Below are 142,731 nucleotides of genomic sequence, written 5' to 3' on the forward strand. Positions count from 1 at the left end.
CAAATGGAACTAAATTATGCAGTCTGTGACAAAGCACATATTCTTCATTATCAAAGGTGAATATATAACATTCAAGTGTTATATATTCACCTTTGAAGGCTCTTCAGATTGTATACGACATTGTAGTTTATTTTAACTAGCTGTCTGAAGTGTGATCGGAGTCTGTTGCTGCTGCTTTCATAGTGGTCATGACTCTACTGTGACTGTTCCCAAATGAAGTGTTTCATTACCTTTAGGAGCAGGGAAGAACACGGAGTGAAACTGGGGCATGCTTCATATGTACAGTCATGTCCTGTGTGTTGATCTGGTAGAGCCCTGTCCCACAGGATTGCTTGCTGGTGGTGTGTATGTATATATGTGTCCTACAGGCACCACAAAAACCGCACCGTTTGCCAAACACAACAGTTTTCAGTGTCACTCTGCTATCTAATATCAATTCTGTGGCGCTATACCCACAATGACTGCTGCCTTTTTGGTTTCTACGCCTGTATGAGAGCTGTAGATCTGGGTGAGAGGCAGCTGCCATACACCGTGTTTCCGAAGTACTAATAAACAGTGAAATATGTTAGCATCCCAATTTCCTGTATGACTCTGGTCACTGTGCTGCTTTAAACAGACCTGTATTTGTTCCTTTAGCAAAAGACTTTTAATTGTAAGAGACAGAAATGCATTTATCACACAAAGTTCTTGAGTTGTTTTGATGGACATTATATTACCTGATGGGTCATGGTGTTGTTTAGGTCTTCATGAGCTGGATGGTTGCAGACTTACCCACTCGTTCTTCAGCTGGAACTGGAAAGAATCTGCTCCCTGAAATATAACTGTGAAACAGTGTGGATATACCATGCTCTGACATCCTGTCGTCCACATCTACATCTGTTGGCTCTGCTTGTGGTTTTTGTCATCTTGTAGAAGAATTAGTACGTGCATAAATGTGTGGGATTCGGAAAGATCAGCTCACTGTGGCATGAAGCTTTTGAAAGCCTTTGAAAATCCTCCACTACCAGAGTGGAAGGTGACTAACTGACTTGCACCTTTTGAAGTCAGACTGTCAAACTGTTGTCCACTGACAGTTGCAGTGCAGATGTTTGAGGATGAATGTTAGTCCCTTATGCTGACTCCACTTTGTAGTGAGCGCTAGGAGCAGACATGGTTAAAACATACCATTTACCACCCAGAGCCACATAATTTGACCACACTTCCCAGCATCCCTGTTGAATAGGATCCTTGCTAAGCTTGACTTTACTCCACTCTGGGGCTAATTTTGTGAACCGACTGTCTAGTCAGAAAGTCATAGAGACGCGGCACTAGAATTATCTTTCTGTTCTACAGAAATGATGATGATGGTTACTGCTGGCCTCATTGTTGAGCTCATTGTTAGCATTATTACATTTACAACTGCAGAAGACGTTTGTATATTTGTGTATCTGTTTATTGTCTTGAGCCATAAAAAAATAACTAAAATTGGCCTAGTTTTGCCCTGTGTGAACTGTACTGGCTGAAGCCGAAGCCAGTGACCTGTGACAATGGGAATGCACTCCTGGTCTCACTACTGACATTAAGCCCTGTCTGCCCCACTTTACCTTTTCATCATGTGACATTTACAGACAGACTTTCTTGAAGACAACCATTGTGGTGACAATTATGATGATGGTGATGATGATATTAAGTGTCAGCGACAATGATGATGGAAATATGAAACTGTTCAGTGTTCTGTACTTGATAAATGGTACAAAATAAGTATCTACACAAAACTATTTACACAAAATAAATAAGTAAATTCTCAGTGAGAATGTTCTTGTGTCCTTGTGTGCATAGGATAGCAGCTGTTAACCCGTATGCTTTCTGTGCACCTTTAAGGACTCCACTTCTCCTCTCACTGTGTACTTCTCATTCCATCCTGGTGATAACCACTCGTTGCTGTATTATCCCTTAGCGTGACCCTTCTATTGTTCATCTTTGCCATCTGTAGTGATCCAGCCATCCATCATCAACCATTTTGTCCTTTTTGTCACTCTCAAGTGCAGCTACATTTGCCATTGCCAGCATTATTGCCCATTCCCATGAGAGGCGAAATCGCAGGATGCAGATCACATGTGATCTCCCACTTCTGTTTTTGGACCCATCTCGTTCATTCACACATTTACCCATTTATTTAGCTGAGTGTTATCAGTGAAGCAGCCAAAGTGAAAAACTTTGCTGAAGGATACAGCAACTCAAGTATTCTTTCTTAACCGCTCTACTTCCTCCAGGGCTTCGCTGCCCAGAACGCCTTTGCTTTCCTGTTCTTCACATCTCTTCCTGTACACAAATAAAGGAACTCGCCACTGTGGCTGTTATCGTTTGACAGCTCCTCTCTACAGAAGCATCAGGCTTACTTTGGTTTGCTATCGAGGACCGGTAAACACAAGGCTTACGGAATGTGCGTCCTGGGTGGAAAACGAGACTTCAGAAGCGATGGCTTTCCATCAAAGCGAAACAGTCATATTCTCAGTGAAATCTTGGCCTTTCAGTAACGTAAACTGGAACAGATGCCCATCAAGTTGGACAGCTTTTTTCTACTAATAACATAATAACTTAATGTAGTTATTTGAAATGGCTCCATTGCTGCTATTGTTTGTGACATTTTACAGAGGGAAGAGGAAAGAAACAGTCAAGCAGTCAGTTGAGTTCGTTCTAATTTGAGCTCTTTCCAAAAGCAGGGAAAGACGGTTCTTCTCTGTAACCTTTTGCATTTTTGATCTTTTTAGTGTATTGCTTTTTCTGACCTGCTTCTGCACAGCACAGGGCTGGCCTCCGTGGAGCGCGGGCTGTGTGCTAACAGGGCCGGCGGTGCCTGGGAGGCAGGGAGGAAGTTGTCTGCGGTCTCTGCTGAGCGACAGAAAGGTGCAGGTTGCGCGCCTCCCTGTTCAGTGTCGCTCGGCTCCTGGGGCACGGCCACCTCTCCGTGATTTACGCCCGGGCACTTGCAGCACCCTCTCTGAACCACGCTGACCCGCTGAAGGAAAAGATTGAACCTCATTAACATTTTGAATGATTAATGGTCCGAATGATGGACTTGAAGGAGTTTGGCAGTTTAGGGTAATGCTCTACGGACCTTTATGGCTGGTCGGTTCTTGGTGTTACACCTCAGTTTTTGGATTTAAAATCACTATAATAATCATTTGAGTATCTTCCACTGGTAAGTAGTGTTCTTTATCTTAATTTTTTATGTTGCACCTAATCTTTTTGGCTTTTTTTTTTAAAAAAAAAAAAAAAAAAAAAAAGAAAAAAACCTCCACCATTTGTGTATATGAAAACTTAAAAATGGTCCCCAGGTATAAAGTCAAGTATTTTCATAAGCTTTATTTGTTTTATACATTATATATGCTCTTACAAAATTTACTGTTACTACATGTTGTTTATATTTGTATGTTTGTGTACAAACGGCTGTTAATTATGATGAATTGTTCAGCTTCTTCAGCCTTGCTACAGTGTCGTATTATATTTTACTCTATTTTGATATATTTTGAATAAAAAGTAGGGGCCCCGCACGATTCTCATAAAATCAAACCTTTGTTTTATAACTCTTGCAGGTTTCCTGGTCAAAGAGGTGTCTTGGGAAAGTGGGAAATCTGCCGACAGCAGTTCAGTTTTCACTTTGCAATTAACAAGTGAGTGAAACATTTTAAATTGTTTGCAGCATTTATGTTACACTGTATTCAGTCATTTAATTAAACGCACACCTGTGTTAACCTGTTTTTAGTATATTAGTACTAATTAAGCTTTGCAAAGAATGCGCCTTCGAATAATCTTTCATAAATTATCAATTTTTAGATGACAGCCAAAGTGAGATTTGAAGTAAAATATAGTCAACATGAAAAGGGTGTAGAAAAATGTAGGTTATGTGGAAGTGCGTTTGTTTACTTCCTAGTTATTAAAGATACTCAGCATTATTTTTGACTTGGACATAGAAGCAGTGGTCCATTGAGGACTTTATCATGTGCCCAGGTAATTTCTGCATTTGTGTGTTGCAGAAAATCTTGTGGGTATAATGTCACAAATTGTTGCCGTTGCATGTTAATGTGTTCTTGCTGCGTTGTAGTTTTGCTGACCTTAATTGCTGCTAAATATCATTGCAGCGCTTGCAGCAGGCTGTCAGGAGGGCTGCCGCTCTAGTAGTCGCCTTCATCCACCTTCTTTTTGTTGTCTCTACATAGGAAGTTGTTTTCAACAAACGTGCACTTGTGACACACTGACATATCGTTTTGGATCAAAGCATTATAATGAGCGATAAAAGGTTTGAGAAAAAAAAAATCAGTGCGGTATGTGGCAGAACAGGGGGCTCAGGGGGCGCAGTCTGAGAACAGGTGTCACAGCGGTCGGCGTGTGTGTGGTGCGCGCCATGGTCAGAAGCACAGGTTCCCAGACACTGATGAGACAGCCCCCTCCACAAAGTTGCACACAAACTGCTGCAGAAAAACATGCGTTTGATGGCAGAACAGAAAGGTGCTCATTCCTCCAGGAAGCTGGCAGTATGTCCCAGAGAGCCTTAGCGAAGCACACTGTCAGGCTGAGGGTCCGTGTTTCTCTTGCTCCTTGGGATCAAGGGGATCGCTGCACACCTGCGCTGCCTCCTTCTCTGGGGCGTACCTGACTCGGTGGGGGGCCCCGCGCACCAGGTGCGCTGCGTAGTTAAACCGCTGTCGGAGCAGGTGCGGAGCGATGGCACGGGGCCGAGCTCTGAAGCCTGAGCAACGGACCTGCAAGCGGGAGCTCTTCTGATTGTGCAACAGTGCTTTTAGAATGGCTTAGCTTTTTTATTTCGGTTTTCACTGTTCGATATCGTTTTGGTCCCCGCTGGTCCTTTCAGTTGCTGTGCTGTCACACCATTTGCTTTGATCTCTGGGGATTTAATTTTATTGATCTGGTCTGTTCTGATTTTGTGGCTGATTTACATTTACATTTATTTATTTAGCAGACACTTTTCTCCAAAGTGACTTCCAATGAACTCTATGTTGTGTCATCAACCCACACACTTTGTTCACCATGGTGACTTACATTGCTAGATACACTACTTACAATGGATCACTCATCCATACATCTGATGCACTGCAATGTGACTTTTTAGAAATGAGATCATTTGCTGCATGTATTTCTTTTTTTTGGGTGGTTACTTATATTTTCAGCTGTAACAAATTCTTTGCCACTTTGATCTCAGGGAGTTTTTCCTATTTGGTCTGCTCTGATTTTATGGCTGGTTGATCTAATGCTTTGCTCTGTGATTCAACAAGTTATTACTAAGGATGTAAGATCATTTTATAAACTTGGCAATATTTTCTGTGTAACATGCACAAATGTATACATTTTCATTGTTTGATTAGTTTTTTACAATACATTTCATACTTTATATATATTTTTATTTGCTGACTTCATTGGCTGAGTGATGGACTTTGTGCGGAAGTTCTTGATGGTTTAATGTAATAATTGTAAACAAAAAAGAAAATACAGGCCTCAGGCTTGCAATAATTTAGTGTTAATTTAGAAGCCAAACAATGAGATCAAGAAAGTCTAAGGACAGGATTTGTGATTTTATTTTCTATGTAATATTTAAAGAATTTAAAGATCCAAATACACATGTATTTCAGATGATACTTATTTTAAAATTTATAGACTGAAAGTAGAAGCTGGTTAATGTATTAATTTAGGGTGTATTAGTTAAGGCTCATACTGGGAGGAGAGTAATGACAATAATAATGAGGATGAATTAAACTCATCTCATACTCGTTGGCACACATCTCTAAAAGTGGTCTTTACGTGAACTAATGACTGAGTGGAACAGTTAAACACTGAAATTGTGGCCACTGAACTGTTTTTGCTGAGCTCTCTTCCGTCTCAAATAAGCTTTCCTGTATTTAAACTGTTGGCCACTGAACTAAAAATGATCACATGTGACTACATCAACTAACTACGACAGAGCAGCAACTAACTACTTACTGTAGAGATACTGTATAGCTTGTCAACATGCTTGTCATATATTTTCTAAAAATACACATCGCTGTGAGATGTTTCACAAAATTCTTTGCGCAGCAACTGTGCGTTAGATACGATCGTCACTAATATATCGGAACATCAGCGTATCTCATAGTGTCAGTTTTAGACCCTTTTTAATCTGCACAGAATGTTGAATCAGTTCGGCATCATTAGTAGTGTAATACATGTACACAGAAACTAGATGTCAAGTCAGCCTTTACGTTGCTCCGGCTCTGATCAGCAGACAAACTGCAGCGTTACAGAACCAAAGAGGCACACTGGGTGTTCACTAGGTGGTGTAGCAGTAAGAATCCCCACTTGTACACTGACGGGACCCTGCTTTTGTACCCCAGTCAAGTGTGAATAACCACAGTTCATATTCCAGTGTATATACAGTATAAAGAGCAGCTAAGCAGCATAATAATAGTAATATAACAGTAATACACCGAATCCCCTTTTTCTTTGTCGCTGACCGTTCCTATATCTCTCTCCATTCCCCCTTACTTATTTCCTTCTCCAAATGACCATTGATTTGTTTCGTTTCACTGTGAACCTCTTGTTGAGGTCCCTGTTGAACAACATTGCCCCCTACAGGGAGTCCTGGTAGGGCGCGCGCGCACACACACACACGGGAGCCACTTCTTAAGATGACAAGTTACAAACGTTCCCATTTATCTAGTTCTAGCCTTTCAGTTTTCAAAATATTTCTATGCTGTGTAGGGAATGTGACCTCTATTCACACACCCAGTCACTACTCGAAAGTAAAATGCACTGAAACAGAGCAGACATGGGGTACCAGGGTGATTCAACTTGCTTCCACAGTGTTTACAGCTATTTCGGGCAGTTGCTGGGTGCGGGCTGTCAATAACAAGACGACATGTCGTACACGTTTGTGCTGAATCTAATTAGCAGTCAACATTGAAGAGGAGTGGGTGGAGAAGTTTTTTTTATTCTCAGTAATTTTTAAAATTGTTTGGAGTCAACGCAATAAAAATCTACTTTTATTGATCATAGCTTCATCAGAGGTTAACGGAATTAACCCGACAAAATGAGACGTCTTTATTGTCCTTTTCATTTACTGTCACTTCATGGTAAAAGTGGCTCTTGATTTATAAATGAATCAACTTAAAAACAGAATTACAGTCCAAGTTGTGTTCATAACTTAAGGAGGCAGTATATTGTGTTTTGTGCTTCTAAGTATCAAACTTGGACGTCCTGCTTGTTACCATAGTCCTGCAAGGACTTGTCTTACTGTTTTCTTCCCTGGTTCTCCCCAGCTCCCCATCCACCACCCCTCAGTCCTGATATTCCCAAGATGCCTCGGTCTTTCCTGGTCAAGAGTAAGAAGGGGGGTTGTCATGGCCCCCGCTCCACAGAGGATGCTCCGCGTTGCCACTCTGTTGGACCAAAGCCAGAGGCACAACCGCTACCAGCCTCGTCCCCTGGGGATGCTGCGTCACAGTGCCGAGAGGCACCCTCCGCCCCGCCCCCGACCCCTCAGCTTCTACCCCAACTGTCGCTCCCCACCTCAGGCGTCAGCACGCCACTCCCTTGGTCTCCAGGTACGAACGGGTTCCCATCTGACCCCGTACCTCCTTAAACTTTTCCGCAAGTTCGGCTCATTATTAAGCTTTTATTTTCAGAAGTTCACACACAGCTCTTATGCGTTCACCCCCCGTCTCCCCTGGTCCCCACAGACCATTCGGACCATGACGCCATGTCCTCCCCGATGATGCTGCCCTCGCCATCGCTGCTGTGGTCGCCGCTGTGCTCAGGAGACCTTCGACAAGAGCCCGAACTGGAGAGGCTGCTGCACACCATCCTGAACCACAAGCAGGGGGAGCGAGAACACAGACAGGAACCCGAGGGTCTTGGCAGCCTCAAGTCTCCCATCTACAAGTGTCCTGCGTGTGGCAAGGTGGGCCCCCTTGTCTCTGTATGGCTCCTCCAGTAAAAGGCCATAAAGACACCAAGAGGCAGTCCTCCCTGCCCACACTCACCTGTCTTCTCTCTTTTGGCCTCTTCGGTCTCTTTGCTCACAGTATGTGTGTATGTTGCTCTCAACTTACCTTCGTGTGGTCTCTTTCCCTCCAGTCATTCCCCTCTGTCTCAAATCTGGAAACACACATGCTGTGGTCACACGGCAGCAAGCTGGCCATCCCTTTGGCCACCTACACCAAGGCCGCTGTGCAGCCCAGCAACTTCAGGACCCAGGATGGTCTGCATGGCAGAGTGAAGGTACCTTTAACACATTCATTTTGTACTGAAGTCAATTACTGTTACACAAATTTACTCACTTGTATAACTGGATCGTTTTTACTGGAGCAATTCAGGGCAAGTGCCTTGATCCTGCATGCTATAGCAGGATGTGGGGTTTGAACCCGGGTCATCTGAGTACTAGGCAGCAGTTCTAACCACCTGCTGCTCCACTACCTGCACTGTATTATTGAAACGTATCTTTTACTTCACTTCCCTCCAGTAGTGTTATTTTTTGCAGCACAGTTTTCTCTCACATGCACTGCTAGGTATCAGTCATTAAAGTTTTTTCATGACTACAGCAGATTCTCCCAGAACTGGATTTTCTCGTGTCTTTGTCACCGGACACTACTTTTCACTCAGAGCACATGTACTTGTCATGTGTTGGTTTCAGGAGCGGAGTTTCACCTGTAAGGTGTGTGGCAAGGTGTTCAAGCGCTCGTCCACGCTGTCCACCCACCTGCTGATTCACTCCAACACGAGACCCTACCCCTGCCAGTACTGCAACAAGAGGTTCCATCAGAAGTCTGACATGAAGAAACATACCTTCATTCACACCGGTGAGCGAGCGTGCAGGACACACTCATCCCGTATCAAATGTTCCCGTACAGTGAAAAATCACTACATCACTGGTGAAAATATACACCTTTCCCCTTTTATGTGGGTATTTTACATCTACAGCTGTTTTTATATGTATAAGATGTCTTGGGACAGATGTACACTGGAGTCTGGAACATCAAGTGCTTGTGCTTTACAGAGTGAAAGATGTAGGCAGTGACCTTGTGGAATTTACTTATGTGACAAAGGGTTGTGCATATATATTTTCTTTACTGAAGGTGAAGAATTTTATTGGAGCAATTTCTAATGAAAGCCCTTACTTGGGTACTATAGCTACTACTGTAACTACTACGGTCCTTTCTGGGTTTGAACCAGCGACCTATAGGTTAAAAGTTGGTGTGTCTAACTGCTACGCTACCTGCTGGCCGCCCAGGTGAGAAGCCCCACGTGTGTCAGGTGTGTGGAAAGGCCTTCAGCCAGAGCTCCAACCTCATCACCCACAGCCGCAAGCACGACGGCTATCGGCCCTTCAGCTGCCCCAGCTGCCACCGTGGTTTTCAGCGCAAGGTGGACCTGCGGCGCCACCAGGAGGTGCACTGTGGGTACAGCACCATGTACACCCCACTCTAAGGGAATACAGTACACCCCACTCTTGGGCGGAGGGAGCATCACCTCAATTTTACACATATGTAAACGGTACCATCACTCGCTGAGTGCGGCATTAAAAATACCGGGGTTATGCCTCTCATTTTCAGACACTGTGCATAGTTACCCTGCGCGATGCCTATTACACACACAGGGTACAGACAGAGTATTTGCATTTTGCAAAGTCTTGCTCCAAAAATGTTTTATAAATAAATATGTGAACAATCTTCAACCCAGTGGAACACCAAGCAGTATGTTTACACTTTGTGGTCAGTGCAGATCTTTCCATAGGAGCCCAGGAAAAAAAGAACTCACTGTATGGCCAGCGCTAGACCTTCCTAATGTAGCGACGCACACAAATTTTACTTCACAAAGAGCCCGGCGTTCAGAGAACTCATTGGCACGGGAGGACGCCACTGAAAGTGCCAGATGGCCTATTTATAGAACGCTTGTATTGGCATATTTGATGGCTCATCATGTCACGCAAGCCCTCTGACTTTATAAACTTTCCACCTTTGGCATACTGATATGACAGCGCCGCGTACATGCAGAACAAAACCGAAACCACAATGGTGGGCCTTGCCCTTCCGACACTGTTTCGGTGAGAATGGCTGTTCAGGAGGTTCACAAACGGTCAGTCATTCCCAGAATGTCTCGGTCATGCTGCACTCGCTCTACTTTTACTTTTTACTGTTCACAATTGTGTACCTTCCAGCATTCAGAAATATATATTTTTCATAAATGTTAACGCTAACTGGGTTGAAAGACTGGTTCACATTCATTGCTTTTAGTGACTGCTGTTTTACTGTTTTTCTTTTTGTGTGGCCATTGCCTGTAATTAAATTGTATAGACATTAAACTCTTAACACTGCTTTTCCATACTGAAACGTCAAAAAACTTGACATTGAAATCAATTGCCAACTGTCATGAACCTTCAACAAGTAAAATATGAATAATGAACAGATGCTGGAGGCCCTGGGACACTGGAAACAGTGCAGTGCACTCATCTCGGCATGCGATTTTTACTTTATGTAGCAGGCACTTCTCCAAAGCCACTTTCAATAAACACTATAGTGTTATCAGCCCGCACACCTTATTCGCCCCAGATGATTTACTCTGCTCTATACACTTCTTATAATGGGCCACTCATCCATACATCAGTGAAACGCTGTCACGCACAGACTGAGCGGGGATCGAACCCACGTCCTCGTGTGAGACAACAGCGCTGTGCTTTCTATACCACATGCCCCTAATTTCTGGAATACAGAACCACTCAGTTCTGTGTCCAACTAGATTTAACCACATAATCATAACAAGCAAGCCTAGCAAAGTATACATAGACTTAATATGGGTGGATCACTAATCTACAATTTTTACTTGATTCACGGCAACTTATAATACTAGGGTTTGTACACTAAGATATTCACAATTATTTACACAGCAGGGTAACTTTTACCGTATCAGTGCAGAGGGTCCTTTGAGTGCAAAGTAACAGCTCGAACCACCACCCCACCTAACATTCAAGCCACTCAATCAGGGTTTTTAGTAGCTAATTTAAATGCCCTCCTGCATAAAATGCTCTGGGTTGTGGGACAAAATGCACTGTGTACTCCAGAGACAGTGCAGGTCTCTACCTATTACACTCCTCACATTGCACAGAAATGACGACCAAAAAACACTTTTGGACTTTAAATTTAATTTTAATTTTTTAAATGTTTTGATTTTTTTCCAAAAAATCCTGAGGTATTCACAATATAATGGCATTTACTTTGAAATATACCAGGGAAAAAATAAAATCAATGAATGAACAAGCTGTACAGATTGAAAGAACTGTGAGGACAAACCAGATGTCTACATGGAGGTTTATAACGCAGATGCTTTATGAACATTTTCCTCTTTGTTAGTTTCAACATAATTCATGCAATTAATTGACTGGTTCTAGTGCAACCGTCCCATGGTACTAACAATAGCGCCACTCCCTGCCCACCCCGCTACACCGAGGATGCACAAAGACTGCAGGCGGAAAGCATCGGGTCCTCCTACACGCTACAGCGCAGTATAAATATGAGCCAAGCCAACCAGCTACCTTAAAAACAAGGAAGTGATTCCGATTCGGTCGGTAAGCGTTGCTGCTGTTGGCACTGTGCGGTGGTGCTGGGGCACAAACGACACAGGGGCCGACAAATTCAACGGGTGCAGCGTGTGCATTTCTGTGGAGGGATCCGCTCATTACTACAGCAAACAAATACGATCTGGAATATTGAGACAGGCGAATGGATGGATTAGGCGTCTCGTCAACTGCTTCCCTGCGCGTTTCTCAAAGAAGGGAACCGTAAATGTCACACTGCGCTGCTGCCTGTCCTCCTGGCACACTGGAAACACGAGGGATCGATGGATACGGGGAAAGCAGCAGGTCACAGAGCAGTGAACCAAAGACGGAAAATGAGAAGAAGGTCCGATCTGAGGTTGAAGACCGCTGCATCGGCGGAGGGTCAAGGATCTCCGAAACCCGTCACGAGAGCCACCCTAGCAAAGTGCAACCAGCTGAACGTATCTCGATGAGCAACGTTAGGAAGGTGGTTTCTATCAATTTTATATATGACGTGTGCTTGTGTCCATCCACATGCATTTACATTTTTTTGATGAAGACATTTGGTTTCCACCCAACAACAATGCCAACAACAACAACGGGGGGGGGGGAGAGAAGGGGGGAAAAAAAAAAAAAAAAAAAAAAAACTTTTATGTTACAGTGAGCTTTACTCTGCTTTAAAAACACAGAGCACCTACAGCCAAAAGTAAAACAGCTTATTGGATTACTGGAACGGCATCAGTGAGTTCAGCAATTTTGATCATGAAAACAAATAAATAAAATCAGTCCATGCTGCCCGGGGCAAGAGTTTTACAGCAAGTGAGGCGCAGAAAGAAAAGCTGGTGAACACAGCTTCGCTTTCCATGACTCCTGACTGCTGCCCCAGCGCTTTATCAATCATGACAGTTCCCAAAACAAGATGCTTTCTTCTCCGAAACAGCTCAGTACAGCAATGAGAAAAACTATGCACAAAGGAGGCTGATCTGAGAAAGAAAAGTCGCAAGAATCGCCAAAGTAATATGTGACAAACAACAAACAACGAGAACAAGGACAGTAACGGAAAAATGCAGCGAGACGAAAGCAGAGCCATGAAAGTGAATACTCTGTTTCGAGAGGAAAAAGACACACCTTTAAACCAGAGCGCCCTGGAGAACAGGAGACCTTAATCGTGCGGCCTCATTTCCAGAAGCGCAAGTCTAATTCTTAAATTTAAAATAAACTTAAATTTGGTGTAAACGTTGCCCTGAAAGTAAAACAGCTGACCAAAATGTGCAGCGTGTGTGTGGACAGGTGGACACTCCAAACACACCTTGCACTACGGAGCAGAGGGAAAGGTCCTCACCCGTAACACTGAGCACACAGGAAAAGGTGGGGCAAAAAATAAAAATACAAACATCAATCATCAAAATAAAAATGACAACAGTACGTACTCAAAACAAGGAACAATTACTATGCAACTTAACGACAATATATTGCAAATGGCAGATTAAAACAAAATTCTGAACCATCAAAAGGCAAAAGTGTGTCTTTTTCCATGTACACATTTCAACACTTTGCAAAAAAAGATATTATATATAATATAATATGTAAAAATTATAAATAAAGATAGAGTTTTGTGACCCCCCCAAACCAACCCTCCCACCCACTCATAATCTAAAATCAATGGCAGTTACATCCGTGAGAATAACATGCAATTGATATACTTACAGCATTGGACTAGCTACCTACCCCAAACTACCTGCCCAGTCTACACCCCCTGCCCCAACCCAGTACAATCCTTAAATATTTGTCAGCTCATTCAAAACAAGTTGCTCTTTCCCCCTTCACTCTCTGGACTAGTTAAAGGCAAGATACAAACCATAAAAAGGGGGAAAGGAGGAAAAACATTTAAACATTGTCACTAAGTCGTTTCACTGTGTATGAGCACATATAGAGGGGGCTCCCGTAAAGCAAGATGACCCATCCAATGACTGCATAGTGAAAATGATTTTTGGTTTACTTACAAATGGGACCATGAGGAACACCCAGCCGTCACACGGAGAGAAGGGACAGCGCAGAGCCTGGTGCGCACCAAGCCGCCGTACCGGCATCCGCCGCTCGCAGCGTAAAAACGCACATCCGAATAGGACGGCCTTCCTGCCTAAACCTTTGTTCACACTTCTGTCTGTCGCACAAACACAAGCGCTCTCAAACTTACATCACATTTATTGGTTTAGCAGGGGCTTTTCTACAAAGTGACTTCCAATGAACTCTATGTAGTGTTATCAGCCCACACACCTTATTCACCAAGGTGACTTACACTGCTAGATAAACACACACACTCACTCACACACTATGGGGGAACCTGAACAGCATGTCTTTGGACTGTGGGAGGAAACCAGAGCACCCAGAGGAAACCCACACAGACACGTGGAGCTCGCATGGTCTCCCCACAGACTGAGTGGGGATCGAATCCATGTCCTCTTGCACCACCCAGGGGCTATGAGACAGCAGCGCTACTCGCTGTGCCACCGTGCCGCCGACACACACACAAAGAAACTATACAAAAAGTTTAAAAAAAAAAAAAAAAAAAAAAAGTGTGCTACTTGTTATTTTTTCTGTGTTTTAAAATCTATAAATGCAAGAGAAAGACAAACACACATGCAGAATACTCGTTCGCAGAATCTAACAGGTGCTTTTTGCATTTTCAGTTCGGGACCCTGTCAAAATGCTTTTTAAATGCATGTGTGTTAGTGTGTGTGTGGTGGGAGGTTACATCCAGCGAGACTTGAGAGGACTAACCGCACCACAGCACAAGGCGCCTGTGACAGCAGTGTCACCGCACAAAGCGCGCCATGGAAACGGCTCGCCCGGAATGCTGGGAAATTTGGTAGTGGACAGGAAGCGGTACTGATATCGCACACATTCACAAAACCTCAGTTACAGAAATAAATCTTAACTCTTTAAAACCACCTACAGTCCAGAATTCACACAGCCCCAGACTGAGTAATGCTTGCAAACCCTAAATTCAAAGTGAAAGCAATAAGGTCGAGACAAAATTAACACTATTTGATCCCGATACACTCCAGCTGGGGCACCTGGTTAGTTCGCTTGTCTACATGCGCTGGCTGCGCTGTGTCACGACTGCAATTTCTCCCAGCAGCCTCAGCAAAGGAGCTATCATCTTACCCTTCCCTCCATCGCAAGCTAGAGAGAGATGGATATAATCGCTGTGTCAATAACAGTAATAATCATTATGATAATAACAGCTTCTCTTTTGTATTTGTTATCAACGCCTTTGGTGCGTCTGTCGCATCTTTCACCGAGTGCTCTTCCTCGAGGCCCTGCGGGACAGAATGGTGGACGAACAGAGACGGACTGAACGAGGAAGTCGCCGAGCACGGCGCCTCTCAGACAGCGCGTCGATGTGCGACAGCGATGTGTGTTCATCGCCAAGGCTGCGGCGCGCGATCGGCCCACCTCGACCGTGACATACTCTCCCACCACAAGCGTTTGGCTCACACACTTCATTCAGGTTCTCTTTGTAGTGTGGACTACAATAAATAAAACAGAACAAAAGCAACACGCAGTTTCACAGCTCACCTGATAGCGGTGGCATGAAAGAGACTTGTCATTCACTCTGCAGTGTCTGAGAAGTGTGTAGGCGGAACATGAATGCCCAGTAGCCCTCAAGCAGGCCACATTAGCTCATGATTTGAGTGCTGCGGTGCCGAAACAGTTAAGACGACGGAGATGCAGCTCTTTGAAACGTACGCGGCTTCGCTTTAAAGCCACCTTCGACCTTTGTGCTCCATCATTTAGCGCCAGCGCTGTCCCGACGCTCGCAGGTTGTGGGCTCGGTGCCATGAATCATGGGGTTGCAGCAAGGACACAGGGAGAACTCCTCCTTCCCCGGCGACGCTCCGACTCGGGTTATAAACGAGTTCTATGGGTCGTCTGCTTTCTGGAAGCCTCTAAGGATTCTAAGGGGTCACTGATTGAACACAATGCAACGTGGCATCATTTCATGGCTGAGTGTCAGGAAACAGACGGGCAGACAGACTGTTGCTACAGGTGGAACCAGGAAGCAGAATTGCGAAATCTTTGTGTAATGTGGCATGACAAGAAGCCATCTGCCTTGGTTTTTACACTTCGATTCATCTGAACTAATATGTTGACAAACTAACTACAATTGGTTATTCTCTAATTATGCTGTGATCGAGTGTGTCTGTCCTTATTTGGTTTCTGTGTTCATTTTGCATTACTTATTTGGTTTGAAAAACAACAGTGATCCTTTGGGGATGACGACAGAGCAGCAACTAAAGCCATAATAGCAGCGGTGACAGCATAATAAATAACAATGCATCAACAACAACAATTACGATCATAATCGCTGTAAATAACTGACAGCAACTCAAACCCAGATTCTCACCTAAATATTTAAGTAAAAAAAATTTTTAAAAAAAGCTTTGTTTTAGCCAAACGCTCTGCACAGTTTCACACCTCCCTTCCATTCCTGTAGACAAGCTGAAACAATGACATCTTCTCAAACCTCCTGCTTTCACATTCCCACCTAAAGCCCATCTGCTCTCCCGCGATGGGCGTCTGCCTCGTACCCTTTCCGTGCCTTCATTTCACTTCCCTTTCCCTCAGACTTGATCCCACTTCCTGCTCCACCCCAATCTCCTTCCACCACCTCTCTGGACAGCCCTGTAAATCACCACCTTCCCTGAAGGTCTCCATCTCATCGACTTACTTCTTGCTTTCCTGTGAACTCCCTGCAACCCTCTGTCTGTCTTGCTCCTCAGTGACAGTTTGGTATGATTTTAAATAAAATAAAAATAAAAAAAGAAAAAGAAAAAAAGACAAAGTCAGCGTCTCTTTGGCTCTGCTCATGGCCTTTCCAGCACACTGGCAATCTGGCTACAGGTACAGAGACACAACACTGGAGAAATGTACAAGTATCCTTTTCTGCCAAACTTAAAAAACCCAAACAATTTTCACAATTGGATGCTCCTCTAACCACCACAGAGCTACGGGGCGGCTCTCGTCTTCGTGAGAGAGCACTGCCACCTGCACAGATGAATCAAAACCTTTCATGAACGTCATCTGTCAAGAGTTTACATTAAGACAATGGCTAAAAGATGAGCCCTGCACTGTGATTAAAGCCTTTGAAAGTGAACCAAAATTACTGTGGTAACGGCCCGCTTCTTTTGGACTACCACCTAATTACAGGACAGGACTTTATTTTTTCCTTTTTTTTTTTCCTTTTTTTAAAAAAAAAAAACAAAAAAACAAAGCTATTAGGCATACACAGTGATTCGACCAAAGTATAAACACCATACTATAAACCTTTCACCTGACAACGCACAGATCGGTTCTACTAGGCTGACAGCTTGTACGCCTCAATATTGCACATGTGTGCCTCTGCCTTTGTTTGAACCTGCTTCTATAAAGCGCTGCATAGTGCTTTCAAGGTCCCAGAGTTCTGCGCAGTAAAGCACATCGCTGTGGCCGGACCGGACCGGACCCCCAGCAGCTCCAGGCAGAAGCTGCATGTAGGTCCTGTTCCAGGACCAGCTCTCCAGTCAGCAATTCTCACCTTAGCTGCTGAACATGAGAAAGTTCAAAAGTGGCCCGGAATCAGAACTCTGAGCTTTATGCACCTACTCGTGTGATGAACATCAGTGCATAAAGTGGAAAGAAACAAACTAAGTTTACTTAAGAATCACACGTCTGCAACTATGTCTCTCTTTCTCCTAATGCAATACACACATTGTATTTCTCTGAGATGTACGTTGCTTTGGAGAAATGCATAATTTACATTTACAAATACATTACTCTGCTAAATGAATAAATGTAAACTCACAAGGACCTTCTTCATTAGCATCTTGGTAAGGGCTGGCCTGCATCCTGGACAGAAGAACCCTCTAGGCCTATTTTGTTTCTTTTATTTTAAGCTTTTTTTTTTTTTTTTGGTAGCGAATGGTTTAAGACACATCAACAGCCGACAGCTGGCGCGTACGACCCGCTTTAGATTTAGAGACACGAAGAAACTAGATCAAGCCATGCATGTTATTCACTGAGCATGTGTATACATATCTTGGTGTGCGCGTATGAGTGTGTGTACGTTTGGACTACAGGTATGCTTCATATTTAGGGACAACTTACATTGTGTGTGTATAGGATGAGACCACATGTCTAGAAATCTCAGAACAAGTCCTCCAATAGCAAAGCAGGAAGCTGCTGGAGCTCAAATGAGCGAGCGTCTACAAGTAGCCATGTCTGTCTGCCCATCTGTCCTGGGAACGACCACAAACTGGAGTCCACCTGCCCACCCATCAGTCAATCACACCTCCTGCCCTCTGCCCTCCAGTTCCATCGTGCTCACCCCAGGCTCCCTTCATCTCTCTGTGTCTCTGGCTACCTGCTAAAGAGGGAGTGGAGCTGCTGTGGGGTGTAACACTGGCTGCTCCGCGGGGACTCCGTCCGCTCCATGATGCCCTGGAACCAGCCTGCCACGTCCACTTCCTGCACCTCATAGCGCCGGATGAAGCTGTGTTCCTGTTGGAGGAAGGTAGTGGGTTAGTCAGATGTGTACCTAGCATGTGTCAACCCATCCACTCAGAACAGACAGACCGTGACCTCGGTGTAAAACACCAAGTCTTACACTTTCGTGCACGGCATGTTGGGGTGAGCTCACACAAGCTGTGAGAGAGAGACAAAGTAATCCCTGTAGCGGTTGATCTGGGCCCACGATAGCCTGTTCAATCGAAACATGAGGAAGAGGCAGCGTTCGTGCAGCTCACTGACACGTGCGAGCAGGCAGTGCTTTAATCGCTCGCAGGAACACAGAGGCAAGAAGAACCAGTCAGGAAAAGCAGAAGGAGCTGAACAAACTTGAGTGTACTTACGAGCAGCTTGTGATATTTTGGCCTTTTTCTGTGATCCTTTGTGAGGCTGCCAAGGAGAGATAAATGTCTAAAAAACTGACAGACTCAACAGCATAAACATTATATACATCTCTTCAAATACTTCACTAATAATGGTTCATTACAAATATTCTGCTGTATGCAAATTTCCCCAGTTTAGCTAAACACCTCAATATTTTACTACCTTTTCCAGAGCACCACTGCCCACCCCAGGATCTGCAGCCTTACAGTAAACTTAACTGCTGCATCGCAGTCCAAAAGGGCCACTCCCAGAGCGAGGTAAACTTTTTCAATGAATCAGAGAAAAAGGCACTGTATTGATACACAGTTTTCATTATGATGTTAGATAAAGCCTGAATGACTACATAAAAAAGGCACAGCGACTCCAGCAAGTCAAAACATTTGCGTATACCATATCTCTGGTACCACTCGACGTTGCCGGGACCCCACATGTGCCTCACCAGTCTTTGACGAAGGACTGGAAGTCAAGTGAGAAGCCCATGCTGAGCGGGAGCAGCGGTGGGTCCTCCTGCAGAACTTTGGTCAGCACCTCGAAATCCGTCTTGCAGTTTTTGTAGGGAAACTGCCCGGTGGCCAGCTCCACCTACAGGGAACAGAAAACGGAGGAAAACAGAAACAGCGAGAGCAGTCCACAACAGTCCACAAGTGGTCGACAACCTTATGGTCAGAGACCAGAGAAGGACATTGATTCCGTATAAGGAAGACAGTGCTGAATACAGACAGATGACAGAGTGGGACACACTCACCAGAGAGATACCCAGGCTCCAGACGTCTGCTCTGATGTCATAGTCAGGCTTACTTGGGTCTGGAGGGTCTATTCTCTCAGGCTGAGGAAAAACACACTCCAGCTAACAGCAAGCGCAACTGACAAAAAGATCTCACTTGAGGAGTACGCTTAAAACACTAAAATTACTTCATGGAACAAGCCTGAGCTAGCGCTAGAGAGGTAACGATTCGATCCAGAATATAATGAAATGGGGCAGGGCTTCTGAATCGGTACATGCGGTATTCGAGATGACCGGTAAAGGTGAAGACTCACAGCCATGTAGGCAGCACAGCCGGCACTGCGGGTCTTAGCTTTGGAGTCCACCAGCCGGCCGCTAATGCCAAAGTCACACAGCTTGATCTGGCCCTTAGCGTCCAGCAGGATGTTGGAAGGCTTCACATCACGGTGGATGACTCCATGCTTCTCCTTGAGGTACAGCAGTGCCTTCACTATCTGGGGTTGGGGGGGAAAAAATGCACGTGTTTCTTCATATTACAACCCCGCAAACCAGCTGCACAGAAAGTGAGGCTAGCAAGGAGGAGGACAGTAACAGGCAGACAAGTGGGACTCACTGCGACAGTCATTTTGCCCAGGATGCGCTCAGGGATGGGACCCTGGATCCTTTTCTTCAGCTTCTCAGCACACGTTCCCATCAGCTCCATAGCAATGAATACATCAGTCTGTCAGAAGGCAGGAATACGGAGTCACTCACCTAGAACAGCAGTGGTGCTAGTAGTATCTCAGAATCTTTGGAAAAGGTCAACTGTTGCACAGCACACTTGAGGTACGGGGGGTGGTTCTCTCTGTTTACATATCTTTCTTACACCTTAAAAGGAACAGACTGGGTGTGGCACATTATGTATTTTGTATATACAACACTATTTCCCCTCACTGTAGGGACAACACCTTGGCCCTGTAAGAGCGGACGAGATAGGACAGTAAAAAAGAAAAAAAAAAGAAAAAAAAAAAAGGGAACCCTTGAGATGGCATGGCCATTACTCACATTGGTAACTATGGCACCATAGCACTGGATGATGTAAGGACAGTCATGGCTCTTCAGAACCACATCCAAGTCCATGAGAATCCTCTTGTTCTCGTCTTTGTTGCCTGTCCTCCGCATTTGCTGAGGGAACGCAGAGATCGATCGAACCAGTCAGCACTGTTGTAGCCGTCACGGTTTGGGTCACTCTAACATCAGCATGCTGATCCAAGAACCCAGGTGTGCACGCACACATCCTGAAAAAGCTTCACCTTTCTCTTTCTATATTCCTCAAAATCCAGCTTCTGTGGTATGAAAATCTGATGTTGAAAAGCTAAACAATCAAAAGGTTGCGTTTTTTTTTATCCCTAATAATAAAGCACTGAAACCTTTACTGCTGTTGTACAAACATCCTGCTTATGGATCACAGGTAGGAGACTCCCTTTTGATCACAGTAAATTTTGCCACCTCGTACTCGCCGTCCATGCCTCGCTACCGTTCACCTCTTGCCTGCTTCAAATGGCTGGTCACCCCCGTACTTTGATTCTCACTCTGCTCGCTCCTCTACTGCTTGTTGCTTTGTCGTATCCGAACTCTGTCGTTCTGCCTGCCTATAGTACAGTTGCAAGCCATCAGCACATGTAGCACAGTAGCCTCACACAGTGGCCAGTCTGAGAACTTACAGACCACCCCACAGTTATTTATTTAGCTGAAACTTTTGCCCATATGAATTTATAGTGGGATTGTCACAGTACATTAGGGCTTTTGACAGTACAGTGTAGTTATCAATTAATAATCTTACATGAAGTTAATGTAAAATTATCTCTACTAGCGAGAAGATCCACAGACTGGTCATTCTGCAAATGTCTGTTGGGCAAAACAGTTCAGATGATATCTTAGTTCCATTAATTTAGAGGAATTAATTTCTTATTATGAAAAATTAATGTATTTGTTTATATTTAATTAAATGAATTTAAAGAAACTGGACTTGCTAAGTTACCCATTTTTCACCCCAATGAACAAAACACACACACAAAAAAAAGAAATGTTTACATGTAAGGATGATGATGGACTCCAAATCTGTCAATTTAAAAGAAATGTTTTGCCTATTTAACAAGTAAAAAGATCAATTGAAAAGGTAAGTCAATTACTGCTGGAAGAAGGCAGAAGAGTGTTTAGTAAGGTGATGAGAAGTGCGAGATGGGAAAGTCCATCCGTTTGTACAATGGTAAAGATGATGAGCTGCAATCATATTTCATTTAAATTTGGATCATCCTGAGACTCTTCATCCAGTTCTGGGCAACTTGCAATGACTCCCAACGTTGTGTGAGTATTAATCCATGCTGACCACTATGTGCTTGTCTGACCGTTTCACAGATGATGTCAGCAAGGTGAAGTGGTGAGAACATCCTGACCTCTAGTCTCGGACACGAGGATTGTGAAACCCTAGAAGAAACTGCTGCAACTCCTTAACCACAAACTTCTACATAAAAACAGTAACTACACAATTGGGTAACTAAAAACACATACATTTGCAATTGTTGCAAGCTGCCCAGGAACTTCGTGTAAATAAGTAAAGCAATTATTAAACTGTTCTGAGTCATGTAATTAACTTGATCAACTGAGGATTTAATTAGGGTGTGTAATTAGTAGCTCTGCCGGAAGACAAACAAAACACAGAGAGGGAAACCAGAGGAGAAGCACTGTGATCTCAAGGAAGGGACCATCCTTTCAGCTGTGTTTGTTCAGTACCCCCAGCAAAAGAATCCAAAACTGAGTCACTCGCAGATCTTCATCAAGGTAAGCCCTGCATCCAACACCATGATCACATGCAAGACACCAGCCATCATCCCCTGCCACATGCAGTGACACCGTGTTGCTTGATGAGCTCCAAAAGTGACCCGTCTTGTGTGGTGGGAGGTGGTGGTTAGGTACTAACCTTGACTGCGATGACATGTCCCGTCTTCTTGAAGCGCACCTTGAAGACCTGGCCACAAGTGCCGCTGCCGATCTCCCCCTCACTGATCAGGTCGCTCACCTCTGCTGGATACCGCTGGCAATCATGAGGCAACAAAGCCAAAGCCAGTTACTTGCAGAAATCACCCTCAGGTGAGCATTAACACTCTGATCCAACTAAACTTCAGAGCATTGTGATAATGTGTGCAGGTCACACACAATACACATACCCTGTTACAGACAATGTGCATTGAAACACAGGCGCGTGGTATGTCATGTAGGCAGCTTACCTGTCCGTCTATCTTCAGGTAGCCCGTCTGTTTCATGATTTCCTGCAGCTTCTGATCGATCTCTGCGCTGTGGAGGCATGCCACTGATTACACTCACAGCCCAAATTCAGAGACCCCATCCCACCTCTGTGAGTATGGCTGCATCTCCCCATCCTCACCTCACACTATGTGTGGTACTGTGTAGAGATTAAGACCTATGGTAGGCATGGGGGCATTTCATCACATGATTCCCCCATCTCTCTCCTGTGCCACAATTGCCCCAGTTTTTTTATTTTTATTAATGACCCTGCAGTAACATCCCCTGCGCACTTACTCTAAAGGTGGGTAAAAAGTACCTCAAATTAATTTGCTGGACACGGCTCGTCGGTGCAACCTGCCGTCTCTGAAAACACGCGAGCAGCACTGTTCTCACATGCTGCCAGCGGGAGCAACGAGCTCGGAGGAACAGATAGTTTGTGAGACAGAGCAGACACTACAGTCCAAAATGTGCTAAAGTGTGTGTAGTGTAGGGGGCGCGGTGGCGCAGCGGGTTGGACCGGGTCCTGCTCTCCGGTGGGTCTAAGGTTCAGGTCCCACTTGGGGTTCCTTGCGACGAACTGGCTTCCCATCCTGGGTGTGTCCCCTCCCCCTCACGCCCTGTGTTGCCGGGTTAGGCTCCGGCTCCCCGTGACCCCGAATGGGACAAGCGGTTCAGAAAGTGTGTATTTTTGTGGGCTTTTCGCATACGGTAGAGCAGAAGGTAAAGTAGTGGTGAAGAACATGAATCTCTTCTGAAGGTTATTGGTTCCAGACCCGAAATGGGCCAGTTCCGGAATATTCCTGAACAAGATCCCTTAACCTGAATTGTTCCTGTAAAATATCTAATGATTATTAATTTGTTGTTTGGCTGACACTTCCATCCCAAGTGACTAACAGTGAGTGTCTGAACCACTCTGCCACCTGCTGCATTAATATTCATTGCGTAAAGCATGAAGGATGTCAAGCTGTGCACAAATACCAAAGAAATTAAGATATGTATGGACTGTATGTACGTGTCTTACTTCTCCAGGCTCTTCTGTAGGCTGTACGGTGGCGTGGGTAGAGTTAGCATGTGCCGTGGCCGACTCGGGTACGGGTGGTGCTGAGGCGAGTTCTCGGATGACGACGATCGACTCCCTCCATCGTTGGCCAGAGGCAGCTGTAAAGCTGGTGGGCAAATGGGAAAGAAACAAAGGACAAAGGAAGTGGGGTATGGATTGGAGAGTTGGAGGACAAGGAAGAGAAGAGGTTATCAGAAAGAGGAAAGGCACACAACGGACTGAAGAACAGTAAGGCCGTGTTTCGCCACCAGTAGCATAGTGGTAGGAGTTACTGCCTTTGGATCCAAAGGTTGCAGGTCTGATCCTCATCTCTGGCTGCAGTACCCTTGAGCAAGGTACTCACCCTAAATTGCTCCAGTAAAATTACCCAGCTGTATAAATGGGTAAATAACTGTAACCTTAATACTGTAAGTCGCTTGGAGAAAAGGGTCAGCTAAATGAATAAATGTAAATATTAAATTTCAATTTTAGAAGAAAAAAAAACTGAGTACTGGTGTCACTGTTCTGAAAACCTGCCAGAAGGAAAGACTTCAATCAAACAGGACCATTTCATTTTATGTGTACACTGCTTTGTGTTCAGTTCCAGTCATAACAGCTTTTTATGTCAAGTAGCAAAGGCAACAAAAGGTGAGCGGTCTCTTACAAGCTAGACCTCATGAAATTCAATAATACAGCTTAACAAGGCCTGTGGCCAACTATTTTATGGTATCTTTAACCAGTTAATTTAATACTGATTTGTTCATTTATTTTATATTCATTTATCTGTTGTCTTTATTCAACTCAACTTACAATACTAGTTGTACACTAAGCACAATTACCGTCACAGCACTGTAGTTTTTACTGTATCAATGTATGGTTAAGTACCCTGCTCAAGGGAACTATCGCAGGAGCGAGGATTTAAAATTTGGTCCTTCAAGAGCAAGGTGACCACTACACCACCTGCTGGTCTTGCTACGAAACACCAAAGAAGCTACACACACTTAAATTTTTCTTTCAGAGTCTGTTTAAAGGTACATTTTCCTATAACTTTAAAAGAAAGCATAGCATTAATAGCGCCCAATCTTTTTTTTTTTTCCCCATTCTAAAAGATAAGACTTTTTTTGAGCTATGCTGCGATATCCAGCAGGATATCTAACAGACAGGATGAGGTGAGCCAAATGGGAGCTTGCAGCAGTGATCTAATTCTGAAATCAAGTTCAGGGGCAGAGGTATGAGATATGATTCATTTAGAGTACATCAGGGAGCTATGGAGGGACAAATCGCAGAACTGCTGCAAACACGGCACTGCAGCATTTTGGTACCATAGAAATAATGGGAATAACCCAATAGGCACATGATGGCAACTCAGGAAAAAAAAGACAATTTTGATATTAAAAATAAAAAGGGGGGGGGGGGGGGGGGAAATATTGTGCTTCTGTGTTAGTAGGTCCCAGCATGCACCAGGCAAACTGCATTCAGACACAGCAGTGTTTCAACTGAGCGTTGTGCAGCGGCCCTCCCTCCGTTTCCAGCGCAGGGCTCTCCTGGAAAAATTTACCTCCCCGATCCTGACAAGCCACAGAACGCCCACTCCACACTTGCTGAGTTGGACAATTTGTGACTTTTTTTTGCTGATTTTACTGCGCTTTTGAGATTAAACACAACTCCGTGGCTGTTGGCTGCTCCTGTTTATCGATGAGACAAACCCAAAGTTAATAAACCCTGTCTGATCGTGTTGGAGCCTCAAAGTGGAAGAAGGGTTATACATGGCCATGGAGTCCGGCAGGTCCACTTACACCCAGGGTGGCAAGGCACCCGAGGCAGCCCACTAAACAAACCAGAAGTAAGCGAAAATGAAAGGACGGCACACGTCCGAGCGCAGATGTGCTGCGTCACTCCTTTGCCAACTGTCCTGCTGGCTGGAGAGAGCCCATTAGTGAGTTAGTGAAGTCAGGCAGCTGTGGCGGAAGAACACACACAACACCTGGATGCACAAGGCAGAGACACACAGAGATGCAGAGCAGCTCCCTGCGTGAGGACCCTTCTCATCCCCTGTCTCACGGGGAGGGCGATACCTCACTGCAGCTCTGGAAGAGAAAGTGCTTTAACAATGCCCTGCACACACCCAGAGACGGGCAAGACCTCTGGGGACGCAGACAGGTGACAGGGGGGTCCAAACGGCGTCTGACAGAGCTAGAGGTGGAGTGGGAGAGAAAGGCAGTGGGGAAGAGCGTGCGGAGACAGGTGGTGACAGAGCGTTTGGAAACTGAAAAGGGCCAGGCTGATTGATCATGGCGGCCAGGACTGAGCCTGCCCAGGTGTGCAGTTAACCCGTGTCCTCAGGGCCGTGCAACAAGCGCCATGCGCAACGTCTCCATACAGCAGACCAGGGTTAACATTGCTGCATGACAGCTTCCACACACAGACGTACATGCACGCCCAACACATTGCCCTGCCACTGGTACCCAAAGGGGAGGAGGAGGAGGAGGAAGGGGGAGGATGAGAAGGGGGCAAGAGAGGAGGAGATGGATAGAAAGACAGACCAGCCCAGACCGCTGGAAGGAGGGTTAAGGCTGATGACTTTGGAAATGGATGCAAGAATAAACGGAATAGACAACAGGTTTGTATGTGTGCACAGACCACAAAGAATCACACTGAACAGAGAAAAAGGAGCACAGTGAAAATCCCAGGAGGACATCAACATATAAGATAGGGTACTAAATAAATTAGAGGCCATACTGGTAAAAGACTCTGAATTCATTATTGTTAATAAAAAGAGCACAAGTAAATTAAAAACTAAGAATATATTTTTCAGTTACTGAAGGATAATTATCTGAAGCTCAAATGGTGGAAAAAGTGAGTTCCCCCCCCATTGACTTTATATTAACCTTAATTTACTGAAAATGCTGTGCACAAAAGGTGAACATGCTGCAAACCATGAGTCTCTTTAACCTCTTTTCATAAGTTATGAAATGGACTTGTTTACAATGTTTTCCTTCGCAAAGATTTTTTTTTTGGGTCTTAAATTCACATAAGTGGAGAGGTTACTGCATGACTACACAGTTCCATCTGTTCCACTGTGGATGTTATAATTTGTTTGAGAGCAGGAGCTCTTCCATCAAATATATGTCAGGATAGGTGACTCCACTGGTAGTTTCAGGATGGAGGCCTATAATTTTGTCTGAAATTATGTTCCATCGTTCTAGAGGTTACGCTAGAGTGAGCGAGAGTACAAACGGAAGCGGAGAAGGGAGGAACGGGAAGGAGGAGAGAAATGAGGGGAAAGGAGAGTGGTGAGAGAGGGATAGAGAAGGTGTGGTGGCAGGGGAAGCAATGTCTGAAATGATACCTGCACGCTGGGAAGGGGCTGGAGCGGGACTGAGCTGGATCACGATGACTGGACACAGAGGAAAGAAACACACACACACACACATTACTGTACTGTACACTGCTACAGGCGCACACTGCATACACACAGTCTCAAACGCACAAACTCCTGTTACGAGTCTCAGGCACTCTCTGAACCTAAATACAAACCTATAAACATTTTCCGTGAAAGACGTACCGGAATCACTAACCATTCTAATGCGAAAGTGGTAAGATGTCTACGTTACTTGCTTAAATTGCACTCCGCATCTATGGATAAACTGAACGAAAAACTCGAACCATTCCCGAAAGAACCATATCATCACATGTGTTTCCCGGTACCCATCACAGAAGGGCAAAAAAAAATAAAAAATTCAACATAGCAGGAAAGCTGAATGGAATCTCTGCAAATGTGACTTAAAGGACACGTACAATAAAACGTGTATATGGAAGACGACGCTACGAAACCCATGACATTAAACGTTGAAATAAGTTGGCACAGTCCTTAAATGAGTTCGTTTTAGGGAAACCATTAAATTTGATAACACAGACTCAAAAGTGAATGTTTGGAGTAAACCCCCCCCCCCGTCTGAAAATGCTACTGCCGCTCATCATTTCAGCTTTCAGACAGAAAAGACTTGCTTTGTGTCACTATTTTTTTTTTTTTGCAGCTGAATAAAATGTCAAACTACATTATTACGCCTGAACGCGAAATGAGCATTCCCAGGAGTAAAATGTGCCATTTCCCAAAAAGAGGGTTGCATTTTGCTTGGGTGTTTCGGGAAACTTTACTGGTGGACTTAGCGGGAAAGAATTTTGTAGAGGAGAGCACAAAGGAGAGGGATCGAGTGTTACTGGTAAACAAGGAGGCACTCGGTTCTACAAACGCATAAAAGGCCATTTAGTGGACACCTTGGCTTGTGCTCCTGTTCTTACACACTCTCAGTCGTGCGACACTTCATTTTTTCACTCTCATCAACCACCTGTCCGATGCAGGGTCGCTGCCGCGGTCTGGAGCCTATTTGAGAAATACAGGGGTGTGATGCAGGATACACATGGATGGAATGCCACTCCACTGGAGGGCAATCACACACACACACACACACACACTAAGTCTAAAGGCAACCTGCGAGTCACCAGTCCACCTGAAACACATGTCTTCGAACTGTAGGAGAAACCCGACAGAAACAGGGGAGAACATGCAAAGTAACTGAGCTGGATTCGAACCCACGCCACGGCGGACATGTTGCAAAGGCACCAGCGCTACCAGCTGTGCACCACTTCAGTGTGAAACAAACGAGCCGTGTCCACGATGCACGACCGGACACACTGCGAACACACACCTCTGGTTGATCGCAGCGCACAGATTCCTTGATGACGACGGACTTCACGCACAATCTTCCATCTCTCTCACACAAACACACAGACTCAGTCAGGACAGCAGAAACCACCGAAAGATACACCCACGGACTAGTCGTAGGACTGGTGAAAAGAGACACGCGACATAACTACGCGATCTGAACTCTCACACACGTGTGTGTTTGAACACACATCTGTCGCTCACACTGACTGACGCTCGTCACCGGGAAGTGGCTGCGCGGACAACACTGCAGCCAGGCAGCGAGATGATGTTGGCACACTCACTACTAGTGTAGTGGTGGTGGTGTCCGCCATGACAGCTAGTTCTTGTACTACTTAGGTTAGGAGCGACAACCGTAGTAACAGTGAAGGAGGGGGGGAGGAATGGTTTGCTGTGGCGTCGGTGTGTCCAGTGTCCCTGTTGTGTGTCAGCGCCGCGGACACCGAGTGACAGACACACACACACACACACACAGAGCGCCCGCCAGAGCGAGCGAGCGGAAATTATCAAGTGTTCCCTATACACCGCTGCCGGCTGACGAGACGCACGTCCCGCACTGTTTACCTAAGGAAGCCGAGAAGGGGCGCTCAACGCCGGGGTACAGGGCCTGCTCGAGCAGCCCGGGCTCAGCGAGGCTGAGGGGGGGGGGACGCAGGAGCCAAAGCGGCCCGCTCTCGAGTCTCGGGCGAAGCACCGCCCGCCCAGCCACCCGCCGGCCGAGTGGCGCCGGGTCCCGCTCGAGGCCCCCTGGCTGTTGGGGCCCCACGAGCGCCGAGCTCCGGCTTTCTGTATCTGTGGCTAGTGCGGCGCGCGCGGCGCTTCGGCTGCACACCCCCTGCGGGTGCGGGCGCTCGTGCCCTCCGCTCCCCGCGCTCCCCTCCCTCCCTGTCGGCCGTCGGCGCGCGCGCGCCTCCCACCCCACCCCCTCGCCTCGGACACTCACTCGGCCTCGGACGCGAGGGATGGTGGCTCATGTCGATGTTGAGATCGATCCGTCGGCGCGCTTCTTTATTCTCCTGCTTTAGTTTCTCCTCGATTCGGGAGAGTCTCTGTTCTAGCGACGACATCTTGAAAAACTACGGACCATGGAGCGCCTCCGCTGCGTCTCTGGCGGACAGCAGGAACGTTGCAGTCGCGGTTGCATGACGGGACACTGGAGGACTCCCCGCGCCGCAGTGTGGTGCCATAGAGACCTTGCTTTACCATCGATATTGTGGCGCGCAGCGCTCTGGGTTCGGATGGGGCGAAGAAGGACGCAGAGGCAATATTCATAACGAACGGTTTATTAGAACACCGACACACATAGAAATAATACTATCGGTTCCAAGACCCCCGTTCCAACGAAGGACCTGCCCCCAAAGCCAGCCTACTTAGTACCCCACACGTCATTCGTCCCCACTGGCACAGTCACCCCCCCTTATTTTCCCCATAAATCCCCCCAGCGGTTGAACACTTACATTTCACAATTTTACCCAGAATCCAACTATTTACAATAAACATTTTCCCGCTTAAACACAGTAACGCAGGTTGTACATACTAGCCCCCCCCCCCCCCGTCAAAAAAAATAGCAGTGTTTCCGCTGCTGCTTGCCCCACAAATGTCTCACCTACCTCCGGTGCAAGTGCAAGTCCTGGACGCTCAGCGCTGGTTGTTGAGGTGGGGACAATTGAATTGAACATGCTCCCGGCCAGCGCGGCCATCCCCATCCCTCGTCCGCCCGGCCTCGGGCCCAATAATTCAGCTCTTTTTCTTACACGTGGCACGTGGCACGTACCAAGCTTAGTGGCCCCCACGTGGTTTTCGCCCACCGCTTTGTACTCCCTGCAGCTGATCGGCTTTCGTGGGACTGTCAGGTCGACACTCCGCAATCGCCCTGTGCGCTGTCCCAGCTCCGTCGGGAGTAAACATCCCTCTTACGCGCCTGGCCATCGTGCCGCACATCTCGGCCACTTTTCGGCGGAGGGCCCGGGGCAGGCTGCCCTGATGATGCTCGCCCTCACACCCCTGCTGCTTCGCCGCACGCATGCCGAGTCCGCCGCGACGGTCAGACACCGGCTGCCTGTTCGCACAGCCCTCCTGCTTTCACGGCGTTTGTTCCGCTGTGCCGCCTTCTTGAAAGCTCGTTGGGGGCTTCAGGCAACCTAGGCGCGGCTTTCTCCACAAAAGCAAGGAAGGGGCGATATTCGCGTTCGCTCACTTCAGCTACGAAGCCCCATAGCATGTCCGTTGTCGAGGCACGCGCCGTTCCACGCCATCCAGGTTGCCCGACACGATCGGGAGAGCGTCGCTCCCCGCGGGGCCACTTTCCCCAGCACCCGAGGCGGTTCGCTGCCTCTTTCTGCCGCTTACATTGTACCCTGGGCGCAGATAGACCCCACTCAACCTGCTCGCCCCTGTACAACGGCACGTCGCTTCTCCGCCGTCTGCACGATAGCGTGCGTTTTTGCGACAGCTCCCCCCCTTCGACGTCCACCATCCCAGGATGTTTTTTCGCCGTGCCGGCTTCTGTCTTGGCGCTAATTTCCTCTTCTCCAGTGTTCCACAAGTCCCAAATCCAGCCGCTCATCCTCCTTCCCATCCCACTTCTGACACCAGTGTGGCACGCAGCGCTTTGGGTTCGGATGGGGCGAAGAAGGGCGCACAGGCAGCGTTCATAACGAACGTTTTATTAGAACACGAACATATGGAAATAATGCTCTTGGTCCTAGAAACCCGTTCCCTCAAGGACCTGCGCCTCGAGCCACCCTGCTTAGCGCCCCACTGGATATTTTTTTGTCCCACTCTGTCAAGCATGGTCAGCCCTTTATTCCCCCCCCCCCAGCGGTTGAGCATTTACAGTTAATATTTTACTCAGAATCCAACTATTTACAATAAACATTTTCCCGCTCAAACACAGAGTAACGCGGGTCGTTACAATACAAACCGCTGTGCGCGTGCGCGCTCTCGAGCGGAAAGCCCCTTCACGCGAGTTATCGTTGCTACACGTGGACTTACGCGTTGCGCTTCAGTGTCTCGAGGCTGGATTCAGTCAGTGTCCGTGTACTTCTTCTTCTTATTATTATTTATCTCTGCCTTTTTCATACATTTTCTCTTCTTCGCGTCTGGGAAACGGTAGAGCGTTTTTTATACTGCGAACAGGACTGACACCGAACAGATAGCTGTGCAGTCTGAACATAATTTGAGAAAACGATCTCAAAAGGTATACGTTTGTACTATCTTACGTATATTATGTCCAGACATAGAACACATGATGGTATTATGGGATGCTTTTATCCAGTTCAGCATAAGATTGACCATTTTCCTTTTTTTCTATTATCAATAACTGCTGGTCCTGAAGCACAGCGTACACCCTGGACGGGACACCAGTCCATCGCAGGGCAATCGCTCTCTCTCTCTCTCTCTCACTCACTCACACACACAATACACACATAGAGGTGCTTTTAAATAGGGGCATTTTATGTTTAGTACTGTACTATTTGGGGGCCTCCCTACAGTTTGAACCAGAAAACTGCAAGTGAGACGAGTCAGTTTCTAAGAGGTCAGTAAGTTTATGAGGAATGAGGAAAAAAAAGAAAACAGTTAAAAACAACTATGAAATGTTATGGAGTGTTCTACTTTCTACTTTGTTTGTCCCTCAAGGGTCTTTCAGGATTAGCCAGCATGTGTCCTATTAACATATACTTAGTCTTTCCAAAAAGGCACTTTAACCCTTTTAACAGATTCACAGTACATTACCTGAATTCTATTGTCTCACAGCACTTTTTCACCGAATATAAATAAGAAATACAGATTTTTAAAGTCAGCCAGAGCTGAAGTAACACATTTTATCTGATGCTTTTTCTCCAAAGTAGCTTCCCATGTTAACCTGCTCTCAATTTTTTACCCATGTATACAGCTGGGTGACTTTTACTGGAGCACTTTTAGGGTAAGTACCTTGCTCAAGGGTACTGCAGCTGGAAGTTGGTTTTGAATCTGCAACCTGTGGGTCCCAAGGTAGTAGCTCAAAGTACTATGTTACCGGCTGCTCCAGGAAATGGTACGTTGTGTTGTTCAGTGTCAGTCATGATTTTCTGACTGATTGTCACAAGTTACTTGTTTACAACTTTTTGTCACATGGGGAAGCATGTGACTCTTTGAGGGAAACTTGCTTCTCTGTGCATGACTATGTTGCTGTACATTTTTAAGATTCATCCTGATGTTCTCTCCATATATACTGTATATCAGCATCTGTCCTTGAATTATGGATGAAGCCAGAGTGAACTTGCCTTCCCACCTGCTCACATTTTGACCCCCCTGTCCTGCACTGGAACTCCTTGAAATCTTACCCTACAACCAAATGAACATGTGGTAGGTGGCCAAGCAGATAAGATGGTAAAGTTATCAGTTATCAGTTTCATGCTCCTCTAGGCATAAACTTGGAGCAACAAATACAGGTTTCACACAATACATTTAATTTAGTGTCAGGTTCAGACTTTTAATACTGCGTGAGATACTGTAAATTATTCAAATGAGTATTTCAGTAAAGCTGAAAGAGAACCTGAGCATAATGCCAACATCCAGGACCAAGCCTGCCCACAAACTAGGGGAAAAGACTCTTCAGACTATGACACTATGATGGCTCTGAATCCAGACCCAAGTCTTTAAGTAAAAATGAGTGGTCTAGAATTTGAAGAAAGGCTTCACTGATTTTTGAATACAGTTCCTTTTAGTCTGTAACATATTTCTGCTTTATGTTATAATTATGAAAACATGTGAAAGCAAGAATTCATTATAATGCAGCACTCTTGTAGGTTGAGCTCTGTTGACTGCTGCCTAACAAAGTGGTACTTTGCTTTCACTTGTAGTCTGGATGGGTTTAACTATGGTTTCATTAGCTGTCAGCATAATGAAGGTGCATTTTTTTAATATATTGCAGAGTTTAAGGTTTTGTGTAACTTTTTTCCTGTGCACACCGCATCCTGTTGCATCAGCATCACTCACGTGAAGAGTGGGTAAAATAAGGTGCACATTATAATTGCTCTATGTGGAATTTTGGAGAAAACTTTAAATATTACTGGAAACAATACTGTAAATATACAGAGGGAAAGATTTTAGGTAGAAATGTTTTTTATGAAGATATGATGTATAGGTTGATTATTCTTACATATCCACTTAGAAAATGTATTTTATTGTTGTGGGGTATCCCATATGCTCCTTTTATAAAAATGTGGTTCACTGCACAAAAGTTAATGTTCAACTTGCATGATTATTTGAGTGAATTCTGGATGATGTGGTCACCCTAGTGACACTTGACCACGCCTGCTAAACACTAATCTTTCTTGCTCCTTGCGTTGTATTACCTATCTGTGTATATGTGCATCTTCTCAATGTACCGTTTCTGTTATTGTGACCCAGATCAGATCTGTTTTGTAATTTAAAAAAAAAGAAAAAAAAAGTAGTTGTACTCCTTACCCTAGTGCATGATACCCTAACGCAATGTGCGTTTACCTAACAAGTCTTACTGTTGCTTGCGGATCCTTCAGGTGTCCATGTGGGTTACCTCCAGCATCCCAGGGACATAGGATTGTAGGGCATGGCTGCCCCACGCTGGTTTGGCTGCAGGATCAGGAGAGTGAAACAGCGACTGCACAGGTGTCTTGTTTGAGGAACTTTTATGATTTAAATTTTTTTTGCCCAATTGCACAAGCTGGGCAGAGTCAGATGAGTTCAGAAAAAATTTCAGGTAGAATTTAAGATGAGGAAAATTATATTCTGATCTTGACTCGTACTCATGTAGGTGTTCCTTTGGATGGCCCATTTGTTTTAAGGAGTTTGGTACAGGATGTTTGTGTTTTTCTGTTGATTGTAGGCCATATGCAATACAGTGATTGAAGACGTGTTGTTGAAATGTTAACGCTGCTTGCACAAGCCTTATTCTTCACTACTGCCACAGGACCCTTGAGTAAAGTATTGCATCACTACAAGCTTATAGGGGGATGAATAAACTGGGTTGTGTAGTGGATGCTAAATATTTACCCAAATAGCACCAATAAAATTCCTAGATGTACAAATACATCAAATACTTTGAGCTGCTTCAAGTAAATGCATCAGCTAAACCACAAGTAACAAATAAGTTGTCTTAACTGCAAGTAAGGACATTCATTTCTGGTTGTGTATGAGGGACAGTTTCCTACCTTGTGTGAATGTTATGAAAAACATATGCATTTGTCCTGAATGCTTATATTGTCTGTAAGTCATGAAAGATCGCTCAGGGTTAATCAACCCTTCCACGAGCACCGAGACTAGACTGTTTTTCTACCCTGGTCCTAGCAGGCCACACTGGCCTGTCCAGCTGAGTGCTTTGCTGAACTGGTAAATTGACCTTAAATGAATTAATTTAGCTCTCTCTCTCAGTGCCAAGACTGTTAGTGGTTCATAGACAGCTGAAATCACTGAACACACTGGCAGCTGTCAGAACCAGACATATTGCCACCACTGGGACCAGTGTAAAGCAAGAAAGACAAGAAGAAAAAATAATTCAGTCCACTGTGCTCCATCACAACTTTGTGTATAATTACACCAGCATGATTCTTTACAGCATCAGCACTCTAATGTCATCATAATTGTTGTCTTACAGTTCATTAAGCTAAAAAAAATTGACAAAAGTCATAAAGAAGATCACAAACAACTAAAAATGTAAAAAGGTAAGCGTCCTTCATGAATGCACTAGTGATCTAGTGTGGTGGGGAGCAGAGGCCTCTCTGAAAACCAGCAGTTCTCAACACACCAGTTAGGGCAGACCAAATAGGAAAGCCTGTGAGTTTGGTATCAGTTTGCCACTGTACAGAAAGGTCCTCTCACCGCTGTGTAAGTGCAGTTCTTTCCCTGTACCACCACTCTACTTGATGACTGTTTTGTGCCAAGCAGATGGTTTGTTGTTTTTACCCCATAGCATAATGTTGGCTCTGCCCTTGGGCTATCAGATTGAGTACCGTGTCTCTCGAAGAGGTTACAGAGTCCCATGCTCCCCAGTAAAATATAATCTTCAGGATCTTCCCGAAATGTAAGGCCTCAGTCGGTGCTACACCCACCCAGTTCTGTCTCCCTGTCTAGTGCCATGTGTATCACAGTATAAATGAAGTTCCATCTTCCCCTCTAGCCACTTTTCTGCAGGAGGGCACTACACATAGATGTTACAGGATGCTAGGGATCACCACACAGGCTTTGGAAAAGGGAGGGAAGGAGAGGAAGGGAATGCAGCAAGTCATAAAATAGATGGGAGAAGCACAAGTGCTACAATGGAGTGTTGGGGAAAGAAGTGGAGAGGCAGATGAGGAGCTTGTCTGAATGTGAAAGTCATATTCTATATCATGCCAGGGAGCCCCTGTCCATTTCCATTCCTGCAGGAGGCCAAATCCTTGGGTGTCACAATGCGGGAACATGCACCATGTCATATCAGCTATGCACACATTCAGTCACAGTGCAGGGACAGGCTGAAGGACACACGGATGGGCAGGCAGAAAGACAGAGGTATCAAACCCTCCCACCCCCTTCTTGCCTCTCTGTGGAAAATGGGTAATATTACACATAGCCCTGACACTAACCCCCAATCACAGTGTAACAATGGGATGACCAACACACCATCCCCACCCTTGCTCCCCAGTCAAGGAATTGACCTCCTGACCCCATGCCCCATTATACAGTGGAGAGTCAGCAGAGATCGGAGACATAGTCAAAGTCTCGGAAGCTGTCCTGGTCCTTGCGTGACAGGGTGCGGGGCTCCCGGGGGGGAGTCAAAGTGGGTAGTTCGGCTGTGAACTCCTCATCGAAGTTGCTGACGTCCTCCTTGCCCACAATAGATGGGATGAAGGGAGGGGGCAACTTTTTCTGTAGCAGGGCTTCCCAGTCCATGCCCTGGGGTAGGAATGAAATAGGATGAAGGGGCACAAATTAACACACACACTTGGTCTCAGGGGAGGCCATTGCATCACCCTCTTCACCTGAAGCCCAGCTTAAAAAAAATTGGAAAAATTTTGCTGAATGGCTAAAAATCCAACGCTAACAGGCTGTTGACCACACAGTAGATACAGTCACCACAAACAGTAATTCTACTGCTACTTTGGGACTCTATTCTGTACACAAATGGGCAACACAGTATCAAAGTGCAGAGGAAGATTGATGAAGGAAAAACACAGAAAAGGGCACCAGAGCAGTGAGAGCAAGGTTAGGGGTTGTGAGATAAAAACAGTGGAGGAGGATGGAAGTAAAATCGACTGAAAACAGGGTGACAGCATGTGAGCACCGCACTTTTAACTACAGGAGCAGACAGCGATACTTTCAGTGATTGGTGTCATAAAGAGAGGGGGCGTCACAGGCTGCCTCACCCGGAAGAAAGGCTGTTTCTTCACATCCTCTGCATCCTTCTCGCTGGAGCCTAGTCGGCGGTCTGGGTTCCTCCTCAGCAACTGATAAGCACAGACACACATTGCTCCGTTGACAGATACGAGCTGGGCAGCTGGAGAAACACTCAAGAAAACTTCCACTCCTTTTTCAGTCAGCAATTGTATTGCAAACAGTTTTGTCTGTTCTGTATACTTATCAAACACACTAAAGTAACTCAGTACTGCCGATCAAGAACTACCTAAAATAAGTCCTTTCCTGGTTAAACACATAGAGCCTTTGCATCTTTTTGAAGTGAGTCATTTTTGGTTGTTTTAAACTACAAAAACATCCTCACAGAAAGTTTGCATGGTAACTAACAAGATCTTACAATCCTCTAACAAATTGATCTGGACATGAAACGGCACAACACAACACACTGATCATAAAAGCCCACTATAAACACTGGGAATGCTGACAGCTGCCTTCTGGCAGCTAAAAGCTCCTGTGAAAACTCACGTCTGACTGCTGAAACGTAAGTGCCTTTATTTCATTAAGATTTAGAAATACGTAAGTGAATAGCATAAAATAGTCCCTAAGCATCACAGAAGAATAAACTGAAAAGTTAAATAGCTTTTAGATAAACACCATTTTTGTTCCTATCAAACCCATAGGAAAAGGCGCATTATCAAAATGCTGATTGGCCAGTGGGGGGGGTGCGGTGGCGCAGTGGGTTGGACCACTGTCCTGCTCTCCAGTGGGTCTGGGGTTCGAGTCCCGCTGGGGGTGCCTTGTGACAGACTGGCATCCCGTCCTGGGTGTGTCCCCTCCCCCTCTGGCCTTATGCCCTGTATTACCGGGTTGGCTCCGGTTCCCCGCGACCCCGTATGGGACAAGCGGTTCTGAAAATGTGTGTGTGTGTGTGTGTGTGATTTGCCAGTGGTATTTATACTTTCTCAGATGCTTAATCTGAGATGTGTACATCAAAGTTAGGATAGAAGAACATCTGATATATATAAGCAAAAGATGAACACACAGGATAGAGAGATCACTAAGAGAAAACCACATTTTTATTTCTCAGAACAGAGGTGCAATCAGTAAGGGAAATCTGTGGGGTGCTGCCATTGATGAAACCACCTTTCATGCACAAACTCTAATCCATTGATGTGGCTCTAAAATGTGAAGAGGTGGTAAAAGAAATCTTACTCAAAATCATTTCACAGACACTTTTCTCCAAAGCAACTTAAAATATTAATCTACTTACAATTATTTTACCCATTTATATAGCAGGGAAATTTTTACTGTCACTTCAGGGTTTGTACCTTGCTCCTCACAAATACTTCAGCAGGAGAAATAATTCAAACCTGCGTTCTTTGAGTTGAAGGTGGCAGCTGTAACCACTACTTGCATGCTCCACTCCTTGACCAGCCATCTGCAGAAGCTTCCCTCACTACAGGCACATTAAGTTCAAGTCCTGATACAACGCTTTGTGGTAACATGGAGATGCTGGCTGACAGTGCAGTGCTTGTTGGACTGGCACTAGCTGCTGGAATGACACAGCTGAGGACATGTGTTCAAGTAGTGGGCTGTTCTGCAAATACCGGGCCAACTTACCCGCCTCATGAGTCCAATTGCTTCGGTGGAGAGGAACCGTGGATAACGGACTTCATCATTGACAATGCTGTCGAACACCTCCTCCTCATCGTCGCCTGGGAAGGGGGACTAGCAGACATATACAGAGAAATATTTTTATTATATTACATGGACCACCGGTAAACACACTTAGACAAAGAGGTCCATAAGGTTTTTTTCCCCTCAAAGTTCTCTCGTACCTCTCCTACCAACATCTCGTAGACTAGCACCCCCAGCCCCCACCAGTCCACGGCTCTGGTGTACGATGTGTCGGTGAGCACCTCTGGGGCTAGGAATTCCGGCGTACCGCAGAATGTGCTGGTCCGGTCTCCATAGCCCATGCCTGAAGAGGGAGAAGGTATGAGAAGCGTAATGGAGAATGGCCACTTCTCTGAGCTTCACCGAACACACACAAAGTACAATGAAATGATCAGCATTGATAGGTAGCTGCTTCTGCAAGCCAACAAATAGGGCAGGAAACATGACACTATGCTACAAGGGCAAGTTACAACAAACAAATCCGAAAACACAAGCACCTTCTTTGCAGAGTCCAAAGTCTGCAATCTTCACATAACCCTCTGTGTCCAACAGCAAGTTGTCCAATTTAAGGTCACTGAGAAAAGGCAGAAAGATTACTCTTGAAAACATGGAGATGACAGTAGAACAGAATGGATACACAGAGTATGAAAGCAATAACTGAGAAGGCATGTCAAAGGAGCACTCACCGGTACACAATCTTGTGGTCATGGAGAAAATGTAGCCCAAGAACCACACAGGCAGCATAAAACCTGAAGGTGAGCACACAACATACACAGTGTCAGCATACAATGGCAGGAGAGACCTTTGGCAAACAATGAAAACACATAAATACACACATGGCACGGGGCTCGGTGAAGACATCCGCGTGGATGTGCATCATCAGGTCACCACCAGCAGTATACTCCATCACAAAGCACACGTGCTCCGGCGTCTGGAAGCACGCAAAGAGGTTGACCAGAAACGGGTGCCGGGAGATGTTGACTGTCTCGAAGATCCGCTTCTCGCACATCAGACTGAGCCAAAGGAAAACAGGAAGAGATGAGTATGAGGAAATAAAAAAATGTAAACTTTGTTTGCATATTTTTCTTTCCAAACTGTTTCAGTGAATCTGGTTTAACATAGCTGTTTTGTGGACACAAGCATCTGCAATCCTGTTTCCCATGTGGTCAGCAATACAAGTCTTCAGAACACACCACAATTAACTTAAAAATTGGGGTGGCTAAACATTTTGGTTTTTAGAATTCCTTGAAGAAAAATATTTATTGTGCATAAATCTATCCCTCTTAGGTTGTATTCAAATGGAGCACGGTATATTAAGAATACGCCCATTTCTTCTCTGTGTAGGTTAGCAGACGCCAGTGCAAAGTGACTTTGATAGCGTTTATTTATAGACAGCTTTAAAGTTACTCAGCAGCACTGCAACATCCACATGATGTGCACACTTGCTGTGTGTCTGGTTTCCATAGCAACGTGGGAGCTCTGATCTGTACCTCTCCACTTCATCCCGAGCAATGATATCTCCCTTCTTCAAGGCCTTGATGGCATACATGGTGCCTGTTTTCTTGTATTCTGACAACAGCACCTGAGGAACAGAAACACACACGCACACACAGGAAGGTCAAGGTGGTCTGAAGGTCTTCATAAGTGTTTCATTCGGCAAATGAGAGGCACAACAAAGAGAAAAAAAAAATGTGCTGTGACTGGGAGGAGGCTTGCCTTTCCAAAGTGTCCCCTGCCCAGCACTGCGATCAGACGGAAGTCCTGAAGACAGAGGGGGGTCTTCTTTTGTTTACTGGACAGAGGGAAGAGGGAGAAGGAGCCGGGGGGGGGTGAGACAGAGATAGAGTGATACAAGAGGACAGATTATTTGTCACAATGTTTATGGTCAGCACATTTTACAGTTCATTCCTCCATTTGAGCATGTGCCTCAGTTTCAAAATAGTGCTGTATGGGGGACTGTAGACTGGCTTAGATAGGAGATCCTGGCAACTACACTTGTACAGCAGTGACCACATACGTGAGGATACCACAACCGTCCACCCAAAGTCTACATGTTGTACCCGAAATAGGGCTGATGAGCACTTCAAAGGGCAGCGATGCCCTAGGGACTCATTTGTTTGATTGCATTGTAGCAAACAGCACACAGTCCAGTGTAACAGTATTTCTCAGCCCTAGTTCTCACGTAACCCTATGTATGCTGGATTTTGTTGCAGCTCATTGCTTAAATATACTTCATTGAACTGCTGGTTGAATGTGTCTGATGAGGCAAACATTAAACCATGCAAGTTAGCTCAGAACTCACTGGTTATTTTATTGTGCTAAACTGAATTTGTGTTTGTCAGGTAAAATCCATTACAACAAAGAGATAGACATTGAAACACTGCCGATGAGCCTTTAGAAATGTTCTTTTCTTCAGTGAAATAAACTATTTTTCAAATGATTTACCCATTTATACAGCAAGACATTCTTATTTCACTATTTTTTCATTTAGCTGCTATTTCCTCTCCAAAGACACTTGCAAATGTTACGTTTATATACTAAGCTACTTACACAATTATTTACCCATTTATGCAGCTGGGAATTTTTTAATGGAGCAATTCAGAGTAAGTATGCTGTTCACAGGTATTACAGCAGGACTGGGATTTGAACGTTACTTGTTGCACATTTTTAACAGTGTTATAACTACAGCATCTGCTTCACGAGTTGTGAGAAATGTGTCTTGGAGACACAGTGGCGTACACACTTTACTGTTCTGATCTCTGTATCAAACCACCTTTCACTGCAGGAACTGTAACCTGTCCAGTGGCAGAGCTCTGGGTAGCTGCTGGCCCCATTCCCATAGCCCATTGTATTATGCATGTCTATTTGTGCAGTGTACAGTCCCATACCCCTGCTGGGAGCTCTGGGAGGGAGTTCTGTGGGGGCGCTCTGGCGTCAGGTCAGGCGGAGAGAAGGGCTCAATCACCGGCAGCCGGTCCTGAGCAGAACATGAGGAGTGTGTATTGTTAGCAAGGGAACCAGCTGACCTTCAACTAGTTGCTGACAATTGCTCCAAAAACATACACACATTATATAAATATAAGTATTGGTTGTTGTTACTTGTCTTCTGTCCTGGTGTTTGTGCTCCCTGTCCTCCTGTTTTGGGAAATGAGTTTTCCCCACAATTAATCCTGTAATCCAGGACTCACACTGGCTATGCCATCTGGCAGGCCGACCCCCCTCCTGACAAAACACCCCTCCCCCTCCAGAAAGACCATTCCCTGCCCCAGAAAACAAACACACAAACCATGGTGCAATCTTTGCAATGCTAACACAATACAGTTACAGACGGTTTGAGTTGTCTTGTCCACTTTACAGTCCTTTTTGCCACTCTCTCACTCCATCCCACAATTCCCTTTGGCACACATTCCTTTGTTACCCATCCAGTCCATCAGTCTAATGCTTATTCTCTGTCTCTCTCCAGTTACCAGGCTGAGAACGGGCCTTGTCATGGAGGCAGGCTTACTGTGTTCTTCCTTCACTACCTAACTCTCACACAGGTCACCTGGCTCTCTTAACTGTACTGGTTTTGGACTGTGGGAATCCCTTCCTGCATTTGGTCACCTTCTCTTTTCCTTCTTCCACCCTCTCTGTGTACCTCCTCCACACCTCCCCATTCGGATATCACCTCACCGGGGTGTGGGCATCCAAGTCCCTCCTTGGCTCAGACCTCTGTGGCGATTCGCTGTCCAGGCTCAGCTTTTCCACTGAGATCTCCCTAAGATACACACATACATACACCCAGACTGTTAAACATCGCTTATTTTACCACAGTGGCCACATGTGTAGTGCAGGCACAGTAGGAGTGGGATGTGCAGGCCTTTGTGTGACTTTGTGTGACTGACCTCCACGACTGAACACAGACTTCCACCAGAAGGATGTTGGGAGGACAGTGGCTTGCAGAGGATGGGAGTTGTCCTGTTTGACAGGTAAAATTCCTCACCCCTGCAAAACTGCTCAATGCCTTCTGAGCCTGCACAGTTCCTGGGAATGCCAGGTGCTGTGAATGGTTTGTGGCCCTGGATGCATCTTTAGAGCCAAACTGGTATATCTGTTTATTTCCTGTATGGTTCAGGTGTTCAGATAGCACTGAAATCACATGTATAATTTTACAGTCTACATCCTCTGCTCCCACTACAAACAGTACCCATTGGTACATAAAAGCATGGCGATGTGGTGATTTTGTACATGTCAGCATGTTCAGTAAAACCGCTCAGCATTCAGTGTCTGAGCATCTGTGTTCCAGACAGTGTATATTTCAATGAGCTCATTATCAAGAACCAACCCGAAGTTGTGTGTGCATGTTTGGGTGTCACAGAGCTCTACCCGGCATTGTGAGCGTGAGCGCTGGGGCTGTAAGTGCCCGAGTTGTTGACTGTGGGAATGGCATTCTTCAGCAACCGCACCCAGGTGGCAATGTCCACATTCACTGGCCGAGAGCGCAGGAAGGCTTTACCTGTACAGAACAGACCTACACTGCTGAGCAAGGGAGAACAAGGCACGCTACTGCAAACCCACAATCTTGCACCACCACAGCTAACATGGACCTGCACTGTAGCCACTAGGTGGTGCCCAAGTTCATAAGGCATAAACCCAGTTACACTGGCTATCTGAAAGAAGTTTGTTTCTCTTGGTCGTGACCTCACCTTGCTGCTTGGAGAAGATCTTTTTCTGTCTGCGGAGGCGTGGGACGCGATCTATGATTGGGTTGAAAAATGTTACCTGGAACACACACACAGTAATCATATTACACCAGTACATCACTCAGAGAGCCTGTCAAGAGCTGAATGTTAGTATATATACCGTTATACCTCTAGATATATTTATATACAGTATATAGATATATGTGTATATCGGTACCTCAGCTAGGAGTAGCCCCTGCGGCTCCAGTTCAAGCTGCACTTGATGCTTCTGGTTGTCCAAGAAGTCCTCAAGCTTCAGGTATTTGAGGGCACACAGTGAGCGGTAGTCCTTCCAGTACACAGCAATCTCCATTTCCCTGGACTGCAGGGCATGGGGGGGGCATCAGTGGACGACCACAAAATATACCCTATATTATAACACTGTGTATGCCGTGGCCCTGAGTATCTGTCCAAACCAATTGACACACTGCTGGAGAATGTTACGATGTTCATTTTAATACAAAAGTGGGACACGCTGAGAAAACGAAGTGTGCGTCCATTTGGTCTAACCTCAACCCAGTAGGACATCGCTCTCCCAGACTAACCCTGCCCTGATGGTGACCTTGCTGTAGGACATACCCGCTCCAACTCCAGTGTGAATGTCTGGTTCCATGCCTGCTCCCCCACTGTCCTCCAGGCTGTCTGACCCACCACGGTGTTCTCCAGCTTTAGCACGGCACTAACCTCCGCTGCAGGGCACACACAGACACAGACACACAGACACACAGACACACACACACACGTACATACCGTTAGTTATATTGTACAAATACACACAGAGATTCAGTCAAACTGTATAAACACACTGACACACTCAGTTATACTGTACAAGTATACCATACACACACAACAGAGAGCATGTACTCACAGGACAATTCATCACTCTTGCTGGGCACCTTGCCACTCATGCTGCCGCTGCGGCTGTACAGTCCCTTTCCACTGCGCATGAAGGAGCGGCCCTCCCCAGGGCTGTAGCAGGGCAGGAGCACTGGGGTTCCACGGCTACGGCCAGGGACCACCTCCAGCAGCCCCACACAGCCTAGCAGCTGCACCTGCAGTGTACCTTGACGGGGAATCAGCAGAACAATATCAGTGTGTTATACAGAGCAGCATAGTCATTCTGGAAATGCACTCTCTACTACTTGAAAACAAGGCCAAGAGCATCTGGGCTTTCATGTGCAACTCAGAAATTAATTCACTAAATCCAAACAAACGTTAGTAGCTTTAAACTGTTTACAGTTTTAAGCATTCCTTTTAAAAAGTCAATGTCTAATAACTTATCCACATCGTTACAAATATATCCATTCATTCATTTGTTCGTACCTTGCTTAACTTATGCTTTTGTCCAAAGCAACTTACATTTATCCACCTGATTATTCTCCTGAAGCAGTTTAGGATATCACCCTCCAGGGTACTACAGCAGCAGCTAGGTTTGGGGCTTGAACCTAGAACTTTCAGGTTACAAGTCTGTTTCCAAAACTGCTACATTAACTGCGGCCCCATATAACATAGTATAATATTTAAGCTGCACATTTGCAGATAATCACACAATGCTAACTGATCACGTTCAAACTCCTGAAAATTTCTAGCTTCTCCTCTGATGAGCCAGCGGGTGACGTGGTGGTTCACTGTTGTCATCTTGCACTCAAAGGAACCACATTCAAATCCCTGCTCCTGCTGTAAAAATCCCAAGCAAGATATTGATGTTGAATTGATACAGTAAAAGTTATCCAGCTTTATAAGTGGGTCAATCATTGTAAGTGGCTTGGTTTACAAATCTAACATTGTATTTCACTTTGCAGAAAAATGGAAGCTAATTAACAAATAATATTACTGAACAAGTGCATGTTATGAACAAACGGTCCAAAATGTATAATTTTCTCTGCACTTTTCAACACATACTATTGTCAACAATTCACATGCTGAGATACCTGATTCTCACTGCAGTCAGATTCTGTTATTACAGCACCACAGCTCCCAAAGGGACAACAGGCACTCTCTCCAGCCGAGGGACTATTTACTGTTGGCCGACTACCAACTCCCCAGTTCTGAACCAACAACTCTTACCAGCTTTAATAAAAATGCTTTTTATACAGTTCCACCACATTCACCCGCTTACTTCAGTCACACTGTTGTCTCAGTAACTTGAGAAATTTACAGTGTGTGTTCACAAGTTTCTGGAATTAAGTAAATACCTGCTTCACACATTCTGCCATAACAATTACAGCCTAAGACTGCTTATATACTTGCAGATGAATTTATTCTGTTTATTGTTTATTATTTATTGTTGCATTTCTCTGTCATGTATTTCAGTCACTGACACTTTACAAGTTGATACATATGGAGATCTGGTTGATATTTATATACAAAGTATATGATTAAAAGTACAGAATGCATTTTAGGTAAACATGCTCTGTGGTTCTGAAGTTATTCCCTGAGAAGACAAAGGCACAAAAAATGCATTATTATTATATGCAGTATACCTCTCCCCTGATCTTGTAAGTGCTCAATAAACACGTAGATGCTTATGTTTAATAATATTTAATAATGTGAAATAATTTATTTAATAACGGAAAAGCCTATATGCATCTATTTGTGTAATGTACACTGATTCATACAGCGGTACATGACAAATTGACTGTACTCAAAAATCACGTGTCTACATTCAAATCTCTCCTTGTGTTGATGTAATGCACTTTGTATTGTTCTTTGAGATGTACATCCCTTTGGAGAAAACTGTCTGCTAAATAAATAAATGTAAATGTAAGTGTATTATATTTCACGTACAGAGGCTGATTACATTAGAGCCCTGAATCATTTGCAGTAAATTTAATGGATTCGGCTAGAGAGTTGTCTGAAATGCAATCACAGTCCATACTCAGTCAACACAATTAAGCTCCACCCCCTTTTAGAGGGTGATATTGTCAAGCTAACGTTTTATTATAACAAAACCTCACAAAAAAATTCAAGGAGCAATGCAAAAATATATGAAGAACCTGTCAAAGGGGAGGGCTTGCTGAGTGTGCTGTACTGGTTGTGCAGGTAGGGGGCACCATGTCGTGAGCTGAATGCTGGCGAGGAGGCTAGCACCAGCTCCTCCTTGATGAGGCAGGCCTTGGGATGGTCCTCAGGCAGGTCAGCCAGCCGCTGCTCCAAGGAGTCACGCAGCAGGTCCAGTCGCTGAGTTGACTCGCTCAGGCGGCACTGGGCCTGCGCCAACAGCTTAGGTAAGTCAATACACTAGTCCCACAGCCCACCCCAGTCCCACCCTCCACCAAACACCCATTTAATGCGCTACAAACTTTCAGAGTGGAAAATCAGAGTCAGGTGTGTCTCAAATACATGCATTGCTTTATTATGTTATGTCCACCACAAGGGCTGACAGCATGTGACAACTACACCATTCACTGCTACGTGCATTAAAAGTGACTTTAATGGCATGGAGTCCAAATCAAGAAAGAAAAGTTTCTGACAAATGTAGGACACTGTGCGTGGGATGGGCAAACTTTAACTTACTTAATGAAGTAAAGAATAACCCAATTTGTTAGATGCGCAATGCAGTGGTTTCCGTTCTTAAGGAATACAACCACTAAAAAACAAAACTGCACAATACATGCTTCTACATTTGATAGATGTCACATTCAATGAACTCAATGCATCCAAACTAAAAAGAAAACTCTGGAGATGGCAATGGCTTTTTAAGAGAATGTTCTCCCACTGAAAACTACCGGTCACAGTGGTCTGTACAGCAGCTGAAATTTTTGTCAAGAAATGAAAAGCATTTTCACAAGGAGCATTTATAAAGAATGTTTTGTGCAAGTTGCTGATGTATGTCCTGACAAAAAACCCCAGTTTACTAAACTTATAACAGTAACCTGCTTACCACACGGATGAGTTGGCCACTAGTGCTGAGAACACTTTAAAAATTAATGTAATGTATTTAATGTAGTTGTGTTAAACAATATCTTTTTTTTTCAGTTTAGAAATTTAATATTTAGTATGTCACCGTAAGTTTTACATGGGCAGCCCTCCAACCAGTTTACAATAATGACTGCAGCTCTTGGCCAGAAAAGGGTTGTACAGTCCTATTGCACATGTTACAGATGGATCTGAGAGTAGAGGAAAGATGCACCAAGCCAATAGTGTATACGTGACCTCTGACCTCCGACATGGCCTTCCTGTCCTGGACCTTGCTGGCTCCCAACAAACGCAGCACATTCTTAGCGCCCTCAGCCACAGCATGCTCGACACGGTAGTGATGCCGAAGCTCCTCAATCCTCAGCTCCACGCCACACAAGTCCGGCTTACCTGGAGGCAGGCGGTAGAGGTTTTAATGTGTGAAGGTCATGTGTTAAAAGAACTCAAACACAATGAGGGGCTAAAATTGAACTTAGTTCAGGACTGAAACCAGTCCTGAAGTGAAAGTATCTCCGTTTGTACATGTCAAAATATGTACACGGTGTGTGTGTATGCATGGTGGAAATAAGGACAAAACAAGAGAGGCGAATACAGATTGCTGATGTAGGATCTTCTATTAAGGCTGCAGTTGTCAAGCCTAATTTTTTGTGCGACCCCAACCTAGTGCACACTGCATGCAGGAAAGAGTCTGCAGAAACGGGGGACAGGGTGTGTGGTCAGCGATCTGAGATGTCTCAAACCATAAAGAAGAACAAACAGGAAAGGCAGTTCTGGGAAATGTTGTTTTAGAAACTGAAGAATTGTTATGGTAAAAAACACAAAGGCAACATGATACTTCCTGGTACGTACTCTAAAGAGTGGTTTATGTTCCAGGCTACTTTCACTACTATTTCTACAGGGAGATTTGCCGCCTCTGGTTAGGTGTGTTGTTGATGTGACATAGATGACATCACCAGTACCATCAACCTCCTTATTTCCCATCTCTACTTGTACTCCTTAATGCTTGCACTCTACCTATTATTGGCTGGCTAAGACCAAATCTCCCCCATTGGATCTGCACCTCGGACCCCACCCTTTCCCTCCATACAAGCTTTCACATAAGGACTAATGGCCCCATCAGCCAGAGTTAGAGTTCTGCAGCCATCAGTTCCATCGATCCCCCAACTGTCTTTAAAAACAAATAAATACATCCAGGGATAGTGCTGACCTTCAGACTTCAGGGCCTACTGGTAACGCCAAGACTAGACCGCCCCTGCCAATCACGATGGACACAGTGGCCTTGAGAGTAGATACAATAAAAAGGCAATGCCAGTATCGATTAATGGCTTGAATGGTATGTTTTATGGGAGGAAAGGTCCATCTAAAGGACGAGAGTGCCGCGCTGGTCTGCAGTCCAGCTTCGCTGAGTGGCAGCTGCCAGGAGGAAGTGGCTACTGCTTAGGGTGCATGCAATTCTGAGCAGCACTGCTGTGCATGGGGGTGGGGCTGGGGGGGGGGCACTGGGAGCTGGTGTCACACCACCATGTCAACAGAAAGTGTTTAGCCAGGCAGCCAAGACAAACAAGCACAATGTTTGTCATCCAGCAGCAGACATGAGGCTTTCAGACCGGTAGAAGTGAGACGCTTTCCCTAGCTCTACTTAGATTATATTAAAGACATGTCTCAACCTAAAACGCAAGCAGGCTTTAGCAAAAAAAGAGTAAAACAGGACAGACAGAAAGGAAGGTGCAGGACAGACTTAGAAGGACTGAAGGACAGATGGCTCTTCCTACCCTGCATGTCCTCGGTGTGTTGCTCACTGGCCTGAACGGCCTTGCGGATCTGCATGCGGATGATGTCAATCTTGGTCTTACTGTCCTGCAGCATTTGCTGGGCTGTCTGCAGAAGCTTTTTGTCCTGAGGATGGAGAGGGAGATGGATAAGTCAGGGGTATGTCAGACTGAGTTTAGTGATGTGATGCATTTGCGCACACACACACACGCGCACACACACACACACACACACACACACACACACACACACACACACACACGTGGAGCACACTCAGCACCTTGGTGGGACCGTTTGCATAAATGGGGATCATGTTTTCTGCTCCCTGCTTGACTTTGAGCTCAATGTTGAGCTGCCGCTCCAGAGCTGCGATACGGTCCTGGTTGGTAGACGTGTGGCTGACTGCCCCAGGGGATTGTGGGGCATCATCTGGGATGAAACGAGATGGTGCAGGAAAAAGAAGAGGTTCACTGAAATTGCTAGCTTTAGCATGAACATCATTTCTAAAGCATGCATACACATATACAAATATATTTACTTTGAAAATACTTAGCAGTTAAGGCAGATCAGAGTATTTCTGCTGTGAAAATGCATTTACTTCAAAATTTGAGTTTTTCAAGGTACAGTAGTGGGAATGTTGGTATTTTAACCAACAACTCTCCATTAATTGTTTGTTAATCCAGTTCTACAACCACTGCAACAGCTGCTACCATACTTTCAAATCACTAATGTACCACCTCATCCTAATGTTCCCCACCCATGTCCCAGCATTGTCCCCAGCCCCCCTCACCGCGGGTGTCATCTGATCCCTTGACCACAATGTGGGCATCAAGCTCCTGCAGCTGCGTATGCAGGGCATCCAGGCGTCGGTTGGAGCTGCGTAGTTGGTTCTCCACCTGTTGGGCATTGCGCTTGTCGGTGGTGGCACGCCTCAGGTTCTCTGCGCCCTCCTTGATCTTCAGCTCCTTGCGGATCTCGCGGCGGATTCGCTCACGCTGCTCATCCAGCCGCTGCTGCACGCTGCTGTCAGAGAAGTCCGAGTTCTGGTCCAGACCAAGCTGCTCCAGTACCGACAGCCCACCTGGGTCACTCTAGGATACAGGGGAGTACACAGAAGGGAATGTGAGAAGAGGAAATCTTTCTCTTTCCAGGAGGCCCAAATGATGACAGTAGGGGGAGAAGAAAATGTTGCCAGCATGTATATGAATGTCACTTTGTGCTGAAGAGCAAAGGCAAGTCCCATGTTTCAGTACCATTTAGGCTAAGCAGGAAGCAGGGTATGCACACTGCTGTTATAAACTGAAGTTGCAAAAATAGAGCAGCCAAAGAGAGGTGGCAAGCATGGGGCCTCCTCACCTCCCTTGGGGAGAACCGCGCCTCCCCAGGCCAGCACATGGCATCCCGTGGCCAGCCAAGCGGCAGCAGGAAGCAGTTCCACCTGGCGCGCACAGGAGGAGCAGAAGCAGTAGAGTCAGCACTGATCCAGGAAATCCGCCAGAGTGCTGGCTTGCTCACTTCCTGTTTCCTGTGCAGATCTAATGATGGCGTAAGCTTGGGAGGCGGAGCTGACCCTTCACACAGCCCAATTCTCCCTGAGCGCAAGCTGAGCAGTGCAGCAGCACCACAATTTAGGACACCTCAGCCAGGGGGGTTTCCGCACAATCACAAGGTCAGGGGCGTGACCCCCCATGTCAATGTATATTACAGGAAGTGCAGAGTTGGCTTATGGGGAGGGAGGAGGCGAAACTCCAGCAGAGAGAGCTGGGTGTCTGGAAATGGATATCCCACTCACGTGTTCTGAGACAAAAGGAAAACATTCTACCAATGCATCCCACATCAAATAAGACTGAAAATGGCAGCATGAATCAAAATCGAGCATCGCGTGTTCCTATTGGACACTTCACCTGGTGAAGAGTACAAATGCCGACATCTCCTCACATTAACACCAATTATACTCCATGAAAAGCAAACAGCAGATGCCAGTTCTGCAGGACATATGCAGCCTGGTTGGTGGATTTAGCGAGGAACGGTGGAGCCACCACCTGCCGATGCATGGACAGCCAAACAGATAAACAGGCAATCGAAGCCAGTGCAATTGTTGCTCTGCAGCCTCTTTCGATAGGATCGGCACAGTAAAAGCACTATGAACTGAGATCAAAATCAATCTGCAGGTGCTAATTATGCGACACCATCCACGCTGGAAGATAGGTTACCAAGACTACAGCAACTACCAGGACACATTAACAATTCTGACAGAGAAGAGGAACAGAGGAGGTAGCGGTGTGCCTGGGGAGGTAGAAGGGAGTCACTGAAACTTCTGAGGGATCCACAGACACCCCCCCCACAAGGCATCTCCTTACCAGTTCTGTACACATCACAAGTCTGACACACCCAGATGTTCAATAGAGATGCGGATTCATGACATTTGCCAAACTCCAGGTAACTTAAAAAACAGACATTGCATAGAGTGGTCATGTTTTTTGACTGGGGACTGTTTTCTTGCTCATATACGACCTACGGATGACATACTCACACGCCAACGGACTGCAGAACTAATGTGCTACTGTGGTGTTTCCCATCTGCGATTTAACACAGTGTGCAAGTTACTGTGCCGGAACACTGTGGTTGGGAAGGGCCAAAGCCCCCCGAGGATACCATACACTGTCTGTGAGGAAGTAGTTCAGGGCTCAAGGGCACTGCTACCTACAACCAAAACAAGACAAACAACAACAAGCAAATACCCGCTCTTTAGTTTTCACTCCTATAGTTTTCATTTTCTGTTTCCTCTTGTTTTGTGCATGTAACGGTTCCCTCTCAGCCATAATGAATATAAACAAGTGATAACAATGAAAGATATGAAGTCTGTACTTTCTGAAGTATTTGGAGTGAAGACCTAAAGGGCAGGCTATCGGAGTCGAGCAGGAAGTAGGACTACGAGGCATCAGCAGATGGACACTTGCCCTCAGTACCTCAGTGCACAGTGAGGACGAACACATTACACAAAAACACAGCTGGGCACAATGTGAAAGGGAAGGAAGGAGCAACAGAAAGAAAACCAGACAAAATGGCTGGGGGTGTGAGGAAAAGGGAAAAAAATACACACAACAACAAAAAATAAGAGTTAGGTACTTTAAGGGAACAGCAAGTAGGAAAGAAAAACAGCCCGACTTCGACAAAACTTTGAGAACCAAGCGGAAAAACAGTGAGCCGTTTTCTACAAAGGAAGTGAGGCACAGTGAAGAAGGCAAGCACACACACCCCCAACCCCACATCTCTGAGCCCCCAGGAGCCTACCGCCGACTCCGGGTCAGGGTGTGCACCGTCCTCGGCCTTCTCACCCAGGCTCTCCAGCATGGACCCGTCACTGGCCATGGTCCGCCCCCAAAGGCGCCCTCCCACTTCCCTTGTCGATGCCGTAGGCTGCCGCCAAAAAGTTTCCCCCAGCTGGCTGCCCTTTATCTCTCACTCCGCAAGTTCCACGGTGACCTCCCTGCTTCTCTGAGTCTTAAACTGTTTTCTGGAAAAACATCCACGAGAAACTAATACCAAAGTCCTGCGATGCAAAGGGAACCAGTATGTGGAGAGACAGCGAGTAGGCCAGACTCGGCCACACCTCACAACTTCCTGTACGGTTGGAGAGTGAGTGAGAGAGAGAGAGCGAGAGAGAGAGACTCGTACACACACACACAGAAGCACACAGCAGGAGAGATGGGTACAGCTTTGGTAAGTGAAAAAGAAAGTGCAGCCACGTTTTCCTTCCTGCCACGGTCTCTTTCTCAGGCCAACACACTGCAAGAGATTAGCTTCTCCCCACCCCCATGGGCTCAATTGAAGTGCTGGAGATTAAAAGGGAGCGGGGGTGGAGGGTGACTGGGGGGTGCCGCCTCAGACAGTGGACATTAAAGTGTGAGAGAACAGCTCTGTTTTATGCAAACAATGCAGCCGCCAAACATTTGAGCACCTTATCTTTAAAGCACATTGCACAGACATTCTTCGTGGACAGATTTAAACACAAACACGCATGAAAACCATCACGACCAGCAGCATCTGTACAGGAGTGCTCACAACCAGCGAAGTTCATGTGAGGCAGAAGAAAGAAGAAGCTGCCAGAGAGGTTTCAGCATCAGTCTGAGAGGGCAGCAGGCACATAGAAGGAAGGAAGTGCTACACATGTCCTTTATTATTATTGTTGTTACAGCAAGCATGTACATTCAAAGCAGCTGAAACAGGTCTAGTTAGAAGCTTTTTCATTCCATTATTACAAAGGTGCATTTGAGAAGCCCATGTCCAGTGCATTCCTCACAGGATCTGTCATGCAGTAGGGCATGATCCCATAGACCTACATGCCCCACATTGAATGTAGCCAGCAGGGTTTAGGCTCAGATGTCCAGCAGAGGGAAATCAATGGCTGTCCTGTAGACCTTCTCACTACTGCCTGCTTCAGAGTCTGTGGGGGATACAGTCAGTCAGTCAGTCAGTTTCCCACGCTAAACCAGGCTGCCTGTTCCTCTATCAGAGGGTTTGCTCCGTCAGCTGACTCACATGTCATTCAGAAGCAAAGATGGGCAGGAGAGCCAACTCTTCCTGTCAAGGGGCAGATCTCAGGGGTCTCTGATCTCACAGATGCTGTGTTCTCTAACCACGCAGTGGTGCTCAGAGCTAGCAAATAGGGCAGCAACATTTAGGGCCGGCGCACACATGTAGGCACCCAAAGAGGAGGCTGCCATGCACCATAGTGGTAGCAGAGTGCACAACTTTGTGAGTGTGCATTTGTGCCAGTTGACTGAGCATCCCCGTGTGCACCATGTACACGCGGTTCTGAAGCTATTACCTTTTTCTCATGACATGACTGCCTTTGACATTGGAAGTCTGTGCACACATGTAACTTCTTCATGTGCTGCTGTTGGATCCTAGGAGCCCTTTCCTGCATAAGCACTGGAGTGGTTGTGTTCCAAGCGCCAGTCCGCATTTGTTTGTGGTCAGTGTTCTCTGACGGTATTTTGGTTAAATATACTTGTGAGGGCAAAACACCATGTCTCCTGAGATGTGAACCTGCAGCTTCTATGGTCACAACCCCGGTACTACAACAACTGTTCCCTTGCTGGGCTCGGCCAGGAACGGAAAGGAGGTAAGTGGAATATGATAAGTGGGGGGATGCATATGCTTCTTGTATTTGTATCCATGGTGGCAATTTGCTGGGAATAGCACTAAATAAACTGGAGTGAATGGTGCTGAGAGGAAAGGGCCAGTGACCACATGAACAGCCAAACTGACTCTGACACACTGATGCCCTATCACACACACACACACACACACACACACACACACACACAGAGGGCCCCACTGACACATGCTCTCTCTCTCTCTCTCTCTCTCTCTCTCTCACACACACACTACCAGTGCAGCAGGACCCAGTCTGAAAGCTTACCCTTTAATGAAGATTTAATGATGTGTTGATGTGGCTTGGGCTCTATAAATAGAGCAGTCCGGTCCAATTCAGGGTTACTTTGAGGGAAATTCTCTCCACGGTCTTTGCTCCACTTCTCTTAATAAAGCAAAGCCACTGAGCTGCTATCTTGACCAGGAAATCATCAACATGCAACAGGAACACAAATCCATGGAAAACACACACACAAAAGGGCATTTTCCCTGTGTGACATTTACATGGGTGCGTTTCCTGCTTTCATGAGAAGCACGCCCCCGTTAAAAGCCCAATTTGCATGACCTACATCAAGATGGACAGAGAACCGATTGGACTTGCAAACGAGAGGCTGGCAAGCTTGCTAGACTGTCCTCTGAAAGCAGGTATTATCCAACATTCTTTACCCCGTATCCAAAAGGTAACATGTATAAAGAAAAGTGACTGAAGAGACTAAACGAAGTACGTACCTGGGATGTATAGAATAGTGGGCATAAGGTGAACAACCAGGGCAAACAACCCTTTGCATTTCAGTTGGAGGACAACCCCACTGCAACAGGTTTTCAAGAAAACATTTCAATCAGAACCTGATTTACATTTAAAATGCTCAATGAGATCCTACCCACCTCTCATCTACCACTTTTCAGTAATCACTTGTCAAATGCAGGGTCTCAGTTATCCAGGCCCTATCCCAGAAATACAGGTTGTGAGGCAGAGAACACCGTAGATGGAACACCAGTCCATCACAGGACAACCACTGACATACTTATTCACACATTCACAGACTAAGGGAAATGTACATTTGCCAGTTCACCTGAAACAAAGTGCAGTTATGGCAACTCCAGAGCCTAGAAAGCTACAGATTAAATTGCATTTCTCTTTTGACAAAGAACTCAACTCAAAGAATCAATGACAATCTACAACAGAAGTCTTGAGGGGTGTGTCCATGTGCAAATTTTCCACATTTTAAATGGTGGTACAAATACTTCAACGTCTAAAAGATTACATTTTTCTCGACAAATTATAACAGTGACAATAATATTGTGAGAGTATTTGTGGAAATATACATATGTGGCTGTACGCACACAGACTGAGGCTAACGCCAGTGATCTACTCCAAGAACGACTTCATGTCCACATGTCTTCATTGTGCCTCAACACGTTACTTCTTCATCAGTTTAATACCATAAATAATTTGTTCAAATTAGTCCTTTATTAATACATAAACATGGATATCCTATATTCCGGTAAGACCAGGAGTGTGAACCTGGGCAGTAGCATGATTTTAGCTATAAGTAACTGTGGCAACAACAACAACGGCATTTGAATGAATGCTACATAAAAATCTAAACCTACCAGTTGGAACCTATTTAATTTGTAACCATTTTTTCATGCAACAGCAATGCTGTCAGATCAGGGAAATGCTGTGGTTTCTGTGCATAATTATGCAACTGATATTTGTGTTTAAACTGTGATTTAAGGGTTATAACCAGAGGGAGGTACAGAAGGTACAGAGGGAGTGGTTCCAACCCTTCAACTCAAAATGTGGTTCAGATCAACCTCCCCAAACTTTTGCTGCTTTTGATATGATATGCCTAACAGACCTATGCCTCTATGCACAGAACATTATTTTTGTTTATAGTCGGGAAAAATGAAAGCCAGCCACTATGGGGGCTTTGTTGGCACCTTACGCCAAACCACGGCAGGGGAGGCTGAGGTCTTCATACAAGCTGCCGGCTGAGGATGTGACCGTTACACAAAGTTGAAGTCACACCACACACAGTTGCAGGTCAAAAGTAATGACGTCACCCAGCAATTTAACACATATTACATAAAAATGCAGGCAAAAAGCACAAAAGCAGCTCTGTCAAGTAATAACATAGCGACGGAACAATCTGTGCATAAGAGAACCAGGCAGCAAATATCTGTTTAGCAATATGGCCCTGTAAAGCTGTCTTCCCCTGTAATGGGCCCTGGGAACAGCGTCCCCTACACAATGCACCTCACTCAGAGAGTGGATCTCTTGCACCTCCAAAGCCTCTCTGTAGCACACTACACTGCCATCACTGAAAACAATGATGTCAGGGCTCATGCACCCCAGCACCCCACCACAGCTGGCTGAAACTAGCCAGGGCTGCAAGGGAACTGGCAACACTGGTTGATGAAGTAACACACATGAGCACACCGAGACAACTCATCCAGACAGTTCCTAACCAACATTCCCTGCTGAGAAATCCTGGGCAATGTAACCTACTATGGCAAGCAAACAATGGCAATCATATTTCTGGAACTCTAAGTCTTAGTGAGCCGATGACTTAGCCAAGATTCAAAATGCAGGGCAGGATAAAAAACCCAGCCGTGACTCAGCATGACAGTCTTTGCTGGACTGACTGCTTGAGAGCTGAGGGGGTATATAATTTTCATTGGTGCATCCTCAAAACTGCAACGGAGTGATAAAGGATGGTAACAAAAATATTCATCAGAGTAGCAGAACTCCCAGCGATGAAACAATGAAGTAATGACATCTCAGAGTTTAACTCTAACAGTTGCCCCAGGGATTTACTTCAGTATAAGGTGAGAAACTAGGACCCGGATTTCAGCACTAGAGTCGTGGAGCAGAAGATTGCCTCTATTTTTGTCTGCAAAAGGAGGCCATCTCCTCAATGAGAGTCCTTGAAACCAAAGCAAAAATCCAAGAAGGGGAGTGAGTAGAACAATGAATAGAACAACAAAAAAAGCAACAAATAGCAGTACTGGAGCCCAAATTGGGCTGAGACGGAAAGGCAAGGGGAGAGAACAGCCTTGGTGTCTATGAATTCTGCTCACACACACTCTCTCCGCAGCCCCATTCAAACAGCCCTGCGGCAGCTTGGGATTAAGGCTGAGGGTGGGGGTGGGGAGCACTGTGAGGCCCAAGGACCTGCGTCCCTCCCCATTCTTAGACTGCTTCTGTTTACTGTCAATACAGGAGGTGAAGTCAGCGCATCACAAGAGAACAGAGAAGCAGCAGGCACCAAGGTGAGGGGAAATAAATAGCTACAACGACATTGGTTCATTGGAGTGGGGTGGGGGTAGGGTCATTCAATGGAGCTCAACTGTTGTTAAAGCCAGTGATACCCCAACCCTGCAATCTGCTGCTGAGGATCTGGCAGGGTGGAAGGGTGCATCAAACAAACAACATAAAGCACCTGGATTCACCTCTTTTGCCCATTAGTGCTGCAGTATCCATAAGCTTTTTGAGGCCAGAGGCCAATCGCAAGCTGCACCTGGCTCCCATATCCCTGAACCCCATCCCTGACCGTCCCTGGTAGAAGGCCAGAAATTCCATCCTGGTGACATAACTGAAGGCTGGGCAATTTCATGGCAGAGGAGAAACATACATGCAGTGGCACTCCTCCGAGATGACATTGTACATGGTGCATATTGACTCCATCTTACTCACTGTCATACTCATTCTTATTACCCTCCATACCAAAATACTCAGCATCCACTGCCAAGCAGAATAATGCTTTAGGGAAAACACACACACACACACACACACACACACACACACACACACACACACACACAACTACTTGTCCCATACAGGGGTCACAGGGAGCCAGAGCCTGGCCCAGCAACACAGGGCGCAAGGCTGGAGGGGGAGGGGACACACCCAGGACAGGACACCAGTCCATCGCAAGGCACCCCAAGCAAGCAGGACTCAAACCCCAGACCCACCACAGAGCAGGACCTGGTCCAACCCACTGTGCCACCGCACCACCACACCCCCTTTAGGGAACAATCAAAGTTTAATAAATCTGTGAAGAGGTCCCAAAGTCCAATCTCACTCCTGCCTCTTTTCTTGTAATTCTGTTGAAAGCACTACAAGCAAGGGGACAAGGGGGAGCAGAGGCAGGAGAGCGACAGGGGACATCTCTGCTTTACAATATTAAAACTTCAGTGGCTCACCCCTTTGTGATGGACTGGCGTCCCGTCCTGGGTGTGTCCCCTCCCCCTCCGGCCTTGCGCCCTATGTTACCGGGTAGGCTCCGGTTCCCCGTGACCCTGTCTGGGACAAGCGGTTCTGAAAATGAGTGTGTGTGTGTGTGTGGCTCACCCCTCTGTGACACACTATTTGCCTTATAAACCTTTTCATCCAAAGCGACTTACACAGCAGACGATTATGCATTTTAAGAACTTCCAGCCACAGCTGCACTCAGTGCAGTGCTCAAGGGAAAGCTGGCACGATGCACCCTGAGAACCATGCGGTAACTTTCAAGGTACAACGTCACAAGTCCGGCTCATCAAACAGGCTGTTACACTGCACTCCTACAGTCCTCTTCCAGCTCATCTTCCTTCCTGTCCTTTACCCGCACTTTCTTCCCCTTCCATTCCCAGCAGATGGTTTCCTGGGATATGACAGTGGCGACAGGGGACGGCAGGGGGTGGCAGAGAAGAACAGGTCGATGAACTACACAATAAGAGCAAGTCTGTGAGGCAGTGGGGGCCGTGGGGCACAGACAAGCCAAAAACATCAGGAGCCAAAGAGAGGGAGCAGACAAAACCCCCACACATGCTGGCACGGCAGAGGTGAACAGGCAGGCGAAGGACAAGGAGCTACAGGGGTGACCAACTGCAACAAAGAGGATGAAACACAAGGGATAAGGATGGCATTTGGTGGGCTGAGGGTGGGGGCTGGGGGGCACGGGACCTCCTGAGCGCTATGTCCCTTCTGCTTCCTACACTGTCACCATTTTTGTGGCCCCTGGTGCAGGCTCTGAAGCACAGACACGTTACTGAATTGTAACACTACACCCTGATCCAGTGTCAGTGGAGGAGAGCATTGGGTGGGGGAGGGGAATGGGGTCATTATTTTGGCAGGCATTGCTGGAACAAAGGCAACATCCCTGGGGAGGAGGGAGGAAGGGAGAAAGATTGGGAGACTGACTTCAGCATATGTTTCTGGGCGGAGGGGTTCGCTGGACAGAATTACGACACACAGCACTGAGCAGAACAATGCTTTGGTCCGTGGTGCGTTCGCAGTGTTGTCTTTTAACAAGCAGCGCTCACGTAAGGTGCATTGGAGACAGAGGACTCCGAAGAGCACAAGTTAGTACTATGGCGAGCAGTTTTTGATGAGAGCACCTGCTCAATGGCAAAATATCAACAAATGGACAGAAATGGTGAAGAGCCATAAGCCTGTGAATATTCCTCAGTGCAAACAGAGCCCCGGGCCGTAGAGGCTCAGACACAAACGAACCAGGCCCCAAAGCAAACACACATGCCTGTGGCACACCTGTGGCTGCAACTGCCACCAGATCTACAGCCAATCGGCAACAGCAGTCTTTCGATTTTACATCTCAATTTAAAGGTGGGGGGGTGCGGTGGCACAGTAGCGCAGTGGATCAAATCTGTCCTGCTCTCCGGTGGGTGTGGGATTCAAGTCCCGCGTGGGGTGCCTTGCGACGGACTGGCATCCCATCCTGGGTGTCTCTCCTCCCCCTCCGGCCTTTCGCCCTGTGTTGCCAGGTGAGGCTCCGGCTCCCCGCAACCCCGTATTGGACAAAACGGTTTCAGATGGCGTGTGTGTGAATTTAAACACGGAGACACTTTGCTGACAGCTTTCACACTACACTGTCTGGTGTTGACAGAGACCTGTGTCGTAGTTTCTATAAAGTGTGTCTCCACTGATATGTTAAACCTCTCCAACCCCCAGACCAATGGTAATCTGCTTCTCTCATCCAATCTCCTCCATCATAACACTATCATCATCATGACTCCAAATCTGTGACCCCAATCTGCCTCTGGAGCACAAAGAGTGAGACAGAGAGCAAGGGACACTGTAAATAAATGGCCAACTGTAGTAAATAAGAAGCATGGCATGAGCAGTGGACTGCGTGGCGAGGGGGCAGTTGGTTGCTGCGTTTGCTGTCTGGAGCAGAGCGAATCATCATCAATGCTCTTATTGTTTAAAGGGGATGAGGAGACACTGGAGAGTACCTATGACTGTACTCTATTTACATTTATTTATTTAGCTGGTGCTTTTCTCAGTGTTAGACTACATTCAAGTATTTACCCACTTTACACACATATACAACAGAGTCATTTTTACTGCAGCAATTTACAGTAAGAACCTTGCTCAAGGGTACAACAGTAGTCAGTAGGTTTTGAACCTGCCACCTCCAAGTCTAAAGGTGGCTGCTCTACGCAACCTGGTGCCATATTTATTTTATATCCATTGCCTACTGTACACATACTGGCCAGCATGTTAGGAGAGGTGGCTTAGGGGGTGTGATTGCAAACATGTAGCACTCTAGGCTAACATGCGGGGAGCTATATTTTGACCAATGAGCACATCAGACAGCAGGAACAACATCCCCCCAGGCAGCTTGTTCTGAAAGGAGAGTTGCTCCATGTCTAAAATCCTGCCTCATTCCCAAATATCACTAAAACATCACTTAGTCCAAAGCCGGACTGATTGCTCGGCCTAACGCCTGCCTCCCCTGGAAGTGACGAACAATCATCTTCTGGACTTTCTACATTGTGATGTTAATAAGCAGATCCAGTTCTATAGAGGGTGGCTCTATAGTGTCCATTTCATACAGACAAGGTCACTTGGTTCAGGGGACACAGGACTTTGTTGCATCTGATCCAGACTGTTCTAGTTCACCCATTGCAGCACTCAGCTGAAAATAAAAAATAAGGGAGGAGATGTCAAGTTAAAAAGAGGAAGATTATGCCATAAAGACAACAGTGAGAGAAGCCATCCATTGCCCACAACTGCATGATCCGCTGCTTCTTGAAACTAGGAAACATGCATTCTTGTTCAACATGAGCATCACAGGATGGTACTGTGGCAAAAAGAACCATAGGGCTTATGGAAGTTGACTCGTTACCAAAGAATGCCATGCCCCCCGAGGAAGCTGTGGAAGTCACTGATGCTTTGAATGAAAGTGCCTGCTAAGGTCAGTAAAACGATATGGGTAACAGTATGAAGTGTCAGAAATGCAAGAGCTGTCTGCTCGCCACAGTGGCTTTTCACAGCTAACACAACCATACCAGCAGCCTGGTAACAAGAGCATCCACCTGTCACTCACTGACAAAGCACATTAAACTGACAAACTCAATCAAATGGTTGGTAACAGTGATGATGGGGGGAATTACAAACCGATTTAATCAGACTGAAAAAGAAGATTATTGCAGAGTGGCTGAGAGCTTGACTGATAAAGATGTTTATCTCGCATGAGTAGGGGGTGCCTGTCGGGCTTCTGAGTATTAATCAACGCAGATGGGCACATCAATAAAAATGGACAGCAGTCCGTGGACAGATTTCATTAACTAATGAACACAGTAGATTGCTGAGTCTCATTAGGCTAGGAAGATTAAAAAACAAACAAGTCTACCTTGAGAGAGCCTTAGTGTGGAGACATAAACATGCTGGCATCAGCAATGGTGAATGATGGCTTTTAGTACCACAAAACCAGAAAGGGCTATGTTTTTTATATAAGGAAATTAAACTGGGTCAGGAATCCTGTCCTACAGAGAACACCAAAGGTTATACAGACCTATTTCCAGAAAACCAGGAACTTCTCTGGGTCTAAATGCCCAGCCACAGTGAATATAGATTGTATCTGGAGCCTTTTAGTGAGCACTGCAGCTTTGCAGCTAGACAGACTGTGTGCTGTCAAACTAAAATGAGAACAGGGCAAATGTCCATTCAGACAAATCCAGAGAATCCAATGGGTTTGGTTGCACATCATTTGCATCTTGGGCAGTCAGCTAAAGAAAAGAGCAATTGTTGCGAGCTGGATGGAAGACATATTACGGCATTAAGGCTCTGAAAAGGGTCTCTTTAAGGTTTAAACAAAAAGTGTTGTTTTACCATAAGTTTGAGTTCTTCATTTCTTAGTCAATATTTTAGTATAATCTTATAATTGTTTCTGCTCAATAAACATCACAATTTTCCATTGTCAAAACCAAACTGAAAAGCATCTTCCTTACTCCTAAACAGTGAAAAAACAAACATGAGACTTGCCTCAGTCTATGTGAATGGTGCTGTACCACGGCGGACAAGGCCTTTCCTTTACAGCCATTGGGGGAAGCTGCATCATGCATGCAATGCTGTTACAAGCCATTCCAAAACACCAATCATCACACTGGACTTCGGCTGGGAGTGACTTAAATCCCAGTGCTAAACAGCTAAATAACAGCCCTTGTCTCAGCCAACCATTCTTCCAGTGTTACCTTACTCCTCTTCAGCGATGACCTGTAATCAAAGCCCTGGCTGTAATGACTGAACGTCCAGTTGAAGCTCAAAATGAAGATTATGAGTGACCTCAACTGAGCAGATTCTCGTTGCCCACAGGCTCTATGATTTTCTGTAGACCTCCAGTATTCCCTATTTTAACATGCCAGCCATCCTATTCTTTGTACCGCTTTTTCTCACCGCATCCTAATTTGGGTTTCTTCTTCATCACCGAGGTAGGCTGCCACGCCCTCCACCTCGACACAACGAGGAACACCTGCGGCAGATCAGGGGACGGGAGCATAAAAGGAGGGTTCGGAGCGCAGCCAGACGCAGAACCTCGTTCAGCCTTACAACTTGCTCGTGGCTCTCTTATCGGCTTGCTTACCGCTCCTGGTCTCCCTGTCCTGGTCCTCGTTCCCCGACCTTTCTCCAGTCTATCTACACCCTCCTCGTGTCCCTTGACCCTTGCATGTTTTTTGGATTACGGTTCTCAGATTCTCCCTGTAAACGATGTTTGTTCATCGGTGCCTCTTCGCTTGTTTTTCTGACTACGGCTTTCGGATTCCCCTCAATAAAGAATGCCTCCACTCTGCACCTGGGTCTGATGTCTGAATTCCTAGAGGAAACCATGACATAGGCTTTCACCTTAGTTATAAAAAAAATTCAAGCTAAGGGCTGCAACACCACAATTCCTTTTCTATGTCTCCATTATAAATTATATAGCGTTAAGACAAACCATGTAACGCCAGCAACCATCTTCATGACAACAATCTCCCACATAAATACACTCAAGTCATCTCAATCTCTGACCCCTTTCCAGTCACCTGTGCTCTGCTCTCCCAATATCAATAATATCTTTATAAGAGCAATTACTGCTGTAATGAGAAAGCAATTATTGGACTGAAACTACAAAAGCAAACAAGCAATTCCATGCTGAAAGCCCTCTTCACACTTCTGGCAAGTCAATATGCAATGAAAAGATGTGAATATGGTTTCTGTACATGAGGGGGGCCAGAAGGCCATAGTGCTGCCAAGAGGCCCAAGGCAATATCATCAGGCTATCGGGATGGAGAACAGCAGCTAAAGCTGTTAACTGCCAGCCTTATTGAGTGCATTTATACATGAGGACACCTACACATTGTGACTCTAAACATTGCATTATCAGCATTGAGCAGTTTAAGTCTGTTAATGCAGACAAAAAGCAGAAATCATTTTCTTTGCTCCATCCATGCCAGTTTAAACATTGCTGGAGTTTTTCAAAGCTTGCCCAAAACCAGAAAAGACCCGATTTGCGAATATGCACTGAACCCAAAACGCAAATATGCACATTATAAAACACACCTCTTTGGAAACAAAGACCCTCTGCCTGAAAACACACAGTACACAATGACATTTCCAGACTGAACTAATCTTTGGGAAGAGAAAACTTGTGTTTCCAATTGAATTCAAGTGAAGAATCCTTGGAGTGCTGACTGGAGATTATGGTGGCGCCAACTTGGGCCCCAGCAGGACCAGGGAGTAACAGCTGGTGTTCTCCTTACAGTGACCGTGGGGGATAGAGTGGGAATGTGTCCACAGGGACACAAGTTACATTACACCTGTGGATACCTACTCCTGCTACTCCACATCCCACACCATCACTGCAACTTGCTGACCAACCCGGCTCTCAAATGGGAGGCTTCCACAATGTTCTCTGGAGACCTTTGCAACCTCTAATTTCCTTTGCACATGTACAAAGTGCTTCTTCATGCTTGAGTACAACAATTATCTTATCTTACACTGTACTGGGGGAATAACCTAGTGGGGCTCCTATTTAATCCAGGCCAAACACATAAGGGTCAGTAAATGCATTAGAGTCCAGAGGCATGCAAAAGGAGATACCAGGGGACCTCTCTATGGATTATGTAATGCCATGCCAATAGCAACAAGACTGACTAGGAGGCTAAAACGTTCACTGATAGAGGGGAAAAGCAAAGGAAGAGCAGGAGCTGGGGCATGAGGAGCAGTGGCAAAAAAAGAAGAAAGGCTGATTAAAAGCTATGTGGAAGAAAGAAATGCAAGTGATGCCCAAAAGGAAAGACAAGAACTGCTCTGCAAAGGGAACAGTGAGGAAACTAAGGTGATGGTACCCCACCTATTACACCTGCTGCCGTAGCAACTGGGTGCTGCCAGAAGGCCTAAGGATGAAGGTGTGCTCAAGCAGGATGAAGAAACAGTGCAACGGTCTGCTCAAAAGAACAATAGGTCCCACTGTTCCAATACTTTTACTCTGTCATCAGCATAATGCTTCTGTGATCTTTATCAGCAAAGCATCGAGCTAACCTAAGCCTCTAGAAGCCAGCGGCACAGCTTACCTCGGATTGTTCTCCGGAAATAAAAATAAGAAGCATAAATTGGAGCATAGTCTGAAATTATAAATATTTGAAAAGTACTGGAAATCCACAGCAAGTCCAAGGGCTAAGCTAATGAAAAAAAGCAACTAAACATATAAGGCAGGCTGGACATACCAGACAAAAATAAAATTGTTTCATTCAAAATCATCAGTGCAGTTTAAAAAAACCTTCTTGAAATGACTTCCTATGTGAGATTTAAACTTGAGGATTTATATGTATTTTACTGAAGCCTTTATGGTCCTTGTTCTTGGAATGACTTCTTAATGTAGGCAAATATTTGATATCCTCCACACTCACACACCTCACTTTCGTGTATCATCTTTCTTTGACTGTACCGTGCGCAGTAATGTTTTAAGCCATGTTTTGTACGGAGCACATATCTGATCATGTAAATATTTATATTCATACATTTTGTGAAAGGAACTACATGTAGCATAGGAGGACAGCACATGTGTCTGTGAAAGGCATGTGGATGCACGTGTTCAAAATCTGTGACGGCAAGGCCACAGCAGCCTCATTACTGTATGGCAGACAGCGTGGTCGGCATGCGCGCATGTGCTGTGTGTATACACAATTGTCAGTCTTTCCTCCAGCAACAGGGGGATTAGGGAGACAGAACACAGAGACACTTCCACAATGAGCTGGTCTCTCCCCACCCCCTGCTGTGCCCCCCTCTTTCCCCCTGACCTGCATGAGGAAGTACATGATGCAGCTGTGTTGAGATTCCTGTTTTTTTTCTCCCTTCCCTTCAGACAGAACAAAAGGCACCCTTGCGAAGATGCTGCACTGCTCCATTACCGGGACCCATCCTGACCACAACTGTGACCATGGCTACAGGACGGTGACAAGGACTGTAGGCTCAAGGGGGGAGGAGCCAGCCATTTAAATAATGGTCTCCTCTGTTCCACAACTTAACTGAAGACACAAGAGCTCCCTTTTCCTCTGGCAACATGGGCCTCGCCCTGGGATCCACCGCCTGCTCTCCTTTTCCAGAGTGGCGCCCACGGCCATTGTGCATGCGATCCAGGATTTAAAAGGGCAAACAGCTCCTCAGATCCTGTACAGAAGAGTTTAAATGTCAACACACTAACATCAGTTCCTGTACTTTAACGTGATATCTGCCCAGTGACTCTTTCGTTTTACTCCAATAACCAAAGTTGGAACAAAAGGCATAATTTATTTTGTAGTTCAATTATATATATATAATTGGAATCAAGTAATATGGAATCAAAGTCCCACACCAAGGAAACCATTCAGCAAATTGAAGCTAAAGTCATGCTAGAAAGCTGGTATTTATATGTGCACTGATTGATCAATTGCTCTTTCCAGTGTTCCAGAATGTAAAAGCCAAATGCAGCAGGTAAGTGTGACTAACTAATAAGTGTGGAAATCCACATTTACAGTACAATCCATGTACAAATTTCACTTTACCCTATCAAAAAAGGAAGTCCTTTTATTAATTCTGGTGCTTACAGACACCTTTATTTACTGACATTCTTGAGTTCCTTTGACCAGAGTGGCACAGACACACATAACATAATGTATATCTACACACCATTAAAAAGGAAATTCAGTACCACTGGAAAGGTGTATGTATATTTGTAATTGTCAGTTATGTGAATTGTGTTGTTTTTACAAATCAGATGCTTTCTGAGGCCTGAATACCACAGTTATGCCACAAGTCCAGCATCACTGTGTCTGGAGGCTTGAAGGTAGCTTGAGTGCTTGACTGAATCTGACATTCATGTTTATCTTTGTAAGACATTTTCCATTTGGACTTATGGTGTAAAAAAATCTACTTTCCACATTTGTGCTCTTTAACAAAGTGACAATAAATTACCAAATTTATAATGGCTGTCACCTGTTATACATCTAGGACAGCCAATGCTTTCCTTAAAGATTTGTGAAGTAGACAACTCAGAAACACTCCAATGTACACCTAAACAGTCTAATATGGTTTCATTTATGTGGATGTTGTTTGCAATGAGTCTCCAGGACTGAATTTGAGACCTGCTGCTGTACTCCAGTTAAGCATCCCCAGTTTTCATTATATTCCAGCTTCCTGGTCTCCCAAATAACATGAGAGGATCTTTTTCAGCCTTTTCTCTCTATTTTGCTGAACACAAGAAAACCATGTCTTTTCCTCAAATACTTAAAGCATTTCTCTGCGCAAGCTCGGGAGAGGCTGCATGAGGGCCCGTTTAATTTTTAACGTCACCCATGTTGCCGTTTCCAGGATGCCGGTGTGACATCTGCCTTATGGCGTAACCCAATCTCATTTAATTTGTCCCTTGTCCTGACACCTCCACCACATGCAAAGAGCATGCCTTCAGAAGCAAAATCCAACAGCATCGTGCCAGCGAAGATTCCAGTCTCTGTGGCAATTCAGTGCCACAGTTATGACGATATCTTCAAGCACTGCCATGTCATCATCAGCTATAGTAAAGTTATACACAGTGAGCTCAGCTGCAGGTGACACAGAAAGTCTTCCTAGGCTCCCAGTGTGCATCAAGACTGGTGAAAGACAACACTCTCCAAATTGTTAGACAACTTGCACTGTCATCAGAATACATGAAAACATATGTTACTGTGATTCCATTTTCATCTCCTAGTCCTTATTTCTCTTTACAATAACTACTACAGTCAAAACTTCATAAATATATGACACAACAGTATGGACACACATACAGTATTCATATAAATACACACACCGACTGAAACCGCAGTGGGAGCCTAACCCGGCAACATAGGGCGTGGGGCTGGGGGGGATGGGGGAACACCCAGAGCGGGACGCCAGTCTGCTGCAAGGCACCCCCAGTGGGACTCGAACCCCAGACCCACCAGAGAGCAGGCACAGGCCAAACCCGCTGCACCCCCCTTCATATAAATATCACTGAAGAAAATGATACTTGTTGCATGTTTCTTATTTGTGTTACTGACTTGTAAAGGCCACCTGTTGAGAGCATACAAAAATATCAAAAAAGAACAATATGTATGCTGATTGCTGCAACTTAACCTGATTAGAGTGTAATATCTAAATGATAGGATGGTAGTTGTTCCACCAGTAGCAGCTGTTGTTTTCCTGTACATTTACATTTACTTTTCATTTAGCAGACACTTTTCTCCAAAGCGACGTACATCTCAGCAAAAATACAATTTGTACATTACATTAAGAGAAAGAGACATAGCTGCAGACATGTGATTCTTACGTAAACCTAGTTTGTTTCTTTCCATTTGATGCACCGATGTTCATCACTCGAGTAGGTGCATAAAACTCAGGATAGATGGGATAGATGAATCGTAAACCTTCCCACAATGTTTTTTTTTTTAATAATAAGGCACACAAACATTTACATACAATATAGGAGTAGCGGCTGTGTAAAGGCTTACCCGGGGATGATCATAAAGTTACGGTGCGTGAACATTTACACCATACATTTACACACTAACCTATAGTTAGTTACTGTCTCGATGACAATAAGCCAGGAGAGTGCAAACAGCCCGTTTCCAAAAGAGGGAGACCCAGGGTCTCGAGAGAGGCCACAGCGAACATTAAGACAGAGCGAATTTAATCATTTGTGTCTGATCATGGTGTTCAACAGTTGGTGCTGCGTCCACTGCGGCTCCCAAAGCCACGGAGGTGACCAGAGGTGACAAGGGGTGACATGGGGGGGGGGGGGGGCAAAGAGTGGGCTGACCTGGCCAGGTGACCCCAAAAACAACCCTTCCCAGTCCATTTCTCCCAGAACCCTTTCCACACTCTCCACACACCTTTTCTGAAATATCCTCAATAAACTGATGCGACAAATTCCCAGATATGGGGAAACGAAAGGATGATCAATGATGCTCGGTGGAATCTTATTGTGGGGTCACTTCAGGCTTGAGCGCCGCAGAGCAATGCGTCTGGATCGTGCCTCACCAAACAAACTATTTGTGAACTCGTTCAAAACCTTCCAGAATCTTTCCCGAACGATTAGAGATAATCTCTAATAAATCATTGTAATCGCGGAAAACGTACGTCGTAGCGCTTCGCCGAACCCTTCACAAAAACACAAGGCTGTGCTGTGCGAGCATTTCCTCCTGCACGATTGCTGGAACAGGGGGCAGAGAGCGGAGGCTCCCGACCGCGGTCGCGCGACCGGGCAACTCTGAGGCACCTGTGGGTTCGTTCCGCTCCGCACTGCCGTTCCCCGAAGGACAGCTCACAAACACGCACAAAGCCTGTCCTTTACAGTAACGAGCTGTACAAAAAAGCTGTGCAGTGAATGCGCAGCGGCCGCACTTACTTGCAGCGAGTCGTTCGCCATCGCCGAGCTCTTTCACCACACACGGGCTCGTCTTCGGGGGGATGGAGCGCCGTCACGTCCTCGGGAATGGCTCTTCTGTGCCTTTTCCACTGTCTCTTCTTCCTCGTCAGCCTCCGCCTAACGGCTCCTATTAGTGAAACCACTTAAAGCTGAACAACAAAAGTAGCGAGCAAGGCGACTCGGCCAGCATCGCACTGACTGTCCCTCTGGCGGTGAGAGCCGCCCCGACTCACTCGACTCGAGCGCCCCGAGAGCTGCGGTTAGCAGCCGGACCGCTCTCCGCGGAGCCTCCGCCGCTCTTCGCTTGCTTCAGTCAGTCCCGTAAGAGCCTGCCTGGCGGTTCGGATATCATTCACGAGACGTTAAAAAGTGGCCGTGTGAGAACACTAGAGTTCACTGTGGAAGTCGCTGAGAAGCGTCTGCTAAATAAATACAATTGTGAGCGTGTCAGCCCGGACCGCTGTCCATGAGCGTCGCCAGTCAGTGGCTCTGGCTCGGCGCTCGAGTCCACGCTGCTACTACTACTACTAGCTCCCCGGCTAAGAACGAGCACAGCCCGCGGACGGAGCCGCGTCTCCGTAAGGAGCGTCGCGTTCACCGAACAGTTCCGCGCTCGTTCATCCTGAGGAGGAGAGAGCGCGCGAGCGCCTCGCGCCAGCGCCCGAGGTACACAGCCGGTCGCGCGATGCCATTAGTCCAGCGGCGCTGTGTGGTTTCGTCCGGCGGAGCTCCTCAGCACGCGGCGCGGTTCGCCCGCCCCGCTCCTCTTTATTGTGAAAAGATGCTGCGAACAGACGGCGCGTTTATTTCCGTCCCTCCTCCGGGCGCCACCGGCGGCCACAGCGTGAGGTCATGCTACGTCCCGAAGCAGCGACTGTCACGGAGGGGAGGGCGAGGGTGCGGGAGCGCGCCCGGAGAGCCATGTGACTGACCTGAGCTCTTTCTCTTCTCCTATATGAAAGAGACTTGGCGGGCAAGCGGGCGAGAACGCGCTTCGAGACGCGCGTCGTTACTGCGTGGCGTTTTTGGACCCGTCATAGAAAGTGAGGGACAAGCCGGGTGCGAGGGCGCGCCCACATCGCGGTGTGACTGATCATGTTACTTAGGGTCTTCTTGTAAAACGTGTCTGCGCGCCAGAGGCCAGATGGGAGTGACACGACGACACACACGACAGCTCCGCTGAGCAACAGTTGGTTTAATAATCACAATCGATGTAGTTTTACTGACTTTGATTTATTTCCTTCGCTAGAATTCATTTTGTCGCCACTAACAAAACAAAAAAAAAAAAAAATCAAATTATGACAGCATTCACAACTCCAAAGACAAAGTTTTATGCAACAAAAACGCAGATCTGTGACTTTAAAGTGCTTTTCAGTCACTTGATTTCAGTCATGAAGCTTACAAAGGCCCGTTACTAAATACAGTACAATCATACAGCACAAGTGGAAAATGATTACCGGTATTTGTGTATTAATAATAATAATAATGAGGATGGTTATGATTCGATTGCTATTATAATTTTGGACAGAATACATGACACGTTTTTACACCTCTAAATGTAAACCTGATGTATTTATCCAACAAAAACATAGTTCGGGAGAATTTTAAAAATTCAAGGGCAACTGAATTAATTAAAACTTGCCGTACAGCGTGATGGCACGTATAATCGAGATATAAATATTTAAAAGTACCAATGTTTTTTGTCATCATTTAATATCGGAGTCAACATCATAACCATAAACCACAGATAATATTGACTGTAAGACAAAAGCCTACTGTTTGAGTTTCGGGGGAGCATGTTTAATGAGTTCTATTTGATTTTCAACACTGAGCGAAGCGCAACGCAGTTCGTTAACAAGAGTCCAGAAAATAACGAGGATTGTTGGAACAGTAACATCGTTAATACGGGGCGACAGGCTGCGGCTCTACAGCGCCCCCTCTCGGTGCAGAGCCAGCTGGACAGCAGAGGTGGCACGGCGGATGTGTAGGTCGGTGCGCCGTGACGGACATCGCCGACACGCGGGAGGTCTGAGCGGAGGCAAGAGCTCGTCGTCATAAATTTCTAGGTTGGTTGTAAAACCTAGCAAATGTGACATTTGCCGCAGAGAGTTATAGAGACATTAAAAAAGAATAAACCAGATTAGATTTGGACACCAGCTTCTTGACCTGTTTTCTCAAAATAAATAAATTCGGCCTCAGTTTCTTTCCTGAAAATATCCAGCTGTAGGTTTATCGTGGATTGCGGTAAGAACTGTAAAATATGCAGTGACCTTTGCTCTAAGTAGGTTTAAATTGTAAAACTTTGTAAATTGTAAATTAACCTGGAACACAAATTTACGTTAAATGCTCGTTGGCAATGAAATGGCGGTAATCGCTATGCTTCGAAGTTCGACATTCTTGAGTTTACATTTTTACGACAATGCATTATTAATGCTACATCGTTAAGTAAGTAATTGGTGTCAAACGACCAAAAACATTACTTCATTCCCTTCCTAACAAATCGATAACTGCAATAAAAAGACTATGGTTTCACATCGTGTGGCCACACTACAGTTTAAAACATATTATGTGGTTATACGCACTATAATATTATAAACGTCACGTACTGTTTTCCACCATCGCACAGGAGCCACGCGCGCCACAACTTTTTTTGGCGGGAATATCGACCATTTCCCGCTTTGTGCTTCACACCTTCCGTGTCACGCGCTGCCTTCTCCCTGTGGCAGTTATTGCAAATATCATAATGAATCGGCTGTGCAATTAAAGCTATGTGGTCCCATGGGTGCAATTTAGCTGTACGCCATAAAGGACAATCAAACGAAAAATTTAATCTACAGAGAAGAAGTGGGGGTTTCCATTATGGCAGAAGAGACAAGAACAGAGGAGCTGTCTGTCCACGACTCGTCAGCCATAGCTGAAGAGAAAGAAACCAGAGACACTACAGACCAACAGGTACCAGGTACTCCGAGACCTGGTGAGTGGAAAATGGCTTGAAACTGAAAACTTGAAAAAATAAATGTAGCCCAATCATAATAATACCGAGCTCATTATTATATTATGACTCACAAGTTATTATTATTACTACTTTTTTGTTTATGTCTTGCTGTCACATGACACTTAAAATGTCAGGCACCCAAGTGGTTACAAGGGTGAGGCAATCCACTATAGGATGTTAAACTCAGATGAAATATATTTGTAGTTAAACATAAGAACAACCTAGGAATTAACCACACGTGACACGATTTATGTACCCAAGTCAAATTATTACAAGGATAGAAGCATAGTGAGATAGTGTTGGCAGAAGACATCAAGGAACACAAGAGTTAGCTTCTAGAGACAGATAGGTAGTGAGGGGAAGAACCATGCAGCGATCTGTAGGTCAGGGTGAGTCTTGTAGAGTCGAAAGCACACATCTTGGATCCATGTAGCAGCTGGAGAATATGGAGAGAACAGCAAAAGAGTGGTGTGTACACTAAAGGACATTTATACTTTCAACACTTGGAATTGAATGAACTGGAGAGGACACATAGATGTGGAAAACCATGACTTTAGGGGAGTTGCAGTTAGACATCTTAGAATAAGTGTCTCACTGTCAAGTTGGTCAACATAATGGTTGCAGAGAAATCAAATAGTCTGTGTGTGAATTGTGTCTACCGCAAAATACAAAATTATTGAATGGGTCAAGGAAAATGCTCAGAAATAATGACAGTAATATGTCAAAAATAGATAAACTGCACTGGCAAAGAGGAACAGTGGTACTAAGTTGAAGCTCACTGACAAACATTTCAGAGGATAGTTGATAAATGCCCCACAAGTGCAGTCTCAAAAATTACCACAGAATGGAATCAGCACCTATGTGACCCAGTTTAAACAAGAGGGGAAAAAAACTCTGTTAAGAGCTTCACAAAGTTGGAATTTATGGCTATTTGAAAACCGCTGGTGCCCAAGGTCAGCGCATCAAGACTCAACCTAGTTTAAGGAGCACAAACTCTGGATCCCTGAGCAATGGAAAAAGTAATATGATCTCATGAGTCATCTTTAACCCCATTTCCCACATCCAGATGGGTTTATGTTTGGAGAAAGCCAAAGGATACTTTCAACCCACAGTGTCCGTTGCCAACTGTTAAACATGGTTTGGAACTATAATGGTGTTTACAACCGTCTCAAGGGAGTCATTGATAAGATGATTTCTCTGCATGATCATATAACACCCAAGAAACATGAGGCCATTTTACAAGGCCAGGTGCGCCCTAGGGTGCAAACACTGCGTCGTCATGACAAAAATTAGCGAGGGCTTTCATCAACACCAGGATGAAGTCAAATGCTTTCCCCAATAACCAGATCTAAACATGAACAAACTTTTATGAGAAGTTCAGGAGTGCAGAGTGCAAAATAGATTTTCATCTGCTTTATCACTAACGTAACCAGAAACTTTTCTTCCCGAGGAATTGCACATACCCCCATACACACAGTTCAGGACTTCCATAACAGAACTCCAGGTACTGAAGTTGTTCTGAAGGCCAAGTGTGACTCTACTTCTCACTAGGTCCTTAATATTAATATATTTCCATTATTTTCCCCATCTTGTAGGTTTATCAGTGTAAATAACAAAGAATTAGCACTTGTAGACCTAACATTAGTTGTAAACAAGCATTAGTGCAAGAACTAAGAAACAGATGCTTTCTGTTGCTATTGTTCACCTGGAATGCACTTTTGAAAAGGTGTTTAATGAGCTACCAATTTAAACTACCAAATCAACATAATACATTGTGGAATTTCACATAAATGCAGCAATTTATGTGATACCAAACCAGGTTAATGAATGTTAACCAGCTACAGGGAAGCAGTGTTTACCACACAATCAACAGCACCTGATATTACTTGTCAACAGTCTAACAGCCCCTGAGATCATGGTTGATCATCTTTTGTCATCTGGCAGTGATTGGTAGTAAAAAGAATAATTTAGAAGTGTTTTTTTTTTTTGTGTGTTTTTTGGAAAAAAAAAAAACAGGTTCTCTTTCAGAAAGTGTTGTACCAGACTTCCTTACCAGTGGAGAGAGTGACTCCAGTGGGCAGAGTAATTTGGGCTTTCTTCTGAAATACAGTGACTTTATCATGGTGGAAGATCGACTTGAATTTGTTGAACGTGTGTTTCGGTGTCTAATGAATCAAGCAGTAGAACTGCAGGCTCATCTGATATGCAGGTTTGTTTAATTCAAATTGTACTTGACTTTGTACTCTGACCCGCATCAATTCCTGTTACTATAGTCCTAGTTTTATAATAGTACCACAATTACCAACACTGCAGTTATTTTTACTGCTTACCAACTTCTGTTATACTGTTAAGGTCCTACTTTAAACAGTTTTCTTTTTATTGGAGGAAGAGAAATGTTGGTACAAAACTTTTAGTTTCTTAACAGCTGCTCTACCTGCTGCCCTATTTTTGTGTATCCTTGTGTCACCAGTGTGGATCTACATACCTGTAAAGCAGCTAATTGCCATTTTTCATCTTGTCTGTTTCTGTACTTGTGCAGCCATCCCTGTTTTCCAAAGGAGGCCTTTGTTCATGTGGTGCCTGCCTTCTTGCACCGCTGCCACCCCTATTTCACCTACCTGGAGTTTAGGGCTCGTAGCTACTGGCCTTCGCATCGATCCATCCCCACCTGTATTCGGAACCGGGTAAATAAAAGCAACAGTGCTGGGGTAAAAGCAGTATGACCAAATCCAGAATAAGGAATGGACTGTAGAAATGTAAAATAATGGTTGTGTTAAATGGTTTTGCATTTACTTGTGTTCTGTGTCTCTTCAACATTGCAGCTGTTAGAGTTAACTCAGAAGTTGTGCATTCAGCTTGAGAGGCTTATTGTGATGTACGCCTCTTTCGACATACTGTCACTGGATGAAAGTGACCCTTGCGGGTATAACATACCACAACCGTTCCCCATATTCACACTCCTCAAAATGCATGTTAATGTTTCAGTCCTCCTCCTGTTGGTATTTGTCTGTTTTGGTTTGGTGCTGACTCTTTTTATCCTTCTCCTGTTCTTTCCCTGTAGTTTTTCTCATTTCTACATTGGCCAGTGTCTCATGGGTCCATTCAAAGTGTCAATGTTCCGCTACTGTCAGCCTTCTTCATTCTTGGCTGATGACGAAGAAGGACTGAATGGATTCTATAAATGCATGCGCTGGAATGTGGAGAGATATAAAGAATACCTGGAAGAGATGGATGCGAATAAGAAGAAAGTGGAAGATGAAGAGAAAATGGACCGTAGAGAACCAGACTAGTGAGTAACAGCAGTATTTGAGGGATCTCAGCATGGTGATTGAGGGGGAGAGCAGAGCAGATATTTGATGGGGGTTAACCTCAAATTGTGCTACTACCCACAATTATCAACTGTGTGTGTGTCATTCCTCTTCAGTTATTTTATGTGCTACAAGGATGTACCCTGGCTGAAGGCTCAGAAGTGGTGCAAGGAACAAGGAAACCAAGAAATACCACTGGGTGGCACTGTCAGGTTGTGGTCCCTCGGTCAGTGGGTACAAGCAGACCCTGACCCAACGAATGAGGACATCCTGGACTGGTAAAGATTTTCAGAGCATGCCTTTTTGCATACTTAAACCAATGTGGTGGTGATCAGACCCCTCACGTAAAAATTATAGTTCATTATATTGTTTTTCAAAGCAACCCTATGTTTCACACCCTCAGGTTGAATCCTTGCTCTATACAGTGGTGGACAGCGTTTATTTCACTGTGTACCCTTAGGTTTGAATGATGAGTAGCCTTAACTGGCTGTTAATCTAGGCCTTTATTCTGAAGAATAACCACATATATCATGGAGAAGAGGGTTTGAAGTGATGGCAGTTTATCGGCTGAGGCAGGTAGACTACATTTCTATGAGACCCTTGGATCGTAGTCAGTAAGGACATTGTGCGGACCTGGCTCGTATTCCAGTGTCAAATAATCACTGAAGCCTGCTGTGGATGGCTGTTGTTACCCCTCCAGCCATTAAAGAATCCCAAACACTGGAATTGTGTACAACAGCAGGTTTGGCTTGAGCCTGCTGTCTCGTGGGTCTGGGGTTCAATTCTCGCATGGGGTGCCCTGCAATGGATTGGCATCCCATCCTGGGTGTGTCCCCTCCCCCTCCAGCCCTCTGCTGCTAGGTTTGGCTCCGGCTCCCTGCAACAAGCAGTTTCTGTGTGTGTGTGTGATTTGTCTTGGAGGAAGCACAGTGAAATAAGCACTTGCAGATGGCCTGGAGTATCAGCAGCTGTCACATTGTGTTGCCTCTTTTCAGGGTGCTGTGTAAGAGGCCCAAGGGGCTGTTCAAACTGCTGCGCTGCCTGGGCCCTAATGAGCCCTCTGTATCTGAGGCCACAGACTACCTGTTGGGGGTGCTCTTCTTGCATATGTGCATGAAGGAGCACCTCACCCACTGCGAATTCTACGGGTGAGATATGGCCAAGTGCCGCTTGTTAACCGGGTAGTAGTTTATCACTTAGTTTTGTTCCTGCTGCATTGCTGTAGTTTAGTTTTGCTGCTGTTCAGAGGAAGGCTTGTAAGTATTTCTACACCCAAATTTCTTTAATTTAATTCTAACTTTTTAGTTTGAGGCAGTTTTTGCAAAGATGTTTCCACTTTTAAATTCTAGAAGTATACATTCTGTTTGTGTTAGATGTTTTTACAAGGAATTTGGAATGTTCATTTCTGGTATGTAGCAAATTCTCCCAATTCATCTGAAGCTTTCTGTTTGTGTACTGAAGGAGTGGGAGAAGCTTATTGCCATAGTGTTTATATTGAAGAGTAACAGCAGGACAAGATATTAAGTAGAATTTTATTTCAAGATATGGATATTCACTCTGAACAAAACAATTTAAAATAACTGCTTAATAGAAAGCCCAACAAGTCCTTCATGTAATCAAACTGAACAGCTGCCTTGTTACAAGCACAATGCTACATAAAGTTCCTAACTTGGCTTTTTACCTTAAATTACTGTAATAAATGTCTCAAGGACAGCTGCCATGTGAGTTCAAGTTCCAACACCAGCATTTTCACATTTCTTTTAGTGTGAGATTCATGTTCTTGGTTCTGTGGTGTCTCAGTGCATCCTCCCAAAAGTCAGTAGTGTACTTACTGTATTTTCTACACTTTCACTGGCCTCCATCTTGTCTGGTATGGCAACTCAACATGCCTTAATCACAGTGCAATGAGTTTCTGGAGAGAAACACTTCAGAGCTGTAAATCCAACCACTCATCTTGGTGCAAGGTTGCTGGTGGTTCTTGAAGTACAGCGCTTCAGCTGGAGTATGGTGTAGGACCAGCATTTTCTTTCTTGTAACAGACAAGCCTGAACAAACTTAGCACAGGTCTTAAAACTGTGCCATTAGGAAGTACCATTGATAAAACAAATTCAAGAGAGGTGTATAAGCTCTAACAGAGGTTCAAAGGTCATAACTAGTGTAGTTTTACATACTTAATTTGGCTTTCTACCATCACAGTTGCTATGCTCCAAGAATGTTTAAAACTATTGATTTTCATTTTACATGTCTTAGCGCAATGTACCATACAGATCTAACATTCAAAATAAAATGTCAACATTAATAACTGGCTCTAAAGATTCCCTTTACATAAAAAAAAAAATTCTAGGATCACTGCACTGAAAGTGCAGCAGAGGGGGGAAAAAAATTGGATTACAGTTCAACAAACTATTGTTGACTACATCACCCCTGGAATGTTCCAGTGTGAATAACTGGAATAAACGACTAAGACACCAAAACACTTGGCTGAAAAGTGTGGTTTCAGAAAAACTGGCAGCGGCCTCACGACACCTGACATTGTATGGCTGGCAGCCCCAGGTGCTCAACCTCACCCTTTCTCTGAGAACACGGTTACTTCAACCCTGCCTTCAAAAAAAAAAAAAAAAAAAAAAAAAGACAATAAGATGGAAGAACAAACATTGCTGAGGGCTGCCAGGTTTGGCACAGTCTGCATAATCCACAGTGGTGATTTCAAACACATGGAATGAGCAGATATCACATGTTGGTCTCCCCGATAAAATCATATGACCTGTGAAATACTGGCATGAGCCATTCTTTCATTGCTACTACTCATAAGTGCAGCCAACAGACAAGCTGCTTTTTTATTCTTAAATTATTTATGCTACATCAGAGTTTGACAGATTATAAACTGTTCCATGCTTAGAAGAGCTTCAGTTACTTTAGGTAATATGTATATGTGAACTTAAGAGTTGACATGCTTCACATAAGTATGTGAACCCTCAGATGAATTCATAGAGCATGTTCACATTTTGACTTCATAAACCAAAAAGGCAACAGGTAAAATTTCCTGCACAGGCACTGGTTACTTGTCAGGACAAGCAACATCCAGGGTGCCATAGTTGGCTCACTATAGCACATGAATAGAGGTATTCCTTTTAATCCAACACAAATAAAATTAAAAATAAGGAAATAATATTCAAAGCTGCAGTTATGTATGGAGATGGTTCAGCAATGCAGGAATTTGTGTCTGCAGGAAGGTGAGTTCATGGCAGAACAGAAGCAAGAGGTGTGTACAGTACCCCTGAAAACTGTATACAGCAAGGTAATACCTGTATATGGCAGAGAGAGAGAAAATAAGCCCTCAGCTGTCCTACAGCTGTGAGAACTGCTCCAGAACAGCTGGGAAGACAACCAAAGTTGTCTATTTGATCCCTTGAGAGGAATCAAAGGAAGTGGACTCACTTTCCATTGGTACTGAACGCAAGACCTTGAATTCTATTTTAATGTTACTACAAACACTTCTGAAGTTGTCACATTCGCCATGAGCACCTCCGTTCAGGAAAGGAGGTTTGAAAGGAACTGGATCTGGGGTCAAGAAGGCAGCTAATCTACAGCGTGATTCTACATCTATGGTTACTGGACTCCATCTTCTTGTAAAATCCTTGGGCAGAGTGGCCTGTGGTCACAGACTGAGTAGCTACAGTAGCAAGGAGCCTTTCCGCCACTGGCTGATAAATGTGTGCATGTGCGTTCATCACAGCTTCAACAGGAATAGTGGACACACGACACCCCGTCTAGGAAACACTAGACCACCTGGCTGTAGTATAGAAACAGAGCAAGGTTTGGTAAACCTTACAGCAGCTCAGAAGTAGAGTAGCTTTGTTTAGTTTACATACATAGTCCGCTTTCCCTTTGCGCTACACAAAAGTAGAATTAATCCTCAAATCAAATGAACTGTTACTCCTTGTCGTTTCCAAATGTTTAAGCTAGCTGTAGTGCTGCCCCCCGTTCTTTCACTTGGCCTGTCCGGCAACCTCCATTCATCCTTATGACATTGCTACATCCCAAGGGAACACAAAGGCAGACCAGTCCCAAAAAATTTGCTAATGGCTTCAGAATGTAAGGACAGACAAGCAGCTGACACACCTACCTGCTTTCCCATGAGAAAGTGTGGGGAGGAGGGGGGAAAAAAAAAAAAAAAACAAACAGCATTCAGTTTCCCCACATCTGCCCCCTCACCATTGAGCTGCTGAGTTTTGTACCAAAGTACTGCTGAATTGGCATAAAGCTTTAGGAAACTTGCTTTTTTAAAATTTAGAATTGTGGCACATCAAGAGAAGAGCACCCAGCGCTTCTCCCTACAGCCACAGTAATTCATAAACATTTCCTAGACTGAACCTTGAAATAGAGCCGCACAAACTGCGACTCGGGCAAGGCAGTGTGCGCATCTGTGTGAGAGAGAAATCTTTATGACTAATAGACTTAATGAGAACATCTACCAAAAAACACTCAATTTGGTTTACTCAAATAAATATTTAAAAAATATATATGTATTCCTATGCGTCACAGTGTTGGACATTAGGGCAGTTAACACCTGAGACAGAACCTGTGATGAGTGCAGTAATCAAATAAGTGGAGGGTGCAGGGCTCTGACCCACAGTCATCTGACAGGCAAGTGCACTTGGTCACACTAAGCTCAGGTAGGACAGTGAATGGTCATTTGAGTTTCTAAAAAAGCTCATTCATGGTTTTAGTACTAATCCAATGATATAACCTGAACATGGGATATTCATGGTAATCTGAAATTATTTTCCTCTCGTACCTATTGGTTCCCATTCTACACAGAAGTCTGACATTCAGACAACCATCTTCCTTGGCACACCACAACCATCTTAGAAAAATAAAACTTGACATGGTCACACTTTAGTACCATACACTGAGTTCACTAACTATAGGGTGGGACTGTGTGGGATGCACCCGGTGCCCACGAGGAAGCAGTGTGATGCAGTGGGGGGGGGCTACATAGTAGAAGTGCAGTGTTTCCCTATGACCAGAAGAAGATGGCGTAAACAGAGGGTGAGCGGTGGGCTCGGGCCAGATTCTTCCTTCCTCAGTGGTGGGTCTCCAGCTCCACCACTGTCCACTCACCCTGGGGGGAGCTTCCCTGGTCCTCTGGGGAAAAGCTGCTCACTGAGGTAACTGTGGCAGAAGATGGGGTGAGGGGGGGCAGCAAGCTGGGCCACAAGCTGCTCTCCAGGGGACTGAGGGTGCCACCACCTCCCCCTGGCAACAGCAGCAGAGGGGGGCAGCTGTCCCCAGCCAGGAGCAGGGTCTGGTTGATCAGTTGCTGGACGATATCAACCTTCTTATCCCAGTCGAGCTCCAGCTGGGGATGGGATGATTGCCCAGACAGCGACTGCACCGGGGTGTCAGATGGAGCAGGTCGCTGCTGCAGCAATGGCTCTGGCACATCTGGGGCAACACGCATGATTGGGGAATCAGCCTCATCTTTCTCCAAGCTACCCCCTTCTAGGCCATCTTCAACTTGTTCCTCCAGCTTTGACTTGCCATCTTTCTCCCGCTCCTCTTCCTCCTCCATGTCACTGGTTTCCATGGCCTCGTAGATTGTGCACAGCCCAGAGGTTGGTGAGAGCAGCACTGCAGAGAGGGACTTTGGCTGCTGCGGCTGCTGTTTGGCCAGCTCTTGCTGCCACTGTAGGATCTGCTGCCGGTGTTTGAGCTCCTGCTGTTGGTGCTGGAACTGGAGCTGAAGAAGATCCTGACGCTGCTTCTCCAGCTTCCTCTGCTGCTCCTGCCTCTGCTTTTCCTCCTCCTCCTCTCCTCCCTCATTCCTCTCTGCTAGCTCCTCCTGCTTCTGAAACTCTATGTTAAGTTCCACCTTCTTCTGCCTCTCTCTGCCTTGCTGCTCCTGCCGCTGCTGGATCTGCTGCAACTGCTGCTGATGCTGCTCTAGTCTGCGTAGCTGCAGGTTCGATTGCTTCTGCGGTGTCTGCGGCCGAAGGTCGGCAGGCTGCCGAACTGGGGTCAGCTGAACAGGGCGGCAGCAGCCAGAGTAGCTCAGAGGGTCAGAACCCAGAAAATCGGTCTCTCTATACGGTAGCGCTGGTTGTGTCAGTTGCTTGCACCCGTTTCCAAATCTGATGCTCTCATACACCCCTGTGAGAGAGGCAAGGTCACTTGGGATATGTTAAAGACAAGGAGAGATCACTGGCTACAAACCTCAGTTAAAGAGTGATGAAAGATGGGAGTAATGCAAGTCCAAAGATGATGATAATGGACATTAAACTGATGAAGCAGAGCAAAAGCTCAGTGAGTGTGACAGAACTAGTGGTGCCTCTGTTCCCAAATCTGACAAATCACTGGTGACTACTTTAACCTGTTGCCTTAAATTCTGCCATTGATGCATATCAGAAGACCATTATGTTCGCTTTAGCCCAGATATAACAGCTGCCAAGAATGCAGAGGCACACACACACACACATTTAAAGTTGGCTCTAAAGACTGAAGAGAGACATGCAAGACAGGCAGATGTGAAAGCCCAAGCAGACAGAGGTGCAACATCAGGTGCCAAAACTACTGAAAAAGAAACAGTGAACGCATCAATATATTTGTTTCCATCCCCCCAGATCTAAAAGCAGACTGCAAACTCACTTCTTAATGTCAGGGAAATTTAGTTCTTGTAGGTGTATCTTGGTGTAAAGCTTCATATGAATTAGATTTTTTGTATCAAGTGTACTTTGTCCTCAACAAAATTTTAAGTGGCCAAAGGAATTTTATCCCCCAGCTACTCTATAGCCACAACACTTTGCGGCAACAAGGTTAATTTTGGTAAGCATGCCCATAAAGCGGAGTGGTTGCTAGCCAGAACAAAGGTCTATCGCATCACATTCACATCTACTACTAAATGGCATTAGAGCCCGTTTGAACCCACAGCCCTGGAGCTGTGAAGACACCACCATTTACGATGTCAAGTTTCCACTTTATTATTTTCCATATTATGTAGTCACCTTTGTCCAAGGTGACTAGCAGGGATAACACAAAGTGGCAGAAATATATGAACTCAGCTTTTAAAAGTCTGAGGAAACCACAACTGCTTACTTGCCACTATTGAAGTCTAAGCAGTTATTAGTTGTACATTTGAGTGATACATGGAGATGGAACATCTTGGTTTTGTGTATAAAATGGGCAGCAGTAGTGTTAGCCACACCAAAGTAGACCTGTTAGCTACTCGTATCCATAAAGTAGAAATCCTCCATGATTAAACTGGCCAATTTTGGAGATTGAGGTTTTTAAAATGTACATGATGTGCTGTAATTGTGCAGTTGATTTACATCTCAGATCCAGTTTAGCACACAGCATCAATTGTTAATGATCTTGCATTTAAACTTCAAACATGGGTCCCTGGATACCCCCAAAACATGACATTTAAAAGTCAAACAGAAATCTGCAAAACTCTCAATTCTGTTATATAACCTAACCAGATGTAAAAATTCAGATAAGCTGAAACTTAGCTATTCCAACCACACGCTTTCACTAAAGGAAAATCATATATGATCATGTCTACATCTCATCCTTTGGCTGCCTTTTTAAGAAATCTCAATACAAGGACAAATCAGTCTGAAGCTGTTGGATCTATCAGAGCGAATAATACCACAAAAATGTTGCCCAAAACAACCTGCACACAGTACAGGAAGTTATTTTCCACGCTCAGTTTCGTCCACTGCTTTTCCACAAGGTCAAAATGCAGGTTTAGATCAAGGAAATGTCATCTTAAGAAAAATGCGTTATGGAGCATTGAATCAATTGGCACAGAGGGGCACCTGCAGAATGCTGGAGTGATTAAAACATGGCAGTTTTGCACATTAGCATTCAAGGGGAACATTTGGAAAATATTTCAAGAAAGTGTAGCCTTAGCCAAGTTTAACAGAAAATTGGAAAGAGGACATGGGCTTCGAGAGTTAGTTAAGGCAGAGAAATAATGCATTTGCCGACTGACCAAAATTAAGAACTTTGACCAAATGTATGTGCAATAAAACAGCCACATCCTGTATATGCAGTAGCCAGTGAGGCAGAACTGTAGAGAAACAAGAGGTGGTAGGGGAGGGGGAAGGAGGGGGGAGAGAAAAAAAAAAAAAAAAAAAAAAAACCCATTTCCTGCTGGCTGGTTAGTTGTAACATGCACAAGATCAGTTTGTCACCATGCAGATCAACACTGCAGCAAAGCCGTGGAAGCACACGTGGGCCGAGCCAGTACAGGAGACATTGAGCCAGCTTTCCCCACAAACAAAAAGCAGGTGGTCACACTGAAAATGGTCAAATACTTTAAAAAGAATATGAACAGTGACATGCAAAAGACAAAAATCCCACACAGACCTTGGAGTAGGCAAGGCTGAAATGGTGTAGCATTCATGCATTTTTACAGGAAAACACCATGCCACACTGTGACTATGCCCATGGGCTGAATAACTGGAACTCAGAGGCCCAGAGTAGTGGATGGAAAGGTGGTGGTGAAGGTGGCACCCAAATGTTTGCACAACTTATCAGGACTCCTGCCTGATGGTGCTCTGCTGTTCATACAGAGTCCTGGGAAGACTTGGGACTAGCAGGTCCATCCTGGTACAGACAGCTTGGAATTTGGAGCAAAACAGCACGAAGAGCAGCAGGAGCTGTGCAGGAACACCTTGGCCTGACAAGCTGAAACCCAGGGGTAGCTCAGGGCCTAATCTCTTGCACTTGCTCTGGATTCTGGAGACATGGAACAGGTAGGATGGAGACAAAGGCCCAGCAGGGAAACAGCAGGGTTGGGTTCTCTGCAGATGCCGAGAAGTTCAATCTTCCCAACGCCAGTCTTCAACATTTGTACTTTAATTCCCTAAGTCCAGCTTCCTGCAGGCTGAAAAGGGGAGGTGCTCACCCAGGAACAGCTGGTTTCTCCAGTGTAGCCGGAGACCACTGTGCACTTGTGGCTAAAGTAGGCATTTTGATGTGATGTCAGTTTGCAGTATCTGCTTGGAGAGAGGTCCTTGACAACATAAGTCAAGAAACCTGAACATCTGAAATACATATTCTTTCAAGCAACACCATTCCAGAGAATACTCCATTACTGTCCAAGATGCGCTTCATTTCAAGCTCATCCTTGCCTCACACCAACCTTTCTGCAGTTATGCATTTGCAGAATAGTATTTTGACCATTTTTAGAAAGGGACAAAAGGAAATAAGTATCTTACGCTTTGTGTGGACAGTGACTGGGGGAAAAGCAGAATGTATTTACATGTGCTTTTTCGTACATATAGTATGATTCTAAAGCAGGAACATTAAGACTGAACTTAGTGACTGCTTCATGTCAGTCACTTTTGAAAACCATTACTCAGAGGGTCCAACAGGGATCATGTGCCCACAGGAATGCACATATTAAGAAGCCAGTTACTGGAACTGGCAATTCCCTTATTGAGAGCTTTGAACTACATTTATGACAGGCCAGATGTAGGAAAGCATGATTTATTTAAACATTAATGTACTCTCCATGCAAAGTAAATTCCCCCCACAGAGAAGGATTATGCTAAATTGTGTGCACTACGCTAAATTTATCAAGTTACACTAGACTAATAGTAGGACCAAGATCTTCAAGTCCCATAAGTTTCAACATAAAATCCCCAACTCGTTACAGTGAACAAAGATTGGCCGGGAAATTATACAGAATGTTAAATATCTAATCTTTATTTCAATGCTAAAATGGTAAATGCTCAAGAACAAAGCAAAGAGGGATCTAACCCTGAAGTGCAGGAGGAAAAAAGGAAACAAGAACTGGTCTGAACTTAGAGGAAAAAAATACAAAGCCATTAACATTTATTTGGTAAAAAGAGCAGGATAAATACACAAAAGGTGAAGAGTTCATTCTTTTCAATTTGCTTGTTCCATTTTAAGAGTTTCATCACACAAAAGTCAATCCATACCAGTCCAGGCCAACTGCATAAGCGGTGTTTTTATTTAAAAAAAAAAAAATCCACATTCTAATAGTAAATAGTAGTAGCTATTGCACATACAGGAGTTTAAGCCATATAGCCATAATTATGATGGTAATAGTAATATATATGGAGGTGGCACTGATATCTCCAGTCCTTTTACTTTCATTGCCTTTGCTTTATACTTTCTCTCATTTGCCCTTCCTGCTTTCCAAGATATTTACCCCAATTGGAGAAAAATCCACAACAACTGACAACACAACACGAAGTGGGGGGGGCAGGGGGGTGCATTACAGCTATGGGACTATACGTTACCTGCAGAAACGCTATCAGTCTTTTCACAAATAGCAGAGTAGTATGGTGGCTGTACGTCAGAGCCCTCTGCAGCTTGCTGAGCAGAAGGTGCCTTGCCCACCTCTGGAGACGCGGCTCCACCCACAGGGGTCAGATCAGGCAGCTCCGTCTCCTGCTTCCCGCACTGCATGTACTGCTGCTCCTCAGGGTTGGGAAGTGTTTCTCCTGAGAGCTCAAGGGGCAGGAGGTCCACTGGGGCATCGAGCTGGGGGCTTGCTGTTGCAGTTGGCAGTGTCAGTTCCTTGATGAGAGTGGCATCCTTGGCCTCCTCTGGTAGTTGGTCTTCATTCTCTAGGGAGAATATTCCAGGGCTCTGGGTGGAGTGGGCATTCGAGTTGGATGTGGTGCAATCAAAGCCGTAGGATGCAACAGAGTTTGCAGACTGGGGTGTGTCACCATCCTCCTCGGCTTCCCCGTAGTGCAGCTGCCCAACCTCCTCATGCTCCTCCAGGGCTGGCAGGTTCTTGGAACCCAGGGCATCAGGGTCACTGATCAGCATCTCGCCTTCAGTATCACTGGCTTCGTCTCCTGAGATGGAAGGGGAGGAAGGAGCGGACGTGGCCGCTGTGTGGGGACCTCCAAGAACCTCATCAGCTGGGAGGGTCTCTGCCTCTTCTTCATCGCCATCACCCCTCTCCAGGGCAATGCCCAGGTCTTGCTCACTGTCAGGCTGTTGGCGGGGCACAGGAGTCTGCCGCTTATCTTCAGAGCTGCTGTAGTCTTTCAGCTCCTCGGGAGTGCTAGTTTCACTGCTGCTCTGGGCAGCCAACTCTGTGCCGCTTAGTGTGCTGGACTGGGACATGCCCCGAGTAGGGGGAGGCAGCAGAGCTTCTGCTTGGATTGTTAATGGGGTCTCTTCCAGAACAGGTGCTGCTGTGGGGACAAGGCTCATGTGGGCCTCACCTGCCTGTGGCTCCTGGAAAGGCTGCGGCTGAGGGGAGGGCTCTTCACTTCGAGGAACAAGGGTAGCAGCACTGAGCTCCATCCAGGCCTGTGCAGGAACTTGGATGAGTGTCTCTGTATCCATAGCCCAGTGGTCAGAGGAGGGGCTTGTGAGTAGAGTGGAGGCTGCCTGCGGAGGCTGGGCCCAGGGCTCGGCAAAAGGGTTGGTCTGTGCCCATTGTCCTGCTGGAGCTGCTGGCAAAAGAGGCGGCGGCTGAACGCGGTTCAGGTTGTCTAGCCTGTCTTCCTCTGCAAAGTCATCCTCATCAGCATTGCCATAGCTCTCCAACCCACTCTCTGTCACACCTTCACTGGCCATCTCCACATCATCGTCCTCTTCATCATCTTCACCCTCCTGTCGTACCCTACGGGAATCCTCTGCCTTCTCAGAGCCCACCTCCATATCATACACCCTGTCTTCATCATCTTCATCTTCATCCTCGTTGGCTGGAATGTCTGGTACAATCTCAAGGTCAGGTGAGCCTGCTGATGCTCCCTCTCCATCTCCCCCTTTAAGACTGGCTTCTCCCAGGTCATCCATGCTTTCTGTGCCCTCTAGCACACCTGGGGCACTCAGCTCTGAAGCCCCTTGTTGACTACAACTGACATCTTCAGAGTCCAACTCTGAGAGCAGGCCACCACCCCGCCACACAGATCCAGCCAAGCCTGCTGACCCTGGCCGGGACTCCTCTGTAGGCTGGGTCCCACTCATCTCAGACAGCGACACCTGCTGACTACCCTCCTTCTCCTCTTCTTCAATGTCATTACCATCATCATCTTCATTAATTTCCTGTTCTGCTTTCTCAACGGCCTCCTCCTGTTGCTGAGCCAAAGGTTCCGAGATAGAAATTGTAGGAACCTCAGCTGGCGTGGCCTCCTCACACTTGGGTTCAGCCACCAATTTATTCTGATCTCCTGCAGCCAGTGCTGCAAGAACCAAGATATCCCCCTCTCTTTGTGTTCTCAGGTTCAGAACCTGTTCTTCAACTTGTGCGCCAAGTTTCCCTTCCTCCTCTTCAGGTCTTTCTGGAGCCATTGGTTGCTGAAGCACTAGCTGATCCAGTAGAGACTGATCTTCAGCAGACTCAGGCTGAGAGGCTGAAGTAGATAGCTCTGTGGAGCAAGTAGGAGCTGGTTCTTTTACCAGGTTAACAGAATCTTGAGAAACTGGCTGTGGGACTGGGACACCTTCCATTTCAGCTTCTGTGATTTCTTGGTCAACAATGGAAGGTGGTGGTTCATTCAGCACCTCTGTAGGTGGAACAGGAGCAATTTCATGTACTGTAGGAAATTGAGGTTCACCAGATGTTACCACAGCAGCAGCAGTGGCTACAGCTGCAACGACAGCACTAGCAGCAGCAATAGCTGTGTCCTCTGCAGCAACAGCACCCGTTTTAGGCTCAGTCTTCTTAGGTGGCTGAACCTGTGTGGGTTTGGAGCCATGCTTCACTGGCATTGTGACACCACTGTCCAGTGGCTTCTTGGGGCTTGAGGTGGCAGCTTTAAAGATGCTGGGTTTTGCAGCAGTTGTTCGTGGGCTGGCCATGGTATCTCGTGATGCTGGGGGCTTCCCATCCTGCGATTTCACTCTGCTGGGCTTTGCATCTGCCGGTTTGCTTGTGAGCTGAGGCTTCTTGGCATTGGATTCTGGCTTGGCCATCACACTGGATTTGGGAGGTTCAGTTTTTATGGATTTGGCTGAAAGAGGGCGGGAGAGGGGTGCAGATGCTTTCTTGACTGCTGCTGTAGCTGGTTTACTCGCATCTATAAGAACCAGAAATATTTTTCCGTAAACAAGTTCTGCACAATAACAACACAAGTTCATATTAAGACTGTTGCACCAATTGCATACCTTTAATAGTAAGGTACCACCAGCAAAGGAATGCTGCGTTACCATGGTAACTTCACTGTACCTTTCTTTGCAGGAGCTGCTGTTCTTGAGGGTTGTGCTGTTGAACTACGGCCAGTAGAGGAAGCTGTAGCAGTTGCTCTGGAGGCGGCAGGTTTGGCTAAAGCTGCAACAGTTGATGGTTTTGCTGCAGTCCCCGTGGAGGCAGGAGGCCCACCAGCAGGTCTGGAAAAGCATAGTCACAGCACATGGTCTCTTCAAATAAAGATCTAGTTTTGCTGTTAGACAAGCAGGACTGCACAGATCTATAACATATTTCAGCTTTCGAAATATTGGGAACAATTTTGCCGCAGCGATGAGGGACAGTCCACCTATTCTAAGGCCAGGAGAGGTACCAGCTCCTCAGTGCAGCCCACAGCAGAAGCAATAATGTGGTTTATTGGAGCCCATTTGTCACGTCATGCACTGATTAACCAACCCAGCAACACAGAGGGACAAGGGTGGGGAAGGGGGGGCCTGAGCAATGAAGGTGAAAACTAGGTCGAAGGTGGGTGGAAGGCAAGTATGCTGCAGGAACAATCCAAAACCATCGCCCACCACACACCGAACACAAAACAACCATCTCCTTCCATATTAAATAGATTAAAATATGCAGTTAAAACCCCCTTCACTTACATCTGCTGCCAAAGGCTAAGCACTACCCCCCCCATCCCTCTGCCCCAACATCTGTTCTGGACCCAAAGGAGTCATCACTACCCTCAAGACAGAGTAGGTATCTGGCAGTGACTGTGCCATCCACCAAAACACACTTGCCTGCAGCAAGACTTCCATGTGAACAGTGCACAGTAACCCATATGAGGTGCATGCACCTTAACACTACTAGGCACACAAACAAGGACATTCATCATACCAAACAAGTGCACACAGCAATGATGCACAACTCCGGAAGAACCAAAATGGCACAGGGGCTACCCATCATGCATAGCACAGCAGAAAGTGTTAGTTGCTGCTGATGCTTGAAGGCACTTCACTCCAGTCACATCATGCACAGGGAACCTGGGTACTGACAGATCACACAGAACTGAAGAGACATTTCACAAGAGCAAAGAAACTCCAGGCACACAGCAGCCTGTCAAGTCACAATCAGCTGTGATATTCAAAACCAAACAGGTTCCAGCATCCATAGCTCACTATAGAAATAAAAAAAAGTTTGCATGTGTGCGCGCGCGCGCGGGCAGCAAGTCTTGTTCCTGTGTGAGGAATCAAAGCCCCACACCTTCTCTGTGCACACAGCAGATGCAAAGAAACAGTGAAACACTAACAAAGGTGCAGCACTCAGGTTTAAATTCCATGCGTTATGATTTCACTTCAGACAAGGCTGATTGGTCCAGGAGGCACCAATGGCAGGCGCTGCTCATCACACCACTTCAGCATTTCAGCTTGATGCCTGACATGAAATGGCAGAAAACCCAAGTAAATGAGGAACGTTAAGATTCCCGTTCATTATACATTCAGTGAAGATCGAGAATAAGAGGAGAGAGGAAATGGAACAAAGGAAGATGACCCTGGAGACACTCCTGTGAGCAAACTACATCCAGGAATTGGTGCAGATGGGATTTAGAGGAAAAGATAAGGAAGCAAGGCTGATTAAAATGAACAGGCTCTCTTAATCTCTCCAATCCTGACACCCATTCAAGTTCCTCAATATAAATGAGTCTGCTCCAGTCAAAGGTCATGAAGGGTCTGGGGCAATGGGGACCTCTAGGAAGGAGAAAGGGAAAGTTCAGCATCAGCCCTCCAGCTTCGCACCATCAACCAGCTATGCAAACTCCTGTTGAAGAAAGTAGATTAGTGCACATTTAGTGCAACGACAATCACATGCAGGGTGGACAAGACAGACATTAACACGGTGCGTTAAGATGCGTGAACCATCCAAACTAAGATGGCTGCAAGGAGTCTGTAGAAGTCCTGCTCCAGGACAAAATGCAGACCTCATTCAGCAAGGCAAATGTCAACTTATGCCTGGTTGAAAAACAATTCCATAACTTACCCCTCCTAAGACATTTAGAAGAAAACAGGTCTTAGTTTATGGACAAGATTTGCAAGAATTTATGATTATAATGTTGCAGAACTGCTTGAAATATAATTAAGCTTTAGGAAAAATTCTGCTCTCCCAGTACTCTGGCAGTAAAAGGAAATATTAAGAGATTAGTAGGGGGAGGCAAAGGCTGCCTTCTGGTCATTAAAATCATTTTAAACTAGTAAAGAATTAAACTCTGATGCTAAGTTCTGACATCTTCAGGCTGAAAGACAAAAAGATGAATGATTGTATCATAAAGGTGACTTCCAGGAGTAAAAAAAAAAAATTAAACAAGATTTCTCCATCAAATGTGTGCTGTTTCATGAGCTACTGAGTAAATGCCCCCCCCCCCCCCCGTTAAACTTTCATCCCAGGTTGATCAGTATACAAGATGCTCCTTTTGAAGGGGGCTAAAGCACAGGAAATTTGGCCCATTTTACCTTCAGAATGTGTCACAATATCAAACAGGCATTTGCCATATTTAAAGATGCACAGGAAAATGTGGAAGGCGGTTACATTTTAAAGTAATGAGTCCTTATTCAATACTCATTTACACTGATAAACACTTCCACAGTGTGAAGCAGATGCTGAGATCCCAGACACCAATCTGTATCTATGTATAGGCTTTAAATAAGCTCTGTTAGGGACAGTTTGACACATTTATTAAAAACTGAGAAGTCATACCAAACTGCAGTTAGTGCCAATGCACCTTGTTCACTTTGCCTTTTCTCTCCTTTGTTCAGTATGATTAAACATTGAATTTCATCTGTTAATGAATCGAGTTCCTGGCTGTCACCCCCATCGTGGGAATACATTTCGCCTTGTATAATTCATGTGACAGCTGGCCCAGACAAATATACAAAAGGCTAGCATGTGACATTTAAAAAAATCAGAACACTTTAAATTTAACAGGAGTAACCCTTCTAATTTCAGTGGTAGTTAATTATAGTCCACAACATCGGTTGGGGGGCATTAAAATTTCTTTACCTGACTTATTTCCATCATAAACAAATAAAAAACCAGATTCCCTGCAAGGTTGAATTTGCAAGTGAAAAATCATGAAATGTTTAGTGTAAAAGCCAAGAGGGACTCCACTCCACTTACATGATCACCACATTGCGCAATCAGGCAGAGGGGTTCAGCCTCTTTTCCCCTTTTGTCAGCTATGAGTGTCTGCTGAAAATGGACATTATTCCATTTACAGCCACACAGATATACTACTAGCAACTGTTGCCAAGGGCAATCCAAGTGCCAAACCAGGAAACACAAGCAGCAACTAAACTGCAGACAGAGTTAAGCCCACTGTAAGAAATGACTGCAGGCAGCCACTCAAGGGAAACACATTCAGGTACTTAATGTTGAACCCCACAGCTTTCCAAACTGAAGATTGATCGCTGTTTTACTGGCATGTTGCTTGTGGGAAAGAAAGGTCAGAGCGTGGCGGCCTGGGTTGCCATCTGGAGCGCAGGCAGGACAACGGTGAATCAAGGCCAGGCTCAGCTGTGCACCAAAGGAACCCTTATTGTTTCCATTTATTCATTTAGTCAATGCTTTTCTCCAAATAAAGTGGCTATGTTAGACTACTTAGTTATTTACCAATTTATACAGCCGAGTAATTCTTGCTTTTGCAACTTAAGGTAAACACCTTGCTCAAGGGTGCTACAGCAGGAGGGAGACCGGACAACTACTTTTGCCGCTGAATACATTGCACGCTGTTGGGGGTTCAAAAGTATGTCTGATTCTGTGCTAAAGAATATTTTAGTGCCTAACCAAGAGGTGAGAATCCACACACTTTGTGACAATAAATTAAACCCTGTCTAGATAAAGGGCAACAATAACCCAGGGAAGTGTAATCAATTTCCTGCAGGTGTCAGAAGACTGCAGGGGGTGGGTTGACAGACATTCCCCAGTGAGACAGCAACTTCTGCTGCTCCACAGCCAACTGCACGTGCTCAAAGACTGTTCGTGCGTCCGTACATGCAGGCTATACAAGGTCATCTGCTACAGACAAAGAACAGAGAAACCATGGAAATAACAGCTAGGACCAAAAAAAAAAAAAAAAAAAAAAAATCTGCCAGAGCTCCTCATAATTGTTTATGGCTGTGCAGAACAGTACTGAGGGCTGCATTAAGGAAGTCAACCATTTTTGCATCCATTTGCCAGGAATCATTGTTCATGCTGTTCCATCACGTACCAATCTATCTTCTCATAAACTACTGAGATTTATTGCATGTGTCTACTTCACCCTTTTGTCCAACTCAGCTTTGGGCCCTGTGCACCACCCCACCCCTCAGCTGCTATGACTACACCATTTAGCATCAAACCTCCTGCACTTTGGCCTCTGTGATCCAGGCAAAAGGGTCATGTTTGCCTGTTCAGGAAGTCACTTTAAATGACTCTTGAGGCCAAAATTGATCACTCAAAGTGGAGACCAGACTGGTTGCAGAGAGGCATACAGGATGCTGTATGAGTCCTGTCTAAATCCAGCTGTATGCATGTGTTCGACAACCTGCACTATAAAGCCAAAGATGGGTGCAAACATTAAGCCCACATTTCACACATAACATGTCATTGTGAACAGGGAAATGCATAAGTTATCTTGCCACACAATATGTGGCATCTACAACATGCAGTATCCCATAATCCCATATATGGAAAAATTTATATTACTTCCAAACCACAATCAGTATGTTTACTATTTATGTAATAAAGACTCACATGTTCTTTAAATATGGTCAAACTGACAAAAGAACATGCACTGCAGTGGTCCTCAACTGCATTTAGAGAACTTAAAATCTATTTGTTTAAAAAAAAAAAAGTCTTAAACGTTTTAAAAAAACCACAAAAGTACAAGCGCAATTGTGGAATTACAGGTCACATTCTGTCATTAAACCTGACCCAAAACTAACAATCACTTTCTGCAGAGAGCAGCAGAAAGAACCACTGAAAGGCCTTCAAAGAGAGATCTCTGAGACATTTGTAGCAAGATTCTATCATTTATCATTTCTGGTATCCAAGTTTTTTTTCCAATAAAGATACATTTTGGGTTACTCTACCTGAACAATAAGCTACAGAATTACCACAGGAACACAGCCACTGCATTCTACAGTACCCCATCCACACGTAGCACAGCAGGAGGTTCTACTTCAGAATAAATAAATGTAGGGGAAATCTTTATACATAAACCGTAGAGAACTGTAGCGTGTGTGGTGTACCTGTATATAGAAACAGTGATCCACTTCCTGTGAGCATATATCCCAGCAAACCCATGTGAAATCATGATCTCCATAGGAAGGGGGGGGGGGGGAAACCACACAACATGCATTACTAAAATATTAATGCTTAACCCACTTGAATACTGACACCACTGGCTGCCTTACCTGGTTGTCTTGGAAACAGTGGACCTTTCAGGTTTGGCAGCAGCAGCAGCAGGCCTTGGGGCTACAGATAAGAGCAGCAAAGAGGAAGAAAACAAACCAGAAAAAGTAGGTGTGGAGGAAAGAATGAAAGGGAAGGGAAGGAATGATGACATTGATAAGGGAAAGAGTTAAACTGTTAAACCTAAATACTCTAAAATGATCTTTAGAATGTTCAAAGTCTTTGAGCACAACTGATGACAGCAAATTCCTTAAAGGAAAGAAAAACTCTTGTCAAATTAGATTAAGATTCAGAGTCATCTCCAGAGTTGAGCTCCCCTCAGTTACTCTGCTATAGTGTTTTTTCACCCACAAATAAACTCAGAATCACAGGGAAAGTGTAGTTGAGGGTTTGACTGTGCAAAGAAATTTGTGTGGAACATTAGGAATGTAAATTTCTCAGCTTGCCCTTCATCGTGTACAAACATTTTAATCTGGTGTGTTAGGACAACCAACCAACGTGTGAGCTAAATCTTGGGCAATGTGCCGTCAGTGCAGGGATGCTACTAAACTACAGGAGAGGGGGAGGAGGATTCCTTCAAGATGAAATTACAAGTTGTTGGATTGTCACCAATTCTTCAAGAACTGACAAAGCTCTGTCTTCATTCTTTCATAGTGGAGATTATATCTAGTACTGGCCAAGTAAAGGCAAAAAAGGTTAAATCCCTTTATAAAGAGTTAAAAATGGGGACATTGGAGGCTTAAATGCACTTGAAGGAACTCAAGTTTCTCTGATGCACTTTCAGACAAGATGCCCGAATTAAACTGCCGTCTGCTTTACGCTAATAGGATTGGTCATAGGACAAAACCTTGACTAGATGTGGTCTTGATCCCTGAACCTACCGTATGCGCTTACGCTGTCCGAGCAGTCAGTGCCTATAAGATGCCCTTCTGAAGACACTTCTACTGACATTGATTTTAACAGTCCATAAAAGCCACAGTGATGAACAGTTACTCTCTGCCCTGGAGCAAACAAAGGGCAAGTCTGTTCCTTTCCATACAGACGGACCAAATCAGAGTTCACAAACAAATCAAAAAAAAAAATTTTTGAACTGAAGACAATTTTGCAAAGACTGATGCGCCAATAAAGCGTACAAAAGGGTTTCTTTAATTCCTTGTTTTGCTAATGCACTTTACCAAGCCAAAGCAGTCAGGGTTATACAAATGTGAAGTGAGGTTTTACAGTAATTGCAGAACTAATTTCACAACCTAATTTAATGAACCTTCTGTAATGGCAGGAGGGGGAAAAGTGGGGAGATCTGGACTCATGACCTTTACAGACTTAAACAGGACAACTGATTGTACCCATGGCAAAAAAAAAAAGCAGAACTGTAGCAAATATGATGCTCAACTTCAGATTTAACATTTACTAAGCAACCGCACTTAACGTGGAAGAAATGTTAGATTGTCACTTCGTTACCCTACCAGTGTCCACTCAAGACCCAAAAAAAAGTTCAAGTCAAACCTGTTACCTACCTGAAGTTTTGGGCTTCGGTTTCATGGCATCAACATTCCCCACAGCTGGACCCTTCTTCACTGGTGTTGCAGCTGCCTTGGCGCCATTACTCACAGTGGGGGCAGAGGCAGGCTTACTATTGTCAACAGGCTTTCTGTCTGCAGCCTTAGTGGGGGCCTTGTAAGGGGCAGAGTTACCTGTGGCAACAGGCCGCTTAGATGGTACCACAGAGGTGGCAGTCGGTTTCTTCTTCTCCGGAGCTGTGGCATTTGCTTTTTTGGCCACACCGTTTGCCAAGGCCTTCTGAACACCATTTGAAGCACGGTTCTGCGCTGTGCCGGGCCGCGAGCCAGGTCCGGGTGTCGCTGCCTTCGTGCCAGTGGTGCCGGACTTTGTTTTCGGGGCAGTTTTCACCTTAGCTTTAGCATTCCCTGGCTTACCCCCGCCCTCCTTGGCAGCAGGTGACAATGGTGGCATTTCTGCTTGCGGCTGCTTATCTCCTTCCTCAGGATGCGATGGTAAAGCATCTTGCTGCTGCTCCTCCTGGTCACCGGTGATCCCTTCCACCACAGGCTCTGCCGCTATTGCTTCCATGGACTCCATGGCTGCTGTGTCAACCCCATCCGGTTTCATCTCCACTCAGCCTTATGGTTCCACCCCCTCTTGTGCTGGATTCAGACAAAGAGAGCCAAGTTTTTCCTTCTGTACCAACCTGGAGAAAAAGGAAAAAACAAAACATTTAACTCCTTACAAAACAAGCAAGGCTAAGGCAGGAAACCAAAAAAAACTTCCCAGTCCATACATGTGTACAAATGAAAAAGAAAGGAGGCTCAAGTAATCAATAAACAGTGACCACTGGCAGGAGTGCTTTCAGAAATAGAGGAAATTCACTCAAGGCCAAGAAACCACTCAGGAGATTAGAGGGAGCCAGAAAAACAGGAAGTGACCACAAGTGAGAGAAACATTGCCTAGACCTTTTAAAGTAAACCCCGGGGGGAGATGAGGAGCACTCGACTGGTAGTGCGTACATGGGATGTCCAGCAGCGTTTGCATCTGCTAGCCTGAGGAACAGAGGAGGGAACCCTGTTACAACAGGCTGCGGGACCAGGACAGTGCCAGCAAAGGTTCGGGCTGGTCGACACCCTGGGTGAAGGTAATTAGAAAGCAAATGCCTGTATATCCGAGATGACCCTGCAGGAGGTCAAACACAGGAAGGTGAGTTCAGCTAGACCGTCTGAACCGCACATTGAGCGAGGGCAGGGAGACCCTGCCACTGGAAAAGGCTGGGAGAGAGAGGTGATGCATAGCCACAGCAGTCAGACATACTGGCAGGAGACCAGTGCAAGGAGCCATACTGGTGACGCAACTGGCTGACGGTGGTCCCGCTGTAGCTCCATAGCCCAGACCAGCTTCCCAACCCCTCCCAGCACTACAGCCGCCACCATTTTAGGAGCCAAAGTAATAAAATGGCTCTTTGCATTCCCTCTGCACACTCATTCAGAGCCTAGTCTTGTGGTCCAAACAAAATCCACTTTAGATTTGCACCCTTCATAGCAAAGCCCCCCAACCACCATCACCTTACACAATCAGTCCTTGAACCCCTCCCAGGCCCTTATCTGATTTTTCAGAACATTTTATTCAGTCCTGGTCTCTCCCCCTTCTGCCCCCTCCCCCTCCCCATTATAAGTTCTGTTCCCAGTCAGTCACACAGATGGCCTGCGCAGCTGAGCTATTGTGTGGGCTGAACAAACAAGGCCGTCCAGGGAAAAGGGGTGGAGGGGAGAAAATCCACTCTGGCAGGATGTCGGCAGCCTGAAGGGTCCCCTACAGCACACTGCTAACTCTGCTGGAGGAAGGGGGGGGGGTAGGCTCCCGTTTTTAATAAACCAAGAGCCCCCAACAAGGAGCAGGCCGATGAAATTCAGCATGAGGTCATCATCTGAAACGACAGCGGGTGGAAATCCCCTCTGCACTGGTCTCAGTTCTGGAAAGAGAACATTCATGAGTGAATGAGCAATGGGGGTGGGGAGTGTGTGCATCACAGAGAAAGTTTGTGACCCTGCCAGTGCAGCCTCACACACAGGGAAACTTTGTTCCCAAACACACCACTTGTAAAGATCCTGTCAAACCAGTTACGTTGGTTTAGGAAGTGGCTACCCCTGCCAACCCAAACAAAGTTGAACAGATTTGATGGCCTGTATCAGACCTGTGTCTCAAACACCAGAAGGTGGTTCCTTGCACCTTTTCCTCCATCTGAAAATGGGATATTTCACTTCTGTGAGAAGTGTAGATCTCGAGAAAACACTCCCAACATTGGGGGACTGTCAACTTTTCGCTGTCCTCTGCCCCAGGGACAGTTCAGTGGTACCAAGGTGTGATTGAGGTCTAGACAAGAGTGCCTAGGAGCTCAGCACAGCAGAGCCAAACCAACATCAGAGAATGAGCCGTTACAGAACCACTAGGGCGCGAGAGGCTCATGTTTATGGCTGAAAGTGACACTCCAAAAGGCTGGCAGAACAGTAACAAAAATGAAGTTCCTGCTTGCTCCAAGTGGCATGCGCCAACTCTCGTTTCAGCCCATCATTCTCTATGACAAAACAAAGGCAGCAGTAGCACTTCTCAATCTGTGCAGTTGACCAATGCACTGAGGAATGGAACAAAATTAGTGCTTGAACCTGAGCTCAAACACTCCAGTGGCTCTGGTCAGGAACGGCAGGGTGGACCAAGCTAGTATAGCTCACGCTTGCAAAGGACAGCCGCTGTTTGAGCTTATCGAATGTGCAGCCGCGCTCACATTCCTGCGGAAGCCCAACTGAGGGATGGCGTCAGCACTGGCACGGGCCTCACATTCTCCATTACTCCCACAGAAAAAGGAGAAAAGTGCTGTGATCACAGGATCCCCCCCCCTGCTCCTCTCAACCCTGCATTTCTGAAGCCCAGGCCAGCCTAACCTGCCAACTGGCCTCTTGCTTCAATTAACTCCTGAGTTATTTACACAGCCCCCTGACTGTTCCCTGGGATGCCACATGGCCCCTTTGACAACAAAACTTGGCAAGGGAGAGAGCTGAGCGGGTGATGCCGATCTGCATGTGTCCTCCGACTGCTGCAGAGCGAGTACACATTTTCCTCAGAGCAACGTCTTACCGGCCAACATGAACAGATGTCGGATGGGGGGGGGGGGGGGGTCACTAGAACACCCTTAAAGGACTACAAAACAAAAGTATAGATTCATGTCAAAAATAAATCCCACCTAAACAAATAACTTCTCCTTTGAACCCACATCAAAATGAAGGTGGCAGCCAATGTGGTGCTGCCCTGTGCACAGAACCTTAACACCAGGATGCCAACCACCTCCCCAGTGTAACCCAATAACTACTAAACTGCGAACATTAGGGAAGGGTGAGGCATCACTACATAGGTGGTCAGCCTAATGTAAGTATGACAAACAAATGATCAGGAAGCCACAGCAGCAGGACACATTTTTATCATGGGGTGACATTTCCATCCCTTCGTAACCTCTAAAGCAACCAGCTGATCTCTTTCTTTCAAAACACAGACAGAAAGCAATACATTTATGTGAAGGCTGCTGCTACAGTAGGGAGGTTGGGGGGGAAAATCACAATGTTCAGATGCTCAAAGCAACAGTTACAGCTAGACCAGAGAGATAGGCCTACATGAACCCTGTTCAGCCCTAATGCTTTTCCTTTATTCCAATGAACAGATAAACATGTCTTTTCCTAGCACCAACAGCAGCATTATGGTTTTTATTAATAGCTGACTTAAATGGTGCATTAATGCATCCACCTGGCTGAACATATCTATAAGCTGACTGTAAAGGTAAGAAAAATAATGTGTGCATAGTCGGCCAGACGCACACTCCCCTGCACACACACTGATCAGCACTCTAGGGAGGTGAGGAAGTCTTTTGTGGGCAGGAAATTAGAGATTAAACTAAACAGGACCATAGACATGGACATACATAAGGAAACTGATCATATTAGCAAAAACAATCATGATTCAAATAAATGTTAGAGAGTTCTCTTTGGAGGGGTTGTCAGCCATTAAGAAGGCATGCGCTGCCGTCTACAAAACAGCAACAGTGACTACAGACACACGTGTCTCTCTTTGGAGTCTGCGTCGTGACTAAGTCCGCAGGACCGTCTAGACAGAGGCAGCCCCCCCCCCGTTCGCTCTAATCGGGCCATCAGCATCACAAATGATGGAGGCGGAAAGGAGCTCATCGCCACCAGTTTTAATCCGCACTTCTCTTCAGTGCCAGTCCCCCCAGGATACAGAGCGTGCGCGTGTTTCGAGGGGGGGACGGATCACTTAAAACCCATCTCACGAAGCCATCAGGGATTACCTACCGACATCATGTACTGCCGATAACATACACGCTACAAGGCCCAGCGCAGTAGGGGCTGGCGTCACCCCTTCAATGGGGTGGGCGGCCAAACACGTGACAGCTACTTTCCCCGGTTACTGCCATCAGTGGGGGGTTGGGATGGAGACAGGAGGAGATGCATCAAACATGGCCGTACCTCAGCAAGCCTTTCCAGAAGAGCCGCAGTCACATGGCACCACGAAGAACCGCATGGCGTATTTATGAGCTGCATTCCTCCTGGAGCTGTGGGCTCAGCAGCACAACCCACCAACAGCTGTCACAGGGTGGTGTTCATACCGGGGTGGGCGGAGCCAGTGGAATACACTCATCTCAGAGGAGACCAGTGAGTCTTCCTGGCTCCTATTCCTATAGTACAGCCTCCCTCCCCCATGTCAGCACACTTTCCTTCAGAGCAGGTGGTACTGCTGTTTTCAGTGTGAGGCACTGCACTGTGCTAACGGAACTGCACCGGAACTCACCCCCCCCCCACCTTGAGATTGCTGCTGGATCACTGGGCAGTTTGACATACTGTGGGGCCAGACTGCCATTCGCACTGAATATCAGAAGAAAATTCAAGACAAAGGGCCTGACATGTATCCCCTATGAGAGTCAGCTAGGACTAAGGTGAAGCTTTAGGGGGGAGGCTTCAAGAGGGGACAAGAAGGTGAATGAATTGCTCCTGAGAGGCAGCAGACATGGCCAGGCGAGGTGGAGGTGGCTGCAGGGGGAGGGCGTGCAAGAGCACGGTGATGTGACCATACAAGGAAGCGTTGCTGCTTTCTGCTGCATTGCTGTGGACTCGTCACTAAACACAGCATGCAGAGAGATCCGCTCTAACTCCTTGAAAAAACCACCAAGGTCAAGTATCCAAAAACTCCTTGGCTTCACAGCATAGAACCTTCAGAGAAAAGCAGGACCCACAACTGGAGGCAGGGAACACACGGGAGATACACATGGCACCTTGGCAATCCCAAAACTGTTTGAATAAACGAATTAAGTACAGAAATCAGGAGATGATTCAATCCAACTCAAAATTCCAAACTCATTACAGCTGTCATTGTCCAGCTCCAGAACAAACTATTAAGGGATGTGGGGACTCCAGGATGGACTGACTCATGACATAAGGGCAAAACCCCAAATTCTGTGGGACACAAGCGCTGACATACAAATTCAGACTCCACTATAGGGATGTTTTAGCAATCCAACTTGGAGATGAACTACAACTAGAGTATTCAGGAGAAAGCAGTAACACTGTCAAAACAGTACCACCAGTCCAACCGCTTACTGTAGGCCATTTCTGAACTGTTGAGAACACTCAACAGCATTATTGACATGAAGATCTGGTGACAATTCAAGGGAGGAACCACAGAACATCATGTGGTGAGCAAGAAGGCACAAGATTAACCAAACCTCCAACAAAATAAAGACAAGAGTCACTAAAGCCAAAGCGAGAACTCCTAGTATGAGGTTGGACAAGTTAATCTGAGCACAACTGGTAGAACAGCAGACACTGCATGTGTAAGTACCAAATTCTTTCACTGGACACTCAGACCTTCTGGACAGCAGAAGGGGGACTAAAAGATCATTTTATCTCTCCAGTTCAATAGAAGTCCAAGGAGTACCACACCCCATGTTTACCACCATTGCTGACTGTTCCACCTGCCTTGATGTGGCTGCTGGTCTGCATCTTCCATCCTTGATGTTCCAGAGTGTTCCCTCAGCAAGGTGCCGACATACATTACAGAACTGCAGTGATCCACTGCAAAGTTGACCCAGAGCACCCAGGGTCTAAACAAGCACGTTAACTCCATGGCAGGCCGGATCCCCCTTGTGTTCATAAATTCCTCGACACCCTCGGCTAAGCGTGGGACACCACCCATCTCCGCGCACAAATGGCAGCGCGCAGCAGCTCGTCTCTGCCAGATTCCTCCCAGGACATAGCAGAGGAGGAGGGAGGTGAAGAGGTCGGCATTCTTTCTCACAGACAAGGAGGCACCAACAACACGCACACACACTTAGAGCAAGGCTACACTCACTACCAAGTTAAGCAAAGGCAACTGAAGGCTAGGACTTCCATGTTCAAGGCTCAAATAATCACAAGGTTTGAAGCACAGACCTGCAGCAAGGCTACTCTGACCCGTCAGCACAAGCACTCTTCTGCTGCTGCTGCTGCTCCTCCTCCTCCTGGCTTTGTCATTAGCCCTGGAGGTTCCTGATGCCATGGGGGTTGGGGTGTTCAAGAGATCACACAAAACAAGTTGCTAACTATGAATAAAGGTCAATGTTAAATTTCCCATGATCTACCTACCCTCAGCCTGAGACCACTGGACCTCAGGGTGAATTGGACAGGGCTTCCCAACTCACCTCATGTTCCACAGGGAAAAGATAAGAGGCAGAGCCATTGATGTAAGTGCACCTGCAACTGCTAATGGGGACAGACACCTGTGCTGAGAACAGCCATCAATGTAGCCTTTTGATGGTCAACTCACAGTGCATCATTAAAAATTAATCACAATATGCTCATTATTAGCATAAGGCTCAAGTACATAAAGATTCACACAGTTTATCATACATGCCTCATATCTCCTTGGGCAGTCATCGTGTACTGCATCAGCTTGTGGACCAGTGGATAGAAAAGTTCAGGAAGGCTGTAGAAGCTGATAGAACCACAGGAAAACTCCAGCATGACCACATTCATCATCTACTGTGGGTACAGAAGTGGGAGGAGCTATAGAGGCTGGTAAACAGCAAAGGAGGCCACCAGCCATAAGGGCCTCCTGACAGCCACCAGGGACCCATATTCTGAAGTGAAGCTCCAGTTTAATTGAATATTCTCTTATTAAAATACCCCCACGATGTTACAGGATTATTCATTTAACGTGCACTTTGATTTTTAATCATTTGTAGGCCATTATTTATTCATTTAATTCATGCTTTTCTCCAATGTAATTTAATATGTTAGGGTTGTATAGTAAGCTGTTTTACAATGATTTTCCCCATTTATACAGCTGGGTAATTTTTTTTTTTTTTTTTTATAAAAAGAACAGTCAATTCAGACTTAAGTACTTTGCTCAAGGACACCAGACCAAGAGCAAGGGTTCAAATCTGGGTCCAGTGACTGCAAGGTAACAGCTCCAACCACTACACTATGTGCTCACACATACCACTGGCTATGTAATTCAAGATAATTTACACACAACACCCGGAATTCAAACCACTCGACTAGAGGTGCATCTGAACACCACGAATGAGTGTTTCATATGCTCTGCTGCTGAATATGACCACGGTGGCCTTCTTATGTCCTTTTAAATATGATGGACTGAAATGCCAAGCTGGGCCACAAATTATTTTTGTTAACCAAAAATACAGCTATACAATCCCACATTGTGTATCATGGCTTTTAAGAACAATCTCACCATGTTACTGTTAATGGATTTCAAGTGTTGTATTTTGAAGGCATTATGCCACAAGCCAACAGCTATACTCACTCACCATCATTTTGAATGACACAGCAGCAACATTGAAATGAGTGAAGTCCCTCTGTCAATGAATCATTACAACCATTTGCTGTTAAATGTCAGGGTTTTTGTGACAAGTAAGGGGTGACAGGGGCCTGGCATTAAAAATGGTATGATTTTTCTCTATTTGAAAATTTTCTGAACAGCCTTGCTAACAGCAAAGTCCTCTTTGTGCTGAGAAAAGTAGTCTTCAGTTTTCTGTCAGCAGTACCCTAGCAAAATGTCAATGCTTAAATTGACACTTAATAAAATTGATTATTCAACGGATGACTTTTGCAGAGCCATGAATACTGAAAATTCTGGAATCACACAGCACCCTGACCACAGTACTCAAACAGTAAAAGGACTGGACCACATTACAAAACGCTCACAGGTTAGACCATTTCAGCCAGAAGAAAGCATCCTTCACAAATATAGTAGCACGCTACAGGCTGGGGTCGTACTGGATGGGCCACACCAAGCGCCTGCATGACGCAACACAAGCTGTGCAAAGAAATGACTCCATTTGTATGGTAGCATTCCAGAACACCTATGTAGTTGCATGAAGCAAATGCCACAACTGCTTGGCAACAGGAGGTAAAGAGCTCTCAATTCTGGTGTAAGATGAACCAGTTACTGGGTGGTTGAACAAGAGGCTTTGAGTTCCTCAGCTGGGAACAGCTAGGCTTCGCTAGGCTGGTGCCAAAGCGAAAATGATCGGCAACACCAGACAGGGCGTGGCGGGACACGGCTGACATCACTGGGATACCAGACACACCCTCGGTCTCAGAGAAAGCAGCGCTGAGAGAAAGTCAATATGGGAAATTACTGCAACAGAAGCAGATCAATTTCAGCAGTGTTGAATAGGCTGGCTGAGCAGCTGAAAATATAGGATCTCCCCCCCCCCCAGCACAACTTACTGTGAAGCAAAAGAGGGGCAAGATGAAAAAGGACCAGCTCACAAAAAGCAATATGTCATAAGTTGGGTTTGTACTAAATTTCCCACTAGGGAGGTACTTTGTGTGTACAAGCAAAACAACAACCAAAGACTGTAAGTCTAATTTCTGCACTGAAGTCAGTACTCAAGACAAGCTTTGAGGGTTTTCCATTTTTTTTGGTCATAGCAGATGTAGGACAGGAGAATGGTCATGTTAGGACTGAAACTGGAGAATTTCACCTGGCAGGACACAGGTGGAGGAATACAAACCCATCACCCACGGTTACCAGACCCAGAGCTAAAAATACCTCCCAAATGCCACACCAGCCATGGAAACTTAGCTGCAGAAGGAACTAACACAAAAAGTCTAAAAGTAAGAGGATCCATCATAATACTGAACAGGGGGTGTTAAAGTGCAGTGGGTTTTACTCACTGAATTAACAGCACTACAGCAGTAGTGGCAGCAAAGCTGCGTCTTGTAATCTTTCAACCTCACCGACAGTCATTTGCAAACAAAACAAATGAGAGCAACTGCACAGCTTTAACACCAAACTGACCGAACTGCCTTGTTTGTAACAGCTTGTACATTCTTAGACGAATGTTTTTGACTAAAGCAGCTCACCCTGGGAGCTTGGCTCCGACCCTGGATTCACACAAACTAGATAATGCATGCGGACCAGCGGAGACTTTCAGAAGGCAGGAAGCGAAAGCGTCAAAACCAGCCCTGGAGGATTTAGACAGCTTTTACCCTTCCGTTCCCTTGGCAATGAGAAATCTTCCGCATAGGGGCGAGGGATTCTACAATAAGAGCGAATGACTGAAAGCGAGAAAAATATCAAGATATGTTATGGGGCTTCTCTAAATGGGTCTGCAAAAGGACATATTGCCTGCAAGTTTTTTTTTTTTTTTTAAAATAAATTCTAGGACTTGTAGCCAAACCCTTCTACCCAACACAGTGCAACTCCAATGGAAGGAAAGATCATATTTTACTATGGACAGGGTCAGGGTGTGCAGCATGCCAGAGACCCAACATGTTGAAGTTCCCTCCGGCAGTAAAGGCCTCTCCAAAAAGAACAGGCTAAATGTAACAAGGACACGAGTGGAAAGACACAAACGGAAGGCAGGCTGGCCTGCATACCAGTGAAAACATCCACAGCTAGATCTGATAAAGGAGAAGTGTGACCTCACCTACACAGACAAACACTCTTGTTTTTCAGGAGCTATGCATCTGACGAAATATGTAAACAACGAGCAAGACCGACATCACTGATTTACGGTGTAATCTCCAGGATCTGGCAACATCTAACACAGACCATGAAGATAACCAAAAAACTCTTTTTCTAAGCTTCTTTAGGCAACTGGTGTTGTAAAGCAAGCAGGCACCCAAGACTCCCCCAAAAGCAGAGTTTTCGAAGTAACAGCTGGCGATATTAACTGATGGTTTCCGGTAAGGACAGCCAAGGTGTGGGCTGTTGATTTCCTGGACACAGGGAGGGGGTAGTACTAGAGAACGGATTGCCCATCCTTGACACATGAAGGACCTTTAGCATTTACGAGTTTTTTCGGTCCCGTACCCCGCAAAGAGAGGCACTCCTGGGGGAAAAAAGGGAGGCCGCCAACTGCGGAAAGGAAGAGCCGGTATTAGAGACTCTCCACACCCTCTGATCAAGGAACGAAGGGCAGCAGGAGGCAGTGGGATCGACGCATCTCGGAAGGGACAACCTTCAACCAAACTGCCTTTCTGGAAAGGTCACCAAACCCTCGGCCACACGTACAGCGGCAACAGAAGGGCGTCCACGCCGCACACGTCCTTTCCGATCCATTTCACCACAGCCACCGACGTCATTAAATCCTCCTTAAAAGAAATGACAATGTCGACAGCAGAGATCAGCTTTCTGCTGGACGAAGGAGTCGTTCATGCCGCACAATGGAGACCGATCGCACTGATTTAGACAGCGACGGCAAACAAATAACCGAAAGGAAGGGAAACAAAAACAACCCAGTTATGGAACCTCTGCATTCAAGGCCTGTGTGTGGGATATATTGGTACCGGTTCCACTCTCTGAGAACGAATCATCGAATGGTCCACCACACGACCACGTTGGGTCAGAGCCCAGACACGAACGAGCCCCCACCCAGCGACCACCGCCCACACCGCCTCTGCACCTGGACAGCAGCATCGCGGGCCGAAGTCGGACACACCTACTCGTCGTCACCACCATTAAATAAGCGCGTAGGACGAATGGCGACGGACAGGCAGGCAGCGCATTCCTCACACAAAGAAAGAGACCCCGCTGCCTGCCCTGCCTCAGTCAGTGCCTGACGGCAGCACAAGCGAACCAGTTGCATGCGGTAAAGAGGACCTTTGTCCCGCGAACACCTCCAGGTCGCGTCACTTCGTACCGGGATTCCATCGCTCCACCGACACGCGCGAGAAACACACTGCTAAATACTGTGTGGTGAGGCAGCAAACCGAGCGGCGGGAGCCTCGCGACCGCAGCCCCAGCACCGCCGGCACACGCCTCTCTCGAAAGAAACTAGTCTAAAGGCACCCGAGCTAGAGCCTGGTACACTTCTCTTCCCAGAAAAGCATGCTTTTCAGTCGTTATTCGTGTTAAAAGCGGGCTTACCGTGAGGGGGCTGTTTTTGCCAACTCCCCCACTCTCCTTTTTTTGCCAACTCCACCCGTGCGAAGTCGACCTAGCAGTGAGGCGGTGGGAAGCGGATATTTTGTCCACGCGGCAGCGGCCAGGAAGCCCCGTTTCGCCTGGCGAGCTCGTACAATGAGAGCGGCCGCTGTGTTGCGGCGGGGACGTGTGCCCAGCTCGCGGTGCGCGCTGTTAGGCGGACGGAGCGGCGTTAAGGGGCGCGCGGGGCACTGTTAGGTATTCGAAAGAGAATGGGCGACAAGGAACGCCCCTTTCTCCGGCCGCACAGCCAATCACAGCAGGAGCCGAGATTCATTTAAAATATGGTGACGTCATTGCTCAAGTGGCCCCGCCTTCTTTTCGCTTCCCTCGCGCCTACTTTCCTGTCTTTCGACTTGTGGCGTCTAAGCTGCGCTGGCAAACCTTTAGGAGCCATATATTCATAAACGTCCCGCCTGCAAGGGCTCGCTGCGGCGGCGCTGTGTGTGAATACAGTGTGTTGACACGTTAGCAGTTTTACTTGTTTTGCTTTTATTACATGTGAGCTTTTTATCTGCTGGCCCTTAGTGGATGTTTCTTTCAGTTTCATGTAGCATTGCTTCCAGCTGTTCCCAGGGCCTTCACTGGGGATTTGATGACAGTTCTTACTGGTTTTGGTTCTCCCCCAGGCTTCATCCAAAAAAAGGGAGGGAATGGAGGGGAGGGGAGGGGAGGGGACAAGTGGGGTGGGGTGGGGAGGGAATGGACAAAGAACCAGTGAGTCAGAAATAGGAACCTGAATAGATGGACAAAAACTGACATGGATGTGCTGCTCTGCTGTGTGTCAGTGTGAAGCAGGAGGGGCTCAAAGCGTGAAGAAAAGAAGCAAATCGGGAGAGAAGTGAACAGAGCCGCAGACTAAGCCGCTCGGTGGTGGTGGTGGTGGTGGTGGTGGTGGTGGTGGGTGGGTGGGTGGGTGGGTGGGTGGGGGGCGGGCTGGGGAAGCCAGCCAATGGACACGGCCTCAAGAAATTATCATTCATATTCATGGAGATTCACTGCCATTTTTAGGAGGATAACACAGGCTTATGCGTGGTGCCGTGATCCCACAGTCCGCACTGCGTTCTCACAGTGACTGCAGCGGGTTAAACTGGTGTCTGCCACAGTCTGCCGCGTTGTTCCTAAATCCTTTATCCCAGGGTTATCTTCTCCCCTTTCAATGTATTTAACCGTACCGTGTTTTCACAGTACGTACCACTGTGTCACAGCCGTACCGGACTCCCTGTTGGCTGCATTCGTTGTACTCGTACCACGGTGGCCTGCTGTTGGTTGCCAGCATGTTCTGCGCCAGAACATGGGTGTGGTTCTTATCATGTGATAATGTGATCACTGCTCTGATGTTGTTACCGCATCCATTGTTACGGTACAGGCCGTTAGAGTTCGATATACCCTTAAGTTTCTGTTAGTCACGTATAAGTGAAGTCCACCTTTCCGCTGCTGACGGACACTCCGGCAAATTAGCACAGGATGAACAACAGGTAGCGGAGAGGATAAGAAGAGAAGCAGTCCTGAGGTTCTTATCCCAGTCTCATTGCTTGACTTCCTTAGTGAAGTCGGCACTATGGTACATAATAGTGGGTAGGCCTACTCCTGTCATGAAGGACCCAAGCCTGAGATCAGAATCTGGTTGGTTTAAGCCCCAGCTGCAGCTGCTACTCTGGTGAAAATACCCTGCTCCATTAACATGTCAAAGACTGTAAGGCATTTTGAATAAAAGTAACTGCTACTAGTGTGTTTTACATGGCAAAGGAAATAAGAGCAGTTTGTGGTGTCAGTGGTGGAGGAGGTTTTAGCTTGGATTTAATACTGTATTTTAAAAGGTACAACAATCAAAGGAAATTCTGGGCACAAATAATGAGGCAGTACGGTCAGGAAGGCACTGGGTAGTGATTGCTCCTTCAGCTTATTCATTGTTTTTCACAGGGTATTAATGTTGACTGCGTTTCGGAAACGCAAGGCCATTGAAACCGTGAAACATGAACTGAACTGAAGGATGGAGAGAAATGCTTTGTGGAGTGAATGCAAACAATGGGTTTCCTGCCCAATGTCTAGAGCCATTCACCACCAAGGGCTCCTGAGTCTGGGTAAAGGACATGAAACCTCTTCTGTCCATCCATCCTGTTATCAGTAACTACTTGTCCACTGCAGTTATGGGGATCTGGCATCTTTCTTGGAAGCGTAAGGTGTGAGGCAGGGTGGCTGCCCATTGTATGGCAGGTACACCCGCAGTCACTGACACCGTCACATACCCCAAGCAAGTTAGACTCATCAGTTGACCGGTAACACCTCTTTGGATTGCGTGAGGAAACCCTCGCAAACGTGGGGAGAACACAGAAAGTTCACGCAAACCGAGGTGGATTTGAACCCGAAACCCAGGAGCTATGACGGTACCAGCGCTATCCACCATAACACCCTACACTTCGTCTCATACAAGTGTATTAAAGGATGAACGGGTGCTTAAATGTGGCCACATTTACACTTAAAACGATTTCATTTCACCCAGCAGGTCTGGACTAATGTGCTATAGCACCATCCACCGCAACATCAAACCCAAAGTAACTCTGCATGGTCCCCCTGGAGTACGCTGAAGTGACACACACACATACAGAGTAGTTATTTTTGTTTCATTATTTACATGCTCTGTGAAACAACAATGCAAGATGGGCCCAGGTGGCGACGCTTGCTATGCAAAAGCCAACGTGACACAGGCAGAACGTGTTCTCCGCGCACACCCCTCTCTGTCTGCCGAGGCTGGGACTCTTTGTTCTGCACGCTGAGGAAGTCCAGCACACTTTCACGTGGCTGTGCTCATCTGAGTGCCTTTCTCCTCCAGCTGCTTCCTGTTGTAAATAATTCATAATCATATTAAGGGTAGAAGATGGGTCCTCTCGCAGGAGCGATGCGCAGTGTTCCTGTCAAACGTGACTCAACGAAGGTGCACTAAAGGAAATTAGTGCAGGCTGATATTGCCCCCCACACCCCATCTCATGTTGTGGTTCCTTAATGGTTGCTGGTAAGTAGTCAGGTGGTCTGTTAATGTGTGCATTAATATAATCCTGTTGGCTTTGTCATACCAGACTTCTTTATTGCTGTTCTGCTCTGTGGTTGACAGAGTTTGTCTTTCCCTGTCTTAAATCTATTGATATATGTACAAAGGTGTTATTAAAAAATTTTATTTCCTGCTTCGGGGTGCGGCGGCGCAGCAGGTTTGGCTGGGTCCCGCTCTCTGGCAGGTCTGGGGTTCGAGTCCTGCTTGAGGTGCCTTGCAATGGACTGGCATCCCATCCTGGGTGTGTCCCTTGTGCCCTGTGTTGCCAGGTTAGGCTCTGGTTTCAGCCTGTGTGTGTATTTCCTGCCTTATTGCTGCCATTGATGTGATTACCTGAAAGACTTATATTTTTGTATAGTCCAGCCTCTTAAATGACAGTTCATTATGGTCCTTCCTCTCCTCCTCCTTTCCACAGTCAGCCACAGGAGAATCGAATTTTCCACCAAAGCCCAAAGATCGGCACCGGGGCTCCACTCTCCTTCTGATGGTTTCTCAGTGTCATTACACTATCATTGGAGGAAGAATAATGGCTTGAACTTCCTGGATTCAGGCACTGGTGATGTGCAAGAAAACACACAGACTAAGGTTTGAAATGGGAGTATCGGTTAGTAAAACAAACCTGAAGATCTGAAGATCGCATTCATTTCTAATGAACAGCTCACGAGAAGCCAGAAGCGATGTCCCCAACTGTCATCCTGGGGGATTGCAGAATATACAGATTTTCCTGTTCTCTTATAACTAAGAGCCCCAGAGAGAGACTATGAAATTAATTCAGTTAAGGAGAAAAAATTCAGGACAGAACTTCAGCAGGGCTCTATGCCTAAGCAATACGCACAGTTGACGGATCTTCAAACAACGGGTGCGATAGTTGGACCTCCCTTGGTCAGGGTGTCTGCATAGTGAAGCTATATCCTCAAATATCACATCAGATTATTTTCAAGATAACTGAGTAACTACTTATTTCCTCACGTCAGATTGTTCTCCATATTGCCAGGTAATGTCCTGTGGGGGGTAAATTATTATCAGATGAGCTGGACTAAACACGTTAGTATGACAGACCAACCCAGAGGGAGGAAGAAGAGGTTTGTTTTAATAGAGCTCACATTATCAAAACATAATGGTATGGTAAGGGCTGAGTCAAAGCCAACCCATAGCGACCACTTGTGTGGTTTTCATGGCAAGTCAAGGGAGGAAACAGAGGTGGGTTGGCAGGTCCTTCCTCTGCATGGCAGGGGAGGCAAACACAGGACCACTGCACCCCAAACAGGACTTGAACCCCAGACCTGCCAGAGAGCAAGGCACCTGCCAAACCCACTGCACCCCCCTCATAACATGATACTGCATCAAAATCACACACACATTTTCTGAACCGCTTGTCCCATGCAGGGTTGTGGGGAACCAGAGCCTAACCCGGCAACTCAGGGCATAAGGCTGGAGGGGGAGGGGACACACACAGGACAGGATGCCAGTCCATCACAAGGCACCCCAAGCAGGACTCAAACCCCAGACCCACCAGAGACCAGGACCCAGTCCAACCTACTGCGCCACCATGCCCCCCGTTCAGTAAATGCATACATTTTAAAAATGAAAAGCATGCAAAAGTAACATAAAATATGGTTTTGCAATCCCACTCACAGTATTACACTGGGACAACTGGTAGTGTAGTGGTTACAACAACTGCCTTTGGATCCAAGGATTGCAGGTTTGAGCCTCACCTCCAGCTGTAGTACCTTTGAACAAGGTACTTACCCTGAATTGCTGTAGTAAAAATTACCCAGCTGTATAAATGGGTAAATAATTGTAACCTTAACATTGCAAGTTGCTTTGGAGAAAAGTGTCAAATAAATATAAACTACATGTATATTTACAGTTTAAAAAAAACATATATTGCCATGGTTACCTCATTGTAAAATGAGGTAGTGGTTGTGTTCACTTGAACATTATACACAGCTACAGTCATGGCCAGAAACATTGGCATCTTTGTACTTATTGCAAATAACTCACTAATTTTACTATTAACATTACAGAGCCCCCTCCGTGAACCGCCACCTTACCGTGGTGGAGGGGTTTGAGTGCCTGAATTAGTCCAGGAGCTATGTTGTCTGGGGCTATATACCCCTGGTAAGGTCTCCCATGGCAAACAGGTCCTGGATGACAGACGAGACAAAGCGCGGTTCAAAAACCCCTTATGAAGAAAAAATCAAGGCTTTCGTTTACCCCGCCCTGTATGGGGTCACCGGGGCCCCACCCTGGAGCCAGGCCTGGGAGGGGGCTCGCATGCGAGCGCCTGGTGGCCAGGTCTATGCCCACGGGGCCTGGCCGGACTCAGCCCGAAGCCATGACGTGGAGCCGCTCTTCGGTGGGCTCACCACCTGCCGGAGAGACCGTAAGGGGCCGGTGCATTGTGATTTGGGCGGTGGTCGGGGCCGAGTGCCCGGCCGACCCAAACCTCGGGCGCCAACTCTGGCTTTTGGGACTTGGAATGTCACCTCACTGGCGGGGAAGGAGCCTGAGCTGGTGCGGGAAGTTGAGAGATACCGTTTAGATATAGTCAGGCTCACTTCCACTCACAGCTTGGGTTCTGGAACCACTCTTCTCGACCAAGGGTGGACTCTCCACTATTCTGGCGTTGCCCAGGGTGAGAGGCGGCGGGCGGGTGTGGGCTTATTAATAGCCCCCCAGTTTAGCCGCCATGTGTTGGAGTCTACCCCGGTGAATGAGAGGGTCATCTCCTTGCGCCTTCGGGTCAGGGAACGGTCTCTCACTGTCGTTTGTGCTTATGCGCCTAGTGGCAGTGTAGAGTACCCGGCCTTCTTGGAGTCCCTGGAGGGCGTGCTGGAAAGCGCTCCCACCGGGGACTCTGTCGTTCTACTGGGGGACTTTAACGCCCACGTGGGTAGCGACAGTGACACCTGGAGGGGCGTGATTGGGAGGAACGGCCTCCCTGATCTGAACCCGAGCGGTGAGCTGTTACTGGATTTCTGTGCTAGTCGCGGTTTATCCATAACGAACACCATGTTCATGCATAAGGGTGTCCATCAGTGCACTTGGCACCAGGACACCCTAGGTCAGAGGTCGATGATTGACTTTGTAGTCGTTTCTTCTGACCTTCGACCATATGTCTTGGACACTCGGGTGAAGAGAGGGGCTGAGCTGTCAACTGATCACCGCCTGGTGGTGAGTTGGACTCGATGGCGAGGGAAAAAGCTGGACAGACCTGGCAGGCCCAAACGCATAGTGAGGGTCTGTTGGGAACGTTTGGCGGAGGCCCCTGTCAGAGAGGTTTTCAACTCCCACCTCCAACAGAGCTTCAACCAGGTCCCGAGGGAGGTGGGGGACATCGAGTCCGAATGGACTATGTTTCGCACCTCCATTGTCGGGGCGGTGGTTCGGAGCTGCGGCCATAAGGTCTCCGGCGCCTGTCGCGGCGGCAATCCCCGAACACGGTGGTGGACACCGGAAGTAAGGGATGCCGTCAAGCTGAAGAAGGAGTTCTATCGGGCCTGGCTGGCTCATGGGACTCCTGCAGCAGCTGACAGGTACCGATGGGCCAAACGGAGCGGGGCTCCGGCAGTCGCCGCGGCAAAAACTCGGGCTTGGGAGGAGTTCGATGAGGCCATGGAGGAAGACTTTCGGTCGGCCTCAAAGAGATTCTGGCAAACCGTCCGGCGACTCAGAGGGCGGAAGCGGTGTTCCACAAACACTGTTTACAGTGGAAGTGGTGCGCTGCTGACCTCAGCTGAGGATGTCCTCGGGCGGTGGAAGGAGTACTTTGAGGATCTCCTCAATCCCTCCGACACGCCTTCCGTAGAGGAAGCTGAGGCTGGGGACTTGGAGGGGGACTCGTCCATTACCCTGGCTGAAGTTGCTGAGGTAGTCAAAAAACTCCTCGGTGGCAAGGCTCCGGGGGTGGATGAGATCCGCCCCGAGTTTCTCAAGTCTCTGGATGTTGTGGGGCTGTCTTGGCTGACACGCCTCTGCAGCATCGCGTGGAGTTCGGGAACGGTGCCTCTGGACTGGCAGACCGGGGTGGTGGTCCCTCTTTTTAAGAAGGGGGACCGGAGATTGTGTTCCAACTACAGGGGGATCACACTCCTTAGCCTCCCTGGGAAAGTCTATGCCAGGGTACTGGAAAGGAGAATCCGACCGATAGTCGAACCTCGGATTCAGGAGGAGCAATGCGGTTTTCGCCCTGGCCGTGGAACACTGGACCAGCTCTATACCCTCACTAGGGTGCTGGAGGGTTCGTGGGAGTTTGCCCAACCAGTCCATATGTGTTTTGTGGACCTGAAGAAGGCATTCGACCGTGTCCCTCGTGGCATCCTGTGGGGGGTACTTTGGGATTATGGGGTTCGGGGCTCGCTGCTACGGGCTGTTCGTTCCCTGTATGACCGGAGCAGGAGCTTGGTTCGCATTGCCGGCAGTAAGTCAGACCTGTTCCCGGTGCATGTTGGACTCCGCCAGGGCTGCCCTTTGTCACCGATTCTGTTCATTATCTTCATGGACAGAATTTCTAGGTGCAGCCAGGGAACGGAGAGTGTCTGTTTTGGTGGCCGCGAGATCTCGTCTCTGCTTTTTGCGGACGATGTGGTCCTGTTGGCTTCATCAAGTCAAGACTTGCAGCGTGCACTGGGGAGGTTTGCAGCCGAGTGCGAAGCGGCGGGGATGAGAATCGGCACCTCCAAATCCGAGGCCATGGTTCTCAGTCGGAAAAAGGTGGATTGCCCCCTCCGGGTTAGGGGGAAGTTGCTCCCTCAAGTGGAGGAGTTTAAGTATCTCGAGGTCTTGTTCACGAGTGAGGGAAAAATGGAGCGGCAGGTTGACGGACGGATCGGTGCGGCGTCCGCAGTAATGCGGTCATTGTACCGGTCTGTTTTGGTGAAGAGGGAGCTGAGTCGTAAGGCGAAGCTTTCAATTTACCGGTCGATCTACGTTCCTACCCTCACCTATGGTCATGAACTCTGGATCATGACCGAAAGAATGAGATTGCGGATACAAGCGGCAGAAATGAGTTTCCTCCGCAGAGTGGCTGGGCGCATCCTTAGGGATAGATAGGGTGAGGAGCTCAGTCACCCGGGAGGAGCTCGGAGTAGAGCCGCTGCTCCTCCGCATCGAGAGGAGCCAGTCGAGGTGGCTCGGGCATCTGTTCCGGATGCCTCCTGGACGCCTCCCTGGGGAGGTGTTCCGGGCTTGTCCCACTGGGAGGAGGCCTCGGGGCAGACCCAGGACACGTTGGAGAGACTATGTCTCCCGGCTGGCCTGGGAACGCCTTGGGGTTTCCCCAGAGGAACTGGAGGAGGTGTGCGGGGAGAGGGAAGTCTGGAGGACTCTGCTCGGACTGCTGCCCCCGCGACCCAGCCCCAGATAAAAGCAGAGGAAGATGGATGGACATTACAGAGCCTTTGTTTTTTTTTCATTCAGGAAATAACACACACTGTCTGAAACCACTTGTCCAAAGCAGGGTCACAGCAAGCTGGAGCAGAACTCACCAACACACAGGGCACAAAGCTGGAAGGGAAGGAGACACACTTAGGATGGGACACTAGTCCATTGCAAGGCACCCCAAGCAAGACTTGAACCCCACACCCACTGGAGAGCAGGCCTTGCTCAAACCCACTGTGCCATTGCATCCCCCGGGACTTAGTATGTTATTTTAAATAAGAAAATAAATAGAAATGGCACTGACAATGTTGACAACCTACAAAATTTGGTGGGACTTCTTTTGGTCAAAATAATTGCAAAGAAGAGGTTGAACCAGTGCTAGAGGATAAGAGAGCTGGTAGCACGGTGATTAAAGCTGCTACCTTTTAACTACAAGATGGCAGGTTTAAATCCCACCTTGAGCTGTAGTACCCTTGATGTCAAATAAATGTTAAATTGATTCTTTTAGAATCGTTGTTTTCTGCATTAACAAGCTGTGAAGAGAGCAACCAGGTTTTTCGTCCCATCGCTTCATGCACTGCTTGCTGGGAGTCCTGAGCTGCCACCCAACACTAACCACACAAGTGAAAGTTGCAGGGTCTTCACACACGGGGTGTCTTCGTTGTGCAAGGGTGCAGATCCGTCACAATTTTTCTCTCTTACCTTCCTCCCTCTTCTCTGCCACACTATCCTCTCTCCCGTCTGCTGCACAATTCTCACAGCTGTCCACACATCTGTCTGCAGCATTCGACACTGTCAACCACAGCTGATAGAGAAAACTGCTGCACGAGTTGTGTTTGACCTACCAAAGCGCTCTCACGCATCCACGCCCTCCTCGTTTCAGTCCGCTGGCTTCCTATAGCTGCCTGTACCAGATTCAAGACTTTGGTTAAGCCCTACAAAACCGCCAATGGATCTACTCCTCGATATCGACAACACCCGATCACTCGCCACACCCCAGACAGACTGCTATGCTCCTCAAGCTTTGCCTGTTTGGTGTTCCCACACACAAGAGGTCCAAAATCAAACACGCAAAGGTTTTTGGTTCTGGCTCTGATGTGGTGGAATGACCTCCCCCTCTCACTCAGAAGTGCTGAACATCTCTCTACATTTAAGAAGGGTCTTAAAACTCATCTCATTGGTCTTAAATGAGGGTCTTAAAAAGGTCTTAAAACTCATCTCATCTCCCATGATCTCCCAAGTGCATATTAATGTGTAAATATTTACTCTCAAGGGGGCGCAGTGGTGCAGTGGCACAGTGGGTTGGACCAGGTCCTGCTCTCTGGTGGGTCTAGGGTTCGAGTCCTGCTTGGGGTGCCTTGCGGTAGACTGGTGTCCCGTCCTGGGTGTGTCCCCTTACGCCCTGAGTTGCCGGGTTGGGCTCCGGTTCCCTGCGACCCTGTATGGGACAAGCGGTTCAGAAAATGTGTGTGTGTGTGTGTTTATGCTCAATAAATTTGTGATTATAACTGTTGAATAACAGTTAAAGCTTTATGCCGCTACTCATGTAAATATATGCTGTAAATGTGTGTGATGTAAATCTCTGTTATAATGTTGATTAGACATTGTCAATTATTGGATAAACCTTTATGCAACTAGTTGTGTGATGTACATTGGTTCATATGGTGGGAAGTAAAGTAACTGCTTTACAATCATGTGTCTGCATCTAAGTTTCTCTCGCTGCGGATGTAATGCGCTCGTATTTTTCTGTGAGATGTACATTGCTTTGGAGAAAAGTGTCTGCTAAATAAATAAATGTAGATGTAAATGTAAGTGAGCATTCTGGAAAAAAGGAGAAACAAAAAGACATCAAGCATAACAATTAAATCCTAACTGACACTGATTGCTTTTCTTTTATTTTTTAGCCAATCAGTTTTACCTCTTCAAGTTGCTTGAAGACAACTGATGGTTTTTCATTCTACGCTCATTTACCTTAAAATCCCACAATTACTCCAACATTTAGGTCAGCCAAGTAAGCCAGATCTACTTGCTCCATTTAATACTGCATTTGCAGAAAGAAATGAAAGACTGTTCTGTGCCTATATAGACTATGGAGACAGACAGTCGTTGCCTTCCTCTATCCAGAATTAACTTTGAGACCGTAAAATTAACTCTTCATTGGTACAGCTATCATAAGCCCCTGAGATTCAGGACTTGGGATGTGCGCTCCTTTGCTCCATGGAGCAGAGCCATACAGTCCTCAGCACTTCTCACCCACTCGAACCATAGGCCATTGTGTAAAAAGAGAAACTAAGAGTCCAAAATCTAATGTACCATTGCCTAGTGCATTAGATTTTGTACTCTTGACTCTGTTCTCAGGTCATAGCCAATCAGTGAGACGACATTAAAAAATACATTCATGGAGGACAAAAGACGTTAATTACGTTTGTCATAAAAATCATCTGAGAAGAACACCTGGCTGATGGGTGTACATGTATGGCGTGGGTATGTTGATGAGGAATATACATTATGGTACGCTACTCATGCATACTCTGCTTTCTTCATTGTTCACTTCTGTAATGCTCAAGACTAAATGTGCATGGTACATTCTACAGCAATCACGTACATTTTTCAAGTTCCACTGTTAAAATAAATTAAAACTACATCTTTCCTCAGTCCAAGACAAGTTTCCTAATATACTGAGCCAAACTACACACGTGCTGCAGTGAAGGTGCTCTTTTGAACAGTTGGCACCTGTCTGACTGAATATTGCTGGTATGTGTTAAAATAGGAATCCTTGGAAGTTACAGGTATGAATAACAGAGAGAAAATTATGACACTACATTTAAGGACACATCATGTCTCACAAACAGGCCAGTTCTTGCTAAGGTCCAGTCTGTCACCATTCATGCCCCACTGGCCAGGCGTTGAAGGTGATGTTTTTGTCTTCAAGAGCCACATTTGTCAGGAGAGAACCAACAGAGGGTGCTGTAGCTTCAGCGTCAGTTCACCAACAGCACGTCTTCATATGTTGTGGTTCTGAGAAACATAGCACCATCACATCATTGGAAGCACAGACCAAAGATCCAGAAAAGGGAAGAATCACAGAAAAGGGCGATAGTGCATAAGATATCAATGTCTCACCAACAGCAGATGTTTCTCTGATAGGTCACATTTAGTTTTCCTTGCTGTCTATGTCAGTCTCTCCCTGTCACAGCAGCAGAAGATTCAGGGGGTGAGGTCTCCAAACCATGGAATTTGCTAGAACTGGGTGTACCTGTGCACTCCACAATGAAAGTGTGCAGCTCTGTTACATGTAGTAGCTTTCGGACTTGTTGCTGCAGCAAAACTGTGATTGAGCTTAACAAAAACAACCGGAGTCACAGTCATGTCAGCCATGGTTCCATCTGTAGCTCTGCTGTTCTGCCAGTGTTTCTCCAGTTCTAAATTCCTTCATATTAGTCCATTTATATTTTACACAGCAGGGGTGGGTGGGTTGCAGCGAGCTGGAGCCTAACCACAACATAGGGCGTAAGGCTGGAGGAGGAGGGGATACACCCAGGACGGGATACCAATCCATCACAAGGCACCCCAAGCGGGACTCAAACCCCAGACCTACCAGAGAGCAGGACCCAGACAAACCCACCGCACTCCCTTCTCTGCCTCAGTTTCCCCTCAATATACAGCATTACAGTGTTCATGTGCAAATGACTCCAACCCATACCAGTAGTGAGGAGGTACCCAGCAAAATGCTATGCGCACAACACATAGCAGGACAAGTCCTGTAGGAAAGAAGAGAGAGTCATGTGAGATGGGAGGCAAACAAGGCAGGAATGGTTGCTCCAGTGAACAAAAGGGTAGCCTTTTCCTGGTGTTAAGAGACAACTTTCTTTTCAGTGGTGATCTTGATGATGTTTCCAACAGTGATGAGAATGTCTCTGATGAATAAGAGGTACCAGCCATTTATAAACTCTTACTTCTTCATCCAGCTCACCCTCTGACCCAGGATGCCCTTGAAGAAACTCACAAAATGCTGCGATGTGGGGTAACGGGGTGGTTGAAGCACATACATTAGAAAGCAGCAGGGAGATGTTCCTAGATGCTCTTCAGGACAACTCATCATATATTGGTGGATTTGGCAAAGAATCAAAAAAATATGGGTAAGGCATGTAAAATGTAAATGTAAAATACATTTTAAGAAGGTTAGTAAAACCAGAGAGTTAAAGGATAAATTATTCATCCCTTCACTCTGAAAAAACTGATCATTTCACAGTAATGAAATGACAGAGACAACAATTGATTCAGAATGTTGCTCAAGAAAATACGACCACATCAAAACCAGCCTTATACCCTTGGCTGGCTTCATCAAGTTTACAACATTTTTTAAACTGACTTACAGGCACTTAATGAGATAGAAGTACCCTTTGGCCTTGCAAAGAACACTACAATAAAAAATACATTGCGTATTTATAGCCTTGACAGAACACTTGTTGCATTGCTGCAGTTGATTGTCATGATTCTGGCCAGAAAGTGGGTCATCAGACCTAAGTGCAGCGCAGAGGCGCACAGGATGAGGGGATGATCCAAGAGTCGTGGTCAGGAAACTAACGAAGGTCACTGAGGAGCAGACGTCGTTACGAGGAGAATCCGAAAACCGTGAGTCGAAGATCGGGCGACGGGTCAAGGGAGATGAAGAGGATGAGGAGACTCAGGAGAAGGAGGGTCAAGGGACAAGGACAAGGACAAGGACAAGGACAAGGACAAGGACAAGGAGGTCAGGGAAGAGGTAAGCAACCAATTCGCTAAGCAAGAGCAAAGAGTAAGGCTCAACAAGGTTTCGCATCTTCCTGCCCTCTGGGCTGTCCTTTTATGTACCCGGTCTCTAGTCAGCTGCAGGTGTTGCTCGTTGCTGAGGTGGAGGGCGTGACATCGATCAAATTACCCAATGCAAAGCCCACACTTTCAATTTATGCTATTGCCAAGAAGGTAGATGATTGTGGGTCTGGCCCTTACATCAAATGTCTATTGGTTGTACTGAACCAGCAATGTAATTCTGTCTCAGCACTTTCTCTCCCCCCCCGTAGTCCTCCTCTGAAGTCAGTCCACAATATATAAAGTGCATTTGGTTTAAAAAAAAACAACACTGTAAGGAAAAACTTTCCTTCTGATCTCAAGTAGAAGACACATGGAAGTCCCACAGACCTCTCAGACAGCGCTTCTGGGAATCGTATCCAAAGTTGAATATTGAACAACCTGAAAATTCCCGATATCTACTCGTTTTTTGACGGTTCATATGCATATGTATCTGATGAACAAACTGGTCCCGAGAGCCCTTTCAGCACAAAAGCTGGGACAGCTAATCGTGAAGAAGGCGGCATGGACGATTCCATGAGGAACTGGAACCTCTGTTCCCCTGAGAATTTACTTTTCTCCAAACCTAGTCTGAGATCAGTAACACTCAGTGGTGATGTTACCACGATGCAGTGTCAAACAGATGCCCATGCATTATGAAGGATATTTAAGAGTCCTATACCTGTCTCGTGCCTTTGTTAAAGCTAACAGCCATGGCAGGATTGCACTCTTAGCATAGTAACAGCTCAGTGATTTTATTTTTGTTCAGTGCTGTGCTTCAAGTTAAATGTTTGAACTTCCATTCTCTGTGAAATACACCCCTGACAAACATTTTCCACTTGATATATCCAAATCAGTTATCATTATCATTGTCATTAGTTGTAATGGTATACTTTTTGCTCTAATAAATAATATTCCCTTTAATGTAAAACAACTAAAAGCTGTATTTAAATTTGGCATTGAAAAAAAAAATGTTTTTAACAGGCTGAATGAAAAGCAATCACAGCGTCTTATAAGTAATGTCCAGCTCTATGAGATAACAAGAAATTTTCATTTGTTCCTTTAGCAGAAGCTTTTCACCGAAGTGATGTACACCTCCAAAAACACAACAAAAAGTGCATTACATCAACAGAAGGAGAAATCTGGATGCAGACATGTAACTCTTGAGTACAGTTTATCATAAACATGAGTAGCTGCATGTTGACTTTTTTGTAAAATTATTACACAGATTAGACAGTGCACATTTATTGAGCACATGGGACATCAGGGAAGAAGTGAGTCCAAAAGAAGTGTTTTGAGATAGAAACATGATAAAAGAATAGGTAACGCAGCCAAAGTTCAACTTCCCAGTGCAGCAGGCTTTTTAAATTGCTAAGCTGCATGAGAATATGTCCAGCAATGCCTCCTAACCCTAACTCCTCACAAAAGCACCTGCTTCCCCTCATATACTCCATTGTTTACTATAATAAATGCGATGCTTTGATGTCTTCTTTGATATCTTCCTGTGCACAAATAGTGCCCCCTGCAAGTGAAACCATGAGACACACTGGAACGTGAAAAAGTTTTTAGTTGCGGAAAGGAGAAACATTGACCTGGTTGAGTATAAACCAAGGTAAAGGCATCCTTATGGACACAGATGTCTGAAAGGAAGGAATGCGTAGTGTAGCTAGACTGTGACCGTTAAAAAGTAAACAGCTGAAAAGGAGAAATCCAGCCTTTATCATCCATTATTTCAATGGCGATCCATGTGTAGACAGTCTAGAATAAAGTTTATCTGATAAACAAATTTGCCCATTATTTGTGCGTATCAGTCTACGCTGTAGCACCCAGAGCCTTCAGGCCACAACTCATCATGTAAAGAACTCGTCACATCTTTCTCCTTTCTCCTCCCTGCTAAATCCTCCTCTCCTCAGCTCATTATTTTTTGTTTAGCAGAGCCCGTATAGGGTCCCAGGCTAGCTTTTTGGGTTTCTATTATTATTTGCATGTCGAAGTTCCCCATAAGGCTTGGCCGAGTCCTGCTTTCTGGTGGGTCTGGGGTTCAAGTCCCGCTTGGTGTGCCTTGTGATGGACTGGCGTCCTGTCCTGGGTGTGTCCCCTCCCCCTCCAGCCTTACGCCCCGTGTTGCTGGGTTAGGCTTCGGCTCTCCATGACCCCACTTGGGACAAGCTGTTTCAGCAAATGTGTGTGTGTGTGTGTGTGTGTGTGTGTGTGTGCGTGTGTGAGTTCCCCATAAGTGTTTGCCCTGTGTTTCTGCTCCTGCACCTTACCCACACACCCTCTCTTTGCTCCAGCTTGTCTAGCATGAAAACCCATAACAAAACTTTTTGCACTTTACCAAGATCCCCCTCTTATCCTGCCCTGTTAGGTGGATAAGAAAAAGATAAAGATGTTGATAATGTTGAGCAGATAATAAAAAAGCTTAAAGTAGCCTGTAGCCTACAGCTGATCAACACTGGCCATGCTCATGTAATGAAATTGTGAATGGACTGAATTGGAGGTTATGGAGGTAACGTTCATTTTCAGTGATTTTAAACATGTTTTCATTCTAACATAGTTTGAAGGTAAAATAAAAGTGTTATAGTACAATGCAGTGGTGGCACATTTACAATGTGCCTTGGTTTATGCCATGTTTACAGACAATGCTAAAACCAGCAAAATACTGATTTGGACTGACTATTGATAATGGATGGATAAAAGTGCTGTAGGGATTTTTTTAAAATTTACTCTAGCATTATCTGAAGTTTGTATGAGGTTTTCCCAGAATTTAGCCCATCAATAAATGGAGGCATGCCAATATTATTAAGCTCATTGACTGTAATTTAGTGGCAAAAGTAAATCTGAAGTTGTGCACAAATTGAGTTATGGACAGACCTCCAGTTCCACTTGTGTTCCTAAGTTAAGGACTCAGTATATACTGAAGGTATTAACTTTGCTAGCGGTTTCTAAAAAAAAAAACCACACAATTTAAATGAAAGGAACTTTATAATAAAGTCTGTTTACTTTCATTCAGGTAGGATTTATGATAGAAGGCTGAGAGAAGTTAGTTATAAGATACATCCTGCAGATGCGCTGGGACACATTGTCAGTGATGTGACCTGGGGTCATTGGGTGTTTTGGGTCTTTCAAAATCAGACATCTTCGTCCAGGCAACCCAGCCGGGGCTGATCAAGCCCCGACTAGCATCCCAGCAGTAACTGACCACAGATCTGCTCTCTTCAACCAGAGCCACCTAGTGGCTCATTCTGCGGCTTCAGTAGCTGATCTGACAGCATTTCTCTTCGCCTCCCCTGTGATGCCCAGCAGTGCTAGGGCTTTGCACAATGAGTGCCCTGCAAATCCCCAACAGCCCACCTCGGTGGGCATGCAGTGTAGCTTCTGGTACTTTGCACGTTTCTGCTTATTGGCTTCCTCCAGGTGTTCTTCCAGGGCACTGTGAGCTCCAACATGACCATTTGCTTAATAGTCTCAGAAAAGATGATCATGTCTAGATGGAGAGATGTGAATATGATGTTTTCTGGGAACCTCAGCTACTTGCCCAAGTCCACTCTCAGCTGCTAGTTGGTAGCAGTGATTAGGAGGCCTGTCTTCCCTCTAGGCTGTGGGTGGGCCTTATGGCCAGCCTTGACAAAGCAGATAGCATTCCATGCAGGTTGGTGATGCCTGGTGGTGCTGATGGCTGTGGCAACATGTTCTGCAACTGCCTTCAGCACCTGGTCGTGACACCAGCTCCAAGAACTTTTGGGTAACTGCTCAGAAGATGTTCCAGAGATCCTCTCCTGGTGCTAAGAGGGCAGGAGGGAGATTCAGTCTTCCCCAAGACATAAAAGTTAGCTGGACTCGGACTCGGTAAGGTTCATATAAAGCTTGGACCAGGTAATTGACTCGGTGGGAGCCAGTCTATTAGATGTTCGACCAGGTAACTTTCCCCTGTAATGCACTCTTCCACTTTGTCCATGTTCCTTGCTGCTTGAGCCCCACCATTCTGCTGGTTCTTACTTCCTCCATGCCTGCTCATACTTCCTCCTGAATAATATGGTGCCTATCTTTGCCACGGGCTTTGCACGCCTGGGTCTTTGAAAAGAGGCCTAAGCCTGCTCTCCCTGTTGCCACCATGCCCACCAATGCCTTCCATCTCAGGTGTGACTCTGCTCCCTCAAGCTCTTTCTCTGTCACCCATCTCCAGCCTGTTCATATCTTAATGCCAGCTGTAGCCACCTTGGAGTCCGTGGAGTGCTTCTCTTGTACGTACCACCATGAACTCTTCCTGAAGGCTTCGAAATGGGAGTTGCAAGATGTTACTTCTCCCATACAGGGTTGCGCTACTGAGACTCTGAGGCAAGACTAGCAAAATACGGAGGTAGGGGCTGATCTTCCTTGCCAGAGATTCAACTGTTGTTATGGAGACTGTGTATATTAACAGAGGCCTCCAGGAGTCCAGGCGAGATAGCATGTTGATAAATCCAAGCCTTGAACCTACCAGGTAAACCTGATTTGTCTACCTTAGTAACCCAGGCTTCCAGGTCTCCAAGTCTCCAGAGGGTCTCTGAATAGGAGGTCTGTCCCTGAGGCCACTGTCAAAAACCTTTCCAAGACTCTTGACTGGTTGTTCAGTGATGGACGGGATGGTTGTTCCAGACAAAGAAAAACAGAACTTATCCACCACTTTTCCCTTCTTCAGCAGAAGAGACCTTGATTTTGCTTGTTTAAAGCTCATCGTTGCCCATGTGATGAGCTTCTCTAGGCCTTGAAGGATCCATCTGCTGCTAGGCACAGATGTAGTAATAACTGTGAGATCATCCATGTATGCTCTTACAGGGGGCTGGCACACTCCAGTCTTTGTCAAGAAACCTCTGCATTCCATTTCCACTGATTTTATTACCATGTTCATGGCAAGGGTAAAAAGTATGACCGACATAGTACAACCAGTTATCATACCGTTCTTGAGCTGATGCCAGTCAGATGTGACGGATCCAGAAGTGACTCTCATCTTGTAGTTGCTGTAATAATCCAAGATGAGGTGCTTGATCATGATGGGAACATGGTGCATGTGTAAAGCGAACTCAACCAGCTTGTGCGATATGGACTCGTAAGTGTTGGCAAGGTCCAGCCATAACACGACTAGGTCCCTTTTGCTTTCACAAGCTTCTCTAATGAGTTGTGTAACTACACCAGTGTGCTCCAAACATCCAGGCACTCCAGGGATGCTGCCCTTCTGCACCAAGGTGTCTATGTATGTGTTCCTCAAGAGGAACTCCGTCAGTCGGCGTGACAAGACGGTGAAAAATCTCTTGCACTCCACGCTGAGAAATGAAATGGCGCTGAACTGGTCAATATTCTTCGAGTTCTCTTCCTTGGGGATCCAAATGCCCTCTGTGGACCTCCACTGGAAGCAATCTTTCCCAAGATTTTAGAGAGCAGAAATAATCTGTTTACTGTTGTAATTTTCAAATGCTGATATTTACTGTAAATTTTTTTGCTTTATAATTTTAAAATATGTATCTTTAGAGTAAAGTGTTCTGAAAAACTGCTTTCAGACACAGTACAAGTGTAGAACACTACCTAATGAGACCATTGTTATATTGTAATTACATTAATTAGTCCTAACTGCTCTCTGTTCAATATTATTTGTAATGTATAAATAGAATAGAAGACCAAACTACCTAGTCATTCATAATACAGCTTTTTTTTGGGTGAGTAAGGTGTGGGCTGATAACACTACATAGTGTTCATTGGAAGTCGCTTTGGAGAAGAGTGTAGGCACACAGCTAGAAGAAATACCACTAGGGGCTGCTCACCTTGTGCTGCTCAATGTCTCCATAGTTTTTTTTTTTTTTTTTTTTTTATTTTGAATTTGTACTATTACAGCTCTAGCTGTAATACCCTTGAGCAAGGTGCTTACCCTAAAGTGCCCCATTAAAACTGTCCAGCTCTACAAAAGGGTAAATAATTGTAAATAGCTTGACACTGAGTTGCTTTAGAGAAAAGCATCACCTGAATGAATAAATGTAAATAGGTTGTCTCTCTTAAGAACTGATGGCTTGTTATGGAAATTTTAGGGTACAGGGGTTCTTACGACAAGTGTGCGCATTTTTCTAATGAATTGCTCTTATATTGGTTGATAGAATGTTAAAGCAGGAGTGGAAAAGCAGGACCTCCCTTGGTCAGAGTGCCTACAAAGTAAACACACACACCCAGTGTTTCCAATGTGACCAGGTCATTTTCTGGTCATGTAAAACACTCCAGCTCACCTGGACTGAACATGTCAATGCAACAGACCAAAGCAGAGGCAAGAGAAAAGGTCTCTCAGTGTTTTAATAGGAGGACGATCAATATCATAAAAGTATGCTGCACAGGAATCTGATTGTACAATTTACAGGTCCCCCCACTCCCAAATCTCAAAGACAACCCCAGGTGATATGTATGCAAAACAAGAAAGGCATGTAAAGGTGAGATCAGTTACGGTCTTTCATTATGACTCAATGTTACAATGGAAATAAATGTGTACACATGTACACTATAACTGGAAAACATACATTACCCTGGCTACTCCCTAGAGCTTAATGTAAGACAACAATAGAGTGATCACATTCATCTGAACATTGCACACAGCTACAAGGACACATACACACAGTTACAAGGAATATATCACATATCTGGACCAAGGTGCATAGGGCATCAAGGATAAGCTACTGTGTTAAGGGCCATGAAGAGAGCAACCAGGCCTTTCCTCCCAGCACTGGCCTGCACTGCTGGCTGGGAAACCTTGGGTACCACACAACATTGAGCAGGGTCCCCCCCTGCCCAACACACACACACACACACACACACACACACACACACACACGGCATCTTGATTGTACAAGGGTGCAGATGGGTTATATACCATTTGTGCGCTTTTGTCACAAAAACAAAAGTTTAAAATAAATTAAAAAACACTTAAAAAGTAATGCATCTTAGCTTTCAAGTAGGGATTCTGGGGGAAAAAAGAAAACACTAACAAAAAAGACAACATAAATAGACATCAGGTGTAACAACAACTAAATCCAAACCAAATTTTTGTTACTTTTCTTGTGTTTTTTTTGGTTTTATTCTTCAAATTGCTTGAAGATGACTGATGGTTTTTCATTCTACGCTCATTTACCTTAAAATCCCACAATTATTCCAACATTTAGGTCAGCCAAGTAAGCCAGATCTACTTGCTCCATTTAATACTGCATTTGCAGAAAGAAATGAAAGACTGTTCTGTGCCTATATAGACTATGGAGACAGACAGTTGTTGCCTTCCTCTATCCAGAATTAACTTTGAGACCGTAAAATTAACTCTTCATTGGTACAGCTATCATAAGCCCCTGAGATTCAGGACTTGGGATGTGCGTTCCTTTGCTCCATGGAGCAGAGCCATACAGTCCTCAGCACTTCTCACACACTCGAACCATAGGCCATTGTGCAAAAGGAGAAACTAAGAGTCCAAAATCTAATGTACCATTGCCTAGTGCATTAGATTTTGTACTCTTGACTCTGTTCTCAGGTCATAGCCAATCAGTGAGACGACATTAAAAAATACATTCATGGAGGACAAAAGACATTAATTACGTTTGTCATAAAAATCATCTGAGAAGAACAACTGGCTGATGGGTGTACATGTATGGCGTGGGTATGTTGATGAGGAATATACATTATGGTACGCTACTCATGCATACTCTGCTTTCTTCATTGTTCACTTCTGTAATGCTCAAGACTAAATGTGCATGGTACATTCTACAGCAATCACGTACATTTTTCAAGTTCCACTGTTAAAATAAATTAAAACTACATCTTTCCTCAGTCCAAGACAAGTTTCCTAATATACTGAGCCAAACTACACACGTGCTGCAGTGAAGGTGCTCTTTTGAACAGTTGGCACCTGTCTGACTGAATATTGCTGGTATGTGTTAAAATAGGAATCCTTGGAAGTTACAGGTATGAATAACAGAGAGAAAATTATGACACTACATTTAAGGACACATCATGTCTCACAAACAGGCCAGTTCTTGCTAAGGTCCAGTCTGTCACCATTCATGCCCCACTGGCCAGGCGTTGAAGGTGATGTTTTTGTCTTCAAGAGCCACATTTGTCAGGACAAAACCAACAGAGGGTGCTGTAGCTTCAGCGTCAGTTCACCAACAGCACGTCTTCATATGTTGTGGTTCTGAGAAACAGTACCAATTAGACCATGTTGAAAGTTAAGCACAAAGAACACATTGATGTCTCACCCATATCAAGCGCTTCTCTACTAGTCTCATCTCATTTTCCCTGACATTTATGCCAGCCTCACCTGTCACAGCAACAGAAGAAAGAGCAGGGTGAGGTCTCCAGGCCACGGAATTTGCCAGAGTTGGGTGTATCTGTGCATTCTGCTATGAAGGCATGCAGATCTGTTATATGTATTGGTTCCTGGGTTTGTTGCTGCAAAGAGAAACGGCAAATAGGAGTTAAACAAAAACAAAAAAGAAAAAGAAATGGAATCCCATTCATGCCACCCATGGTCAGCCTCATAACATCTGAACGTTTTCTTCTTATGTTTATATGGTTCTATAATTGCTAAGATTCTTTTACTTACATTAACTGCCTGGATATATTCACTGAATGTTCACCACCTTCTGGCCACTTTATTATCTACGTAAACAATAAAAGCTTAATAATACAGATATCCCTTTACTTATGGTACAGGTTCTGTAAGAATCTTGTATATAGCTATTGGAAAGAATACTTTTATTCACCAAAAGCAACATCAAAAAACCAACTTAAAATGGCCTTAAAAATACCTTTCCTCCAAAAACTCATTAAATTCTGTTTGTTGACATTTCACCACAGAAAACGTGCAGCGTTCCTCATCTTGTTATTAATCACCAACTCTCAGGAACACCCGACATTAGCAGTAACCACTGTGAAAATGAGCTGTATAAAGTTGCTCCCTAACTCTTATTTTATTTTAGGTGTGTTTTATTGACAATGGCTTGTAAAAGAAATGCTGGTTACTTCTGGTGCACAATACAATAATTTTGGTAAACAGAATGGTGAAAAAATACCATTAAAAATAAACTATAAAGTATCTGCACATTCAAAAATTTGGAACTTGTTCCTTCATAACACACAAAGCCCGTGTACATAACGCATACACAGGCTCTCAATTTTCTGCCCATTATCCGTCATTCATCTCCCCCCATCCATTTCATTTAGTTTGTTGTTCTTTTAATACCGTAATTTTTTTTAAACACTGATTTTATATTTTTCTTGTTTTAGTGAAACAGAAACCAATGTAATGCATCTTTCTTCACTGTAAAGTGCTTTGAAAAGCTTCTTCTGAAGGTGCTGTCTAAAAGTTCATTACTCATGACATTTCACACATTCACAACCCAAATCTACATCTACTGCAGTCAGTCTCAAAGGTAAAACATTCGTTCTCAATAACATTTGAAGAAGTAACCCTTAAGTCACAAATACTGATTTCTGCCCCCTTGAATACCTTAATACTCTCGTAGGCCCCAGTGATGAGTGCAATGAAGAGCGACAAAACCATGTAGATGAAGAGGGAGATGAAGGTATACAAGTAGACCTGGCTGAAGACCCAGACCAATGTGCTGCTGTCCTGCATCTCGGAGAACGTCACGAACATGTCGTCCCCATTGATCAGAGAGAACAGGCACTCTGACACCATGGACAAGGAGCGGAACTGAGAGAAAACCAGATGTCATTAACAACACTGCTTTACGCTTTCATCCTAAGTGCCGTTAATCCAAATTTAGAGAAAGTTTTCATAATCACTGACTAACCCAAATTCAAAAGAATACAGAAGACAATATTTCTAATTCTGAGAATGATCAGGTAATTTCTTAACCTTTAAAACAGTGTATGAGGAGTTCAAAGAGATGTTCAAACGGAGCATTTTTTTGGCACCTTGACATGGTATGGCCCTAGTACGATCCAGCCACAGAAGCAGTATCCCAAGTAGATGACAGCCACACAGCAGCAGAAACGGATCACGTTGGGGAAGGCTGCTCGCAGAGTTACAATCAGAATCTGAGATGACACGGAGAGGAAAAATGCTTATCTTAGAGAGGAGATTAAAAAATTATATAGGTTATTTTTGCTGTTAATATTAAGTTTACAGAGACACAATTTAATTAAAATGTTCCAGTGAAGCAAGAAAAGCTTCAAACTGAAATTCTGAGGGGTTTCAAGTAAGGATAAAGCCTACCTTTTTTTTTTTTTTTCCCCTCCCCTTTTAAAGATAGCTTCTGAAAGGTACACAACCATGTGCAACGGTATACTTGCCACTCACATTGTATTTCTGGAAGAAGGTGAGGTAGCGAATCACTCCCACCCACACCAGCAACGTGGAGGTACCCAACAAGATGCCACACACATCATATGAAGACAAGTTCTGTGAGAAAAGAGAGAGAGCAGAGTTACACAAAACAGGGGATGAGTTATTTCAGCAGGGTAGGCACTGAATGTGCCAGGCAGGAACATTTCCCAACAGCTGGCACTGACCTTCGAGTCAATGCCAATTTTGATGAAGCTGCCAGTGATGGTGAGGATGTCACTGACGACGAGCAGGATATACCAGCCATTGATGAACTCAAGCCTGTCGGCCCAGCTCACCTTCCGATCAAGGGTGGTCTTGAAAAACCTCACAAACTCCTATCGTGCGAGAAGATGGGGGGGGGGGCATATTTATAGCCTTGAGCAATCATTTGCAGTGCAGTCTTTCAGTTAATCTAATCATCAAATGCAAATTCACCACTGTTACCAAAACTTTGACGCTGCACATTTTATTGTCAAGGCAGATCCACAGAAGCAAATGCCCTTTCACCAAATGCCAACTGGTTGTATCACATGTATTACATCAGTACTGTAATAATGCCTCAGCATATTTCTTCTCGCTGTGTTCTGCACTTGTTATATTTTTTAAGATAAGGTTTCTCTTTGGGGTGTGGAGTCATTGACCTCCAATGAAGGTTTGGGGAATATATTTCTCACTAACAGAGCACCTCAATGTAAAATGCATTTGGTAAATATTTGTACGTTTAAACACTTTAATAAAAATTAAGCACACCACTTTCATCATATGATAAACAACCAGAAGCATAAATATGAAAAACACCACTCGGCTAAAAGCCTCTTATGTTCTCAAACAGAGGTCATGTGACAGTCCCAGACACCTGCAGCTGTTTCTGGAGGGGACTTTGGTTCAAATTCAGTTTCGAATCCAGCCTGTGTGTGTCTGTGTACTGCCAAATACAAAGCATCTCCTTACTCAGAGATACTGTGCCATCTCTATGCCCACTTTTTTCTAATCTCCCTTATGGTCCCCTCTATAATTGCTGCCATTAGTCTCTGACCCTGCCTTCAAGCCCCACCTCCAGGCCCCATGCCCTGCCTGTTGTAGTAGGATTCCTCGGACGATGGAGCGACCACACAGCACCAGGGACAGTAGGCACAGAAATGCAACAAACAGGTCAAATGCCAGCCGTGCGTGGTTCTCCGCTGAAAGAACACACACAAAGACAGTAGATGAGTAGGGGAAAAAGAAAAGAAAGGGAAGGACAAAATGTAAAGATTACAGTGCAAAATGGGAAGTGATAACAGTAGTAGGAAAAGTGACAAAACCAAAACAATTCCCCTTGTTTATCCAACTGGGTCTTTTGGAGGACTAATTCAGATTAAGCACATTTTAAAAGGGATAACAGAAAGACCTTTCTTGGCACTTGAACTAGCAACTGTTGGTTTGCAAGTATATATCCTTAACCACAACAGAACCCAATTCCACCTCCTCTTTGCACTCCTCACCATGTCCAGACACACTGGGAGATGTACACTCCTTGATGGAGGCCTGGTTATCCAGGCTGATCTTCACCTTGCCACTGTGAGCCTTGTTATCCAGGACAATCTGCAGAAACACACTATTAAGACACAAAGCACCTCCAGGGATTTGACCCCAGTGCAAGACATGTTTTGAAGTACCGTGGCGTTACCATTCCTAGATTGTGAAATGCAACTACCCCAGGGCACCATCCATAAGGAAGAGCTCCTCAATACTCAGGACTGACACTGAAACTACTGTTTTAGTTATTGTCTTGTTTTAGTATATGGCTGAAAGGACAATAAAGTCTCCCTTGACTCCTGACTCTTGAGCTGCACAATTGTTGAGGGGAGTTCCTGGACACTACCCAACTATGCTGTTTCCATATCAAGAATCATGACAACCTGTCATTCTGTTATCACGCCAAAGTTGACATGATTGACAGGAAGATATGATTAACTGGCAAATAAGTAGCAAAGAGATGTGAGGGCTCAGTCTGAGGGGGCTAACCGTGATGAAGAATGTGTAGCAGTCAGGAATCTCATTGTTCAGGATGGTTTGGACATTGATGGCCTTCAGCTGGAACTGGATGGTCACATTGATCAGCCTGTTAGACAACAGTAAGAACTTTTTCAGATAATGACAATGTGTACAATGCATGTTCCTCCTGATCAGTCCTGAGATACCACTGCTGGCACGAAGACTCAGGTGGTTACAACCAGTGCTGCGGAGTCGGAAGCAATTATTGGGTTAGTGGAGTCGGAGACAGTAAAAATGCACCGACTCTGTCTAAATGTACCGTATACAGAGGCGTATAAGTCGAGCCCTAAAATAACGTGCAGCTTTTGGGCAGTGCTGTGGAGTCAGAGTTGGAAGCAATTACTGGACTACTGGAGTCAAAGTCGAAGGTTTTGTGTACCAACTCCACAGCCCTGGTTGCAACAGCGCCTGAAACGCAGATTTTCCTTCCAATACAAGACTTACTTGTGAAACTTGAGGGTGAAATTCCTGTAATCGGCACTTGCCTCTGCTAGGGGTTCAACCATAGGGCTCACGCCAACACAGTCTAGATTTAAAAACGTAAAAACAGAAAGGAGAAACCACTAAAATTTTAAACTGAACTTCTTAAGGACCTTCTAAAAGATACTTAATGCAGGTACTTTTCATGTAATTCCTTGCTACCAGAAGCTAAAGGATAGCGATGCTTGTTCCTCCAATCCATATACACAAAACATAGCTTTCTTTTATCATGCTACAAATCACATGGCACTTTTCCACTAACACTCAAAAATCTGTCTTCCACAATTTTCTGACAGTCTTTCACAAATCTGGGTGTACGCAACTTCTGTATTGAGGAAGTGTTAGTCAAGCTCTTTATAATGATCCTGTTTTTGTTTCAACTGCAAAAAACATGGATGAAAGCATTCGCAGTGACTGCCAGAACAAAATGTGATTGTTGATTCACACAACTTAACACATGTACAGAAACACATGTATAAGATGCTATTTGTAAAACATGACTCATGACATTTATACTGCTTTCTTGTTCTCTATTCCTGTAGGAAGATGATATAAGTTACACATGATAAAAAAGGAAGTTCCTCAGGAAACCACTGCGCTTACAGAAGAACTGCTAAAGAGAAAACAGGAGGCAGTACCAGTAACAACGCGAGGGTCGATTTTAAACGTGTCATTGGCTGGGTCGATGTGGCCCTTCTTGTAGTACTGCTGACACAGGGAAAGAGCGCTCCCGTTCACCCCTACTCCAAACACGTATGCGTAACGCCCCACCGTGGTCTCCGGCAGCGCCAAATACTGGGGGGGGGGGAGAGGCCGGGGATGTAGCGAGAATGGAGGATGAAGAGCAGAAAAAGCAAAAACATGAGCTGATTTGGAAGGTACAGACCAAAAAGAGAATGAAATTAAGTATGTAGCAATTTAGCATCTAAAACACGGCTAACCAGGGAAAAAGTTGGACAGATAAGTTAATGTGTAAGCAGAATAAAGATTAATTATGGACCACTAGTGTAACTGTTGTCAGATTTGCTGCTGCTTGGACACAGGTCACAGTATTAATAGCTCAGCAGTAAAGCATCAACACACTCACCTGTTCTATGGTGTAGAATATGTGGCTGTAGACATCACTTTGGGTATAGACTGCCAGGGAGTCCTCAGACCCCTCACCATAATCCTTGAGGAAAAGGTTTTTGAAAGATGCAGTATTCTCCTCCTTAAATGTGACCACCATCTGGTTACTGAGTCCAAACAGCACCAGCTGTGATGTGTAAAAAAGAAAAAAGAAAAAAAAAAAAAAAAAAAAAGAGGGAGAAGAAGCCATGTGGGGACACTGACGAGTGTTTAAGCAACGTAAAGGCCAGCGCGAGGTTTCCTTCACTAAAATGGTTTGGAGTAAAATACCACCACATCGCAAGGTATTTACAGAAGCCTGTCATGTTTTGCCTAGGCCAATAATCTAGTTCTGTTCCACATGACTGGATTCTGACTGTAAATTCATACCAGAAACTCTTTCAGAGGCAGCACTGTGACAATATCAAAATGGCATCGGTTATGCAACATGCAGCTGAAATTTGACTCCTCCTTGCAAAATGAATCAAAGCAGTGCGGCGACTACTACACCAGTAGCCTCATTTTGGCAGTAAGAATGTAACTGATCCTGGCCAGGGTACATCTATTAATTTAGCTGAGACTTTTCTAGAAAAATACTTACAATAATTTACCCATTTATACAGCTGTACAGGTAAGTATCTTACTCAGGGGTACTGCAGGAGGAGGTGGGATTTGAATCTGCAACCTCTGAGTCCAAAGGTAGCAACTCTAACCAATACACTACCTGTTGCCCAAGCACTTCTAGTACTGGACGAAAGACATAAGAAATAATAAACAATACATAAAACTTAAGGGGTAAGTGTTGTCGATCACTGGTTTCCACGGTAAGGAAGGGTATAGAAATGATTCACCACTGCCTTCTTCCATGCACATTTTTAGACTGCACACACCTGGAAATGATGCACATTGTGCACACCTATGTCAGATTGAAACTTATGCCAGAATGGGATGCTCAGACATTACAAGGGACCAGTGTTACCTCCAGTGTCACTAACAAGCGGTATCGTGTAGTTTTGCACCGTTTATAAATTACTCACTTAGAAGAGACATCGTTAAACTGCAGTGTATGAAGCTTCCTAGTAGGTAAGAATTACAGTATCTGTACAGGGTACCTGTATGGTGACGACTATGATCTTCAGTATCTGCAGGCCAAGCTTGAAGGGCTTACGGCCCTTGGCATGGTACTTGTCACAGGGGCTCATGAAGAAGTACTTGAGCTTCCTACGTAGGGCCTCCTCAGCTTCCTCTGCTCCCAGCAAGTTGGCAGCTGGTACCAGTTGGGGATCTGATGCATTGTGGTCTCTGAAGTCACTGGAGCCATATTTGGTTGCAGATCTCAGCAGCTTGTCATTCTCTGGTAGTGGTAAAGATCATGAAAGAGACAAAAGAACAGAGCTGAGGCTCGGTATTCATACAAGTAGTTATACTCACATGGTGGTGTGTTTTAGTGCGAGAGTGTTGAATTACACTAGACTGGCTCATCACCTTGGGAACTATCAAGTTATGAATTTTTGAAGACACTTATTTCCCTCTCAAAATGTGCTATTTTCTTACCCATTTGTGAAATTTTTGCTGGTATGCGCACAAAACCAACCCTTGTTTTCTTACTGAGTCTACAGATAGCGGCAAAGCTCAAACAGAACAGTTGTATCACAGCAATTTACATTCATTCATTTTGCTGATGTTTTTCTCCAAAGCAACTTACAATGTTAAGGTTACAATTATCACAAGCTTACAATTATCTACCCATTTGTACAGCTGGGTAATTTTACTGGAGTGATTTAGGGTAAGTATCTTGCTCAAGGCTACTACAGCAGTAGCTCAAACTACTACACTACCAGCTAACCCAAATTAATCTAACTTGTACACCATTTAGATCTCATTGTGTTCAACAGATAAGGAATTAGTATACAGTATGTAATTTACATAAACATGAGCATAATGAAAATTGCACTAAATCAACATGAGGAACAACCAAAGGGCAATATTAACCAAATTAATATTCCACCTGTATACTACCAACATTATCTACCTGTTTTAGACAATTCATCCAATTGCACGTGGGTGATAAGAGCAATTTGTTGGGGTGAACACACTGGGCATGAGAGCCTGTTTGACACAGACAGGAACAGTTGGTCACGAAGAAGGTGGTGTACAGGCTTCCATGAAGGATTGGAGGTCACCTCTTCTACCCTAAATTTTTTTTTCTTCTAAACTCAGTTTGGTGTGAAATCAGTAACACTCAGTGGTGATATATCTGTGATGCAGTGTCAAGCAGATGTGAGTTATGATATAAGGAGATGACTGATATTTAGCAGTATTACACCAGTCTTGTAGGATCATTAAACCTAGCAGTGACTGCAGCACCCCTCCGTGAACCGCCACCTTACCATGGTGGAGGGGTTTGAGTGCCTGAATGAGTCCAGGAGCTATGTTGTCTGGGGCTATATGCCCCTGGTAGGGTCTCCCATGGCAAACAGGTCCTGGATGACAGACTAGACAAAGCGCGATTCAAAAACCCCTTATGAAGAAAAAAAATCAAAATCAAGGCTTTCGTTTACCCTGCCCAGTATGGGGGTCACCAGGGCCCCACCCTGGAACCAGGCCTGGGCGGGGGGGGGCTCGCATGGTGGCCAGGTCTATGCCCACGGGGCCTGGCCGGACTCAGCCCGAAGCCATGACGTGGAGCTGCTCTTCGGTGGGCTCACCACCTGCCGGAGAGACCGTAAGGGGCCGGTGCATTGTGATTTGGGCGGTGGTCGGGGCCGAGTGCCCGGCCGACCCAAACCTCGGGCGCCAACTCTGGTTTTTGGGACTTGGAATGTCACCTCACTGGCGGGGAAGGAGCCTGAGCTGGTGCGGGAAGTTGAGAGATACCGTCTAGATATAGTCGGGCTCACTTCTACTCACAGCTTGGGTTCTGGAACCACTCTTCTCGACCAAGGGTGGACTCTCCACTATTCTGGCGTTGCCCAGGGTGAGAGGCGGCGGGCGGGTGTGGGCTTATTAACAGCCCCCCAGTTTAGCCGCCATGTGTTGGAGTCTACCCCGGTGAATGAGAGGGTCATCTCCTTGCGCCTTCGGGTCAGGGAACGGTCTCTCACTGTCGTTTGTGCTTATGCGCCTAGTGGCAGTGTAGAGTACCCGGCCTTCTTGGAGTCCCTGGAGGGCGTGCTGGAAAGCGCTTCCACCGGGGACTCTGTCGTTCTACTGGGGGACTTTAACGCCCACGTGGGTAGCGACAGCGACACCTGGAGGGGCGTGATTGGGAGGAACGGCCTCCCTGATCTGAACCCGAGCGGTGAGTTGTTATTGGATTTCTGTGCTAGTCGCGGTTTATCCATAACGAACACCATGTTCATGCATAAGGGTGTCCATCAGTGCACTTGGCACCAGGACACCCTAGGTCGGAGGTCGATGATCGACTTTGTAGTCGTTTCTTCTGACCTTGGACCATATGTCTTGGACACTCGGGTGAAGAGAGGGGCTGAGCTGTCAACTGATCACCGCCTGGTGGCGAGTTGGACTCGATGGCGGGGGAAAAAGCTGGACAGACCTGGCAGGCCCAAACGCATAGTGAGGGTCTGTTGGGAACGTTTGGCGGAGGCCCCTGTCAGAGAGGTTTTCAACTCCCACCTCCAACAGAGCTTCAACCAGGTCCCGAGGGAGGTGGGGGACATCGAGTCTGAATGGACTATGTTCCGCGCCTCCATTGTCCGGGCGGCGGTTCGGAGCTACGGCCATAAGGTCTCTGGCGCCTGTCGCGGCGGCAATCCCCGAACACGGTGGTGGACACCGGAAGTAAGGGATGCCGTCAAGCTGAAGAAGGAGTTCTATCGGGCCTGGCTGGCTCATGGGACTCCTGAAGCAGCTGACAGGTACCGACGGGCCAAACGGAGCGCGGCTCCAGCAGTCACCGCGGCAAAAACTCGGGCTTGGGAGGAGTTCGGTGAGACCATGGAGGAAGACTTTCGGTCGGCCTCAAAGAGATTCTGGCAAACCGTCCGGCGACTCAGAGAGCGGAAGCGGCGTTCCACAAACACTGTTTACAGTGGAAGTGGTGCGCTGCTGACCTCAGCTGAGGATGTCCTCGGGCGGTGGAAGGAGTACTTTGAGGATCTCCTCAATCCCTCCGACACGCCTTCCGTAGAGGAAGCTGAGGCTGGGGACTTGGAGGGGGACTCGTCCATTACCCTGGCTGAAGTTGCTGAGGTAGTCAAAAAACTCCTCGGTGGCAAGGCTCCGGGGGTGGATGAGATCCGCCCCGAGTTTCTCAAGTCTCTGGATGTTGTGGGGCTGTCTTGGCTGACACGCCTCTGCAGCATCGCGTGGAGTTCAGGAACAGTGCCTCTGGACCGGCAGACCGGGGTGGTGGTCCCTCTTTTTAAGAAGGGGGACCGGAGATTGTGTTCCAACTACAGGGGGATCACACTCCTTAGCCTCCCTGGGAAAGTCTATGCCAGGGTACTGGAAAGGAGAATCCGACCGATAGTCGAACCTCGGATTCAGGAGGAGCAATGCGGTTTTCGTCCTGGCTGTGGAACACTGGACCAGCTTTATACCCTCACTAGGGTGCTGGAGGGTTCGTGGGAGTTTGCCCAACCAGTCCATATGTGTTTTGTGGACCTGAAGAAGGCATTCGACCGTGTCCCTCGTGGCATCCTGTGGGGGGTACTTCGGGATTATGGGGTTCGGGGCTCGCTGCTACGGGCTGTTCGTTCCCTGTATGACCAGAGTAGGAGCTTGGTTCGCATTGCCGGCAATAAGTCAGACCTGTTCCCGGTGCATGTTGGACTCCGCCAGGGCTGCCCTTTGTCACCGATTCTGTTCATTATCTTCATGGACAGAATTTCTAGGCGCAGTCAGGGAACGGAGGGTGTCTGTTTTGGTGGCCGCGAGATCTCGTCTCTGCTTTTTGCGGACGATGTGGTCCTGTTGGCTTCATCAAGTCAAGACTTGCAGCGTGCACTGGGGAGGTTTGCAGCCGAGTGCGAAGCAGCAGGGATGAGAATCAGCACCTCCAAATCCGAGGCCATGGTTCTCAGTCGGAAAAAGGTGGATTGCCCCCTCCGGGTTAGGGGGGAGTTGCTCCCTCAAGTGGAGGAGTTTAAGTATCTCGGGGTCTTGTTCACGAGTGAGGGAAAAATGGAGCGGCAGGTTGACAGACGGATCGGTGCAGCGTCCGTAGTAATGCGGTCATTGTACCGGTCTGTTGTGGCGAAGAGGGAGCTGAGTCGTAAGGCGAAGCTCTCAATTTACCAGTCGATCTACGTTCCTACCCTCACCTATGGTCATGAACTCTGGATCATGACCGAAAGAATGAGATTGCGGATACAAGCGGCAGAAATGAGTTTCCTCCGCAGAGTGGCTGGGCGCACCCTTAGGGATATATAGGGTGAGGAGCTCAGTCACCCGGGAGGAGCTCGGAGTAGAGCCGCTGCTCCTCCGCATCGAGAGGAGCCAGTTGAGGTGGCTCGGGCATCTGTTCCGGATGCCTCCTGGACGCCTCCCTGGGGAGGTGCTCCGGGCTTGTCCCACTGGGAGGAGGCCTCGGGGCAGACCCAGGACACGTTGGAGAGACTATGTCTCCCGGCTGGCCTGGGAACGCCTTGGGGTTTCCCCAGAGGAACTGGAGGAGGTGTGCGGGGAGAGGGAAGTCTGGTGGACTCTGCTCGGACTGCTGCCCCCGCGACCCAGCCCCGGATAAAAGCGGAGGAAGATGGATGGATGGATGGATGGATGGATGGATGGGTGACTGCAGCAATTGTACTACTGGCATAACTACAGCAGAATAGTGATCCATCTCCGCTTCACTACCATTTCCTCATGGTCATCTTCAGAAAAATTCAATTAAGCAGCAATACCATTCTGTATTATCAGAAAGCACAAACTTCTTACAACAGTTTATATAACCTTCTTATTCATTTACACTGACTATTTTCAGGCAGTTTGCCTACAGGTTGAAAGTGAAAGACTGCTCCTTTCTACTTTCAGACAATGCATAATGAGCACAAAACAGCAACAGACAACAGATTTGTCCAGGGAACTACAGTACTTCACAGAACAAAATTACTAAATCTTCTAGGCTGCATTTCATTAATATACTATAAACAATATTTTTAGATTTTCTCAAAAATTTGCTTGTTAATAGTTACCACACTGTACTTTGTGATATACCCGACAAACACAATGTTTTCCACCTGATATACACAAATTAATTATAACTTGGCAAGTACTGAACTGAGCATGAGCATTTCTTACTTGCTGCAGTGCCACACATGTTATGCTATTCTGTTCATATGCTGTAATAAAATTGTATTTTATGGTCTTACTTCTTAATAATTAACGGTACAATATGAAATTTCTGCTATGCAGATCCCATACAGACTGAAAAATGCTTTGTACACTGAACATCAAAATGTGGATTTTTTTTTTCCAAAAACAATGGAAAATTTTGTTAATGTGGACGAGTGTGATGGGTGCCTCAGTTTCCGTTTGGTCAACTTTTAAGGATACTTATAGAAAAAAAGAAAAAGAAAAAAAAAAGGAAAACTTGAGCTGTACTATACTGAATAGATCTACAATTTTTGCACAAGACTGACGGAGGCATGACGTCAGACAATATGGAATGAAATGGTTCAAAGATATTTCATGTTTACGTCACCCATCGTAACCTAATCATTACTGTATTTGATAACGTTCCTTACGCTTAGACCACAGTGAATCATACACAGTAGTCGTAAAAGGCAACAACCGTTTTCTCGCTGCTATAGAAAACACACAGAGCAAAAGCAAAAGACACGTATCTGCAACTCCCACTAAATTTTCCCATTCATAGAAAGTGATTGCTGTTCATTTTAAGGGGATTCTTTTTTTTCTTACTTGATATTGAGGGTGTAAGTGCTGTTGAGCTGAATTTTACCAATGACAACTACTAAAAATTATAGTTTTTACAAAAAAAAAAAAAAAAAAAAAAAAAAAAAAAATACAGAAGTGATTTTCCATAACCATCTTTAGTGCACTGCCTTTCGATTGCAAATATGGGGAGAAGATGCAAACCCCGCCCACCCTGAGCCTAATTCAGACCTATACCCGAACTCAAATCTGAGGGATTGTGAGACACCAGCATTACTCGTTGTGCCACTGTGCCACTTACTGAGGGTGTATTATAATTTAAAAGTAATGTTGAGTGCTCAGCTGCATTATTGAGGGTGCACTGTAACTTCAAGAAACATGGGCTCTTTCACTTAGTAGGCAGGAATCACATCTGCTAATCTGCATACCAGAGCAGTTTTTTCTTCAAAAACACATTCTATAATCACAAGCCCATTTTAAACATAAATATATAAAAATACATTGCTGCTTTCTGTGATTTTTGAATTTTGAGTTAAATTTCATCTCTCTGCGAGTTACGCCTTGTATCTGCTTGGATAAACTTTTATAACAAGACATGGGTATATATTAGGAGCGATGAATCTGTAGAACAATGTATACTAGTGCACCATACAGAAAGGATCACCTGTATATAAATTCAGGTATCTCATGAAGGGTTTAAACAAGCTAACTTTAGCTTGCAAGATTACATTTACAATCACTAAAACCAAAGAACAACATTACACAGTTCAACATGAGATCACAAGAAAAGGACAAGTTAACTGGGCAAAGGTTCAACTTTATGGAACTGCTGGCTTCTTGGAACATTTAAGGCCCAACACAAAATGCAGAGTCTCAGCAACAACTCTCCATAACCACCTATAATTCACCTCATTTACCAGCACCTGCTCCTTGGACACTAGTTTAGTTACAGTAAATAGGATATTTTGTGAAGAGTTCAGTGATATTTTACTGGGTACAAGTGCACATCTTCCAGAACTGTAAAACAGAGACACACTTGACCAAAGAACTTTGCTCGTGGCACAGGCAAACATACCAGGTCTGTTGAGGAAAAGGCATTCACACTGAAATGGAATTCTGAACAAAAGGAATGTGTCGTGTGGCTAGACAACATCCATTTAAAAAAAAAAGAGAAAAAACAGCACGATAAGGAGTTCATATCGTGTCTGACAAATGGAGATAGAGTCAATCAAATATGGAGAAATACGCAGGCAATCCAGTCTTTCCAGTGCATTACCTCAATGGTGACCCATGTGTAGACAGCTTAGAGCCAAGTTTATTTGTATGGTTGGTATCTGTCAATGCAGCTCTATCAAAGCTCACATCTTTGTGCATCAGTCTGCACTATGCCACACACAGACACACTATGGGCCTCAACTGTAAGCCTTGTACTGGGCTAGCATTCATCTACCCCCAAAATCCCCCCCCCCATCTCTTTATATCTTTGCTTAGCTGGTACTTTTATCTTTAGTGCCATATGGTTTTACACAGTCATTGAGCCTGAAATTGGAGCAATTCAGGTTAAACACCTTGCTGAAAATTACTCCTTGGAAGTGAAACAAGAAACATTGTGTTACCAACTACACTACACCATTTTTCCCATCCATGATCTCACTTGGATATGCCCCTTCCTTTCCTTCTACCAAGAGGAGAGAAAAGCAGTGAGGGATGTAGAATGAGCAGC

General features: G+C 45.7%; 6 protein-coding genes across 12 annotated transcripts in view; 2 read left to right on the forward strand and 4 right to left on the reverse strand.

Moving 5' to 3' along the window:
* The first annotated feature begins 2,420 nt into the window (after positions 1 to 2,420).
* On the forward strand, positions 2,421 to 13,815 carry LOC108940060 (zinc finger protein Gfi-1b-like). Its single transcript, XM_029246589.1, has 7 exons — positions 2,421 to 3,181; positions 3,576 to 3,653; positions 7,290 to 7,574; positions 7,710 to 7,930; positions 8,107 to 8,250; positions 8,663 to 8,828; positions 9,260 to 13,815. Exons 3-7 carry the CDS (start codon positions 7,328 to 7,330, stop codon positions 9,454 to 9,456), a joined length of 975 nt encoding a protein of 324 aa, XP_029102422.1. The 5' UTR covers positions 2,421 to 3,181; positions 3,576 to 3,653; positions 7,290 to 7,327; the 3' UTR covers positions 9,457 to 13,815.
* Positions 13,816 to 17,346: 3,531 nt separating this feature from the next.
* Positions 17,347 to 29,379, reverse strand: map2k7 (mitogen-activated protein kinase kinase 7). 2 transcript variants are annotated; one of them, XM_018761408.2, is made up of 12 exons: positions 29,211 to 29,379; positions 26,891 to 26,938; positions 23,524 to 23,668; positions 22,484 to 22,550; positions 22,177 to 22,290; positions 20,262 to 20,381; positions 19,831 to 19,938; positions 19,532 to 19,711; positions 19,239 to 19,319; positions 18,933 to 19,075; positions 18,454 to 18,499; positions 17,347 to 18,103 (listed from the first exon to the last, which is right to left on the reverse strand). In XM_018761408.2, the coding sequence occupies exons 1-12, from the start codon at positions 29,332 to 29,334 to the stop codon at positions 17,963 to 17,965; spliced, it is 1,317 nt and encodes a 438-aa protein (XP_018616924.1). In that variant the 5' UTR covers positions 29,335 to 29,379; the 3' UTR covers positions 17,347 to 17,962. The 2 variants fall into 2 exon arrangements, with proteins under 2 accessions (XP_018616924.1, XP_018616925.1); XM_018761409.2 differs by lacking the exon at positions 26,891 to 26,938.
* Positions 29,380 to 34,803: 5,424 nt separating this feature from the next.
* Positions 34,804 to 70,059, reverse strand: pkn1a (protein kinase N1a). Of its 4 annotated transcripts, XM_029246785.1 has the most exons (23): positions 69,287 to 70,059; positions 69,033 to 69,180; positions 49,496 to 49,796; positions 48,986 to 49,134; positions 48,708 to 48,831; positions 47,180 to 47,325; positions 46,014 to 46,227; positions 43,886 to 44,080; positions 43,597 to 43,706; positions 43,196 to 43,339; positions 42,982 to 43,057; positions 42,662 to 42,791; positions 41,969 to 42,053; positions 41,185 to 41,273; positions 40,013 to 40,088; positions 39,787 to 39,878; positions 39,133 to 39,309; positions 38,983 to 39,045; positions 38,794 to 38,870; positions 38,458 to 38,600; positions 38,240 to 38,347; positions 36,631 to 36,711; positions 35,957 to 36,160 (listed from the first exon to the last, which is right to left on the reverse strand). In XM_029246785.1, the coding sequence occupies exons 2-23, from the start codon at positions 69,051 to 69,053 to the stop codon at positions 35,957 to 35,959; spliced, it is 2,805 nt and encodes a 934-aa protein (XP_029102618.1). In that variant the 5' UTR covers positions 69,054 to 69,180; positions 69,287 to 70,059. The 4 variants fall into 4 exon arrangements, with proteins under 4 accessions (XP_018617561.1, XP_029102618.1, XP_018617563.1 ...); XM_018762045.2 differs by lacking the exons at positions 69,033 to 69,180; positions 69,287 to 70,059 and adding an exon at positions 52,000 to 52,077 and having other exon boundaries at positions 34,804 to 36,160; XM_018762047.2 differs by having other exon boundaries at positions 69,033 to 70,059.
* Positions 70,060 to 71,018: 959 nt separating this feature from the next.
* c20h19orf67 (chromosome 20 C19orf67 homolog) lies at positions 71,019 to 77,655 on the forward strand. 3 transcript variants are annotated; one of them, XM_018761642.1, is made up of 8 exons: positions 71,019 to 71,091; positions 71,891 to 72,027; positions 74,065 to 74,257; positions 74,588 to 74,732; positions 74,871 to 74,971; positions 75,110 to 75,337; positions 75,473 to 75,634; positions 76,352 to 77,655. In XM_018761642.1, exons 2-8 carry the CDS (start codon positions 71,913 to 71,915, stop codon positions 76,506 to 76,508), a joined length of 1,101 nt encoding a protein of 366 aa, XP_018617158.1. In that variant the 5' UTR covers positions 71,019 to 71,091; positions 71,891 to 71,912; the 3' UTR covers positions 76,509 to 77,655. The 3 variants fall into 3 exon arrangements, with proteins under 3 accessions (XP_018617158.1, XP_018617157.1, XP_018617159.1); XM_018761641.1 differs by having other exon boundaries at positions 71,022 to 71,119; XM_018761643.1 differs by lacking the exon at positions 71,019 to 71,091 and adding an exon at positions 71,135 to 71,297.
* Positions 77,656 to 85,168: 7,513 nt separating this feature from the next.
* Positions 85,169 to 107,122, reverse strand: prr36a (proline rich 36a). Its single transcript, XM_018762105.2, has 5 exons — positions 106,861 to 107,122; positions 95,433 to 96,124; positions 93,921 to 93,981; positions 88,525 to 88,685; positions 85,169 to 88,375 (listed from the first exon to the last, which is right to left on the reverse strand). The coding sequence occupies exons 2-5, from the start codon at positions 96,043 to 96,045 to the stop codon at positions 85,620 to 85,622; spliced, it is 3,591 nt and encodes a 1,196-aa protein (XP_018617621.2). The 5' UTR covers positions 96,046 to 96,124; positions 106,861 to 107,122; the 3' UTR covers positions 85,169 to 85,619.
* A 20,633-nt stretch (positions 107,123 to 127,755) lies between these two features.
* Positions 127,756 to 142,731, reverse strand: part of mcoln1a (mucolipin TRP cation channel 1a) — a 16,355-nt gene continuing 1,379 nt past the window's right edge. The window contains exons 2-14 of the mRNA XM_018761366.2: positions 135,266 to 135,507; positions 134,134 to 134,301; positions 133,685 to 133,841; positions 133,011 to 133,092; positions 132,537 to 132,633; positions 132,014 to 132,113; positions 131,604 to 131,710; positions 130,715 to 130,864; positions 130,503 to 130,604; positions 130,118 to 130,240; positions 129,687 to 129,893; positions 128,496 to 128,626; positions 127,756 to 128,369 (exon numbers count right to left, since the gene is read on the reverse strand). Coding sequence (XP_018616882.1) covers positions 128,333 to 128,369; positions 128,496 to 128,626; positions 129,687 to 129,893; positions 130,118 to 130,240; positions 130,503 to 130,604; positions 130,715 to 130,864; positions 131,604 to 131,710; positions 132,014 to 132,113; positions 132,537 to 132,633; positions 133,011 to 133,092; positions 133,685 to 133,841; positions 134,134 to 134,301; positions 135,266 to 135,507 — 1,703 coding nt within the window. The 3' untranslated portion in view covers positions 127,756 to 128,332. The remainder of the gene's footprint in view (positions 128,370 to 128,495; positions 128,627 to 129,686; positions 129,894 to 130,117; positions 130,241 to 130,502; positions 130,605 to 130,714; positions 130,865 to 131,603; positions 131,711 to 132,013; positions 132,114 to 132,536; positions 132,634 to 133,010; positions 133,093 to 133,684; positions 133,842 to 134,133; positions 134,302 to 135,265; positions 135,508 to 142,731) is intronic.

The sequence above is a fragment of the Scleropages formosus genome, chromosome 20, assembly GCF_900964775.1.
Source record: "Scleropages formosus chromosome 20, fSclFor1.1, whole genome shotgun sequence".
In the NCBI taxonomy this organism is placed as follows: Eukaryota; Metazoa; Chordata; class Actinopteri; order Osteoglossiformes; family Osteoglossidae; genus Scleropages; species Scleropages formosus.

Coding starts and splice junctions, on each gene's coding strand:
- prr36a (XM_018762105.2), bottom strand. CDS start 96,045: ATGAAACCGGATGGGGTTGACACAGCAGCCATGGAGTCCATGGAAGCA. Junction 93,982..95,432: donor ACCGAAGCCCAAAACTTCAG/GTAGGTAACAGG, acceptor TCTTATCTGTAG/CCCCAAGGCCTGCTGCTGCT. Junction 88,376..88,524: donor AGCAGCTCCTGCAAAGAAAG/GTACAGTGAAGT, acceptor TGGTTCTTATAG/ATGCGAGTAAACCAGCTACA.
- c20h19orf67 (XM_018761642.1), top strand. CDS start 71,913: ATGGCAGAAGAGACAAGAACAGAGGAGCTGTCTGTCCACGACTCGTCA. Junction 74,972..75,109: donor GATGAAAGTGACCCTTGCGG/GTATAACATACC, acceptor CTTTCCCTGTAG/TTTTTCTCATTTCTACATTG. Junction 75,635..76,351: donor AATGAGGACATCCTGGACTG/GTAAAGATTTTC, acceptor GCCTCTTTTCAG/GGTGCTGTGTAAGAGGCCCA.
- pkn1a (XM_018762045.2), bottom strand. CDS start 52,077: ATGGCCAGTGACGGGTCCATGCTGGAGAGCCTGGGTGAGAAGGCCGAG. Junction 39,879..40,012: donor GCAGGGGACACTTTGGAAAG/GCAAGCCTCCTC, acceptor TCTGTTCCTCAG/GTGCTGTTGTCAGAATACAA. Junction 38,871..38,982: donor GACCACAAGATTGTGTACCG/GTGAGTGCTCCT, acceptor GCCTTTTCTCAG/TGACCTTAAATTGGACAACT.
- map2k7 (XM_018761408.2), bottom strand. CDS start 29,334: ATGTCGTCGCTAGAACAGAGACTCTCCCGAATCGAGGAGAAACTAAAG. Junction 23,669..26,890: donor AGCCCCTTCCCAGCGTGCAG/GTATCATTTCAG, acceptor TTTGCCCACCAG/CTTTACAGCTGCCTCTGGCC. Junction 18,104..18,453: donor CAAAATATCACAAGCTGCTC/GTAAGTACACTC, acceptor TTCCTCCAACAG/GAACACAGCTTCATCCGGCG.
- LOC108940060 (XM_029246589.1), top strand. CDS start 7,328: ATGCCTCGGTCTTTCCTGGTCAAGAGTAAGAAGGGGGGTTGTCATGGC. Junction 7,931..8,106: donor AGTGTCCTGCGTGTGGCAAG/GTGGGCCCCCTT, acceptor CTTTCCCTCCAG/TCATTCCCCTCTGTCTCAAA. Junction 8,251..8,662: donor GTCTGCATGGCAGAGTGAAG/GTACCTTTAACA, acceptor TGTTGGTTTCAG/GAGCGGAGTTTCACCTGTAA.